At 33.3% G+C, this 144,179-nt stretch overlaps 1 non-coding gene across 1 annotated transcript; it reads right to left on the bottom strand.

The window, feature by feature from the left end:
* Positions 1-116,687: 116,687 nt before the first annotated feature.
* LOC139903392 (small nucleolar RNA R71) lies at positions 116,688-116,794 on the bottom strand. Its single transcript, XR_011778213.1, has one exon. It is a non-coding gene; the product is annotated as a small nucleolar RNA R71 (small nucleolar RNA).
* Between the last annotated feature and the right edge of the window lie 27,385 nt (positions 116,795-144,179).

The raw sequence follows: 144,179 nt of genomic DNA, 5'->3' as shown, positions 1-144,179 counted from the left end.
TATTAAGCTTAAGAGTTAAGTTTTACACCTTTTGATGGGTCGACCTAACACGTTTAAACTCATTTTGAATCAATACTTTAGACTCGTTTCAATAAATTTGAAGATTTGAAGTTACAAACATGTTTAAAAGTTGATTCGGGAACCGTGGAATAAATTTGGGTCACTTACCTATAGTACGAGTAGTATGATTGATTATTGCCTCCTTTCGGCTGTTTAGAATTGAGGTAGGCATGCCATCTAAGTAGTCATTTTTATTTCCAGTAAGTACTCATGAATGTTGTTGGGACTTTCACAAACTGAAATATAATTGTTGGTGGCTACTTGTGTAGTGACCCGAACTTTTCCATATTTATATATTAAATGAAAACTATATTTACATGATTAAATGTTTCCAACATGTTAAGCAATCAAACTTGTTAAGACTTGATTAATTGAAATGAGTTTATGTAGACAATTGACCACCCCGTTTGCCTGATGATTCACGAACGTCATAACTTGTGATGTTTATATAATCATTTTATTTATTTTTATGATGTAAGTTTTTATTTTATATATATATATAAGAAGAAATACAATTAAATCAAAGATGTACAAGTGAAACACTATTTGCTACAGTAAAATACTATTTGCTACAGTAAAACACTATTTACTACATTAAATTTTCGCTTTGCTAAAGTAAAATACTATTTACCACAGTAAAATACTATTTGCTACAGTAAAAAACTATTTGCTACAGTAAACACTATTTACTACAGTAAACACTATTTACTAGTATTCAATCCGTATTCGTACTCGTACAATACTCAGCCTCTAGACGTATATACTATTGGTATATACACTCAATGATCAGCTCCTTAGCAGCCTTAATGAGTCATCAAACATGTGGGAACCATCATTTGACAACTAGTATGAATGATTACACTAAAAATCAAACTAATGGAGCCTATATCTTGACTCCATATTCATGTTTTCTTTCACCCACCACAAACACATTTTCATTCCAACTTTTCTGCATCAAACACATCTCTCTCAAATTCTCTCTTGATGTTCTAAGTGTTCTTCAACATCTTCATCAGAATCTACATCAATCTAGCTCATAAATCCATACATAAACCAACTTACAAAACAACAACTCAAGAACACATCAAGAACACTTTCAAGTTTACTAGCTTACTTCCAACCTTGCAAATCCATTTCAAGTGATTATCTAGTCTCACAAAATCTTTGTTATTTACAGTAGGTTATCTTTCTAATTCAAGGTAATACTCATATTCAAACTTTGATTTAATTTCTATAACTATAATAATCTTAATTCGAGTAGTAAACTCACTTGAACTTGTTTTCGTGTCATGATTCTACTTCAAGAACTTTCAAGCCATCCAAGATCCTTTGAAGCTCTAGATCATTTCTTGTCATTTCCAGTAGGTTTACCTATTATACTTGAGGTAGTAATGAACTAATGATGTTCATAACATCATGCGATTCATATATATAACTATCTTATTCGAAGATTTAAACTTGTAATCACTAGAACATAGTTTAGTTAATTCTAAACTTGTTCGCAAAACAAAGTAAATCCTTCTAACTTAACTTTTAAAATCAACTAAAAACATGTTCTATATCTATATGATATGATAACTTAATATTTAAAACCTGGAAACACGAAGAACACCGTAAAATCGGACATACGCCGTTGTAGTAAAACTGGGGGCTGTTTTGGGTTAGATAATTAAAAACTATGATAAATTTTGATTTAAAAGTTATTCTTCTGAGAAAATGATATTTCATATGAACATGAAACTATATCCAAAAATTATGGTTAAACTCAAAGTGGAAGTATGTTTTTCAAAATGGTCATCAAGATGTCGTTCTTTCGACGGAAATGACTATCTCTTTCAAAAATGACTTGTAACTTATATTTCTGACTATAAACCTATACTTTTCTGTTTAGATTATTAATATTTGGTTCAATATGAAACCATTTCAATTGGATTCACTCAACACGGATTTAAAATGAAGAAGTTATAGGTAAAATAAAATTGGATACTTTTGCTTGTTTTAGCTATGTGAAACTTTGTAACAAATCTATACTAACCATAACTTAACTAACTTATATTGTATTATACATGTATTCTAACATATATTATGTAATCTTGATAGACCATAGACACATATACAATGTTTTGACATATCATATCGACGTCATTTATATATATATTATTTGGAATAACCATAAACACTCTATATGCGGTAATGATCGAGTTAGCTATACAGGGTTGAGGTTGATTCCAAAATAATATATATACTTTGAGTTGTAATCGAGTCTGAGACTTGTATACACTGGGTCGTGGATTGATTCGAGGTAATATATATATTGATTTATTTCTGTACTACTAAATGTGGACAATTAATTATGGACTACTAATGTTGGACTGTCAACTTAACAAACTTAAAACGTTAAAACGTAATAAAATATGGTATGAATATATTTCGATCATACTTTGATATATATGTATATATTTGTTATAGGTTCGTGAATCGACCCGTGGCCAAGTCTAATTCTCTACGAATTGATAATCTGTGAAAATGAGTTATAGTCCCACTTTTAAAATCTAATATTTTTGGGATGAGAATACATGTAGTTTTATAAATGTTTTACAAAATAGACACAAGTACGTGAAACTACATTCTATGGTTGAATTATTAAACCGAATATGCCCCTTTTTAGTCTGGTAATCTAAGAATTAGGGAACAGACACCCTAATTGACGTGAATCCTAAAGATAGATCTATTGGGCCCAACAAGCCCCATCCAAAGTACCGGATGCTTTAGTACTTCAAATTTATCATGTCCGAAGGGAGTCCCAGAATGATGGGGATATTCTATATGCATCTTGTTAAGGTCGGTTACCAGGTGTTCACCATATAAATAATTTTTATCTCTATGCAGTTTGTGAAATGCCTGATATGAGATGGATGTTTATGAAAAGTGAAATCTTGTGGTCTATTATTACAAATTCATATACATATAGGCTAAACCTATAACTCACCAACACTTTTGTTGACGTTTTAAGCATGTTTATTCTCAGGTGATTATTAAGAGCTTCCGCTGTTGCATACTAGATTAAGGACAAGATTCGGAGTCAGCATGCTTGTATGATAATGTTTAAAGAAAAACTGTATTCAGAAAATAAATTGTTGTAATATATTATTGTAACCCATTATGAAATGGTCGTATGTAAACGTTGTACTTTAGATTACCATTATTTGATAATCTACGCTATACCTTTTTAACCTTTATCGATAAAGTAAAGGTTATGGTTTGTTTTAAAAAATCGAATGCAGTCTTTGAAAAACATCTCATATAAAGGTCAAAACCTCGCAACGAAACCAATTAATATGAAACGTTTATAATCGATATGAACGAGACATTTTAGTTGGTATCAGAGCATTGGTCTTAGAGAACCATAAATTTGTATTAGTGTGTCTAACCGAGTTTGTTAGGATGCATTAGTGAGTCTCGACTTCGATCGTGTTTACTTGAAGAACGATTGCTTAACACTGTTTGTTGGAAACTATATATTGTTAACATATAAATATTATGTGATATATTAATCTCTTAATGTATTTGATATTGTGTGATAGATGTCTACCTCTAGTAGAAATCCCATCGACTCACCTAATAATAATGAAGAATCGAATGAATTGTAGGAAGATTCACAAAATCCGGAAGAAGAAGAAGAACCGGAAGAAGAGGTTCCGGAGGAGAAAATATTAGGAACCACAGAAAAATAGATAAATAAAAGAAAATCATCAATTAATGGACCAAAGTTAAAAATGGTTTGTGGTGTCTCCGCTGAGGAGGAAAAATATTGGAAAATTTACCAATTTTCCGATGAATCGGATCCCGATGAGAATTCTGATGATGTTATAGAAATTACCTCGGCTGAATTTAATAAGACAAAAGAAAATAATAAGGGAAAAGCTATCAAAATAGAAAAACCCGATTCCAAAACCGATGAACTTTATGTTAACATGAAATACCCCGATTGTGTATACCGTAAACACCCGTACTTCTTAAATTTTAACTATAACCCGGGAACATCTAAACCACCAGGTTTTTCTAGACCATTTGTGAAAACGACGGTTCGTATTAGAGGAGCACCATGTATCCCTAAGAAATTAGCTAAACGAACTAAGTCCGAGGAGGAAGAAACAAGTGAGTCGGAATAAAGAGTTGTAATCATGCTATGTAATATATGTATTATAGTGTGTTTGTACTTTTATGATATATGTAAAAATTGCTTGTATTCTTTGTTAATTATCTTTTACGAATCTAATCCTCGTCTATTTTACAGTATAAAAACACAAAATGGATGTTAAGGATAGACAACCGAATATTTTAGAAGACCTACCAGGGGATATGATTGATGAAATTTTGTCTAGAGTCGGTCAGGATTCATCGGCTCAATTGTTTATGGCGAAATTAGTTTGTCGAACATTTGAAAGACGTTCCAGGCATGCCTTAGTTTATAAAAGGCTTTCCTTTGAAAGATGGGGTATATCACATTGGGGAGACCTTAAGTTACACCATGTTTTCTTTAAAGCATTAAGTGTGGGGAACCCAAATGCAATTTTACGCTACGGGTTGAGAGCCTATTTTGACTCCACATATCCCAACATTGGACTTCGTTCTTTAGAAAGAGCTTCCAACATGCAACTTAAAGAAGCATGTTATGTTTATGGGTTAGTGATGTTCGCTTCTCACCAAATTGAGAAAAAGAACATTGGATTACAACTGCTAAATAAAACATTCCCACAAGTGACGGATTCAGTAGTTGGGGTGAGAAACAAGATTTTTAGATTGTTACGGGGCTGTTGGGCATTACATAACCCCCGTCCTTTTGACGACGTTACAACATGCTGCCTGGCCAACGGTCACAACGGTTATTTTCCACAAGACCAAGGATGGGAAATAGTATTAGTAAAACTTGAATGCATGACTTGTTTCTGGACCTACGAATTACGTGTCTTGATTGCCTTTGCTGAACGACTTGCGTTAAACTAGAATGGTATTCGCAGGTGCCTTGTATAGAAGTTATTGTGTACTATATTTCATGCTATATGTAAAATAGCGATTTTGTACGTTTTGTAAAATATTGTATAAAAGTTTGAACGTAATATTATTTTTAATCAGTTTTTCATATAGAATTGTAGTAGTTGAATTGTATATTAGCTACTAAGTATGAACTTAACGGGTAGGTACTACCCGAACTAAAAATTATAAAACACTAATATGAAGAAAAGGCTTTTATAAATAAGTTCATATTATTCTATGAAATACTATTAACTACTCCTAATATTCTATATGATTAACTTAACTCTTTTGGCTATTTTTGAAGGAAATGGCACCGACTACTCGACAGAACTTGAATATGAACGAAGAAGATTTTTGTGCATTCCTTGCTGCAAACATAGCCGCAGTACAGGCTGCAATGCAAAATAACAACAATAATTCAAGGTCTAGCAGTGGAGTTAACTCCACAGGAAACCGTGTAGGATGCTCCTACAAGGCTTTCACTGCCTGTAAGCCTCTGAAATTTGATGGGACTGAAGGACCAGTCGGACTGAAACGTTGGACCGAGAAGGTCGAATCTGTGTTTGCTATATGCAAATGTGCTGAAGAAGACAAGGTAAAGTACGCCAGGCATACCTTCACAGGTACTGCGTTAATATGGTGGAACACCTACCTCGAACAGGTGGGACAAGATGCTGCTTACGCACTACCATGGTCAGCATTCAAACACTTGATGAATGAGCAGTACCATCCCAGAAACAAAGTCAATAAGCTCAAAACAGAGCTTAGATAATTACGAGTGCAAGGATTCGATATCACCACATATGAACGTTGATTCACAGAGTTGTGTTTATTGTGTCCAAAAGTGTTCAAAGATGAAGAAGAGTAGATCGATGCATTTGTAAAGGAGCTACCAGAGAGAATTCAGGAGGATGTGAGTGCGAGCGCGCCCACTTCAATGCAAAAGGCAAGCCGAATGGCTCACAAACTTATAAACCATATCGAGGGAAGGATTAAAGAGCAGGCGGCCGAGGAGGCCAAAATGAAGCAAGTCAAGAGGAAGTGGGAAGAAAACAGTGACAAGAGTTACCAACCCAACAACAATAACTATCGCATCAACAATTAACACCAAAATCACAACCACAATCGCACCATTTTTTGCAACAACAAACGCAACAAAAACCATCTCAACAATAACAACTATAACAATCGTCCCAACAACAATAACAACTGTAACAACAACAATCCCTATAATGACAAGAAGCAGAAACAGCCATGCCAAAGGTGTGAAGAGTACCATCCGAATGAGTTATGCATGACATTTTGCACCAAGTGTAAAAGAAATGGTCATGGCGCGGCGAAGTGTGATGTAGTGACCCGAACTTTTCCATGTTTATATATATTAATTGAGATTGATATTTACATGATTAAATGTTTACAACATGTTAAGCAATCAAACTTGTTAAGACTTGATTAATTGAAATATGTTTCATATAGACAATTGACCACCCAAGTTGACCGGCGATTCACGAACGTTAAAACTTGTAAAAATGACATGACGATATATATATGGATATACATATGGTTAACATGAGATTATGATAAGTAAGTATCTCCATAAGTATATTAACAATGAGTTATATACATATAAACAAGACTACTAACTTAAGGATTTCGAAACGAGACATATATGTAACGATTATCGTTGTAACGACATTTAAATGTATATATATCATATTAAGATATATTAATATATCATAATATAATGATAATATAATAATTTAACATCTCATTAGATATAATAAACAATGGGTTAACAACATTAATTGAGATCGTTAACTTAAAGGTTTCAAACCAACACTTACATGTAACGACTAACGATGACTTAACGACTCAGTTAAAATGTATATACATGTAGTGTATTTAGATGTATTAAAATACTTTTGGAAGACTTCAAGACATATATCAAAACACTCATACTTAACGAAAATGGTTACAGTTACTTTCCCATTCTTTTCTTTCATCAAGAATTCTAGTCGTATTCTTACCCGTATTATACACAGCTTCAAAACGTACTTACTATGGGTATATACCAATAGGAACTAGCATGGGATTCCACTCTTGATTATGTCATGTATGACTAATATATTTTAACTTCTACCATGAGCTAGTCAACTAACTAGAACTCCTTTTAACCCCACTCACCACTCACCAATTACCACTCATCATTCACTCCATTTCACTTCCAATTCTCTTTCTAATTCTCTCTCAACACACACACACACACTATTATGAACGTATTTTTCTAGTATTTAATCATCATCTTCATCAAAAATCACTTCAAGAATCAAGCTATAATCATCATAGGAAGAACACTTCAAGAACACTTCAAAAATCCCTTCAAGTTTACTAATTTACTTCCAAGCTTTCTAATCCATTCCAAGTAATCATCTAAGATAAAGAAACCTTTGTTATATACAGTAGGTTATCTTTCTTATTCAAGGTAATATTCATATTCAAACTTTGATTCAATTTCTATAACTATAAACTATCTTAATTCGAGTAAAAATCTTACTTGAACTTGTTTTTGTGTCATGATCCTACTTCAAGAACTTTCAAGCCATCCAAGATCCTTTGAAGCTAGATCATTTCTTGTCACTTCCAGTAGGTTTACCTACTAAACTTGAGGCAGTAATGATGTTCATAACATCATTCAATTCATATATATAAAACTATCTTATTCGAAGGTTTAAACTCGTAATCACTAGAACATAGTTTAGTTAATTCTAAACTTGTTCGCAAACAAAAGTTAATCCTTCTAACTTGACTTTTAAAATTAACTAAACACATGTTCTATATCTATATGATATGCTAACTTAATGATTTAAAACCTGGAAACACGAAAAACACCGTAAAACCGGATTTACGCCGTCGTTGTAACACGGCGGGCTGTTTTGAGTTAGTTAATTAAAAACTATGATAAACTTTGATTTAAAAGTTGTTATTCTGAAAAAATGATTTTTATTATAAACATGAAACTATATCCAAAAATTATGGTTAAACTCAAAGTGGAAGTATGTTTTCTAAAATGGTCATCTAGACGTCGTTCTTTCGACTGAAATGACTACCTTTACAAAAACGACTTGTAACTTATTTTTCCGACTATAAACCTATACTTTTTCTATTTAGATTAATAAAATAGAGTTCAATATGAAACCATAGCAATTTGATTCACTCAAAACGGATTTAAAATGAAGAAGTTATGGGTAAAACAAGATTGGATAATTTTTCTCATTTTAGCTACGTGAAAATTGGTAACAAATCTATTACAACCATAACTTAACCAACTTGTATTGTATATTATGTAATCTTGAGATACCATAGACACGTATACAATGTTTCGACCTATCATGTCGACACATCTATATATATTTCGGAACAACCATAGACACTCTATATGTGAATGTTGGAGTTAGCTATACAGGGTTGAGGTTGATTCCAAAATATATATAGTTTGAGTTGTGATCAATACCGAGATACGTATACACTGGGTCGTGGATTGATTCAAGATAATATTTATCGATTTATTTCTGTACATCTAACTGTGGACAACTAGTTGTAGGTTACTAACGAGGACATCTGACTTAATAAACTTAAAACATCAAAATATATTAAAAGTGTTGTAAATATATTTTGAACATACTTTAATATATATGTATATATTGTTATAGGTTCGTGAATCAACAGTGGCCAAGTCTTACTTCTCGACGAAGTAAAAATCTGTGAAAGTGAGTTATAGTCCCACTTTTAAAATCTAATATTTTTGGGATGAGAATACATGCAGGTTTTATAAATGATTTACAAAATAGACACAAGTACGTGAAACTACATTCTATGATTGAATTATCGAAATCGAATATGCCCCTTTTTATTAAGTCTGGTAATCTAAGAATTAGGGAACAGACACCCTAATTGATGTGAATCCTAAAGATAGATCTATTGGGCCTAACAAACCCCATCCAAAGTACCGGATGCTTTAGTACTTCGAAATTTATATCATATCCGAAGGGTGTCCCGGAATGATGGGGATATTCTTATATATGCATCTTGTTAATGTCGGTTATCAGGTGTTCACCATATGAATGATTTTTATCTCTATGTATGGGATGTGTATTGAAATATGAAATCTTGTGGTCTATTATTATGATTTGATATATATAGGTTAAACCTATAACTCACCAACATTTTTGTTGACGTTTTAAGCATGTTTATTCTCAGGTGATTATTAAGAGCTTCCGCTGTCGCATGCTTAAATAAGGACGAGATTTGGAGTCCATGCTTGTATGATATTGTGTAAAAACTGCATTCAAGAAACTTATTTTGTTGTAACATATTTGTATTGTAAACCATTATGTAATGGTCGTGTGTAAACAGGATATTTTAGATTATCATTATTTGCTAATCTACGTAAAGCTTTTTAAACCTTTATTTATGAAATAAAGGTTATGGGTTGTTTTAAAAATGAATGCAGTCTTTGAAAAACGTCTCATATAGATGTCAAAACCTCGCAACGAAATCAATTAATATGGAACGTTTTTAATCAATAAGAACGGGACATTTCAGTTGGTATCAGAGCGTTGGTCTTAGAGAACCAGAATTTTGCATTAGTGTGTCTTATCTAGTTTGTTAGGATGCATTAGTGAGTCTGGACTTCGACCGTGTTTACTTAAAAATGATTGCTTAACAAATTTTGTTGGAAACTATATATTTTTAACATGTGAATATTATGTGATATATTAATCTCTTAACGCGTTTGATATTATGTGATAGATGTCTACCTCTAGAACAAGTCCCATTGACTCACCTAATAATAATGAAGAGTCAAATGTAAATTGGAATGATTCGTGGACTGATTCACAAGTTCCTAAAGAGGAACCGGAAGAAGAGTCGGAACCGGAAGAAGAATCAGAACCGGAAGAAGAATCGGAACCGGATGAAGAAATAGAACCGGTGGGGGAAATAATAAAACGGTTAAGTAAAAGAAAATCCTCAACCAACCGACCAAGGTTAATTATGGTCAATGGTGTTTCCGCTAAGGAAGCAAAATATTGGGAGGATTACCAATTCTCCGATGAATCGGATTCTGACGAGAATTCCGATGATGTTATAGAAATTACCCCAACTGAATTTAAAAAGGCAAAAGAAAATAATAAGGGAAAGGGCATAAAAATAGAGAAATCTAATTCCAAACCCGATGAACTTTATATGTATCGTCAACCCACGAAGTCCTTAAGTTGTAACAATGACCCGGGAACCTCTAAACCACCAGGTTTTTCTAAACCAATGTGGATAACGACGGCTCGTATTAGGGGAACATCATATATCCCTAGAAACTTGGCAAAACGAACCAAAACTAAAGAAGAAGAAACAAGCGAGTCGGAATAAGATAGTTGTATTCGTGTGGTGTAATATAAGTAATATAGTGTGCTTATGCTTTATGATATATGTAAAAATTGCTTGTATTAATAAGTAATTTTTTTTTATGAATCTAACTCTTGTCTATTTTACAGTATAAAAACACAAAATGGATAGACAACCCAATATTTTAAGAGACCTACCCGGAGACATGATTGATGAAATCTTGTCTAGAGTCGGTCAGAATTCTTCGGCACAACTATTTAAGGCGAGATCAGTTTGTAAGACATTCGAAGAACGTTCCAAGAATGCCTTGGTTTATAAAAGGCTTTCGTTCGAAAGATGGGGGATATCACATTGGGAAATCCATAAGTTACGATGTGTTTACTTTGACGCATATATTGCTGGGAACCCAAATGCTATTTTACGCAATGGGTTAAGAAATTATTTTGACTCAATATATCCGAATATTGGACTTCGTGATTTAGAAAAAGCGGCTAACATGCAACATAAAGAAGCATGTTATGCTTACGGATTAGTAATGTTCGCTTCTCACCAAAGTGAGAACAAGAACATCGGGCTACAACTATTAAACAAAACATTCCCACAAGTGACGGAGTCAGTAATTGGGGTAAGAAATGAGGTTTTTAGATTGTTACGGGACTGTTGGACATTACGTAACTCTCGTCCCTTTGACGACGTTACAACACGCTATCTTATCAATGGCCATAACGGATATGTTCCACAAGACCAAGGATGGGAAGTAGTCCTAGTAAAACCAGAATGCATGACTTGTTTCTGGACGTATGAATTACGTGTCTTTATTGCCTTTGCTGAACGACTTGTGTACTAGCTAGAATTATATTCACAACTATCTTGTATCAAAGTTATTGTGTGTTATATATCATGCTTTATGTAAAATAAGCGGTATTGTAAGTTTGTAAAATATTGTATAAAAGTTTGAACGCGAAATATTATTATAATCAGTTTTTCATATAGAATTGTAGTAGTTGAATTGTATATTAGCTACTAAGTATGAACTTAACGGGTAGGTACTACTCGAATTTAAACTTATAAAACGCTAATATGAAGAAAAAGCTTTTATAAATGAGTTCATATTATGCTACGAAATACTATTAACTACTCTTAATATTCTGTATGATTAACTTGTTCCATTTGACTATTTTGAAGGAAATGGCACCGACTACTCGACGCACCTTGAATATGAATGAAGAGGAATTCCGTACTTTTCTAGCTTCAAACATAGCCGCAGTACAGGATGCGCTACATACCAACAATAACCTTGGATCTAGCAGTACAGGAAATCGTGTAGGATGCACCTACAAAGAATTCACTGCCTGCAAACCTTTGGAATTTGATGGAACCGAAGGACCGATCGGATTGAAATGGTGGACCGAGAAGGTCGAATCGGTGTTTGCCATAAGTAAGTGTACTGAAGAGGATAAAGTAAAGTACACTACGCATACCTTCACAGGTTCTACGTTAACATGGTGGAATACCTATCTAGAGCAAGTGGGACAAGACGATGCGTACACACTACCGTGGTCAGCATTCAAGCACTTGATGAATGAGAAGTACCATCCCAGAACTGAGGCCAATAAGCTCAAGATAGAACTTAGAGGGTTACGAACCCAAGGATCTGATATTACCACGTACGAAAGACGATTCACAGAATTGTGCCTATTGTGTCCGGGAGCATTCGAAGATGAGGAAGAGAAGATCGACGCGTTTGTGAAAGGATTACCGGAAAGAATCCAAGAAGATATAAGTTCACACGAGCCCGCCTCCATACAACAGGCATGTAGAATAGCTCACAAACTAGTGAACCAGATTGAAGAAATAATTAAAGAACAGACTGCTGAAGAGGCCAATGTGAAGCAAGTCAAAAGAAAGTGGGAGGAAAACGGTGATAAGAATCACCAATACAACAACAACAGCAATTACAACAATAATCGCAAAAATTATCCCAACAATCGCAACATCAATCGCAACTACAACAAACGGCCCAACAACAAAAACAACAACAACAACAACAACAACAACAACAATAGCGGCAACTACAACAATCATCCCAACAACAATAATAACCGCAACAAAAACAACAATCAGAAGCAGCTATGCCAAAGGTGTGAAAAGTATCACTCGGGGTTCTGCACCAAATTTTGCAACAAGTGTAAAAGAAATGGTCATAGCGCGGCGAAGTGTGAGGTCTACGGACCAGGGGTTAATAGAACGAAAGGAACAAATGGTGTCGGAACGAGTAATGGCGGAGGAAGTAGTGTCAGAGCAAGTTATGCCAATGTAGTTTGTTATAAATGTGGAAAACCGGGCCACATTATTAGAAATTTCCCGAACAAGGAGAACACGAATGGACAAGGCCGCGGAAGAGTTTTCAATATTAATGCGGCAGAGGCACAGGAAGACCCGGAGCTTGTTATGGGTACGTTTCTTATTGATAATAAATCTGCTTACGTTTTATTTGATTCGGGTGCGGATAGAAGCTATATGAGTAAAGATTTTTGTGCTAAATTAGGTTGTCCATTGACGCCTTTGGATAGTAAATTTTTACTCGAATTAGCAAATGGTAAATTAATTTCAGCAGATAATATATGTCGGAATCGAGAAATTAAACTGGTTAGCGAAACATTTAAGATTGATTTGATACCAGTAGAGTTAGGGAGTTTTGATGTGATAATCGGTATGGACTGGTTGAAAGAAGTGAAAGCAGAGATCGTTTGTTACAAAAATGCAATTCACATTATACGAGAAAAAGGAAAACCCTTAATGGTGTACGGAGAAAAGGGCAACACGAAGCTACATCTTATTAGTAATTTGAAGGCACAAAAACTAATAAGAAAAGGTTGCTATGCTGTTCTAGCACACGTCAAAAAAATACAAACTGAAGAAAAGAGCATCAATGATGTTCCCATTGCAAAAGAATTTCTCGATGTATTTCCGAAAGAATTACCGGGATTACCCCCACATCGATCCGTTGAATTTCAAATAGATCTTGTACCAGGAGCTGCACCAATAGCTCGTGCTCCTTACAGACTCGCACCCAGTGAGATGAAAGAACTGCAAAGCCAATTACAAGAACTTTTAGAGCGTGGTTTCATTCGACCAAGCACATCACCGTAGGGAGCTCCTGTTTTGTTTGTCAAGAAGAAAGATGGTGCATTCAGGTTGTGTATCAACTACCGAGAGTTGAACAAACTTACCATCAAGAACCGCTACCCACTACCGAGAATCGATGACTTATTTGATCAACTACAAGGCTCGTCTGTTTATTCAAAGATTGACTTACGTTCCGGGTATCATCAAATGCGGGTGAAAGAAGATGATATTCCAAATACTGCTTTCAGAACACGTTACGGTCATTACGAGTTTATGGTCATGCCATTTGGTTTAACTAATGCACCAGCTGTGTTCATGGACCTTATGAACCGAGTGTGTGGACCATACCTTGACAAGTTTGTCATTGTTTTCATTGATGACATACTTATTTACTCAAAGAATGACCAAGAACACGGTGAACATTTGAGAAAGGTGTTAGAAGTATTGAGGAAGGAAGAATTGTACGCTAAGTTTTCAAAGTGTGCATTTTGGTTGGAAGAAGTTCAATTCCTCGGTCACATAGTGAACAAAGAAGGTATTAAGGTGGATCCGGCAAAGATAGAAACTGTTGAAAAGTGGGAAACCCCGAAAACTCCGAAACACATACGCCAATTTTTAGGACTAGCTGGTTACTACAGAAGGTTCATCCAAGACTTTTTCAGAATAGCAAAACCCTTGACTGTATTAACGCATAAAGGGAAGAAATTTGAATGGAATGATGGACAAGAGAAAGCGTTTCAGTTATTGAAGAAAAAGCTAACTACGGCACCTATATTGTCATTGCCTGAAGGGAATGATGATTTTGTGATTTATTGTGACGCATCAAAGCAAGGTCTCAGTTGTGTATTAATGCAATGAACGAAGGTGATTGCATATGCGTCTAGACAATTGAAGATTCACGAACAAAATTATACGACGCATGATTTGGAATTAGGCGCGGTTGTTTTTGCATTAAAGACTTGGAGGCACTACTTATATGGGGTCAAAAGTATTATATATACCGACCACAAAAGTCTTCAACACATATTTAATCAGAAACAACTGAATATGAGGCAGCGTAGGTGGATTGAATTGTTGAATGATTATGACTTTGAGATTCGTTACCACCCGGGGAAGGCAAATGTGGTAGCCGATGCCTTGAGCAGGAAGGACAGAGAACCCATTCGAGTAAAATCTATGAATATAATGATTCATAATAACCTTACTACTCAAATAAAGGAGGCGCAACAAGGAGTTTTAAAAGAAGGAAATTTAAAGGATGAAATACCCAAAGGATCGGAGCAGCATCTTAATATTCGGGAAGACGGAATCCGGTATAGGGCTGAAAGGATTTGGGTACCAAAATTTGGAGATATGAGAGAAATGGTACTTAGAGAAGCTCATAAAACCAGATACTCAATACATCCTGGAACGGGGAAGATGTACAAGGATCTCAAGAAACATTTTTGGTGGCTGGGTATGAAAGCCGATGTTGCTAAATACGTAGGAGAATGTTTGACGTGTTCTAAGGTCAAAGCTGAGCATCAGAAACCATCAGGTCTACTTCAACAACCCGAAATCCCAGAATGGAAATGGGAAAACATTACCATGGATTTCATCACTAAATTGCCAAGGACTGCAAGTGGTTTTGATACTATTTGGGTAATAGTTGATCGTCTCACCAAATCAGCACACTTCCTGCCAATAAGAGAAGATGACAAGATAGAGAAGTTAGCACGACTGTATTTGAAGGAAGTCATCTCCAGACATGGAATACCAATCTCTATTATCTCTGATAGGGATGGCAGATTTATTTCAAGATTCTGGTAGACATTACAGCAAGCATTAGGAACTCGTCTAGACATGAGTACTGCATATCATCCACAAACTGATGGGCAGAGCGAAAGGACGATACAAACGCTTGAAGACGATACAGCAAGCATTAGGAACTCGTATAACGGGTAGGTACTGTAGTGACCCGAACTTTTCCATGTTTATATATATTAATTGAGATTGATATTTACATGATTAAATGTTTCCAACATGTTAAGCAATCAAACTTGTTAAGACTTGATTAATTGAAATATGTTTCATATAGACAATTGACCACCCAAGTTGACCGGCGATTCACGAACGTTAAAACTTGTAAAAATGACATGACGATATATAAATGGATATACATATGGTTAACATGAGATTATGATAAGTAAGTATCTCCATAAGTATATTAACAATGAGTTATATACATATAAACAAGACTACTAACTTAAGGATTTCGAAACGAGACATATATGTAACGATTATCGTTGTAACGACATTTAAATGTATATATATCATATTAAGATATATTAATATATCATAATATCATGATAATATAATAATTTAACATCTCATTAGATATAATAAACAATGGGTTAACAACATTAATTGAGATCGTTAACTTAAAGGTTTCAAAACAACACTTACATGTAACGACTAACGATGACTTAACGACTCAGTTAAAATGTATATACATGTAGTGTATTTAGATGTATTAAAATACTTTTGGAAGACTTCAAGACATATATCAAAACACTCATACTTAACGAAAATGGTTACAGTTACTTTCCCATTCTTTTCTTTCATCAAGAATTCTAGTCGTATTCTTACCCGTATTATACACAGCTTCAAAACGTACTTACTATGGGTATATACCAATAGGAACTAGCATGGGATTCCACTCTTGATTATGTCATGTATGACTAATCAATTTTAACTTGTACCATGAGCTATTCAACTAACTAGAACTCCTTTTAACCCCACTCACCACTCACCAATTACCACTCATCATTCACTCCATTTCACTTCCAATTCTCTTTCTAATTCTCTCTCAACACACACACACTATTATGAACGTATTTTTCCAGTAGTTAATCATCATCTTCATTAAAAATCACTTCAAGAATCAAGCTATAATCATCATAGGAAGAACACTTCAAGAACACTTCAAAAATCCCTTCAAGTTTACTAATTTACTTCCAAGCTTTCTAATCCATTCCAAGTAATCATCTAAGATCAATAAACCTTTGTTATATACAGTAGGTTATCTTTCTTATTCAAGTTAATATTCATATTCAAACTTTGATTCAATTTCTATAACTATAAACTATCTTAATTCGAGTAAAAATCTTACTTGAACTTATTTTTGTGTCATGATCCTACTTCAAGAACTTTCAAGCCATCCAAGATCCTTTGAAGCTAGATCATTTCTTGTCACTTCCAGTAGGTTTACCTAATAAACTTGAGGTAGTAATGATGTTCATAACATCATTCAATTCATATATATAAAACTATCTTATTCGAAGGTTTAAACTCGTAATCACTAGAACATAGTTTAGTTAATTCTAAACTTGTTCGCAAACAAAAGTTAATCCTTCTAACTTGACTTTTAAAATTAACTAAACACATGTTCTATATCTATATGATATGCTAACTTAATGATTTAAAACCTGGAAACACGAAAAACACCGTAAAACCGGATTTACGCCGTCGTAGTAACACCGCGGGCTGTTTTGGGTTAGTTAATTAAAAACTATGATAAACTTTAATTTAAAAGTTGTTATTCTGAGAAAATGATTTTTATTATGAACATGAAACTATATCCAAAAATTATGGTTAAACTCAAAGTGGAAGTATGTTTTCTAAAATGGTCATCTAAACGTCGTTCTTTCGACTGAAATGACTACCTTTACAAAAACGAGTTGTAACTTATTTTTCTGACTATAAACCTATACTTTTTCTATTTAGATTCATAAAATAGAGTTCAATATGAAACCATAGCAATTTGATTCACTCAAAACGGATTTAAAATGAAGAAGTTATGGGTAAAACAAGATTGGATAATTTTTCTCATTTTAGCTACGTGAAAATTGGTAACAAATCTATTACAACCATAACTTAACCAACTTGTATTGTATATTATGTAATCTTGAGATACCATAGACACGTATACAATGTTTTGACATATCATGTCAACACATCTATATATATTTCGGAACAACCATAGACACTCTATATGTGAATGTTGGAGTTAGCTATACAGGGTTGAGGTTGATTCCAAAATATATATAGTTTGAGTTGTGATCAATACTGAGATACGTATACACTGGGTCGTGGATTGATTCAAGATAATATTTATCGATTTATTTCTGTACATCTAACTGTGGACAACTAGTTGTAGGTTACTAACGAGGACAGCTGACTTAATAAACTTAAAACATCAAAATATATTAAAAGTGTTGTAAATATATTTTGAACATACTTTAATATATATGTATATAATGTTATAGGTTCGTGAATCAACAGTGGCCAAGTCTTACTTCTCGACGAAGTAAAAATCTGTGAAAGTGAGTTATAGTCCCACTTTTAAAATCTAATATTTTTGGGATGAGAATACATGCAGGTTTTATAAATGATTTACAAAATAGACACAAGTACGTGAAACTACATTCTATGGTTGAATTATCGAAATCGAATATGCCCCTTTTTATTAAGTCTGGTAATCTAAGAATTAGGGAACAGACACCCTAATTGACACGAATCCTAAAGATAGATCTATTGGGCCTAACAAACCCCATCCAAAGTACCGGATGCTTTAGTACTTCGAAATTTATATCATATCCGAAGGGTGTCCCGGAATGATTGGGATATTCTTATATATGCATCTTGTTAATGTCGGTTATCAGGTGTTCACCATATGAATGATTTTTATCTCTATGTATGGGATGTGTATTGAAATATGAAATCTTGTGGTCTATTATTATGATTTGATATATATAGGTTAAACCTATAACTCACCAACATTTTTGTTGACGTTTTAAGCATGTTTATTCTCAGGTGATTATTAAGCGCTTCCGCTGTCGCATACTTAAATAAGGACGAGATTTGGAGTCCATGCTTGTATGATATTGTGTAAAAACTGCATTCAAGAAACTTATTTTGTTGTAACATATTTGTATTGTAAACCATTATGTAATGGTCGTGTGTAAACAGGATATTTTAGATTATCATTATTTGATAATCTACGTAAAGCTTTTTAAACCTTTATTTATGAAATAAAGGTTATGGTTTGTTTTAAAAATGAATGCAGTCTTTGAAAAATGTCTCATATAGAGGTCAAAACCTCGCAACGAAATCAATTAATATGGAACGTTTTTAATCAATAAGAACGGGACATTTCATGTGAGGTCTACGGACCGAAGAATAACAAAATTGTCGGAACAAATAATGCCGCCGTAGTTTGTTATGGATGTGGAAAACCGGGCCACATTATTAGAAATTGCCCAAACCAAGGGAATACTAATGGGCAAGGCTGCAGAAGAGTTTTCAATATTAATACGGCAGAAGCGCAGGACGACCCGAAGCTTGTTACGGGTACGTTTCTTATTGACAATAAATCTGCTTATGTTTTATTTGATTCGGGTGCGGATAGAAGCTATATGAGTAGAATTTTTGTGCTAAACTAAGTGGTCCATTGACGCCTATGAATAATAAATTTTTACTCGAATTAGCAAACGGTAAATTAAATTCAACAGATAAAATATGTCGGAATCGAGAAATTAAACTGGTTAGCGAAACGTTTAAGATTGATTTGATACAAGTAGAGTTAGGGAGTTTTGAGGTGATAATTGGCATGGACTGGTTGAAAAAGGAGAGAGCAGAGATCGTATGTTACAAAAATGCAATTCGCATTGTACGAGAAAAAGGAAAACCCTTAATTGTGACGACCCGGAAATTTTTGATCAAATTTAAACTTTATTCTTATATATTTCGACAGGATAAGCAAAGTCTAATTAATTGAATCTCAAAACTTTTGAACAATTTCATTATACCATTTGACCCTTGACTAGTTCCCGATGATTCACGAACAATTGTGTGCAATGAAATATGTAAACATATATATATATAATTAATAATTACAAGTTAAAATATAAATGATATATCTATATTATTATTACTTCCATTATTATTACTAATATTAAAATTGATATTTATATTTGTGTTATTAGTATTACTAAATCTAATATGAGATATAAAATAAATAAAATTTTATAAGTATAAGCTATTATGTTATTATTATAAGTATCATTAATATCTTTATAACTAATATTATTTTAAGTATCCTTAATAATATTATCATTTTTATGATTATCCTTTTAAATATTATTACAATTAATATTATTAATATTACAATTGTTATTATTAGAAAATACTACAAACTAATTTTTTTATCATTAATAATATTAGTTTTATTATTATTTTTAATATTTTTAAATATAAGTAATATAATTATAATTATTAAATATAAATTCATTATTTATTAATAACAATTATTTAAAAGTCGTATATATTGATTTGGTAAATCAGAATTGTAAGTTCTGTTAATTTCGCTATCTGTATAATTTCCTCCTGTATCTGATTTATTAATACCTCCATTATCATCACTAAATAACAATCAACATTACTGCAGATTATTCGATTCAGTACCGTTGTGATCTTACTTTATTTTTTTTTATTATACTTTTTCTTACCTGATCCAATACTTACGTCCTTCCTGTCTAATTTCTATTACAAGTCGACTTCAAAGAATCAATTCATGTTTCTACTTTGATTGTTCATTACATTATATAGATAATATATTGCAATTAGTAAAGGAACCAGAAAAAGAAACAAACACCCATCATAAACAATTACAACCATTTCTCACTTCCATCTCCACTACAACCCATGATCACCACCACACGCCATATATTCTTCCTCCTATTTCTTGCTTTTACTTCGTGAAGACAAGAGTCACTTCACCATCTTAAACCCACCATCTAATACTTCAAATTTTTGTTTTCTGTTTTCGAGATTAATCAAACACCATTACACCACATCCATTTAACCACCTTTGATGATGCACCATACTCAATCAAACAGGATACGAATTGCAGCTACAAATCAACACCTCAAACCACCATCAATAACCATTATGAACGCCAAATACATACCTCGTTAAACATGTTCCTACTACCAAAGAAACCACCTTCAACTCTCTCTCACATCCCTCTCTTCCTTCTCTCTCTTCTATTCGTGAGCAAACAAAACCACCATTCGAACCCGCCACTGTCTATTTATCTATCCTCTTTTCTTTCTTGCTTGAAACTGAATAGCTGTTGTTGCAGCTGAATTAAGCTGTTTCTATACATTTTTTTTCTTTTAAGAAGCCGTGAATAATGGGCTGTAGAAGAGTAATAAAACGAGGGAAAAAGGAGAAGGTGATACATGATACTTTATGATAATGGTTCTGCAGAGAAATAAAGAAAGCAGGATGCTTGATGCTTTATGTAGACACTTATAACATCAATTACAACCACGTGAATTGATTTTTGAATTTGCAAGTTTCCTTTTCTTTTCATAAGGGCCGACCAAAAGAGAAAAGGATGTTCGGTCTATTTTTTTTTATTTATAATACTCATAAAGATGAAGAGATTAGGTATAATGGAGATAATAAAGATTTGTAATTAAAAGATGGGGATGAAAAACGGTGTAGGTAATGACGTTTGATGATGATGGGTCCATAGTGTTTGTGACAACCCGGAAATTTCCAACCAAATTTAAACTTTATCTTTATATTATTCTGACACGATAAGCAAAGTTTGTTAAGTTAAATCTCAAGAATTTTAAATTGTGTTCATACATTCATTATAACATCGACCAAATTCCTACGATTCACGAACCGTTATATATTAATAAATATGTATATATATATATTATAACTTGAGAATATTAATAAAGTATTAAACGTATAATACTTTACATGAACGTATTTGTTTCAATATGTTTATCGATGAAATTAGAAGATAATATCAAATGATTGATTTATCAGATACATTGTGATATGCTTACGGGTCTATGTTATGAGGTCCACTGTGATTTAAGAAATCTATTCTTTTTGACAACATTCGAAAAATGGTAAAGTGATTTATAAGTAAGAACGTGAAGTGTAACTAACTTAGATGTTGGATATCGACAAGTTAAGTAACTCGACATTTTTCATTAAGATGATTTCATACGTTTATTTAACCTTTGAACTTTATCCCATGCTTCACCAAAAGACTGTAATTTAAAAACTTGAAACCTATTATGAATATATATGATTCTACTTTTCTAAAATGTTTTATGATATAACGATTTCTATTATTTTAACCTTTAAATAAAATGATTCTTAAAAATATATTTGGTTTTGGAAAACAAAATTATTATATTTATTTGATTTAGTTTCAAACGTACAAAAACGTTTTCAGTTTAAAAAGAACTTTATTATTAAAACGTATATAACTTTTATAAATATCTAGAACTACTTTTGACAACTCATTACTTAACCAGTATGATAAAGATAACGATATTTATATTTTATTTTATTAAATATATATAACGATTTAAATTAATATTATATATATTTATACGCGTATTATACGTACATAGTTTTATACTATTACTATACTTAAACTTTACCTTTACTTTATTTTTACTTTAACTTTAATAATTCACTTTAATAATTCATACTTTAATAATTCACTTTAATAATTCATACTTTAATAATTCACTTTAATAATTCATACTTTAATAATTCACTTTAATAATTCAAAAATTTATTATAAATAGAATTCAATAGGTTTCATTATTTCATAGAAACTTGAAAATATTTTTCTCTAAACTCTCTCAATCGATTTACATATATATATTTACTCCGTATTATTTCAAGATATTATTAGTATACATAAAATATTACGTCGGAGTGCTGTCAGAGTGATTTCGAAATTGTTTTTCGAGTGGGATTGGATTAAGGAAATTATGGGTTATAGCTATGGAGGTGATTGGTTATGGTTCATGGGTATGCTCGTGAGGTCAATATAGTGTTTATCATCTCCGTTGCATCTACGTACCTTTCCTGCAATATTGAATCTCAATATTGATACGTGAGTACTCATAATTTAACTTTTACATACTAATAGTGTATCCCTGACTAGTGCTCGAGTATATAGGATTATGCATGTTTGTACTTTTGATATTGCCTTTAGTTAGGTTATGTTGAATCCTGAATTAGTTATATATACGACTGAGATAAGGTATAAGATATGCATGTCGTTGGAAAGCTGGCGAAAAATTAAGAACTTTTCATTTAGATATTGAATGATTTCGATGGACGTATTTGAAGTTATAGTCCATCGAATGTTTATATTATTATTAAAAATGATTATTATTATCGTCGTTATTATCGTCGTTCTAGTTTTATCTTATTATTATTATTATTATTATTATTATTATTATTATTATTATTATTATTATTATTATTATTAATTATTATTATTATTATTATTATTATTATTATTATTATTATTATTATTATTATTATTATTATTATTGATAATGCTAAAAACGGACATATATTTCATAGCATTATTCCCAAGAAAGACAAGCTTTTAGTTGCAATTGTTCTATTTACAAGCGATATTCGTTTAAATAATAAAAGGTGAAGACAAAAGACAGATTCGACGAATTGAAGATGCAAACAACCAAAAAGCTCAAAAGTACAAAATACAATCAAAGAGGTTCCAATTATTGATAAGAAACGTCTCGAAATTACAAGAGTACAAGATTCAAATCGCAAAGTACAAGATATTAAATTGTACGCAAGGACGTCCGAAAATCCGGGACCGGGAACAGAGTCAACTCTCAACGCTCGACGCAACGGACTAAAAATTACAAGTTTACTATGTATATAAATATAATATAATATATAATTAATTCTTAAAATTAATATATATATTATAATATATTTATAAAACGTCGGCAAATTAAAAGACAAACCTTTGTGAGCTGGAATTACGAACTCCGTGAGTTGCGGAGTATGGAGGCCAAAAATGTCGCGACTCGCGGAGCAGCCAAATACGAAAATCCATATAAAAGCAAACGAATTCTGATCATTTTATATATCAATATATATCCATCCATCTATCTATACGTAAATATATATATATAATTTATAATTTAATTTTAATTTTAATTTTAAATCCTAATAATAAGGGTATGTTAGCGAATGTTGTAAGGGTGTAAGTCAAAATTCTGTCTGTGTAACGCTACGCTATTTTTAATCATTGTAAGTTATGTTCAACCTTTTTAATTTAATGTCTCGTAGCTAAGTTATTATTATGCTTATTTAATCCGAAGTAATCATGATGTTGGGCTAATTACTAAAATTGGGTAATTGGGCTTTGTACCATAATTGGGGTTTGGACAAAAGAACGACACTTGTGGAAATTAGACTATGGGCTATTAATGGGCTTTATATTTGTTTAACTAAATGATAGTTTGTTAATTTTAATATAAAGATTTACAATTGGACGTACCTATAAATAACCACATACACTCGATCGGACACGATGGGCGGGGTATTTATATGTACGAATAATCGTTCATTTAACCGGACACGGGAATGGATTAATAGTCATTAGAATTATTAAAACAGGGGTGAAATTATGTACAAGGACACTTGGCATAATTGTTAACAAAGTATTAAAACCTTGGGTTACACTCAGTCGACATCCTGGTGTAATTATTAAACAAAGTATTAAAATCTTGTTACAGTTTAAGTCCCCAAATTAGTTGGAATATTTAACTTCGGGTATAAGGATAATTTGACGAGGACACTCGCACTTTATATTTATGACTGATGGACTGTTATGGACAAAAACCAGACGGACATATTAAATAATCCAGGACAAAGGACAATTAACCCATGGGCATAAAACTAAAATCAACACGTCAAACATCATGATTACGGAAGTTTAAATAAGCATAATTATTTTATTTCATATTTAATTTCCTTTAATTTTATATTTAATTGCACTTCTAATTATCGCATTTTTATTGTTATTGTATTTAATTTCACTTTTAATTATCGTACTTTTTAATTATCACAAGTTTATTTTATTGCACTTTTATTATTCGCAATTTCATTATCGTTATTTACTTTATGCTTTAAATTAAGTCTTTTATTTATTTAATATTTTACATTTTGTTTTAACTGCGACTAAAGTTTTAAAATCGACAAACCGGTCATTAAACGGTAAAAACCCCCTTTATAATAATAATATTACTTATATATATATTTGTGTTTTTATAAAAGTAAACTAATATAGCGTTAAGCTTTGTTTAAAGATTTTCCCTGTGGAACGAACCGGACTTACTAAAAACTACACTACTGTACGATTAGGTACACTGCCTATAAGTGTTGTAGCAAGGTTTAAGTATAATCATTCTATAAATAAATAAATATCTTGTGTAAAATTGTATCGTATTTAATAGTATTTCCTGCTAAAATTTAATAGTATTTTATACCCCTTAGCTTTAAAATCAAGTTTTTGGCGCCGCTGCCGGGGAACAATCTAGCTTAAAAGCTGGAAGCGTAACGCTAAATTTTTTTTTTAAAAAAAAAAGATTTTTATTTTTAGTTTACTTTTATTAAAATTCACTTTTGTAAAAATACGTTTTTAATTATTCGAAAATATAAAAAGAAAACAAAAATTTATATATTTTTTAAGATTTTGTTAAATATTTAAGTTTTATAAAGTTTCTTTATTTTTATTTTATAAAAATATAAGTTTTATTTAAATATTTTTATTTAAAACATAAAAAAAACCGAAAAAAAAAATTAATATATATATAAATCTATTTTTAAGATATTTTTAAAATTATAAAGTATTTCTATTTTTATTTTAGTTTTTAAATATAAGTTTTTATTATATAAATATTTTTATTTAAACAAAAAATATAAAACAGAATAAAAAAAAACGCGTCGAATTTTAATCCACCTGTCATCTGAAAATTGGAACCCCGCGACTCGCGAAGTTTGTAGCTTCGAATACCGCGACTCGCGGAGACACTCTGACACGCCGACAGAAACCCTAATCAGGCATTAAATACGGGGTAATTATTAATTATTATTATTATTAACCTTAATTACTTATTATTATTATAATTAGTTTTAAGTTTCTTTTTATTTAATTTATATATTTAGTTAAATTAGTTTAATTAATGTAAAATTACTAGTTTTAATAATTAAATAATATAAAAATAATATTTTTATAAAAATTGAACTTTTTACAACTTTTTGTATATTTTTATATTTTCTCCTTTTTAATTGTTTTAGTGTAATATTTGTATTTTTCATTAATTTTTAGTTTTAAACTAAGTTATTGCCATAATTATTTTTTACTTCTAGATTTTTAGACTTTGCCGTAAAATCCCTTAAGTGCTTTTTCTTTAGACTAAGATTTAGGTGCTTTAGAATTTTGCGACGCCTTTTTAAGTTTTAGTTTCTTTTTAAGTTATTGCCATTTGTGATATAGTTTTTCTTGTAAGCTTTAATATTTTTAGACACCTTTTACCTATGTATCAATTATCATTCCAATTAGTAATCTCTATTTGCGATTATAATTTTAAGTTAGTGATAGTAATAAGGTTGGGTTAGTCTAGTGTTTTTAAGTTCTATAAGTCACTCTTTTTCTTTCTTATTTTTATTTTTCGACCTTTTTCTGACGCACTCTTTTTCTTTCTTATTTTTTGACCTTTTGTACGTTCACCACCTGTAACTAGATCAAGACATTTAGCAAATATTACCGCCGTTGATTTTTCTTTAGAATCGTCATCCAGTCAACCAAGTACTCCAATTCAAATTTCCGATAATCCATTTTTTGAACCCGACCTCACAATTGAGAATCCGGAGAATATTCAGGGACGATTCATAGATCCTGAACCATTAAATTTTTCTCCGGAACCACCAATCATTCAAACAGAGATTGTTGAGGAACGAACCATTAAATCAGAATCCTCTAGTGATTCCCGTTCAACAAATTCAATTATGGAGAATCTGGAACCTTTAAGTATGGAAGACCGAATGAGAGCTAAACGTACTGGCCAAGGTCACGCAATTACTCATCCAGACATTAATGCGCCAGATTATGAAATCAAAGGACAAATTCTACACATGGTGACTAATCAATGCCAATTTAGTGGTGCGCCGAAGGAAGATCCAAATGAACATCTTCGTACCTTTAATAGGATCTGCACTCTATTTAAAATTCGAGAAGTGGAGGATGAACAGATATATCTCATGTTATTTCCCTGGACTTTAAAGGGAGAAGCCAAAGATTGGTTGGAATCGTTACCTGAAGGGGCGATTGATACATGGGATGTTTTAGTTGAAAATTTTCTTAAACAATTCTTTCCTGCATCTAAAGCCGTAAGACTTCAAGGAGAAATTGTTACGTTCACACAGAAACCGAATGAAACTCTATATGAGGCGTGGACAAGATTTGGAAAGTTATTAAGAGGATGTCCGCAACATGGTTTAGATACCTATCAAATAGTACAAATATTCTACCAAGGATGCGACATCACTACAAGAAAAGACATCGATATAGCAGCTGGTGGTTCTATTATGAAGAAAACAGAAACTGATGCTTATAAAATTGATAACACTACTTCCCACTCACATGAGTGGCACCAAGAAAAAGATATCGTTAGATCATCTAAAGCAGCTAGAGCCGATTCTAGTCATGACTTAGATTCCATTTCCGCAAAGATAGATGCTGTCGAGAGACGAATGGAAAAGATGACTAAGGATATTCACTCAATACGAATTAGTTGTGAGCAGTGTGGAGGACCACATTTGAAAAAAGATTGTCTTATTATTGAATTAACAATGGAACAAAGAGAGAATATTTCATACATAAACCAAAGGCCTGGAAATAATTATCAAAATAATTATCAACCGCCAAGACCGATTTACAATCAAAACCAGAACTATAACCGAAATATTCCATACAACAACCAACAAGGTCCTAGCAATCAACAAGTATCCAACAATACTTACAATCAGCAAAGACCTAATTTTCAAAACAAACCACCACAACCCGATGATAAAAAGGCAAATTTAGAAGATATGATGACGAAGCTAGTTGAAACTCAAACGCAGTTTTTCACATCTCAAAAACAAACTAATGAACAAAATGCTCAAGCATTTAGAAATCAACAAGCTTCTATTCAAAATCTAGAACAAGAAGTAAGTAACCTAGCAAGGTTAATAGGTGAAAGAAAACCGGGAAGTTTACCTAGTGATACAAATGCAAACCCCCGGAATGAAACAGCTAAAGCCATTACCACAAGAAGTGGTACAACACTTAAACCACCTGAAATACCTGTAACTTCTGATGAAGCTATTCCTACTCCACAAGAACCACAACCTGAACAAGATAAGAAAAAAGAACCGGTAGTTGAAAAGGTTAATGAAAATAACACAATTAAGGCTAAACCTTATGTTAAACCATACCAACCACCACTTCCTTACCCGAGTAAAATGAAGAGAGAGAAACTTGAAGCCGAGCAATCCAAATTCTTGGATATGTTTAAACAGATAAATGTAAATCTTCCTTTCATTGATGTGATTTCAGGAATGCCTAGATATGCTAAATTCTTGAAAGATCTGATCACGAATAGAAAGAAAATGGAAGAACTCTCGGATGTTACCATGAACGCTAATTGTTCAGCAGTGCTGTTGAATAAGATACCAGAAAAATTATCTGATCCAGGAAGTTTCACAATTCCATGTTTTCTGGGTAGTCTTAGTTCAATAGAAGCATTGGCAGACTTAGGTGCTAGTATAAATTTAATGCCGTTTTCACTATACACTAAACTAGACCTTGGAGAATTGAAACCAACAAGAATAAGCATACAACTAGCCGATCGATCAATAAAATATCCTAGAGGGATAATGGAGAACATGCTAGTTAAAGTTGGTACTTTAGTATTTCCAGTAGATTTTGTTGTTCTAGATATGGAAGAAGATTCTCAAGTTCCTCTCATATTAGGAAGACCATTCTTAAACACGGCTAAAGCAATGATAGACGTGTTCGGTAAGAAATTGACCCTAAGTATAGAGGACGAGAGTGTTGTGACAACCGGAAATTTTCAACCAAATTTAAACTTTAATCTTTATATGTTTCCGACACGATAATCAATATTTGTTAAGTTAAATTTCAAGAATTTTAAACTATGTTCATACATTCATTCAACCTCTACCAAGTTCTAACGATTCACGAACCATTAAACGAATATGATTATATATGTATATGTGTATATATATTATAACTTGAAACGTAAACAAAATATTAGATTAAATACTTTATATGATTGTATCTGTTTCAAAATTTTTATCAATGAAATTAGAAGATAAGATCAAATGATTGAATTATCAGATATATTGAATTATGATTACAAGTCTCTGTTGAAAGGCCCACGTTGATTTGAGAAATCTTTCCATTTTAACAATATTCAAAAAATGGTAAAGTGATTTATAAATAAGAACAAATTGTCAATCATTGAGAACTAGACAAAGAATAGTTGAAGATTGAATCTCATAAAGACTCGATTGATCTATTTAGTTTCAAACGTACAAAAACGTTTTCAGTTTAAAAAGAACTTTATTATTAAAACGTATATAACTTTTATAAATATCTAGAACCACTTTTGACAACTCACTACTTAATTAGTATGATAAAGATAAAGATAAAGATAAAGATATTTATATTTTATTTTATTAAATATATATAACGATTTAAATTAATATTATATATATTTATACGCGTATTATACGTACATAGTTTTATATTTTTACTATACTTAAACTTTACCTTTACTTTATTTTTACTTTACTTTATTTTAATAATTCATACTTTAATAATTCACTTTAATAATTCATACTTTAATAATTCACTTTAATAATTCATACTTTAATAATTCACTTTAATAATTCATACTTTAATAATTCACTTTAATAATTCAAAAATCTATTATAAATAGAATTCAATAGGTTTCATTATTTCATAGAAACTTGAAAATATTTTTCTCTAAACTCTCTCAATCGATTTACATATATATATTTACTCTGTATTATTTCAAGATATTATTAGTATACATAAAATATTACGACGGAGTGCTGTCCGAGTGGTTTCGAAATTGTTTTTCGAGTAGGATAGGATTAAGGAAATTATGGGTTATAGCTATGGAGGTGATTGAGTATGGTTCATGGGTATGCTCGTGAGGTCAATATAGTGTTTATCATTTCCGTTGCGTCTACGTACCTTTCCTGCAATATTGAATCTCAATATTGATACGTGAGTACTCATAATTTAACTTTTACATACTAATAGTGTATCCCTGACTAGTGCTCGAGTATTTAGGATTATGCATGCTTGTACTTTTGATATTGCCCTTAGACAGGTTAGGTTTAATCTTGAATTAGTTACACTTGCGGTTGAGATAAGGTATAAGATATGCATGTCCTTGGAAAGCTAGCGAAAAATTAAGAACTTTTCCTTTAGATATCGAATGGTTTCGATGAACGGAGTAGAAGTTATAATCAATTGAATTTTCGATATTTTTATTAAAAATGATTATTATTATCGTCGTTTTTATCGTCGTTCTAGTTTTATCTTATTATTATGATTATTATTATCTTTATCAATAAAAGGGATTTATCATTAAAAATTGTAATTTTTTTTATTATTACTATCGTTATTATCGTTAAAGTTATAATTAGTATTATTATTATTATCCAATTATTATTATTATTATTATTAGTATTATTATTATTATTATTATTATTATTATCATTATTAATATATATATCATTATTTAAAAATGGTTATTGTTATTGTTATTATTATTATTACTATATTATCATTAAGATAATTGTTAGTATTATCGTTAATAATGTTATAGTAACTATCATTATTAATATTAGTGTAATTAAAACAAATATTTGTAACACCTAATTATTTTGATTACTATTATTATCATTATTATGAACACGATATAAAAGACGATTAAAAGCTATTAAACGAAACGATTAGGAAATAATGAGTAAGAGTATCATGATGAAATTAAAATATTATAAAATATTGATTTAGATAAAATTATTGTTCTTATTATTTTTATCATTACTATTATTATTAAAAGTATCGTTAGTATTAAAACTATCATTTTAACAAAAATTATCATTTTAATAGAAATATCATTGTTACTATAAAATATCATTATTATAATTATTTTAAATAGAATTATTATTTTAAAGATAATATTAAAAATTATCGTAAATATTAAAGTTATCATAATTAGAATTATCGTTTTATCATAATGTCATCTTAGTGATTATAAATATTGATATTTTTATAATAATAATTATTATTACAAAATAATACAACTTTTACTTACTATCATTATAGATATTATTTTATCAAATAAATATGTGATACAAACATATTTTACTACGTGTAATAACTTACTTTAATAATACCTATCATATTATCTTTATGATATTAAATGAACCCTATAAATTTTATTACTTAATATATATAAAAGTATATTTTATTATATAAATTTAATATAAAATTTTATTTATTAATAAATAAATTATATTATTTACTCTAATAAATCTTTTAAAAAAATATTTAAAAATATAAAATGACGATATTTAAACTATATATTAATCATGTATAGATTTTTGGAAATTATTTTGAGTCAAATTTACTTTTGTTGACTTTTGCATATTAGTCTCGAGCATTAGGATTGTGGTACACTATGACTTGACCTAATTTGTTAGACAAATATTGACCAACACATAAATATATATAATTAATTTAGGTTCGTGAATCTGAGGCCAACCATGCACTTGTTCAATGATGTTATATGTATTTTTACTACGAAATACAGTATGGTGAGTTTCATTTGCTCCCTTTTACTCTTTATATTTTTGGGACTGAGAATACATGCGCTACTTTTACAACTGCTTTATTAAATGCGTTTGAAATACATTTGGAACTGCGAATACATGAAATTCTTTTATAAATGTTTGACGAAATAGACACAAGTAATTGAAACTACATTCTATGGTTGAATTATCGAAATCGAATATGCCCCTTTTTATTAAAGTCTGGTAATCTAAGAATTAGGGAACAGACACCCTAATTGACGCGAATCCTAAAGATAGATCTATTGGGCCTAACAAACCCCATCCAAAGTACCGGATGCTTTAGTACTTCGAAATTTATATCATGTCCGAAGGAGGATCCCGGAATGATAGGGGATATTCTTATATGTATCTAGTTAATGCCGGTTACCAGGTGTTCATCATATGAATGATTATTTTTGTCTCTATGCATGGGACGTATATTTATGAGAACTGGAAATGAAATTCTTGTGGTCTATTAAAATGATGGAAATAAATGATTATGATAAACTAATGAACTCGCCAACCTTTTGGTTGACACTTTAAAGCATGTTTATTCTCAGGTGTTAAAGAAATCTTCCGCTGTGCATTTGCTCATTTTAAAGATATTACTTGGAGTCTTTCATAGCATATTTCGAAGAACGTTGCATTCGAGTCATTGAGTTCATCAAAGATTATTATTAAATCAATTTATAGTTGGATAGTGGATATTATGAAATGGTATGCATGCCTGTCAATTTTCGATGTAAAGAAAGTTTGTCTTTTAAAAACGAATGCAATGTTTGTAAAATGTATCATATAGAGGTCAAATACCTCGCAATGTAATCAACTATTGTGAATCGTTTATAATGTATATGAACGGGTCCTTTCAGTTGATATCAGAGCGGTGGTCTTAGCGAACCAGGTCTGCATTAATGGGTCTAACTTATAAGTCGTTAGGATGCATTAGTGAGTCTGGACTTCGACCGTGTCTGCATGTCAAAAGTTTTGCTTATCATTCTAGCCGGAAATCATCTGCTTATCATCCTTATGAAATTACCTACTTATCATTATTAGTCTAGACACGTCTTGCTACATTAATTGCATGAGTAGTGTATAGACAAAATTCATATCTTAGCGTATCTGCTAAATCATATCTTATCGTATCTATTACTTTAAACTTTGCCTGACATATCCCGCAAATTCCTCCGTAATCTACGAAATCTTTTGATCTATATATATAGATATCCTATGTAAATAGAATATCACCCGATAGCCAGAAAAATCATTTTATATCGAAAAATCCTTTATCAAATCGTACGAAATGGAATTCATCGTTAGTTCAAGTCACTCGGATTCCGAAATGGAATCTCACTCAAGCTCCGAAAGCAGTGTGACCGGAATGGATCAACCAATCAGTCATCACCTATTCTGGATGAATTGGGGATGGGTTCGTAGCCTCCTCAATCATTGGAGACAAGAAGAAGGTGATCCCTTCCATCCACCACATTGCCCTCTTGACGAAGAACCTGAAGCACTTACCGGCGAACCTGTCCGAAACACCATTTTCTCGCTCATTTCCAGAGTATCTCGTCACGATTATATATTACATCAAATTTTAGATTTTATTTATCCACTCGTCCGAACCGACAATCACTCCGGTGTAATAGAAGAAGTCAACGAGCTTCGCGCTCGGGTAGTGGCTTTGGAGAATATGGTGCAGAGATTACAAACACCAGCAACAGCATCAGCAGCATAACCAGTACCGCCATCATCAACGCCAACAGTACCATTACCACCTCCAACCACAACCACGTCGTAAACCTCAACTTCACAATCAGTCCCACGAGCATCAACGTCATACGCACCATAGATACCAAGGAGTACCAACAACAATAACTGACGAAGTATTAATTCATAACTTCATTGGAAAAACATTCCGCGGTGATTATGTAATCTCTAAAGTCTTAGAGATTATCTATTCTAGCTCTAACCATAAATCAGTTAAGCGAACCAAAATGATAGAAGGAAGAGTAGAAACCCTGACAAAAATGGTGTGTGATTAACAAGCTAAACTTGCTTTACCAACAGCATCAACAGTACAGTCAGCGTTACCAGCATCGTCAATACAGTCAACATCCGAATCAACAACACAGATAACATCACAAACTTCGTCAGTTCAATAATCACTGTGGACATCATTACGAATCAATAACGTGTATATTGTATCAACGAGTTATGAAGAATTAACTCATTCCCTCTGAAGAAATTATATGTATATTATATATATATATATATATATATATATATATATATATATATATATATATATATATATATATATATATATATATATAATATACATATATTGAAATAAATCTTTCCATGCTAAGCTATTGTGTGTGAATCTTAACTACTCGGTTAATTCATATTACAAATATGCAATAATGTACGTCCTTCGGGGACACCCATACATAGAGACAAAAATAATCATTCATATGGTGAACACCTGGTAACCGACATTAACAAGATGCATATATAAGAATATCCCCATCATTCCGGGACACCCTTCGGATATGATATAAATTTCGAAGTACTAAAGCATCCGGTACTTTGGATGGGGTTTGTGAGGCCCAATAGATCTATCTTTAGGATTCACGTCAATTAGGGTGTCTGTTCCCTAATTCTTAGATTACCAGACTTAATAAAAAGGGGCATATTCGATTTCGATAATTCAACCATAGAATGTAGTTTCACGTACTTGTGTCTATTTTGTAAATCATTTATAAAACCTGCATGTATTCTCATCCCAAAAATATTAGATTTTAAAAGTGGGACTATAACTCACTTTCACAGATTTTTTACTTCGTCGGGAAGTAAGACTTGGCCACTGGTTGATTCACGAACCTATAACAATATATACATATATATCAAAGTATGTTCAAAATATATTTACAACACTTTTAATGTATTTTGATGTTTTAAGTTTATTAAGTCAGCTGTCCTCGTTAGTAACCTACAACTAGTTGTCCACAGTTAGATGTACAGAAATAAATCGATAAATATTATCTTGAATCAATCCACGACCCAGTGTATACGTATCTCAGTATTGATCACAACTCAAACTATATATATTTTGGAATCAACCTCAACCCTGTATAGCTAACTCCAACATTCACATATAGAGTGTTTATGGTTGTTCCGAAATATATATAGATGTGTCGACATGATAGGTCGAAACATTGTATACGTGTCTATGGTATCTCAAGATTACATAATATACAATACAAGTTGATTAAGTTATGGTTGGAATAGATTTGTTACCAATTTTCACGTAGCTAAAATGAGAAAAATTATCCAATCTTGTTTTACCCATAACTTCTTCATTTTAAATCCGTTTTGAGTGAATCAAATTGCTATGGTTTCATATTGAACTCTATTTTATGAATTTAAACAGAAAAAGTATAGGTTTATAGTCGGAAAAATAAGTTACAAGTCATTTTTGTAAAGGTAGTCATTTCAGTCGAAAGAACGACGTCTAGATGACCATTTTAGAAAACATACTTCCACTTTGAGTTTAACCATAATTTTTGGATATAGTTTCATGTTCATAATAAAAATCATTTTCTCAGAATAACAACTTTTAAATCAAAGTTTATCATAGTTTTTAATTAACTAACCCAAAACAGCCCGCGGTGTTACTACGACGGCGTAAATCCGGTTTTACGGTGTTTTTCGTGTTTCCAGGTTTTAAATCATTAAGTTAGCATATCATATAGATATAGAACATGTGTTTAGTTGATTTTAAAAGTCAAGTTAGAAGGATTAACTTTTGTTTGCGAACAAGTTTAGAATTAACTAAACTATGTTCTAGTGATTACAAGTTTAAACCTTCGAATAAGATAGCTTTATATGTATGAATCGAATGATGTTATGAACATCATTACTACCTTAAGTTCCTTGGATAAACCTACTGGAAAAGAGAAAAATGGATCTAGCTTCAATGGATCCTTGGATGGCTCGAAGTTCTTGAAGCAGAATCATGACACGAAAACAAGTTCAAGTAAGATCATCACTTGAAATAAGATTGTTATAGTTATAGAAATTGAACCAAAGTTTGAATATGATTATTACCTTGTATTAGAATGATAACCTACTGTAAGAAACAAAGATTTCTTGAGGTTGGATGATCACCTTACAAGATTGGAAGTGAGCTAGCAAACTTGAAAGTATTCTTGATTTTATGAAACTAGAACTTTTGGAATTTATGAAGAACACTTAGAACTTGAAGATAGAACTTGAGAGAGATCAATTAGATGAAGAAAATTGATGAATGAAAGTGTTTGTAGGTGTTTTTGGTCGTTGGTGTATGGATTAGATATAAAGGATATGTAATTTTGTTTTCATGTAAATAAGTCATGAATGATTACTCATATTTTTGTAATTTTATGAGATATTTCATGCTAGTTGCCAAATGATGGTTCCCACATGTGTTAGGTGACTCACATGGGCTGCTAAGAGCTGATCATTGGAGTGTATATACCAATAGTACATACATCTAAAAGCTGTGTATTGTACGAGTACGAATACGGGTGCATACGAGTAGAATTGTTGATGAAACTGAACGAGGATGTAATTGTAAGCATTTTTGTTAAGTAGAAGTATTTTGATAAGTGTCTTGAAGTCTTTCAAAAGTGTATGAATACATATTAAAACATTACATGTATATACATTTTAACTGAGTCGTTAAGTCATCGTTAGTCGTTACATGTAAATGTTGTTTTGAAACCTTTAGGTTAACGATCTTGTTAAATGTTGTTAACCCAATGTTTATAATATCAAAAGAGATTTTAAATTATTATATTATCATGATATTATTATGTACTAATATCTCTTAATATGATATATATACATTAAATGTCGTTACAACGATAATCGTTACATATATGTCTCGTTTCAAAATCATTAAGTTAGTAGTCTTGTTTTTACATATGTAGTTCATTGTTAATATACTTAATGATATGTTTACTTATCATAATATCATGTTAACTATATATATAACCATATATATGTCATCATATAGTTTTTACAAGTTTTAACGTTCGTGAATCACCGGTCAACTTGGGTGGTCAATTGTCTATATGAAACATATTTCAATTAATCAAGTCTTAACAAGTTTGATTGCTTAACATGTTGGAAACATTTAATCATGTAAATATCAATCTCAATTAATATATATAAACATGGAAAAGTTTGGGTCACTACAGTACCTACCCGTTAAATAAATTTCGTCCCGAAATTTTAAGCTGTTGAAGGTGTTGACGAATCTTCTGGAAATAGATGCGGGTATTTCTTCTTCATCTGATCTTCACGCTCCCAGGTGAACTCGGGTCCTCTACGAGCATTCCATCGAACCTTAACAATTGGTATCTTGTTTTGCTTAAGTCTTTTAACCTCACGATCCATTATTTCGACGGGTTCTTCGATGAATTGGAGTTTTTCGTTGAGTTGTATTTCATCTAGCGGAATAGTGAGATCTTCTTTAGCAAAACATTTCTTCAAATTCGAGACGTGGAAAGTGTTATGTACAGCCACGAGTTGTTGAGGTAACTCAAGTCGGTAAGCTACTGGTCCGACACGATCAATAATCTTGAATGGTCCAATATACCTTGGATTTAATTTCCCTCGTTTACCAAATCGAACAACGCCTTTCCAAGGTGCAACTTTAAGCATGACCATCTCTCCAATTTCAAATTCTATATCTTTTCTTTTAATGTCAGCGTAGCTCTTTTGTCGACTTTGGGCGGTTTTCAATCGTTGTTGAATTTGGATGATCTTCTCGGTAGTTTCTTGTATAATCTCCGGACCCGTAATCTGTCTATCCCCCACTTCACTCCAACAAATCGGAGACCTGCACTTTCTACCATAAAGTGCTTCAAACGGCGCCATCTCAATGCTTGAATGGTAGCTGTTGTTGTAGGAAAATTCTGCTAACGGTAGATGTCGATCCCAACTATTTCCGAAATCAATAACACATGCTCGTAGCATGTCTTCAAGATTTTGTACCGTCCTTTCGCTCTGCCCATCAGTTTGTGGATGATAGGCAGTACTCATGTCTAGACGAGTTCCTAATGCTTGCTGTAATGTCTGCCAGAATCTTGAAATAAATCTGCCATCCCTATCCGAGATAATAGAGATTGGTATTCCATGTCTGGAGACGACTTCCTTCAAATACAGTCGTGCTAACTTCTCCATCTTGTCATCTTCTCTTATTGGCAGGAAGTGTGCTGATTTGGTGAGACGATCAACTATTACCCAAATAGTATCAAAACCACTTGCAGTCCTTGGCAATTTAGTGATGAAATCCATGGTAATGTTTTCCCATTTCCATTCTGGGATTTTGGGTTGTTGAAGTAGACCTGATGGTTTCTGATGCTCAGCTTTGACCTTAGAACACGTCAAACATTCTCCTACGTATTTAGCAACATCGGCTTTCATACCCGGCCACCAAAAATGTTTCTTGAGATCCTTGTACATCTTCCCCGTTCCAGGATGTATTGAGTATCTGGTTTTATGAGCTTCTTTAAGTACCATTTCTCTCATATCTCCAAATTTTGGTACCCAAATCCTTTCAGCCCTATACCGGGTTCCGTCTTCCCGAATATTAAGATGCTTCTCCGATCCTTTGGGTATTTCATCCTTTAAATTTCTCTCTTTTAAAACTCCTTGTTGCGCCTCCTTTATTTGAGTAGTAATGTTATTATGAATCATTATATTCATAGATTTTACTCGAATGGGTTCTCTGTCCTTCCTGCTCAAGGCATCGGCTACCACATTTGCCTTCCCCGGGTGGTAACGAATCTCAAAGTCGTAATCATTCAATAATTCAATCCACCTACGTTGCCTCATATTCAGTTGTTTCTGATTAAATATGTGTTGAAGACTTTTGTGGTCGGTATATATAATACTTTTGACCCCATATAAGTAGTGCCTCCAAGTCTTTAATGCAAAAACAACCGCGCCTAATTCCAAATCATGCGTCGTATAATTTTGTTCGTGAATCTTCAATTGTCTAGACGCATAAGCAATCACCTTCGTTCGTTGCATTAATACACAACTGAGACCTTACTTTGATGCATCACAATAAATCACAAAATCATCATTCCCTTCAGGCAATGACAATATAGGTGCCGTAGTTAGCTTTTTCTTCAATAACTGAAACGCTTTCTCTTGTTCATCATTCCATTCAAATTTCTTCCCTTTATGCGTTAATGCAGTCAAGGGTTTTGCTATTCTGGAAAAGTCTTGGATGAACCTTCTGTAGTAACCAGCTAGTCCTAAAAACTGGCGTATGTGTTTCGGAGTTTTCGGGGTTTCCCACTTTTCAACAGTTTCTATCTTTGCCGGATCCACCTTAATACCTTCTTTGTTCACTATGTGACCGAGGAATTGAACTTCTTCCAACCAAAATGCACACTTTGAAAACTTAGCATACAATTCTTCCTTCCTCAATACTTCTAACACCTTTCTCAAATGTTCACCGTGTTCTTGGTCATTCTTTGAGTAAATAAGTATGTCATCAATGAAAACAATGACAAACTTGTCAAGGTATGGTCCACACACTCGGTTCATAAGGTCCATGAACACAGCTGGTGCATTAGTTAAACCAAACGGCATGACCATAAACTCGTAATGACCGTAACGTGTTCTGAAAGCAGTCTTTGGAATATCATCTTCTTTCACCCGCATTTGATGATACCCGGAACGTAAGTCAATCTTTGAATAAATAGACGAGCCTTGTAGTTGATCAAATAAGTCGTCGATTCTCGGTAGTGGGTAGCGGTTCTTGATGGTAAGTTTGTTCAACTCTCGGTAGTCGATACACAACCTGAATGTACCATCTTTCTTCTTGACAAACAAAACAGGAGCTCCCCACGGTGATGTGCTTGGTCGAATGAAACCACGCTCTAAAAGTTCTTGTAATTGGCTTTGCAGTTCTTTCATCTCGCTGGGTGCGAGTCTGTAAGGAGCACGAGCTATTGGTGCAGCTCCTGGTACAAGATCTATTTGAAATTCTACGGATCGATGTGGGGATAATCCCGGTAATTCTTTCAGAAATACATCGGGAAATTCTTTTGCAATGGGAACATCATTGATGCTCTTTTCTTCAGTTTGTACTTTCTCGACGTGTGCTAGAACAGCATAGCAACCTTTTCTTATTAGTTTTTGTGCCTTCAAATTACTAATAAGATGTAGCTTCGTGTTGCCTTTTCTCCGTACACCATTAAGGGTTTTCCTTTTTCTCGTATAATGGGACTTGCATTTTTGTAACAGACGATCTCTGCTTTCACTTCTTTCAACCAGTCCATACCGATTATCACATCAAAACTCCCTAACTCTACTGGTATCAAATCAATCTTAAATGTTTCGCTAACCAGTTTAATTTCTCGATTCCGACATATATTATCTGCTGAAATTAATTTACCATTTGCTAATTCGAGTAAAAATTTACTATCCAAAGGCGTCAATGGACAACTTAATTTAGCACAAAAATCTCTACTCATATAGCTTCTATCCGCACCCGAATCAAATAAAACGTAAGCAGATTTATTGTCAATAAGAAACGTACCCGTAACAAGCTCCGGGTCTTCCTGTGCCTCTGCCGCATTAATATTGAAAACTCTTCCGCGGCCTTGTCCATTCGTGTTCTCCTGGTTCGGGCAATTTCTAATAATGTGGCCCGGTTTTCCACATTTATAACAAACTACATTGGCATAACTTGCTCCGACACTACTTGCCCCGCCATTACTCGTTCCGACACCATTTGTTCCTTTCGTTCTGTTAACCCCTGGTCCGTAGACATCACACTTCGCCGCGCTATGACCATTTCTTTTACACTTGTTGCAAAATTTGGTGCATAACCCCGAGTGATACTTTTCACACCTTTGGCATAGCTGCTTCTGATTGTTGTTGTTGTTGCGATTATTATTGTTGTTAAGATGATTGTTGTGGTTGTTGTTGTTGTTGTTGTTGTTGTTGTTGGGCCATTTGTTGTAGTTGCGATTGATGTTGCGATTGTTAGGATAGTTGTTACGATTATTGTTATAATTGTTGTTGTTGTTGTATTGGTGATTCTTATCACCGTTTTCCTCCCACTTTCTTTTGACTTGCTTCACATTGGCCTCTTCAGCAGTCTGTTCTTTAATTCTTTCTTCAATCTGGTTCACTAGTTTGTGAGCCATTCTACATGCCTGTTGTATGGAGGCAGGCTCGTGTGAACTTATATCTTCTTGGATTCTTTCTGGTAATTCTTTCACAAATGCGTCGATCTTCTCTTCCTCATCTTCGAATGCTCCCGGACACAATAGGCACAATTCTGTGAATCGTCTTTCGTACGTGGTAATATCAAATCCTTGGGTTCGTAACCCTCTAAGTTCTGTCTTGAGCTTATTGACCTCGGTTCTGGGACGGTACTTCTCGTTCATCAAGTGCTTGAATGCTGACCATGGTAGTGCGTACGCATCGTCTTGTCCCACTTGCTCTAGATAGGTATTCCACCATGTTAACGCAGAACCTGTGAAGGTATGCGTAGCGTACTTCACTTTGTCCTCTTCAGTACACTTACTTATGGCAAACACCGATTCGACCTTCTCGGTCCACCGTTTCAATCCGATCGGTCCTTCGGTTCCATCAAATTCCAAAGGTTTGCAGGCAGTGAATTCTTTGTAGGTGCATCCTACACGATTTCCTGTACTGCTAGATCCAAGGTTATTGTTGGTATGTAGCGCAGCCTGTACTGCGGCTATGTTTGAAGCTAGAAAAGTACGGAATTCCTCTTCATTCATATTCACGGTGTGTCGAGTAGTCGGTGCCATTTCCTTCAAAATAGTTAAATGGAACAAGTTAATCATACAGAATATTAAGAGTAGTTAATAGTATTTCGTAGCATAATATGAACTCATTTATAAAAGCTTTTTCTTCATATTAGCGTTTTATAAGTTTAAATTCGGGTAGTACCTACCCGTTAAGTTCATACTTAGTAGCTAATATACAATTCAACTACTACAATTATATATGAAAAACTGATTATAATAATATTTCGCATTCAAACTTTTACACAACATTTTACAAACTTACAATACCGTTTATTTTACATATAGCAGGAAATATAGCACACAATAAATTTGATACAAGATGGTTGTGAAGATAATTCTAGCTAGTACACAAGTCGTTCAGCAAAGGCAATAAAGACACGTAATTCATACGTCCAGAAACAAGTCATGCATTCTGGTTTTACTAGGACTACTTCCCATCCTTGGTCTTGTGGAACATAACCGTTATGGCCGTTGATAAGACAGCGTGTTGTAACGTCGTCAAAGGGACGAGGGTTACGTAATGTCCAACAGTCCCGTAACAATCTAAAAACCTCATTTCTTACCCCAATTACCGACTCCGTCACTTGTGGGAATGTTTTGTTTAATAGTTGTAGTCCGATGTTCTTGTTCTCACTTTGGTGAGAAGCGAACATTACTAATCCGTAAGCATAACATGCTTCTTTATGTTGCATGTTATCCGCTTTTTCTAAATCACGAAGTCCAATATTCGGATATATTGAGTCAAAATAATTTGTTAACCCATTGCGTAAAATAGCATTTGGGTTCCCCGCAATATATGCGTCAAAGTAAACACATCGTAACTTATTGGTTTCCCAATGTGATATCCCCCATCTTTCAAACGAAAGTCTCTTATAAACCAAGACATTCTTGGAACGTTCTTCGAATGTCTTACAAACTGATCTCGCCTTAAATAGTTGTGCCGAAGAATTCTGACCGACTCTAGACAAGATTTCATCAATCATGTCTCCGGGTAGGTCTCTTAAAATATTGGGTTGTCTATCCATTTTGTGTTTTTATACTGTAAAATAGACAAGAGTTAGATTCATATAAAAAAATACTTATTAATACAAGCAATTTTTACATATATCATAAAGCATAAGCACACTATATTACATATATTACACCACACGAATACAACTATCTTATTCCGACTCGCTTGTTTCTTCTTCTTTGGTTTTGGTTCGTTTTGCCAAGTTTCTAGGGATATATGATGTTCCCCTAATACGAGCCGTCGTGATCCACATTGGTTTAGAAAAACCTGGTGGTTTAGAGGTTCCCGGGTCATTGTTACAACTTAAGGACTTCGGGGGTTGACGATACATATAAAGTTCATCGGGGTTGGAATTAGATTTCTCTATTTTTATGCCCTTTCCCTTATTATTTTCTTTTGCCTTTTTAAATTCAGTTGGGGTAATTTCTATAACATCATCGGAATTCTCGTCGGAATCCGATTCATCGGAGAATTGGTAATCCTCCCAATATTTTGCTTCCTTGGCGGAAACACCATTTACCATAATTAACCTTGGTCGGTTGGTTGAGGATTTTCTTTTACTTAACCGTTTTATTATTTCCCTCACCGGTTCTATTTCTTCATCTGGTTCCGATTCTTCTTCCGGTTCCGACTCTTCTTCCGGTTCCTCTTCGGGAACTTGTGAATCAGTCCACGAATCATTCCAATTTACATTTGACTCTTCATTATTATTAGGTGAGTCAATGGGACTTGTTCTAGAGGTAGAAATCTATCACATAATATCAAACGCGTTAAGAGATTAATATATCACATAATATTCACATGTTAAAAATATATAGTTTCCAACAAAATTTGTTAAGCAATCATTTTTCAAGTAAACACGGTCGAAGTCCAGACTCACTAATGCATCCTAACAAACTCGATAAGACACACTAATGCAAAATTCTGGTTCTCTAAGACCAACGCTCTGATACCAACTGAAATGTCCCGTTCTTATTGATTAAAAACGTTCCATATTAATTGATTTCGTTGCGAGGTTTTGACCTCTATATGAGATGTTTTTCAAAGACTGCATTCATTTTAAAACAAACCATAACCTTTATTTCATAAATAAAGGTTTAAAAAGCTTTACGTAGATTATCAAATAATGATAATCTAAAATATCCTGTTTACACACGACCATTACATAATGGTTTACAATACAAATATGTTACATCGAAATCAGTTTCTTGAATGCAGTTTTTACACAATATCATACAAACATGGACTCCAAATCTTATCCTTATTTTAGTATGCAACAGCGGAAGCTCTTAATATTCACCTGAGAATAAACATGCTTTAAACGTCAATAAAAATGTTGGTGAGTTATAGGTTTAACCTATATATATCAAATCATAACAATAGACCACAAGATTTCATATTTCAATACACATCCCATACATAGAGATAAAAATCATTCATATGGTGAACACCTGGTAACCGACATTAACAAGATGCATATATAAGAATATCCCCATCATTCCGGGACACCCTTCGGATATGATATAAATTTCGAAGTACTAAAGCATCCGGTACTTTGGATGGGGTTTGTGAGGCCCAATAGATCTATCTTTAGGATTCGCGTCAATTAGGGTGTCTGTTCCCTAATTCTTAGATTACCAGACTTAATAAAAAGGGGCATATTCGATTTCGATAATTCAACCATAGAATGTAGTTTCACGTACTTGTGTCTATTTTGTAAATCATTTATAAAACCTGCATGTATTCTCATCCCAAAAATATTAGATTTTAAAAGTGGGACTATAACTCACTTTCACAGATTTTTTACTTCGTCGGGAAGTAAGACTTGGCCACTGGTTGATTCACGAACCTATAACAATATATACATATATATCAAAGTATGTTCAAAATATATTTACAACAATTTTAATATATTTTGATGTTTTAAGTTTATTAAGTCAGCTGTCCTCGTTAGTAACCTACAACTAGTTGTCCACAGTTAGATGTACAGAAATAAATTGATAAATATTATATTGAATCAATCCACGACCCAGTGTATACGTATCTCAGTATTGATCACAACTCAAACTATATATATTTTGGAATCAACTTCAACCCTGTATAGCTAACTCCAACATTCACATATAGAGTGTCTATGGTTGTTCCGAAATATATATAGATGTGTCGACATGATAGCTCGAAACATTGTATACGTGTCTATGGTATCTCAAGATTACATAATATACAATACAAGTTGATTAAGTTATGGTTGGAATAGATTTGTTACCAATTTTCACGTAGCTAAAATGAGGAAAATTATCCAATCTTGTTTTACCCATAACTTCTTCATTTTAAATCCGTTTTGAGTGAATCAAATTGCTATGGTTTCATATTGAACTCTATTTTATGAATCTAAACAGAAAAAGTATAGGTTTATAGTCGGAAAAATAAGTTACAAGTCGTTTTTATAAAGGTAGTCATTTCAGTCGAAAGAACGACGTCTAGATGCCCATTTTAGAAAACATACTTCCACTTTGAGTTTAACCATAATTTTTGGATATAGTTTCATGTTCATAATAAAAATCATTTTCTCAGAATAACAACTTTTAAATCAAAGTTTATCATAGTTTTTAATTAACTAACCCAAAACAGCCCGCGGTGTTACTACGACGGCGTAAATCCGGTTTTACGGTGTTTTTCGTGTTTCCAGGTTTTAAATCATTAAGTTAGCATATCATATAGATATAGAACATGTGTTTAGTTGATTTTAAAAGTCAAGTTAGAAGGATTAACTTTTGTTTGCGAACAAGTTTAGAATTAACTAAACTATGTTCTAGTGATTACAAGTTTAAACCTTCGAATAAGATAGCTTTATATGTATGAATCGAATGATGTTATGAACATCATTACTACCTTAAGTTCCTTGGATAAACCTACTGGAAAAGAGAAAAATGGATCTAGCTTCAATGGATCCTTGGATGGCTCGAAGTTCTTGAAGCAGAATCATGACACGAAAACAAGTTCAAGTAAGATCATCACTTGAAATAAGATTGTTATAGTTATAGAAATTGAACCAAAGTTTGAATATGATTATTACCTTGTATTAGAATGATAACCTACTGTAAGAAACAAAGATTTCTTGAGGTTGGATGATCACCTTACAAGATTGGAAGTGAGCTAGCAAACTTGAAAGTATTCTTGATTTTATGAAACTAGAACTTTTGGAATTTATGAAGAACACTTAGAACTTGAAGATAGAACTTGAGAGAGATCAATTAGATGAAGAAAATTGAAGAATGAAAGTGTTTGTAGGTGTTTTTGGTCGTTGGTGTATGGATTAGATATAAAGGATATGTAATTTTGTTTTCATGTAAATAAGTCATGAATGATTACTCATATTTTTGTAATTTTATGAGATATTTCATGCTAGTTGCCAAATGATGGTTCCCACATGTGTTAGGTGACTCACATGGGCTGCTAAGAGCTGATCATTGGAGTGTATATACCAATAGTACATACATCTAAAAGCTGTGTATTGTACGAGTACGAATACGGGTGCATACGAGTAGAATTGTTGATGAAACTGAACGAGGATGTAATTGTAAGCATTTTTGTTAAGTAGAAGTATTTTGATAAGTGTCTTGAAGTCTTTCAAAAGTGTATGAATACATATTAAAACATTACATGTATATACATTTTAACTGAGTCGTTAAGTCATCGTTAGTCGTTACATGTAAATGTTGTTTTGAAACCTTTAGGTTAACGATCTTGTTAAATGTTGTTAACCCAATGTTTATAATATCAAAAGAGATTTTAAATTATTATATTATCATGATATTATGATGTACTAATATCTCTTAATATGATATATATACATTAAATGTCGTTACAACGATAATCGTTACATATATGTCTCGTTTCAAAATCATTAAGTTAGTAGTCTTGTTTTTACATATGTAGTTCATTGTTAATATACTTAATGATATGTTTACTTATCATAATATCATGTTAACTATATATATAACCATATATATGTCATCATATAGTTTTTACAAGTTTTAATGTTCGTGAATCACCGGTCAACTTGGGTGGTCAATTGTCTATATGAAACATATTTCAATTAATCAAGTCTTAACAAGTTTGATTGCTTAACATGTTGGAAACATTTAATCATGTAAATATCAATCTCAATTAATATATATAAACATGAAAAAGTTCGGGTCACTACAATGAACATCATACATCAACAAATAACGAAGTATTGATTCATAATTTCAATGTCATTAAAGAAATACTGCGTAAAAGTTATGTACTTTTTAAAGCCTTTAGGGATTATTCAATTCTAGTTTCAACCGTAAATCAAATGAGTTTAATTTAACATTAACTCGTTAAATCTATGTTACATCTGAAGAAAATATACATATATATATTTTCATAAAGACTGTAATAAAATTCTTTTGTACAAAATATTAATTGTGAAATTTTTTTAACGGGTAGGTAATACCCGAGAGATATATAAATTCACAATTAATATGTTACATTCTTCGAATCTGATTCAGCAAATCATCCATTATACTCTCTACTTTCACAACAATATACATTCTTTTATAGAAATCAAAACAACCATACTCATTCAAAATTTAATTACATATTCTGATTTTGAAATCTCAAAATTCAACTTGAGATATGACCAAAATCATCACTCTTAGATCCTTACATCTTTCACAAGCTATATTTTGACTTCAAAACTCTGTTAGAACATCAAATGTATGTTAACGATTACAATCTGTGTTCAAACCCTTCGAAAATTTCTGAAGACACTTCGAATGATGAGCAATCGAGATGATGATCCAACCACATGTTACCCACAGTTATGTACCCGAAAAACTCTTGAAACCAAAGTAAAAGTTTAAACAACGTATCCGCGTCAGATTCTTTGGCATTTATTAGCAAAAATAACTTTGCGACTCCAATTCAAAGTAGCCAGTTTTGTCACAGCTCCAGCAAGTCAACTTCGACTTTTCAGTCAGACTAACCTTATTATAACCTTGAGATATACACCATCGTTACCAGAGAACCTTTTACATTCCACCACATTATTAGCAGATGTACCAACAACTTCATTACCCTTTGACTTTAGCCTCTCCAAAAAAAGTCATTATAATTATTCATTGAAATCCCATCATTTACTCATTCGCATCTTGTAATGAGAATTGCCATACGAATCATTGAGAATTAGCAATCAGTATTTTAAAATCTCGCAGCATGTCTACGCCAACAGTTATATGTGTATATATAACGTCTATCTTCTGGACTTAATTTGAATGTGAAGTTTATGAAAAACACTCCGAACTACGAATTGGTTCTCCGGAAAAAAAAATGATGATGAAGCAGCAAAAACTATAAATGACTTTAAACGGTAAAAGCTGGATGATAATGATGAAGTATGCTGGCAAAGCGCAGAAAAAGAGAAGTTTTGGAACTGGAAAACGGATTGAGCAAAGTATGAAGGAGGCTGTGGACAAATTACAAAGACTGAACCTGACTTCAAAGGATCCAAATGATTCAGTACCTGCTGAAGTCATTAACGAATACCTTGCTCCTGACTCTAAACCCCTGCGGACAATATTCTTCATCATCCTCTGATATTAGAAATTCTAAAATATCATCATACCTTTTATTATAAATATCCTCCATATTTCTGAAGATATTTTCTTAATTTTTCTTATTTGAAATCATTTACCTCTTCGCGCTATCTGTATTACATCATAAAAGAAACTATTTTAGTTTCTAAATTCTGAAACATTCAAGTTTAAAATAGGAATATTTTGAAGTAGTGTTGGGAACTGAAGCATGAATTAGTATAATATAATGACACTTGATCAATGTGATTATATTACAGTAAGTCATGCTGAGTTTCTAAATGGAACGTGATGATTCACATATCATAACATCATCATGTGCCATGTTATACGACTCTTGTATTCTATTTAACCTCTAAAATATCAAGAAAATATTTCTTGATGATTCGGCCTTTTCCAAGGTATTCTAGTAATTTGACAAGTCAAGATCGTGCCATCACAATTTCCTTCCTAAAACATTAACAATGTTCATTCCGAAATTCATATCTGTGAATTCTGGACCATTACAAGCGGTACTTAATCGCAAGAAGAAGAAAAAAAATTACAAAACTCCGAAATAGAAATTGGGGTATAAATTGCAGCAAATAAAAGAGAGCATTAACTGTGAATGATAATGATTATAGAAGACAGAAGCAGAGACTTTGAAATATAAGGGAACATATAAAGCCCAACGACAAACCAGAAATTATAAACCATATATATCAATGCATATAGCAATATAAAGACACGGGAGAACTAGGAACACTATAAACCCAAGAGTATAGTAGAAGTAAATAGATTCTTCCGGCGGTAGATGAAAAAGAAGAATGACCGATATGAAAGTTAGAAGTATATCGAGAATCAGAACTGGATGGAGCATATTGATGAATACTTTAAAATATGAGTTGAGGGTGAAAGAATAGAAGGTGATGAAACATGACTAGGAATTTAGAAATCAACAGATTTAACTCACACAATGGCGGAATAAGTGAATCAAACCCTCTAGTGAATAGGTTAGTTTTTTTTTTTTTTTTGATTAATTTAGTCAAACCACAACTAAATCAAGTGTGATTAGATCAACACCTAGAGCTATTATTCACCACCTGGGTGATTTGGACTGAAAGAGAATCGGAGGAGCTCACCGGATCTGAGTGTGTGTAACAAATGAGAGGCTTAACCTAAAAATGAAGAATATAAGACTTTATATACCCCTGCTGTTGACTCACCTGTACGATTCATCCATCACACGTACGAGTTGGCTTCATCAGCCGTACGGGTGATCACTCACTCGTGTCTTCTCATTTAGGTTGTAATTGTGACTTAGCTCAGCATCAACCGTGCGTATGAGCCTGTCAGCCGTACTAGTGAGGCTTCACTCATACGTCTGACTAAGTATAACATAGTCAAACATCCAAATCTCGTTCCTGCAGTTCCTGTAATCACATACAAACACGGATAGGATAATAACGAGCAATCATGGTGGCCTGTAAACTGTTGTACCTGCAATGGACGTGGGTAGATGTCTAGAGACTTGCATAAAATACATCAACCGAAGGTGTGAGTTGTAAGGAAACGAAGGAGGTGAATTTATAAGAAAATCTCCGACAGAACAATTAAAATGGACGATCGCATTTAAAGCGGATCCTAATTCCCTTGATTACCGGAGAGTCAAATCTTATTAAGAAGATTTTCTTCAAATCCCTTGAAATCTGGGAATCAATCATATCTACGTCAAATGATAAGATGAATCTACACTTACTCATTTCACTCTTCTATTTTAGCTTCATTCGTACTCTTCATATAAATGGATTGTTTATCCAAATTATTCGCTGATGATAAAACTCTAATTTTCAGCCCGTATGCATCATGAACACATACTTATTATCATTCACGACCTTTCCACTCAAATTTCAGGACGAAATTTCTTTAACGGGTAGGTACTGTGACAACCCGGAAATTTTCAACCAAATTTAAACTTTAATCTTTATATGTTTCCGACACGATAATCAATATTTGTTAAGTTAAATTTCAAGAATTTTAAACTATGTTCATACATTCATTCAACCTCGACCAAGTTCTAACGATTCACGAACCATTAAACGAATATGATTATATATGTATATGTGTATATATATTATAACTTGAAACGTAAACAAAATATTAGATTAAATACTTTATATGATTGTATCTGTTTCAAAATTTTTATCAATGGAATTAGAAGATAAGATCAAATGATTGAATTATCAGATATATTAAATTATGATTACAAGTCTCTGTTGAAAGGCCCACGTTGATTTGAGAAATCTTTCCATTTTAACAATATTCGGAAAATGGTAAAGTGATTTATAAATAAGAACAAATTGTCAATCATTGAGAACTAGACAAAGGATAGTGGAAGATTGAATCTCATAAAGACTCGATTGATCTATTTAGTTTCAAACGTACAAAAACGTTTTCAGTTTAAAAAGAACTTTATTATTAAAACGTATATAACTTTTATAAATATCTAGAACCACTTTTGACAACTCACTACTTAATTAGTATGATAAAGATAAAGATAAAGATATTTATATTTTATTTTATTAAATATATATAACGATTTAAATTAATATTATATATATTTATACGCGTATTATACGTACATAGTTTTATACTTTTACTATACTTAAACTTTACCTTTACTTTATTTTTACTTTACTTTATTTTAATAATTCATACTTTAATAATTCACTTTAATAATTCATACTTTAATAATTCACTTTAATAATTCATACTTTAATATTTCACTTTAATAATTCATACTTTAATAATTCACTTTAATAATTCAAAAATCTATTATAAATAGAATTCAATAGGTTTCATTATTTCATAGAAACTTGAAAATATTTTTCTCTAAACTCTCTCAATCGATTTACATATATATATTTACTCCGTATTATTTCAAGATATTATTAGTATACATAAAATATTACGACGGAGTGCTGTCCGAGTGGTTTCGAAATTGTTTTTCGAGTAGGATAGGATTAAGGAAATTATGGGTTATAGCTATGGAGGTGATTGAGTATGGTTCATGGGTATGCTCATGAGGTCAATATAGTGTTTATCATTTCCGTTGCGTCTACGTACCTTTCCTGCAATATTGAATCTCAATATTGATACGTGAGTACTCATAATTTAACTTTTACATACTAATAGTGTATCCTTGACTAGTGCTCGAGTATTTAGGATTATGCATGTTGTACTTTTGATATTGCCCTTAGACAGGTTAGGTTGAATCTTGAATTAGTTACACTTGCGGTTGAGAGAAGGTATAAGATATGCATGTCCTTGGAAAGCTAGCGAAAAATTAAGAACTTTTCCTTTAGATATCGAATGGTTTCGATGAACGGATTAGAAGTTATAATCAATTGAATTTTTGATATTTTTATTAAAAATGATTATTATTATCGTCGTTTTTATCGTCGTTCTAGTTTTATCTTATTATTATGATTATTATTATCTTTATCAATAAAAGGGATTTATCATTAAAAATTGTAATTTTTTTTTATTATTACTATCGTTATTATCGTTAAAGTTATAATTAGTATTATTATTATTATCTAATTATTATTATTATTATTATTATTATTATTAGTATTCTTATTATTATTATTATTATCATTATTAATATATATATCATTATTTAAAAATGGTTATTGTTTTTGTTATTATTATTATTACTATATTATCATTAAGATAATTATTAGTATTATCGTTAATAATGTTATAGTAACTATCATTATTAATATTAGTGTAATTAAAACAAATATTTGTAACACCTAATTATTTTGATTACTATTATTATCATTATTATGAACACGATATAAAAGACGATTAAAAGCTATTAAACGAAACGATTAGGAAATAATGAGTAAGAGTATCATGATGAAATTAAAATATTATAAAATATTGATTTAGATAAAATTATCGTTCTTATTATTTTTATCATTACTAATATTATTAAAAGTATCGTTAGTATTAAAACTATCATTTTAACAAAAATTATCATTTTAATAGAAATGTCATTGTTACTATAAAATATCATTATTATTATTATTTTAAATAGAATTATTATTTTAAAGATAATATTAAAAATTATCGTAAATATTAAAGTTATCATAATTAGAATTATCGTTTTATCATAATGTCATCTTAGTGATTATAAATATTGATATTTTTATAATAATTATTATTATTACAAAATAATACAACTTTTACTTACTATCATTATAGATATTATTTTATCAAATAAATATGTGATACAAACATATTTTACTACGTGTAATAACTTACTTTAATAATACCTATCATATTATCTTTATGATATTAAATGAATCCTATAAATTTTATTACTTAATATATATAAATGTATATTTTATTATATAAATTTAATATAAAATTTTATTTATTAATAAATAAATTATATTATTTACTCTAATAAATCTTTTAAAAAAATATTTAAAAATATAAAATGACGATATTTAAACTATATATTAATCATGTATAGATTTTTGGAAATTATTTTGAGTCAAATTTACTTTTGTTGACTTTTGCATATTAGTCTCGAGCATTAGGATTGTGGTACACTATGACTTGACCTAATTTGTTAGACAAATATTGACCAACACATAAATATATATAATTAATTTAGGTTCGTGAATCCGAGGCCAACCATGCACTTATTCAATGATGTTATATGTATTTTTACTACGAAATATAGTATGGTGAGTTTCATTTGCTCCCTTTTACTCTTTATATTTTTGGGACTGAGAATACATGCGCTACTTTTACAACTGCTTTATTAAATGCGTTTGAAATATATTTTGAACTGCGAATACATGAAATGCTTTTATAAATGTTTGACGAAATAGACACAAGTAATTGAAACTACATTCTATGGTTGAATTATCGAAATCGAATATGCCCCTTTTTATTAAAGTCTGGTAATCTAAGAATTAGGGAACTGACACCCTAATTGACGCAAATCCTAAAGATAGATCTATTGGGCCTAACAAACCCCATCCAAAGTACCGGATGCTTTAATACTTCAAAATTTATATCATGTCCGAAGGAGGATCCCGGAATGATAGGGGATATTCTTATATGTATCTAGTTAATGTCGGTTACCAGGTGTTCACAATATGAATGATTATTTTTGTCTCTATGCATGGGACGTATATTTATGAGAACTGGAAATGAAATTCTCGTGGTCTATTAAAATGATGGAAATAAATGATTATGATAAACTAATGAACTCACCAACCTTTTGGTTGACACTTTAAAGCATGTTTATTCTCAGGTGTTAAAGAAATCTTCCGCTGTGCATTTGCTCATTTTAAAGATATTACTTGGAGTCTTTCATAGCATATTTCGAAGAACGTTGCATTCGAGTCATTGAGTTCATCAAAGATTATTATTAAATCAATTTATAGTTGGATAGTGGATATTATGAAATGGTATGCATGCTTGTCAATTTTCGATGTAAAGAAAGTTTGTCTTTTAAAAACGAATGCAATGTTTGTAAAATGTATCATATAGAGGTCAAATACCTCACAATGTAATCAACTATTGTGAATCGTTTATAATGTATATGAACGGGTCCTTTCAAGTGTTACCTTTTCAGTTGATAGAGCAATGCAACAACCACAATCTGCAGATGATACATGTTATTATATTCAAACTATAGATTCACATGCAGAATTGTTAAAAGAATTTCCAGAATTACAAGGAACAGGAGAATGTTCTTTAGGAGAAGGTAATGAACCAATTAATGAAGCTGAAATATTAGCTACACTTATAGCTAATGGATATGAACCAACAACAGAAGAAATTCAAATGCTAAAAGAAGAAGACAGATATCGATACAAATTATTGATAGAAGAACCTCCGAAATTAGAGTTAAAGCCACTTCCAAACCATTTAGAATACGCTTATTTACATGGTGAATCTGAATTACCTGTAATAATATCGTCTTCTCTTACTGAAAATGAGAAATCACAACTCATTTCTGTGTTGAAAGCTCATAAACCAGCCATTGCATGGAAGATTCATGGTATTAAAGGAATAAGTCCTTCGTATTGCACACATAAAATCCTTATGGAGAAGGTCATAAAACATATGTGCAACGCCAACGAAGACTAAATCCTAATATGCAAGATGTAGTTAAGAAAGAGATTATTAAACTGCTAGACGCAGGTCTAATTTATCCAATCTCTGATAGTCCATGGGTAAGCCCAGTTCAATGCGTGCCTAAGAAGGGTGGCATGACTGTCATTACAAATGAGAAAAATGAGCTTATTCCTACTAGGACTGTAACAGGATGGCGTGTGTGTATTGATTATAGATAATTAAATGACGCCACCAGAAAAGATCACTTTCCCTTACCTTTCATTGATCAAATGTTGGAAAGATTAGCCGGAAATAGTTACTATTGTTTTCTAGATGGATTTTCCGGATATTTTCAAATTCCAATAGCACCCGAAGATCAAGAGAAAACCACATTCACGTGCCCTTATGGTACTTTTGCTTACAAACGCATGCCATTTGGACTTTGCAACGCCCCTGCAGCCTTTCAAAGGTGTATGATGGCGATTTTTCACGACATGATAGAAGAATGCATGGAAGTTTTCATGGATGACTTTTCAGTCTTCGGTGATACATTTGAATCATGTCTAGTTAATCTGGAACGAATGCTTATTAGATGCGAACAATCAAATCTAGTTCTTAATTGGGAGAAATGCCATTTCATGGTTAAAGAAGGCATCGTTCTTGGACATAAAATTTCAAAGGAAGGAATTGAAGTGGATAGAGCTAAAGTAGATGTAATTGCTAAACTTCCACATCCCACCAATGTTAGAGGAGTTAGGAGTTTTCTAGGGCATGCCGGTTTTTACTGACGTTTCATAAAAGATTTTTCTAAAATTGCCACTCCTATGAATAAACTCCTAGAAAAGGATGCTCCATTCATCTTTTCAGATGAATGTATCAAATCTTTTAATATTCTTAAAGAGAAACTCACTAATGCGCCGATCATGATAACACCAAATTGGAATTTACCGTTTGAATTAATGTGCGATGCAAGTGATTTTGCAATGGGAGCCGTTTTAGGACAAAGGATTGAAAAACGATTTCAACCTATATATTATGCTAGTAAGACGTTACAAGGAGCACAAAAAAATTATACAACTACTGAAAAAGAACTCCTTGCTATTGTCTTTGCTTTTGACAAATTTCGTTCATATCTCGTTCTAGCAAAAATGGTGGTCTATACCGACCATTCTGCTCTTAGATACCTATTTTTGAAACAAGATGCTAAACCAAGATTAATCCGCTGGATCTTACTCTTACAAGAATTCGATATTGAAATCCGAGATAAAAGAGGAGCAGAAAATCTCGCCGCTGATCATCTTTCTCGTCTTGAAAATCCCGAATTAGAAGTTCTAAATGAATCGGCCATACAAGACAACTTTCCTGATGAATATCTATTGAAGATAGATTATAATGAAATCCCATGGTTTGCAGACTATGCAAACTACTTAGTATGTGGATTCCTTGAAAAAGGATTATCGTACCAAAAATGAAAGAAATTCTTCATTGATATAAAACACTATTTCTGGGAAGATCCACATCTGTTTAAAAATTGTCCAGATGGAATAATACGTCGATGTGTATTCGGAGATGAAGCTAGTAAAATTTTAAACCATTGTCACACAGGACCAACAGGAGGGCATTATGGGCCTCAACTAACAGTAAGAAAAGTTTATGAAGTTGGATTCTATTGGCCTACAATTAACAAAGACGCACACCTTCTTTGAAAATCATGTGATGCCTGTCAAAGGGCCGGAAAAATAAGTCAACGTGATGAAATGCCACAAAATGTTATCCAAGTATGTGAAGTATTTGACATTTGGGGTATTGACTTTACGGGTCCATTTCCAAAATCTCAAAATAACCTCTATATTCTCGTAGCCATTGATTATGTATCTAAATGGGCGGAAGCACAAGCTCTCCCAACTAATGATGCACGAGTTGTAGTCAACTTTTTAAAACGTCTTTTTGCAAGGTTTGGAACACCGAAAGCTTTAATAAGTGATCGGGGAACTCATTTCTGTAATAATCAACTTGAGAAAGTTCTTAAAAGATATGGAGTAACTCATAAAATCTCCACCGCATATCATCCGTAAACAAGTGGACAAGTTGAAAATACCAACCGAGCTTTAAAACGTATTCTAGAGAAAACCGTAGGATCAAATCCGAAGGAATGGTCCATTTAATTGGAGGATGCACTCTGGGCTTTTAGAACAGCCTACAAAACTCCAATTGGAACCACTCCTTTTAGACTTGTTTATGGAAAAGCATGTCATCTTCCAGTAGAAATTGAACACAATGCATTTTAGGCTTTGAAGACATGTAATCTTGATTTACATAAAGCTGGACGTCTACGATTTAGTCAACTAAACGAATTAGAAGAATTAAGACATGAAGCATACGAAAATTCGTTAATCTATAAGGAAAGAACGAAGAAATGGCATGATAAAAGAATCAGAAGTTTAAAAGAATTCAAAGAAGGAGACAGAGTTCTTCTTTTCAATTCACGATTCAAGCTATTTCCTGGAAAATTGAAATCAAGATGGTCTGGACCATTCATAGTCAAAAGAGTTTTCCCATACGGAACAGTAGAATTAATAAATTCAATTGGAATTGAATTTAAAGTTAATGGTCACAGAGTTAAACATTACATAGATAGTCCGATGGAAGTCGACAATGAAGTTAATCACAATTTCGACACCACAGTTAACTAAGTGTGGGGAGAATCAAGTCTTTAAAGGATAATATATATTTCTGTTAGAGTTAGATTGTCTGTTTTCCTGTAGTTCTCGAAAATGGAACCCGAATGGTCTTTCCCTAGCAGACCCTAAAGAACTAGTCTTCTCCCCCCATTCTGAATTTTTATTTTTTTAGGTTTTTATGAAATGAAGACTGCCTGTGAACTAAACCATGGTCTAATGCTACACGCTTTGTCACTAAACGTAATAATGACACACTACCGAGTGAAATAGTATCAGTAATCAGAGAAAGATTGGACGGAGTAAGAAAAGAATCCAGATGCGAAGATAATAAGTTACAATTTGGTAAAGGAAAATCAAAATCCGCAGCGAAAAGAAGAGCACGACACCTTGAAAGATGTCACAAATGCGGAAAATGGTCACATGGAGGTAAATGTTCAAATAATCAAACCTATTCAAATACCGAATTTGTTACTTTATGCAGAGACGGACCGTTCATATGTTTAGAAGAAAAAACACTGAATGGTCGAGGTTACGCCTATGTAGCTATGGAAAACCAATTAAACCGACTATCTTATGAATGGGATAGATCATATAACTAAGAATACTATCTCACAGGTAAGTCTGTACAGTTTTTATTTTTAACCTTTTGATAATAAACGTTAACTTGTTCGCTATAAAGTATTAAATTGGTATTGAATAAAATTAGGTTTGGCGACCGAAATTATTGATATCATTCAAAAATTTATTACATCACTGCGAAATTTAACGTTTATTCTTAAGGTATAAATATCTTTAATCAATCAACCCAAAATATTTCAAAAAAAATTCGTCATGAGTTAAATTAGGTTATGGAACCGAAATTACTTTACCGAAAAGAGGGGCGCATATTTTTGATAATATTTGATTGATTAAAGTGGGATAAAAGCCAAAAAGATTTTTAATTTTATTTTTACCATGTTTTTAAAATTAATATATAAATCTAAAATTAATATTGTATACTTTGTAAAATCAATATATTTAAAATTGTAAATATTTGAAAAATTAATATAAGTTTGGTGTGAATTTTTAATTTTTAAAATATGAATTTTATTTTTATGCATTTTAAATTTTAAGTTTGGTGTGAATTTTTAATATTAATTTTGAATTTTAATTTAAGTTGGTGTGAATTTAAAAACAAAAATTTACTTTATCTCATTAAGTTAAAAATATGATTTTTAAAATTCATCGTAAGTTGAAGACTAGGTCTTTGAACCAAAATTGCTTTACCCGAGGGAGGGACGAGAACTTTTATTATCATTATTTTTAATCTTATTAAATTAAAGTATGCCAAAAACATTAAAAAAAAAAAAAACCAAAAATCTTAGCTTTTAAAACAATCGCTACAAAAAGACAAATTTTAAAATTTTGTGGAAGGACGGACTAGGACATCGATCCGAAACGACCTCGTCCTAAATAACAAGGGAAACAAAATTTTAAAATTAATTACTTAATTGTTTTAATTAGTATAAGATATATATAAAAAAATAAATAAATACAAACTCCGCGACTCACGGAGTTTGAAGGTTCAAACACCGCGACTCGCGGAGGGACCAAAACCCAGAAAAAATAAAAACGTAATCAGCTCAGTCCACACACCACAACACAAACATAAACTGCGAAATAAACCCGAAAAAACCTGAAAAACACTCCCAAATTCACAATTTTTGACCGTTAATCATCAAATCTTTTACTAAAATCATGTTGAGAAGGATGCTATCAAGGAATTACTCAAGAAAAACGGTAAATTTCTACATCTAAACACCATTTAATCCGAAAATTGGTGTTCTTGAGCAATTTTATACTCAATTTGATTTTGATGCTTTTTACTGTAATTATGCTTAAATTGTTTATGTATTATGCTTGTATAACCTAGATTGATGCTATTTAACATGATTAGAAGCCTTAAACTTCAAATTTTGAGTAATCTAGGATTTGTGTTCTTGAGCAATTTGGGGCTTTTTGATATAAACAAGTTATGGCCGATTTTTGTCATGAATTGTTGCTAAATTAAGTAGTGTAACATGTTTAGGTAGTTAAATGATCCAAACTTTGAGCCTAAACATGATTTTGAGAATTAAAGTGGACTTTTTCAAGTCTAAAATTCATGAACTTGATTTTTGAGAGATAATGCCATTTGAAACTTGTTTAATTGCTAGTAATGATTATTTTGACATGTTATTTGAGTTGAATGCTTATGAACTTGGCGAACATTTTCGTATATGCTTATTTGAAAAAGTGTAGATTTGATGAAAATATGAAAATGAGCTTAAGTTTGATATAAATTAAACATGTCATTGTAATTATTTTGATTGATGATTTTACTGACACTAATGCATATTTGGATGCACAAAAATTGTGTTTGATGTGTTTTGCAGACTGAAAGGGGTGAATCTTCATCCCAAACTCGCAATACTCCTGCTGAGAATACGGAATAACAGGAGGTGGATAACTACTACAAACAAGATATACCTCATCCAGTCATGATATTTTCTGATATGCACTTGGAAGATTTGCACCCGAACCTGAGATTTGACAGACTTTGGATAGATTATCCAAAATACCAAAGGGGTTTGCATACTCTTCATTCTAAAGCTGTTGAAGTACCTAGGGTCATAGAATGGGGACCATTAGAAGCTGTAGAATTGGCCGGGCCAATTAGGGAATTACTTGCACAGAGGTATGGTAATTCTACTTTTAACAATTGGGTACGGTTATTCAACATGCGTAGACCTGTATATAAAGTATGGTGTGAAGAATTGTTGTGTAGTATAGAATTAAATGATCGGGTAGCTAGTTTAACCGATCGATCTTTTATTAGATTTTTGTTAGGAGGTTCGATGCGCCACATGTGTTTACTAGACATGGCTCAGGCTTTACGTATATATACGCCTGAGGAGCTAGCATCTGCCGATTGTAGAGGGTTGATACTAAATGGTAGAAAGATAGACGAAAATTTTGATACGCATGGTGTATGGAGTCAAATGACTAGCCATCACCGATTTAAAGGGGGAAATTACTCTTATTTGGATATAGATAGAGCTGAATTAAGAGTAATTCATAGGTTTTTAGCCAATTCGATTACACAACGAGGTAAGAACAAGGAAAAGGTAAATGAACAGGATTTGTTTTACCACATGTGTATTCGAGACCCACAAAGCGCTGTAAGTATACCTTATTGTGTGGGTTATTATTTATCAGCTATGGTTAGGGGGATGAGACCGCATAGCATAATAGGAGGTGGTATATTTATTACTTTGATTGCTGAATATCTCGGTGTAGATATAAGTTGGGGGGATTACTAATCGAAGAACCAGAACCCCGAGATACAATAGGTTTAAATGTATACCATGGTGCGAAAGTTTTGAAGAGGCGAAATAACGCCGCAGTACGATATAATGGTAGACATCCACAGGTTGAGAGAAACCAACAGCAAGGTAATGTAGGAGGGGGAATGAAATAGTAGAAATGCAAAGGTTTATAGCTTCACAAGAGTATGAAAATGCTAGACATAGAGCATTTGAAGATTGGCAAGTTCATCAAAACCAAATCATAGCTTATTGCCAACATATAGGTAGAAACTATATTCCTACTCCATCGCCCATATTCCCTCCCTGGTCTATAGAGATCCAACCACCGTATCCTACGTATAACCCAGCCGAAGCATTTTATAACACATATGGTTATGCATGGAACCCCTACTGGTATCAGTATCATCCCTAGTCTACTTAGTTTTATTTATTTTATAATTTGTAATGTTGATACATTTAGTACTTATGTTAATATTGTAATAGTTTTTATAATTTTCTAACTTTTATTATTAGATTTTAATAATGTTTGAATGTGGGGTAATATACCAAACTTCAAAAATATGTATATATGTTTGCAGTTTATTTTATGTACACAACAGGGTAAAACAACGCATTTTCAAAGACTGGCATTAAGTTCAGCAAAAATAACTAATTTTGACGACAAGATGCAAAATAAATGTGATATAACAACAAGACGGAATGAACAAATGATGTGCACCATTTATCATTCAACACAAGCACAAATATGTTTGGAAAATTTGGTAAAATTTAATCATTTTCACACAAATCACCCTCAATAATTTAAATTGTTACTGATTTCTTGCAAATGAGGGCATTGCAAGATCTTAAGTGTGGGAAGGGGTTAAATTCTTTCGGATTTTTAAAATTTTTATCTTAAACACTTGGTTACCATTAAAAATACTAGTAAAGCAGTAGTTGTATTAGAATCTAGTGCTCTCTGATAATAAAGAACAGCCCTAGTCTTATATACTGACTACCCAATTCTAGTAAAATTTTTCAAAATTTTCAATTAAATGAACTCAAAATCATGTTTATACATATTTATGAATGATAAAACTAGGTTTTAACACCGAAATTATTGTTACCTCAGAAAGGACATAAATTGAGAAACAAACTAAAATGTTAAAATTCATTTAAAATGGAATAGAGGACAATAAAAAGGAAAATAAAAGCCAAGTGTGGGAAAATTTACCAAGATATTTCAAACATATGTCACATATTTCTGTAACAAATAACTCAAAATACTTTTGCTTTGGACTAAACTAAACTGTTTTACCCGATGAAAGAAAAGAAGAGATGGATCTACACGATGAATCAATTCCATCGTTAAAAGGAAGTAAAGTCTTTCGAAAAAGAAACGCGCTTCTTGATTTAGGTCATGAAGTTGTCGTCCAGACCAGCTGTAGGTTGATGAAAAATCTAGAAAAGTCATCTCTAAAATCAGCAGGAAATCCACGGACCTCAGCATAAAACAGGGTTGCCAAGTGGTCAGATTTATCCTAACCATGAGAAAGATTTATCTCGTACAATGGGGGGGCACCGTGCAAATTAGCTTGATAAGACTAATGAATCAGATCTCTAGAAAGGATAATCTCCTTAAAGATTAAAAATCAGCTTTTAAGACTGATATTACTCAATCCTTGAGATTGACCTTAAAGATTGAGAATTACAAACTCATGGAAATCAATGATATCTAAACTCGAGCCTGAACGAGAAAATATTTTGATCAAAATTACAAACCGATTTGTTTTCTAAAAACCCATTTTCAATGCATTCATTACCATTGAACGTAAAATCCTAGGAATTCACCTGGAATTCATTAGGTCACCTGAACCAAATCGGGTGTCAACCGTAAGAACGGTGGTTGCATAGCATGGTCAAAGACAGGACCTTGTGCCAGACCTAAAAATCATAAGGGTGAGCTTTACTATTGCTCCTACCAAGGATAGTAATTGTGTCCGACACGTTATAGACCATAATTAAAAGCATGTCAGGGGACATTGCCTTAACAGTTGCTTGTTCAACGCTTTCCTTTATAACCGGACGGTAGTTTACCGAAAGGTAATATACGGGACAAGTAAACTGGACGTGTTGCTTTCCTAATACAATGTTAGCAAGTGGGTGACACAAAACCATAAGTTTTGAGCTAAAATTTTCAAATATGAAACCCACCAAACCCACAAAAATATTTTGCAAACACCGGTGAAGGGTTATTCCGGAAAACTTATCTAGGGTAAAAACTAGATTTAATTTTCAAAAAGATCAAATGTTTTCATAAAGATCCAATTTCCTTAATGGATCTAAATTTTATAGTCATGTGGGACTGTAAACCATATCGTTACTACCATTGTTTATACCGCCGTATAGAAATCACTGATGTACAAAGTGTGAAGAATAAAGAAGTGATTCTGGTATTTCAAGACTATATTGCTTGAGGACAAGCAACGCTCAAGTGTGGGAATATTTGATAATGCTAAAAACGAACTTATATTTCATAGCATTATTCCCCAAGAAAGACAAGCTTTTAGTTGCAATTGTTCTATTTACAAGCAATATTCGTTTAAATAATAAAAGGTGAAGACAAAAGACAGATTCGACGAATTGAAGACGCAAACAACCAAAAAGCTCAAAAGTACAAAATACAATCAAAGAGGTTCCAATTATTGATAAGAAACGTCTCGAAATTACAAGTGTACAAGATTCAAATCGCAAAGTACAAGATATTAAATTGTACGCAAGGACGTTCGAAAATCCGGGACCGGGACCAGAGTCAACTCTCAACGCTCGACGCAACGGACTAAAAATTACAAGTTAACTATGTATATATAAATATAATATAATATATAATTAATTCTTAAAATTAATATATATATTATAATATATTTATAAAACGTCAGTAAATTAAAAGACAAACCTTTGTGAGCTGGAATTATGAACTCCGCGAGTTGCGGAGTATGGAGGCCAAAAATGTCGCGACTCACGGAGCAGCCAAATACGAAAATCCCTATAAAAGCAAACGAATTCTGATCATTTTATATATCAATATATATCCATCCATCTATCTATACGTAAATATATATATATAATTTATATTTTAATTTTAATTTTAATTTTAATTTTAAATCCTAATAATAAGGGTACGTTAGCGAATGTTGTAAGGGTGTAAGTCAAAATTCTGTCCGTGTAACGCTACGCTATTTTTAATCATTGTAAGTTATGTTCAACCTTTTTAATTTAATGTCTCGTAGCTAAGTAATTATTATGCTTATTTAATCCGAAGTAATCATGATGTTGGGCTAATTACTAAAATTGGGTAATTGGGCTTTGTACCATAATTGGGGTTTGGACAAAAGAACGACACTTGTGGATATTAGACTATGGGCTATTAATGGGCTTTATATTTGTTTAACTAAATGATAGTTTGTTAATTTTAATATAAAGATTTACAATTGGACGTACCTATAAATAACCACATACACTCGATCGGACACGATGGGCGGGGTATTTATATGTACGAATAATCGTTCATTTAACTGGACACGGGAATGGATTAATAGTCATTAGAATTATTAAAACAGGGGTGAAATTATGTACAAGGACACTTGGCATAATTGTTAACAAAGTATTAAAACCTTGGGTTACACTCGGTCGACATCCTGGTGTAATTATTAAACAAAGTATTAAAATCTTGTTACAGTTTAAGTCCCCAAATTAGTTGGAATATTTAACTTCGGGTATAAGGATAATTTGACGAGGACACTCGCACTTTATATTTATGACTGATGGACTGTTATGGACAAAAACCAGACAGACATATTAAATAATCCAGGATAAAGGACAATTAACCCATGGGCATAAAACCAAAATCAACACGTCAAACATCATGATTACGTAAATTTAAATAAGCATAATTATTTTATTTCATATTTAATTTCCTTTAATTTTATATTTAATTGCACTTCTAATTATCGCATTTTTATTGTTATTGTATTTAATTGCACTTTTAATTATCGTACTTTTTAATTATCGCAAGTTTATTTTATTGCACTTTTATTATTCGCAATTTCATTATCGTTATTTACTTTATGCTTTAAATTAAGTCTTTTATTTATTTAATATTTTACATTTTGTTTTAACTGTGACTAAAGTTTTAAAATCGACAAACCGGTCATTAAACAGTAAAAACCCCCCTTTATAATAATAATATTACTTATATATATATTTGTATTTTTATAAAAGTAAACTAATATAGCGTTAAGCTTTGTTTAAAGATTTTCCCTGTGGAACGAACCGGACTTACTAAAAACTACACTACTATACGATTAGGTACACTGCCTATAAGTGTTGTAGCAAGGTTTAAGTATATCCATTCTATAAATAAATAAATATCTTGTGTAAAATTGTATAGTATTTAATAGTATTTCCTGCTAAAATTTAATAGTATTTTATACCCCTTAGCTTTAACATCAATTATTATTATTATTATTATTATTATTATTATTATTATTATTATTATTATTATTATTATTATTATTATTATTATTATTATTATTATTATTATTATTATTATTATTATTATTATTATTATTATTATTATTATTATTATTATTATCTTTATCAATAAAAGGATTTATCATTAAAAATTGTTATTTTTATTATTATTACTATCGTTATTATCATTAAAGTTATAATTAGTATTATTATTATTATTATTATCTAATTATTATTATTATCTAATTATTATTATTATTATTATTATCATTATTATTATTATCATTATTAATATATATATCATTATTTAAAAATGGTTATTGTTATTATTATTATTATATTATCATTATCGTTAATAATGTCATAGTAATTATCATTATTAGTATTATTGTAATTAAAACTAATATTAGTAACACCTAATTATTTTGATTACTATTATTATCATTATTATGAACACGATATAAAAGACGATTAAAAGCTATTAAACGAAACGATTAGGAAATAATGAGTAAGAGTATCATGATAAAATTAAAATATTATAAGATATTGATTTAGATAAAATTATCGTTCTTATTATTTTTATCATTACTATTAATATTAAAAGTATCGTTAGTATCAAAACTATCATTTTAACAAAAATTATCATTTTAACAAAAATTATCATTTTAATAGAAATGTCATTGTTACTATAAAATATCATTTTTATTATCATTTTAAATAGAATTATTATTTTAAAGATAATATTAAAAATTATCATAAATATTAAAGTTATCATAATTAGAATTATCGTTTTATCATAATATCATCTTAGTAATTATAAATATTGATATTTTTATAATAATAATTATTATTACAAAATAATACAACTTTTACTTACTAACATTATAGATATTATTTTATCAAATAAATATGTAATACAAACATATTTTACTACGTGTAATAAATTACTTTAATAATACCTATCATATTATCTTTATGATATTAAATGAACCCTATAAATTTTATTACTTAATATATATAAAAGTATATTTTATTATATAAATTTTAATATAAAATTTTATTTATTAATAAATGAATTATATTATTTACTCTAATAAATCTTTTAAAAATATTTAAAAATATAAAACGACGATACTTAAAATATATTATAATCATGTATAAATTTTGGAAATCATTTTGAGTCAAACTGACTTTTGTTGACTTTTGCATATTAGTCTCGAGCATTAGGATTGTGGTACACTATGACATGACCTAATTGTTAGACAAATATTGACCAACATATAATTATATATAATTAATTTAGGTTCGTGAATCCGAGGTCAACCTTGCACTAGTTCAATGACGTTATATGTATTTTCACTACGAAATACAGTATGGTGAGTTTCATTTGCCTTTTTACCCTTTATATTTTTGGGCTGAGAATACATGCACAATATTTATAAATGTTTTACAAAATAGACACAAGTACGTGAAACTACATTCTATGGTTGAATTATCGAAATCGAATATGCCCCTTTTTATTAAGTCTGGTAATCTAAGAATTAGGGAACAGACACCCTAATTGACGCGAATCCTAAAGATAGATCTATTGGGCCCAACAAGCCCTATCCAAAGTACCGGATGCTTTAGTACTTCGAAATTAATATCATGTCCGAAGGTGGATCCCGGAATGATGGGGATATTCTTATATGCATATTGTGAATGTCGGTTACCAGGTGTTCAATCCATATGAATGATTTTTGTCTCTATGCATGGGACGTATATTTATGAGAACTGGAAATGAAATTCTTGTGGTCTATTAAAATGATGAAAATGAATGATTATGATAAACTAATGAACTCACCAACCTTTTGGTTGACACTTTAAAGCATGTTTATTCTCAGGTATTAAAGAAATCTTCCGCTGTGCATTTGCTCATTTTAAAGATATTAATTGGAGTCTTTCATGGCATATTTCGAAGAACGTTGCATTCAAGTCATTGAGTTCATTAAAGATTATTATTATTAAGTCAAGTTATAGTTGGATAGTGGATATTATGAAATGGTATGCATGCCTGTCAATTTTTGATGTAAAGAAAGTTTGTCTTTTAAAAACAAATGCAATGTTTGTAAAATGTATCATATAGAGGTCAAATACCTTGCGATGTAATCAACTATTGTGAATCGTTTATAATGTATATGAACGGGTCCTTTCAGTTGGTATCAGAGCGGTGGTCTTAGCGAACCAGGTCTGCATTAGTGTGTCTAACTGATAAGTCGTTAGGATGCATTAGTGAGCCTGGACTTCGACCGTGTCTGCATGTCAAAAGTTTTGCTTATCATTTCTAGTCGGAAATCATCTGCTTATCATCCATAGGAAATTACCTGCTTATCATTATTAGTCTAGACACGTCTTGCTACATTAATTGCATGAGTAGTGTATAGATAAAATTCATATCTTAGCGTATCTACTAAATCATATCTTATCGTATCTGTTACTTTAAACTTTGCCTGACATGTCCCGCAAATTCTTCCGTAATCTATGAAATCTTTTGATCTCTATATATAGATATCCTATGTAAATAGAATACCACCCGATAGCCGAAAAATCATTTTATATCGAAAAATCCTTTATCCAATCGTACGAAATGGAATTTGTCATCAGTTCAAGTCACTCGGATTCCGAAATGGAATCTCACTCAAGCTCCGAAAGTAGTGTGACCGGAATGGATCAACCAATCAGTCATCACCTATTCTGGATGAATTGGGGATGGGTTTGTAGCCTCCTCAATCATTGGAAACAAGAAGAAGGCGATCCTTTCCATCCACCACATTGCCCTCTTGACGAAGAACCTGAAGCACGTACCGACGAACCTGTTCGAGACACCATTTTCTCTCTCATTTCCAGGGTATCTCGTCACGATTATATACTACATCAAATTCTAGATTTTATTTATCCACTCGTTCCGACCGACAATCATCCTGGAATAATAGAAGAAGTCAACGAACTTCGCGCTCGGGTAGTGGCTTTGGAGAATATGGTGCAGAGATTACAAACACCAGCAGCAGCACCAGCAGCATAACCAGTACCACCATCATCAATGCCAATAGTACCATTACCACCTCCAACCACAATCGCGTTGTAAACCTCAACTTCACAATCTGTCCCACGAGCATCAACGTCATACGCACCATAGATACCAAGGAGTACCAACAACAATAACTGACGAAGTATTAATTCATAACTTCATTGGAGAAACATTCCGCTGCGATTATATAATCTCTAAAGTCTTAGAGATTATCTAATCTAGCCCTAACCATAAATCAGTTAAGCGAACCAAAATGATAGAAGGAAGAGTAGAAACCCTGACAAAAATGGTGTGTGATTAACAAGTTAAACTTGTTTTACCAACAGCATCAACAGTACCATCAACGTCACCAGCATCATCAGTACAGTCAACATCAGAATCAACAACACTTATAACATCACAAACTCCGTCAGTTCACGAATCACTGTGGACATCATTACGAATCAGTAACGTGTATATTGTATCAACAAGTTATGAAGAATTAACTCATTCCCTCTCAAGAAATTATATATATATTTTATATATATATATATATATATATATATATATATATATATATATATATATATATATATATATATATATATATATATATATATTTTGAAATAAAAAATAAATCTTTCCGTGCTAAGCTATTGTGTGTGAATCTTAACTACTCGGTTAATTCATATTACAAATATGCAATAATGTACATCCCTCGCCCGCGACTTAACCATCGTTAACTACAATCTCTGTCTCAATTCAACAAATTCCAATTCCTAATAAATCAAGTATATATTTGATTTTACACTTCATCATTGATGTAACCGAAACTTTTCAGATAACATCATTCGTACTTTGCGAAGTTCACAAGAATTTAACGAAAACCAACATCACATCTCAACAAATAATGAAGTATTGATTCATAATTTCAATATTATTGAAGAAATACTTATGTAACCTCTAAAGCCTTCAAGGAATTATTCAATTCTAGTTCCAACCGTAAATCGAATGAGTTTAATTTAGTATTAACTCATTAAAATCTATGTTACATCTGAGGAGAATATATACATATATATTTTCATAAAGACTGTAATAAAATTCTTATGTACAAAATATTAATTGTGAAAATATTTTTAACGGGTAGGTAATACCCGAGAGATATATAAAAATTCACAATTAATATGTTACATTCTTCGAACCAGATTAAGCAAATTATCAATTATACTTCCTACTTTCACAATAATATACATTCTTTCATAGAAATCAAAACAACCATGCTCATTTAAACCCAATTACATATTCTGCTTTTAAAATCTCAGAATTCAATTTGAGATATAACCGGTACCATCACTTTTAGATTCCTATATCTTTCAAAGCTATACTTTGACTTCAAAAGTGTGTTAGAACATCAAATGTATACAAACGATTACAATCTGTGTTCAAACCCTTCGAAAATCTCTGAAGACACTTCAAATAATGAGCAATCGAGATGATGATCCAACCACATATTACCCACAGTTATGTACTTAAAAAGCTCTCGAAACCAAAGTCATAATTCAACACATATCTGTGTCAGATCTTTTGGCATTTATTAGCAAAAATAACCTTGCAATTCCTTTGCAAAGTAGCAAATTATATCACAGCTCCAGCAAGACAACTTCAATTTTTTCATTCGGAGTAGCCTTATCATAATTTTGATATATGTGATTACCCTTTTGTTACCGGAGAACCTTTCATATTCCACCACATTAGCAATAAACTTACCAACAACTTCACTGATCTTGGGCATTCCGAAGAATCATTATATTTATCGAAACCTCATCATTTACTCATCTACCTCTTGTAACGAGAATTGCCATACGAATCATTGGGAATTAGCAATCAGTATTTTGAAATCTCACAGCATGTTGACGCCAACAGTTATGCACAACGTCTATTTCCAAGGCTTACATACTTCGAATGTGAAGTTTCTGAAAAACACTCTGAACCGCGAACTAGTTCTCGAAATGCTGATGAAGCAACAAAAACTATAAACGAACTTAGCAGTAAAAAGTTTGATGATAAAGATTAGTGTATTAGCAAAGCTCAGAAATAGAGAAGTTTTGGAACTGGAAAACGGATTGAGCAAAGTATGAAGGAGGCTGTGGACAATTCACAAAGACTGAACCTGCCTTCAACGAATCCAAATGATTCAGTGTCTGCTGAAGTCATTAATGAATACCTTGCTCCTGACACTAAACCCTTACAGACAATATACTTCATCATCCTCTGATATTAGAAATTCTAAGATATCATCGTATCTTTCATTATAAATATCCTCCATATTTCTGAAGATATTTTCATAACTATTCTTATCTGGAATCTTTTATCTCTTTGCGCTATCTGTATTACATAAAAAAGGAAACTGTTTAGTTCCTATATTCTGTAAACCTTTGAGTTTAAAATATGAATGTTTTTGAAGTAGTGTTGGAAACTGAAGCATGAGTTAGTATAATATAATGACACTTGATCAACGTGATTATATTACAGTAATTCATGCTGAGTTTCTAAATGGAACGTGATGATTCACAGATCATAACATCATCATGTGCCATGTTATATGACTCTTGTATTCTATTTAACCTCTAAAATATCAAGAAAATATTTCTTGATGATTCGGCTTTTTCTGAGGTATTCTGGTAATTTGACAAGTCAAGATCGTGTCATTACAATTTTCTTCCTAGAACATTAACAATGTTCATTCCAAAATTCATATCTGCAAATTCTGGACCATTACAAGCGGTGCTTAATCGCAAGAAGAAGAAACGAAAGGACAAAACTCTGAAATAGAAATTGGGGTATAAATTGCAGCAAATAAAAGAGAGCATTAACCGTGGATGACAATGATTATAGAAGATAGAAATAGAGACTTTGAAATATAAGGGAAGATATAAAGCCCAACGACAAACCAAAAGTTATAAACCATATATATCGATGCATATAGCAATATAAAGACACGGGATAACTAGAAAGACTATAAACCCAAGAGTATAGTAGAAGTAAATAGATTCTTCTGGCGGTAGATGAAAAAGAAGAATGACCGATATGAAAGTTAGAAGTATAGCGAGAATCAGAACTAGATGGAGCATATTGATGAATACTTTAAAATATGAGTTGAGGGGGAAAGAATAGAAGGTGATGAAACATGACTAGGAACTTAGAAATCAACAGATTTAACTCACACAATGACGGAATAAGTGAATCAAAAACCTCTAGTGAATAGGTTAAGCTTTTTGGGATTAATTTAGTCAACTAAATCAAGTGTGATTAGATCAGCACCTAGAGCTATTATTCACCACCTGGGTGATTTGGGTTGAGAGAGAATCAGAGGAGCTCACCAGATCTGAGTGTGTGTAACAAATGAGAGGCTTAACCTAAAATGAAGAACATAAGACTTTATATACCCCTGCTGTTGACTCACCCATACTATTCATCCATCACACATACGAGTTGGCTTCATCAGCCGTACGGGTGATCACTCACTTGTGTCTTCTCATTTAGGTTGTAATTGTGATTTAGCTCAGCATCAACCGTGCGTATGATCCTGGAAGCCGTACGAGTGAGGCTTCACTCGAACGTCTGACTAAGTTTAACATAGTCAAACATCCAAATCTCGTTCCTGCAGTTCCTGTAACCACATACAAACACGGATAGGATAATAATGAACGATCATGGTAGCCTGTAAACTGTTGTACCTGCAATGGACGTGGGTAGATGTTTAGGGACTTGCATAAAATGCATCAACAGAAGGTGTGAGTTGTAAGAAAACGAAGGAGGTGAATTTATAAGAAAATCTCCGACAGAACAATTAAAATGGACGATCGCATTTAAAGCGGATCCTAATTCCCTTTGTTACAGGAGAATCAAATCTTATTAAAAAGATTTTCTTCAAATCCCTTGAAATCTGGAAATCAACCATATCTACGTCAAATGATAAGATGAATCTACACTTACTCATTTCACTCTTCTATGTTAGCTTCATTCGTACTCTTCATATAAATGGATTGGTTATCCAAATTATTCGCTGATGATAAAACTCTAATTTTCAGCCTGTATGCATCATGAAAACATACATATTATCATTCACGACCTTTCCACTCAAATTTCGGGACGAAATTTCTTTAACGGGTAGGTACTGTGACAACCCGGAAATTTCCAACCAAATTTAAACTTTATCTTTATATTATTCTGACACGATAAGCAAAGTTTGTTAAGTTAAATCTCAAGAATTTTAAATTGTGTTCATACATTCAATATAACCTCGATCAAATTCCGACGATTCACGAACCGTTATATATAAATAAATATGTGTATATATATATATATATTATAACTTGAGAATATTAATAAAGTATTAAACGTATAATACTTTACATGAACGTATTTGTTTAGAAGATAATATCAAATGATTGATTTATCAGATACATTGTGATATGATTACGGGTCTATGTTATGAGGTCCACTGTGATTTAAGAAATCTATTCTTTTTGACAACATTCGAAAAATGGTAAAGTGATTTATAAGTAAGAACGTGAAGTGTAACTAACTTAGATGTTGGATATCGACAAGTTAAGTAACTCGACATTTTTCATTAAGATGATTTCATACGTTTATTTAACCTTTGAACTTTATCACATGCTTCACCAACAGACTGTAATTTAAAAACTTGAAACCTATTATGAATATATATGATTCTACTTTTCTAAAACGTTTTATGATATAACGATTTCCATTATTTTAACCTTTAAACAAAATGATTCTTAAAAATATATTTGGTTTTGGAAAACAAAATTATTATATTTATTTGATTTAGTTTTAAACGTACAAAAACGTTTTCAGTTTAAAAAGAACTTTATTATTAAAACGTATATAACTTTTATAAATATCTAGAACCACTTTTGACAACTCATTACTTAACCAGTATGATAAAGATAACGATATTTATATTTTATTTTATTAAATATATATAACGATTTAAATTAATATTATATATATTTATACGCGTATTATACGTACATAGTTTTATACTTTTACTATACTTAAACTTTACCTTTACTTTATTTTTACTTTAACTTTAATAATTCACTTTAATAATTCATACTTTAATAATTCACTTTAATAATTCATACTTTAATAATTCACTTTAATAATTTATACTTTAATAATTCACTTTAATAATTCATACTTTAATAATTCACTTTAATAATTCAAAAATCTATTATAAATAGAATTCAATAGGTTTCATTATTTCATAGAAACTTGAAAATATTTTTCTCTAAACTCTCTCAATCGATTTACATATATATATTTACTCCGTATTATTTCAAGATATTATTAGTATACATAAAATATTACGTCGGAGTGCTGTCCGAGTGATTTCAAAATTGTTTTTCGAGTGGGATTGGATTAAGGAAATTATGGGTTATAGCTATGGAGGTGATTGGTTATGGTTCATGGGTATGCTCGTGAGGTCAATATAGTGTTTATTATCTCCGTTGCGTCTACGTACCTTTCCTGCAATATTGAATCTCAATATTGATACGTGAGTACTCATAATTTAACTTTTACATACTAATAGTGTATCCATGACTAGTGCTCGAGTATATAGGATTATGCATGTTTGTACTTTTGATATTGCCTTTAGTTAGGTTATGTTGAATCCTGAATTAGTTATATATGCGACTGAGATAAGGTATAAGATATGCATGTCGTTGGAAAGCTAGCGAAAAATTAAGAACTTTTCATTTAGATATCGAATGATTTCGATGAACGTATTTGAAGTTATAGTCCATCGAATGTTTGTATTATTATTAAAAATGATTATTATTATCGTCGTTATTATCGTTGTTCTAGTTTTATCTTATTATTATTATTATTATTATTATTATTATTATTATTATTATTATTATTATTATTATTATTATTATTATTATTATTATTATTATTATTATTATTATTATTATCTTTATCAATAAAAGGATTTATCATTAAAAATTGTTATTTTTATTATTATTACTATCGTTATTATCATTAAAGTTATAATTAGTATTATTATTATTATTATTATCTAATTATTATTATTATCTAATTATTATTATTATCTAATTATTATTATTATCTAATTATTATTATTATTATTATTATTATTATTATTATTATTATTATTATTATTATTATCATTATCATTATTAATATATATATCATTATTTAAAAATGGTTATTGTTATTATTATTATTATATTATCATTATCGTTAATAATGTCATAGTAATTATCATTATTAGTAATATTGTAATTAAAACTAATATTAGTAACACCTAATTATTTTGATTACTATTATTATCATTATTATGAACACGATATAAAAGACGATTAAAAGCTATTAAACGAAACGATTAGGAAATAATGAGTAAGAGTATCATGATAAAATTAAAATATTATAAGATATTGATTTAGATAAAATTATCGTTCTTATTATTTTTATCATTACTATTATTATTAAAAGTATCGTTAGTATCAAAACTATCATTTTAACAAAAACTTATCATTTTAACAAAAATTATCATTTTAATAGAAATGTCATTGTTACTATAAAATATCATTTTTATTATCATTTTAAATAGAATTATTATTTTAAAGATAATATTAAAAATTATCGTAAATATTAAAGTTATCATAATTAGAATTATCGTTTTATCATAATATCATCTTAGTAATTATAAATATTGATATTTTTATAATAATAATTATTATTACAAAATAATACAACTTTTACTTACTAACATTATAGATATTATTTTATCAAATAAATATGTAATACAAACATATTTTACTACGTGTAATAAATTACTTTAATAATACCTATCATATTATCTTTATGATATTAAATGAACCCTATAAATTTTATTACTTAATATATATAAAAGTATATTTTATTATATAAATTTTAATATAAAATTTTATTTATTAATAAATGAATTATATTATTTACTCTAATAAATCTTTTAAAAATATTTAAAAATATAAAACGACGATACTTAAAATATATTATAATCATGTATAAATTTTGGAAATCATTTTGAGTCAAACTGACTTTTGTTGACTTTTGCATATTAGTCTCGAGCATTAGGATTGTGGTACACTATGACCTGACCTAATTGTTAGACAAATATTGACCAACATATAATTATATATAATTAATTTAGGTTCGTGAATCCGAGGTCAACCTTGCACTAGTTCAATGACGTTATATGTATTTTCACTACGAAATACAGTATGGTGAGTTTCATTTGCCTTTTTACCCTTTATATTTTTGGGCTGAGAATACATGCGCAATATTTATAAATGTTTTACAAAATTGACACAAGTACGTGAAACTACATTCTATGGTTGAATTATCGAAATCGAATATGCCCCTTTTTATTAAGTCTGGTAATCTAAGAATTAGGGAACAGACACCCTAATTGACGCGAATCCTAAAGATAGATCTATTGGGCCCAACAAGCCCCATCCAAAGTACCGGATGCTTTAGTACTTCGAAATTTATATCATGTCCGAAGGAGGATCCCGGAATGATGGGGATATTCTTATATGCATATTGTGAATGTCGGTTACCAGGTGTTCAATCCATATGAATGATTTTTGTCTCTATGCATGGGACGTATATTTATGAGAACTGGAAATGAAATTCTTATGGTCTATTAAAATGATGAAAATGAATGATTATGATAAACTAATGAACTCACCAACCTTTTGGTTGACACTTTAAAGCATGTTTATTCTCAGGTATTAAAGAAATCTTCCGCTGTGCATTTGCTCATTTTAAAGATATTAATTGGAGTCTTACATGGCATATTTCGAAGAACGTTGCATTCAAGTCATTGAGTTCATTAAAGATTATTATTATTAAGTCAAGTTATAGTTGGATAGTGGATATTATGAAATGGTATGCATGCCTATCAATTTTCGATGTAAAGAAAGTTTGTCTTTTAAAAAAAAAATGCAATGTTTGTAAAATGTATCATATAGAGGTCAAATACCTCGCGATGTAATCAACTATTGTGAATCGTTTATAATGTATATGAACGGGTCCTTTCAGTGTTGACATGTTAACCAACGATAACAAAGAATTGATGTTATGATAATTAATATCGTGATGAACCAAAATATCCTTGTCGAATTACAACTGGACGAATTATCTGGGCTGCAACTTGCCTTTTATTCTTTTCTTTCCTTTTCTGTTTTTCCCTTCACGACTCAGCATCAAACCAAAAACAGTTTTGCAGTGGCCACTATAGATAAACATGATGATGATACGCTAATATAATGATGAGGATAAGCCGAAGTCAATGGTTTGTTATTAGGTTACCCATCGAAGTATAATTAAAGATAAATTATTCATGGATAGGTTTGATTAAATGGGTTACAAGTATTGGACCAAGAGTTATAGAACTTAAAACAGAAAATACGGTTTAAATAAATTAAAGGTGTGAGTTAGAACAGAAAAGGAGAAGTAGAGGAGTGGTTTAGAGTATTTATGGATTAAGCTAGAGGTCATGGGTTCGAGCCCGGGCAGAGACGGTTTTTCTTTTTGAAAGCCTATAAATTCTAGTAAGGTAGTTTTATTATCATTTTTATTATGATTATTATTAGTTATTTATTATCATTATTATTATTATTATTATTATTACTGTCATTAAAATAAGTATTGGTATTATTATTAACATTATTATCATAATTATTATAATCTTTTCAAACTAAAAGACATTTATATAAAAATATATTTTTACATCTATATTAATATTAGATACCATTTTGTTCTAATAAAAATGTTATTATAATTATGTTACAAATAATATATAAATATATTTTTAAGTTAAATCATATATATAAATATTAATTCTAATACATTTTAAGCATTTATATATAATAACATATATTATATCCTAATTAAAATACTTTAATAGGAATCTGTTATATATAAATATTAATTATTAATTTATTTACCAAAATAACATATAAATTATGAATATAAGAAGTATATTAATAATATTATATAAACTTGTTAATTGTTATTATGTGTATTAATATATATAACTGGTATAGGTTCGTGAATCTGAGCCCAACCTTACACTTGTTCAATGTCATTATATGTATTTTTACTACAAAATACATTATGGTGAGTTTCATTTGATTCCCTTTTACTCTTTACATTTTTGGGACTAAGAATACATGCGCTGTTTTTACAACTGCTTAATTAAATGCTTTTGAAATATATTTTGAACTGCGAATACATGCAATGCTTTTATAAATGTTTGACGAGATAGACACAAGCAAAACATTCCTTGAATGAATTATTATGCAGACAGAAGTTCTGCGGATTATTATTAAATTATGTGGACATGATAATTTCCACCATTGAATTATGTGGACATGATAATTGCCACCATTGAATTATGTGGACATGATAATTGCCACCCTTGAATTATGTGGACATGATAATTGCCACCAATTGATATGAATGTTATGTATCGAGAGAATAATTTTATACACAGGTTATGTGTATGTTATTTTTGTGCACAAGATATGCGTACGGATACTAAGATTTATGAAAGGTGATTTTGTACACGAGAAAGGTGTACTGTATTTAAAAATATCGCATGTACATTACATGTGGATATAGGATTCGGGCCCATTTGTACCATGCAGGATTTAAATCTTGTGGTCTATCAAAATGATGAATTTTATTGTTTTATGATAAACTTATGAACTCACCAACCTTTTGGTTGACACTTTAAAGCATGTTTATTCTCAGGTATGAAAGAAATCTTCCGCTATGCATTTGCTCATATTACATGGAGTCGTTCATGGCATATAGAGGTCAGAACCTCGCAATGGGACCAACTATTGAAGACTTCGTCCAGATGGATTAGGACGGGTTACTACAGTTAGTATCAGAGCGGTGGTCTTAGCGAACCAGGTCTTGCATTAGTGTGTCTAACTGATAGTTGTTTAGATGCATTAGTGGGTCTGGACTTCGACCGTGTCTGCATGTCAAAAGTTTTGCTTATCATTTCGTGTCGAAAATTACCTGCTTATCAATCTTATGGAATCACTTGCTTATCATTCTTAGTTTAGACACATCATACTGCAATGATTGCATGAATAGTGTATAAACAAAATTCATATCTTAGCGTATCTGCTAATTCATATCTTAGCGTATCTGTTATTGTTACCTTTGCCTGACAGATTCTGTAGATTCCTCTGTAACTTATGGGATTTTAGTATTATATATGCATATGTAAATTATGTATTGCAGGGTACTAATCTACATCCTATAATCTATTTCTTATCGAAAATCCTTCATCTGATCGTACGAGATGAATCCCTCAATCAGTTCGAATTCCTCGGATTCCTATTCCGATATGGATATTCACCTAAGCTCCAGAAGCAGTGTCACCAGAATGAATCAATCAATCAGCCATCCCCAATTCATCTGATGAGTTCGAGGTCGACTTAATCAATGGAGACGGGAAGAAGGCGATTCTTTCCGTCAACCGAATTCACCTTTTGACAAAGAACCTGAAGCACTTGCCGGCGAACCCATTCGAAACACTCTTTTCACACTCATTTTCCGAATATCTCACCACGATTATATTCTATCTAAAATTCTAAACCTTATTCATTCACTCGCTCCAACCATCAACCATCCCGGAGTAATAGCAGAAGTCAACGAGCTTCGCACCCAAGTTATAACTTTGGAAAATATGGTGCAAAATTTACCAGCTTCAGCAACATCACTGGCACCAACAGTACCATCAGTAATAGCACCAGTACCATCAACAATCCATGCCTCAACATCTCATTTTGTACCTCGAGTATAATCATCATTCTACGTATCGTTATATATCAATTATCTTCGTTCTTCATAGAGACTATGTAATCTCTAATGTTTTAGAGATTATGTATTCTAGTTCTAACGGTAAATCAAATGAGATTAATATTATATTAACTCATTAAATCCATGATTACATTTAAAGAAAATATATATCTATATATATTTTCATAAGAATTGTAATTAAAAATTCTTTTGTACAAACTGTTAATGGTGAAAATATTTTAACGGGTAGGTAATACCCAAGGAATATTTAGATTTCACATTAATAAGTTACACTGTACATTCTTCGAATCTGATTCAACGGTCATTTACTATCCTACTTACATCCACAGATATATGTATCCGTTCACCGCAGAATAACCCTTTTCATTCAATTTCATATTTGGATTTTGACCTATCAGAATCCGACAAGTGGCATAATGAAGAAAACATTGGACAAAATAAAATTTGTTAGAAACAAACAAATTAACTATGAAAAATTTTGTTAAGAATCCACGCTAACAAAATCCTAGCTAACTGTTCCTAGCTAACTGTTAATTCCCTATTACATTATCGCAATTTAATTATCGCAATTTATTTATCGCAATTTATTATCGCAATTTTTATTCTCACAATTTTATTTTTCGTCATTTAATTTCTGTTATTTATTTTACGCACTTTAAATATCGGGACACGTATACAAGGTTTTGACATATCATATCGATGCATCTATATATATTATTTGGAATAACCATAGACACTCTATATGCAGTAATGCGAGAGTTAGCTATACAGGGTTGAGGTTGATTCTATAATAATATATATACTTTGAGTTGTGATCGAGTCTGAGACATGTACATGGGTCACGATACATATTAATTAATTCGAATATTATATATTAAACTATATATGAATTATTGGATTGTTAACTGTGGACTATCGACTGTGGACTAATAACATTGGACAATTAAAATGAATTAAAATATTGATTATAACATATGAAACTAAACATTTCTTCAAGTTTGCCACTTGATTTCATCTTAAACCTCATTCGTATCTTAACGATTACAATCTGCGTTCAAACCTTTCATGATTTTTGAAAACACCTTAATCGAGAGGATGAACCAACCATACTTCATCTACGGAAGAAAAGATTGATGCATATAGTTATACACCTGAAAACACTCGAAACCTGAGTAAACGTTTAACACGTGTCAGTGCTAATTCCTTTAGTGTTATTATTACCCAAAATAATTTGGTAATCCCTTTTCAAGGTAGCCAATTTTGTCACAGCTCCAGCAAGTCAACTTCGACTTTTCGTTCGAAACAACCAAATTGTAACTTTGATATATATGCGTGCTCTTTATTGTTACCGAAGAACCTTTTATTTTCCACCATACTACCATCAGCGTTTAATCATCTAAAAACACAATTCTTCTGAAAACACCTCGAATTGATAAACGATGATTCAGATATCGTAGCATTGAATGCAGATGAAACAGAAAAATGATAGATGGTCTAAACGGCCAAAGGTGTGATGATAAAGAAAGGAGTATTGGAAACGCTCAATAGAAAATTTAGTACCAAAAAGCAGATTATGCGAAACTATGAAGGAGACCGTGAACAAATTACAGGGACTAAACTTGTACATAAAGAATCCTGATGATTCTGTATCCGATAAAATCTTTAGAGAATATCTTGCTCCAAGATCATGTTAAAATCTTGCGGAAAATTTTTCTTAATCAACTTTCGAACTTAGAAATTCCATAATATCATCATAAATATCTTTGATATTTCTGAAGATATTTTCATAAATATTCTCGTCCGAAATTACATACCTCTTCGTGCTATCTGTAATACATTATATTTGAAACTTTTTTAAAATCTAAATATAAATTATGAATGAATTGTGGAGAAGTGTTGGGAACTTATGCATGAGTTAGTATAATATAATGCGCTTGGCCAACGTGATTATATTACAGCAAGTCATGCTGAGTTTCTAATGAAACATGATGATGGTTCACAGTAGATCATACCATCATCATGTGCCATGTTACATAACTCTTTCATTCTAATTAATCTTTGAACATATCAAGAAAATATATTCTTGATAGTTCTATTCTCAGTGATTCTGGTAATTTGACAAATCAAATCGTGCTATTACGTTCTTTCTTGATTAGAACATTAAGTTCATTTGAAACTTCATACTTACAAATTCTGGACCATTATTCGCTTGACTTAGAGGTTGAGAGGATAATAAAAAGGCAAAGAGCTCCAAAATATAAGAGAAGATATAAAGCTCAATCACAACACGGAGGTTACAAACTGTGGATATTAATACGAATAACAATATAAAGACACGGTATAATTAAGAATAGTATCGCCCCAAGGTTATATTAAAAGTAAACAGATTTTCTGGTGGAAGATTGAAAAGAAGGATGACAGAAATAATAATTAGGAAAATATCAGGGTTTAGAATTGGATTAAGCATTTTCATAATCTTTTGAATTTGGGGATTGTATAGAAATGGTGAGAATAAGGGAACGGAAGAGCTTAATTTATAATGGAAATATCAGACAGAGTAATCGAGGCGGATCACCGTATTTAATTTTAGAGATCTTAATTTTCCTTACTCGCCGAAGAATCAAATCTCTTAGATTTCGAATATTTTCTTTAAATCCCTTAAATTCCGGAAATCAACCACGACTACGTCATCGGTTAAGACAAATCTGCATTTACTCATCTCGATATTTTGCGATAGTTTCCCTCATACGCTCCTAATAATTTAATTATTCTATTCAAATACTCAACGGAGATAAAACCCTATTTATCAACTCAGATTCGTCATGAAAACATTTTTATTGTTAGCCATGACCACCTCACTCAAATTTCAGGACGAAATTTCTTTAACGGGTAGGTACTGTGACGACCCGAAAATTTCCGATCAAATTTAAACTTTATTCTTATATATTTTGACAGGATAAGCAAAGTCTAATTAATTGAATCTCAAAACTTTTGAACAATTTCATTATTCCATTTGACCCTTGACTAGTTCTCGACGATTCACGAACAATTGTGTGCAATGAAATATGTAAACATATATATATAAAATTAATAATTACAAGTTAAAATATAAATGATATATCGATATTATTATTACTTCCATTATTATTACTAATATTAAAATTGATATTTATATTTGTGTTATTAGTATAACTAAATCTAATATGAGATATAAAATAAATAAAATTTGATAAGTATAAGCTATTATGTTATTATTATAAGTATCATTAATATCTTTATAACTAATATTATTTTAAGTATCCTTAATAATATTATCATTTTTATGATTATCCTTTTAAATATTATTACAATTAATATCATTAATATTACAATTGTTATTATTAGAAAATACTACAAACTAATTTTTTTATCATTAATAATATTAGTTTTATTATTATTATTAATATTTTTAAATATAAGTAATATAATTATAATTATTAAATATAAATTCATTATTTATTAATAACAATTATTTAAAAGTCGTATATATTGATTTGGTAAATCAGAATTGTAAGTTCTGTTAATTTCGCTATCTGTATAATTTCCTCCTGTATCTGATTGATTAATACCTCCATTATCATCACTAAATAACAATCAACATTACTGCAGATTATTCGATTCAGTACCATTGTGATCTTACTTTATTTTTTTTATTATACTTTTTCTTACCTGATCCAATACTTACGTCCTTCCTGTCTAATTTCTGTTACAAGTTGACCTCAAAGAATCAATTCATGTTTCTACTTTGATTATTCATTACATTATATAGATAATATACTGAAATTAGTAAAGGAACCAGAAAAAGAAACAAACACCCATCATAAACAATTACAACCACTTCTCACTTCCATCTCCACTACAACCCATGATCACCACCACACGCCATATATTATTCCTCCTATTTCTTGCTTTTACTTCGTGAAGACAAGAGTCACTTCACCATCTCAAACCCACCATCTAATACTTCAAATTTTTTTTCTGTTTTCGAGATTAATCAAACACCATTACACCACATCTATTTAACCACTTTTGATGATGCACCATACTCAATCAAACAGGATACGAATTGCAGCTGCAAATCAACACCTCAAACCACCATCAATAACCATTATGAATGCCAAATACATACCTCGTTAAACCTGTTCCTGCTACCAAAGAAACCACCTTCAACTCTCTCTCACATCCCTCTCTTCCTTCTCTCTCTTCTATTCGTGAGCAAACAAAACCACCATTCGAACCCGCCACTGTCTATTTATCTATCCTCTTTTCTTTCTTGCTCGAAACTGAATGGCTGCTGTTGCAGCTGAATTAAGCTATTTCTATACATTTTTTTTCTTTTAAGAAGCCGTGAACAATGGGCTGTAGAAGAGTAATAAAACGAGGGAAAAAGGAGAAGGTGATACATGATACTTTATGATAATGGTTCTGTAGAGAAATAAAGAAAGCAGGATGCTTTATGCTTTATGTCGACACTTATAACATCAATTACAACCACGTGAATTGATTTTTGAATTTGCAAGTTTCCTTTTCTTTTCATAAGGGCCGACCAAAAGAGAAAAGGATGTTCGGTCTATTTTTTTATTTATAATACTAAAAAAGATGAAGAGATTAGGTATAATGGAGATAATAAAGATTTGTAATTAAAAGATGGGGATGAAAAACGCTGTAGGTAATGACGTTTGATGATGATGGGTCCATAGCGTTGACATGTTAACCAACGATAACAAAGAATTGATGTTATGATAATTAATATCGTGATGAAGCGAAATCTCCTTGTCGAATTACAACTGGACGAATTATCTGGGCTGCAACTTACCTTTTATTCTTTTCTTTCCTTTTCTGTTTTTCCCTTCACGACTCAGCATCAAAACAAAAACAGTTTTGCAGTGGCCACTATAGATAAACATGATGATGATACGCTAATATAATGATGAGGATAAGCCGAAGTCAATGGTTTGTTATTAGGTTACCCATCGAAGTATAATTACAGATAAATTATTCATAGATAGGTTTGATTAAATGGGTTACAAGTATTGGGCCAAGAGTTATAGAACTTAAAACAGAAAATACGATTTAAATAAATTAAAGGTGTGAGTTAGAACAGAAAAGGAGAAGTAGAGGAGTGGTTTAGGGTATTGATGGATTAAGCTAGAGGTCATGGGTTCGAGCCCGGGCAGAGACGGTTTTTATTTTTGAAAGCCTATAAATTCTAGTAAGGTAGTTTTATTATCATTTTTATTATGATTATTATTAGTTATTTATTATCATTATTATTATTATTACTGTCATTAAAATAATTATTAGTATTATTATTAACATTATTATCATAATTATTATAATCTTTTCAAACTAAAAGACATTTATATAAAAATATATTTTTACAACTATATTAATATTAGATACCATTTTGTTCTAATAACAATGTTATTATAATTATGTTACAAATAATATATAAATATATTTTTAAGTTAAATCATATATATAAATATTAATTCTAATACATTTTAAGCATTTATATATAATAACATATATTATATCCTAATTAAAATACTTTAATAGGAATCTGTTATATATAAATATTAATTATTAATTTATTTACCAAAATAACATATAAATTATGAATATAAGAAGTATATTAATAATATTATATAAACTTGTTAATTGTTATTATGTGTATTAATATATATAACTGGTATAGGTTCGTGAATCCGAGCCCAACCTTACACTTGTTCAATGTCGTCATATGTATTTTTACTACAAAATACATTATGGTGAGTTTCATTTGATTCCCTTTTACTCTTTACATTCTTGGGACTGAGAATACATGCGTTGTTTTTACAACTGCTTTATTAAATGCTTTTGAAATATATTTTGAACTGCGAATACATGCAATGCTTTTATAAATGTTTGACGAGATAGACACAAGCAAAACATTCCTCGAATGAATTAATATGCAGACAGAAGTTCTGCGAATTATTATTGAATTATGTGGACATGATAATTGCCACCATTGAATTATGTGAACATGATAATTGCCACCATTGAATTATGTGGACATGATAATTGCCACCCTTGAATTATGTGGACATGATAATTTCCACCAATTGATATGAATGTTATGTATCGGGAGAATAATTTTATACACAGGTTATGTGTATGTTATTTTTGTGCACAAGATATGTGTACGGATACTAAGATTTATGAAAGATGATTTTGTACACGAGAAAGGTGTACTGTATTTAAAAATATTGCATGTACATTACAGGTGGGTATAGGATTCGGGCCCATTTGTACCATGCAGGATTTAAATCTTGTGGTCTATCAAAATAATGAATTTTATTGTTTTATGATAAACTTATGAACTCACCAACCTTTTGGTTGACACTTTAAAGCATGTTTATTCTCAGGTATGAAAGAAATCTTCCGCTGTGCATTTGCTCATATTACATGGAGTCGTTCATGGCATATAGAGGTCAGAACCTCGCAATGGGACCAACTGTTGAAGACTTCATCCAGATGGATTAGGACGGGTCACTACATTAATGGTGTACGAAGAAAAGAGCAACACGAAGCTAAATCTTATTAGTAATTTGAAAGCCCAAAAGCTAATAAGAAAAGGTTGCTATGTTGTTCTAGCACATGTCGAGAAAGTACAAACCGAAGAGAAGAACATCAATGATGTTCCCGTCGCAAAAGAATTTCCTGATATATTTTCAAAAGAATTACCAGGACTACCTCCACAACGATCTATTGAATTTCAAATAGATCTTGTACCCGGAGCTGCACCAATAGCTCGTGCGCCATATAGACTCGCACCCAGCGAAATTAAAGAGTTACAAAAGCCAATTACAAGAACTTTTGGAGTGTGGTTTTATTCGATCAAGCACATCACCGTGGGGAGCTCCTGTTTTGTTTGTCAAAAAGAAAGATGGTACATTCAGGTTATGTATCGACTACAGAGAGTTGAACAAACTTACCATCAAGAAACGTTATCCACTACCGAGAATCGACGACTTATTTGACCAATTACAAGGTTCGTCAGTTTATTCGAAGATCGATTTACGTTCCGGGTATCATCAAATGCGGGTGAAGGAGGATGATATTCCAAAGACTGCTTTTAGGACGCGTTACGGTCATTATGAGTTTATGGTTATGCCGTTTGGACTGACTAACGGACCAACTGTTTTCATGGACCTCATGAACCGCGTGTGTGGACCATATCTTGACAAGTTTGTCATTGTCTTATCGATGACATACTTATTTACTCAAAGAATGATCAAGAGCACGAAGAACATTTGAGAAAAGTGCTAGAGTTGTTAAGGAAAGAAAAACTGTACGCTAAGTTTTCAAAGTGTGCATTTTGGTTGGAAGAAGTTCAATTCCTTGGTCATATTGTAAGACCCTAATCAGTTTGTACAGCAGTGTAAATATGTTACATAGAGTGTGGGTGATGTTGTGCAGTTAAACATAAGTCACTGAGTGAGCTGAGCCTAGTGTGCGCCGCGCACACTAAAGGGAGCGCGCCGCGCACCCTTACTGTAGCCGGGTTCCAGCTTTTTAAATCAGATATTTTGATGGGCATTTTGGTAAATTCACTTATGGACGGGTTAAAGACAGATAGGTCAGTTTGTGGAGCACCATTACTCCATTATCAACAACCTTATCACTTTAACGTTAATTCTAGAGAGAGATTGTGATTTTTTAGAGAGAAAGCTTAAATCCAAGAGGAAGGAGCTTGTTTTGGGTTAAAGTTCAAGCATTAAAGTCGTTCATCTTATCTCTAGCTTCGTTGTGGTAGTTGTGGTATGTTCTAATTTTATTTTCCTTACTTTGATTTAGTGTAAGGGTTAGGGTTTGAGTAAATGATGAACACAAAACCCATTATTGGTGATTTTGGGTGTTCTTGGGTAATTGAGTCTTGAATACTAATTGGTGACTAGTCTAGGGTTTCAAAGTATTAAATGATGTTTATGAACCCTAATTGGTGAGTTAATTGCTAACACACCTAGTTATTTAGTAAATGGGTATTGGTTAGTTAGTGGATGACCCGAAATGGGTGTGTTGTCTTAAAATGGTTATTTGGGTAATAAATTGATCTAGTTTGGAAAGATGGGTATAAATTACCCTAATTATGTATTAGTAAGGTGCCACCCTAGGGGTTAGTGGTGCGAGGTGTTAAGTGCCCTAATGGATGTTATGAACACCGATGGCGTTTTCGCGAGCGCCGTTCCCTTGTACTATTGGTCAACCATGGTTACTTGTGTTGTAAGCATATTATATCATTTCGAGTTATATTATTATGCGGTTGTTGCTAGCTTATGGTATTGGAGATTATAGCTTGTTAATGTGACGATAAGCTAATTGTGTTGCTAGCATGTTTGCGGTTTGTGTAAGTGTATGCAAGTAGGTATAATTATATATGTATTTGTATAATTATTGCATTCACTAAGCTTTGCTTACCCTCTCGTTGTTTACCATTTTATAGGTTCGGTTTTGGACAAGGGTAAGGGCATCGTATTGGACTAGAGATCCCGCTTGATGCTAGGGGACGCTTTTGGCTTTAGTAGCTCTTGGAGTTTGACCGGTAGTTGGGTAGTTTAATCCCAAACGCCATGCTCATTGTGTAGTTTGGAACTTAAACTTTTTGGTGGTCGAAACTCTAAACTTGTATTAAACTTGTATTTTGGGTCGTGTGGGCCCCGCTTGTAAAACATCATTTTTATGTTTGATTCGTGTTAGTTTTACATATATAAGTTTGTTGTGAAAAGCGTTCGGTCTAAAAATGTCGGGAAGTGGTCCATCTTTTTGTGTGTTAAAAACAGTTCGGACAGAAGCTGGAATGCTCTGTGCGCGCCGCGCACTCCCCTGTCCAGCAGCTTTTAAATTTTTTTTTTTTGGGACTGTTTATGGTCGGTTATCGGGTTGGGTTGTTACAGGTGGTATCAGAGCATGGACTAAGGGATTTAGGTGACTTGAGATAGGCGCCTAGACTTAGACTTTTGTGTGCGCGTGTATGCGGGACTTGTAGGACTTTGGGTCGGATCAGGATGGTTAGTGCATAGGTTTATGTGAACTAATCATGCGCTATTTGTTTGTGTTGTGTTTAGCAATCATCAAGCGAGATGGACGTTGTACTAGCGAGTTAGCGCGACGTGCTCGCGTAGTAATGACTAGCTACCATTACTACGAGTGCAAATCGGGTCAAACGAGCAATGTACGATGATTGTTGAGCAAGATGGGGTAGTGTGGCGTATATGTATGTATTTATGTAAATTGTCCTTTCGTTTCGTGGTTTAACATACTTCGTTTTATAGAATGAAGACGAGAAACGGACCCGATCATGATAACGGAAGTACAAGTGAGGACGCCGAGTTTTCGGCCAAGGTTGAGGCCGTCTTTAAAAAGTTAAAAGCGGATTTTCTTACGGACGTCCGAAAAGTCTTCCAAGATTCGGTTGATGAGCAAATAACCGATCTAATTAATGAACGAATGAAGGCCACTATCGAAGAGGCCCTTGACGCTAGGAATATCTATCCTCGCGGTGAAGGAGGTGAAGGAAGGCGAGACTTCCACTACAAGAACTTCAAGGATGCTCAACCCCCGATGTTTAATGGGGTGCGGGATCCTTTAAAAAGTACATGTTGGATCTCCGATATTGAGGGAGCTTTCCGTACCGCGGAATGTCCTCCCGAAAAGAAGACGAGGTATGGTTCTAGCATGTTACGCGAAGAAGCTAAGTTGTGGTGGGACGATAAAATCAACTTGTATGGTGAAGAACAATGTATGGGTTTGACTTGGGAAGACTTCAAGAAAGAGTTTTTCAAAGAATACCGAACTTCTTCCGACCTCGATAGAATCCGGGATGAGTTGCACCATTTGTAACAAGGTTCCATGGATTTGGTTACCCTCAAGTCTACATTCTTGGCAAAGACTCGTTTTTGCCCGGAATATGTTGCTGATGATCATAAGCTCATGAAGGATTTCTACCGTACTTTGAATGATGAGTACAAGGGGAAGATTAGTCGGGGTATGGCTAAGACTTTTGATGAATTGTTTGAGTTGGCTCGGGGTTTTGAGCCGGAGGTTCCAAGAAAGAGTGATTTCGTGTTTTCCAAAAGAAAGTTTGAAGGTTCCAGTTACTCTAACGCCTCAAGCAAGAAGAGCAAGAGCAAGAGGGGGGCCGAAAGTATTAATAGTGCGAAGAAGGGCACAACCGGTGGGTTTTCTTACACGTGTTACAATTGTGGGCAACCGAGTCATATGGCTCGTGAGTGTCCGAAACCATCTTTCGGAAACAAAATCACTTGTTTAAATTGCGGTAAAGAGGGGCATAAGAAGCCGGAGTGTCCCGATTTGCGAAATGTTGATGTGAAACGGTTAGAGAAAGCGGCGGGTACGGCTAGGGGTCGCAAATACTTGATGACTAATGATGAAGCCAAACAATCGAACGAAGTTGTCTCAGGTACTTTCATGGTTAATTCTAATCCGGCGAGGATTCTTTTTGATAGCGGTGCAAATTTGTCGTTTGTGTCTCCTAAATTTGTGCCTAAACTTGATAGACCGTTAGCTAAGTTAAGTCGTCCGGTAGAAGTTGAAATAGCGGATGGCAAGACGGTGCAAGTGGTTGATGTGTGTAAGAATTGTGATGTTGTTTTTGGTGCCGAAACTTTTAAAATTGATCTCATTCTAATGACCTTGGGCGATTTTGATATCGTCGTTGGTATGGATTGGCTCGATCATTATAGAGCCGATATTGCATGCCATGATAAGTTTATTCGTGTGAAGACCCCAAGTGGGGGAGAATTGATTATTCATGGTGATAAGAGAAGAAGACCGGTGCCGATATGCACTTTTGCACGGGCACGTCGTTCCGTTGTTACCGGTGGCATGGCTTTCCTTGCTCATGTTGTTGATACTCGTAATGAGCCACCACCTATTCGTGAAATTCCGGTTGTTAGTGAATTCGAAGACGTTTTTCCGGACGAATTATCGGGTGTTCCGGCGGAAATACAAGTTGAGTTTCGTATTGAGTTGGTTCCGGGAGCTACTCCCATTGCTAAAACTCCTTATCGTTTAGCACCAACGGAAATGCAAGAGTTGTTAAATCAAACCCAAGAGTTGCTTGAGAAGGGTTTTATTCGACCGAGTGCTTCGCCATGGGGCGCTCCGGTGTTATTTGTGAAGAAGAAAGATGGTAGTATGCGTATGTGCATTGATTACCGTGAGTTGAATAAAGTGACGATCAAGAATCGTTATCCATTACCTAGGATTGACGATTTATTTGATCAACTTCAAGGTGCAACGTATTTCTCTAAGATCGACCTACGGTTCGGCTATCACCAAATGCGGGTCCGTGAGGAAGACATAGAGAAAACGGCTTTTCGAACGCGTTACGGGCATTATGAGTTTGTAGTTATGCCCTTTGGTCTTACGAATGCACCGGCGGCATTCATGGATCTTATGAACCGAGTGTACCAACCTATGTTGGACAAGTCGGTAATAGTGTTCATCGACGACATACTAGTCTACTCGAAAAGTATGAACGAACATGAACGTCATTTGCGTGAAGTTTTGAAGACGTTAAGAATGGAGAAGTTGTATGCAAAGTTCTCCAAATGTGAGTTTTGGCTAAGGGAAGTTCAATTCCTTGGTCATATTGTGAATGAAAGCGGTATCCAAGTAGATTCGGGGAAGATGGAGACGGTGAAGGATTGGAAGCAACCGACTACGCCTACGGAAATCTGAAGTTTTCTCGGATTGGCTGGTTATTATCGTCGGTTTATCCAAGATTTTTCTAAGATCGCTTCTTCGTTGACGAAATTGACAAGGAAGAATGCGAGGTTTGTTTGGGAGAACGAGCAAGAAATTGCTTTTCAATTGTTAAAAGAGAAGTTGTGTCAAGCTCCGGTGTTAGTGTTACCGGAAGGTGTTGAAGACATGGTGGTTTATTGTGATGCCTCCTTAAATGGGCTCGGGTGTGTTCTTATGCAAAGGGGTAAAGTCATCGCTTATGCCTCTCGACAATTAAAGGAACATGAAATGAGGTACCCGACTCATGATCTTGAAATGGCGGCGGTTGTGCATGCGTTGAAAATTTGGCGCCACTACTTGTATGGTGTCAAATGTACGATTTATTCGGATAACAAGAACTTGAAACATCTTTTCACTCAACGAGATTTGAATTATCGGCAACGTAGATGGATGGATGTGGTGAAAGATTATGATTGTGAAATACTTTATCATACGAGCAAGGCGAATGTGGTCGCGGATGCGTTGAGTCGAAAGAGTCAACATCCGGCGATACGAGTTGGATCGTTACGTTTGATTATTACCAACGATTTTCTTGAAAAGCTTGGTGAGATTCAAATAGAGGCTTATGTTCACAACAAGCATACGGAGCGAATCATGGGCCAATCAGAGTTTATTACTATGGGTCCGCGTGGTTTGTTGTCTTTCCAAGGAAGGGTGTGGGTGCCTAAGATGGGTGATTACCGACGAGTGCTACTTGATGAAGCACATAAGTCAAAATATTCCATTCATCCGGGCGCGACGAAAATGTATCTTGACTTGAAGAAAGATTATTGGTGGCCGGGCATGAAGCGTGATGTTGTAAAATATGTTGAACAATGTGTTACTTGTTTGCAAGTTAAAGCCGAGCACCAAAAGCCGTATGGTAAGTTGCAACCGTTAGAAATCCCGAAATGGAATTGGGAGCACATTACCATGGATTTCATCACGAAGTTACCTAAGACGGCGAAGACCCAATTTGACTCGATTTGGGTAATAGTTGATCGGTTGACGAAAAGTGCTTTGTTTCTTCCCATTAAAGAAGCGATATCGTCGGAGACCTTGGCTAAGTTGTTTATCAAGGAAGTGGTCTCGCGACATGGGGTTCCTATATCTATTATTTCGGATCGAGATACCCATTTTACATCTCGATTTTGGGAAAAGTTTCATGAGGATATGGGTACACAATTGAAGTTGAGCACGGCGTATCATCCTCAAACGGACGGTCAAACCGAACGTACGAACCAAACTTTGGAAGATATGTTACGGGCGTGCATTATTGATTTCGGTGGTAGTTGGGACGAGCATTTGCCTTTGGTGGAATTCTCGTACAATAATAGTTATCACACTAGTATCGGGATGCCACCTTATGAGATGCTATATGGGCGGAGGTTTCGAACTCCCATTTGTTGGGGAGAAGTGGGTCAAAGAGAAATCGGGAGTACCGATTTGGTTTTAGAGACGAATAACAAGATTGATATTATTCGGGAACATTTGAGAAAGGCTCAAGATAGACAAAAGTTGTATGCCGACAAACATAGACGAACGATCGAATTTCAAGAAGGCGATATGGTGATGCTTAAGGTTTCACCATGGAAGGGTATTATTCGATTTCGAAAACGGGGAAAGTTAGCTCCTCGGTTTATTGGTCCCTTTAAAGATTTAGCTCGTGTTGGTGAAGTCGCGTATCGTTTGGAATTACCTGAAGAACTTGCGGGGATCCATAATACCTTTCATGTTTCCCATCTCCGTAAGTGTCTTGCGGATGATTCATCTTGGGTGTCGTTAGACGAGATTGAGCTAAATAACAAGTTGGAGTATGTTGAGGAGCCGGTTGCTATACTCGATGAAAAGGTTAAGAAATTGAGAAATAAAGAGGTGAGGACTTTTAAAGTCCAATGGCGTCGAAGTATAGGTTCCGAGTTTACTTGGGAGCCCGAAGAGTTCGTGTTGGTATATCTTCCCTCTTGTCATGCGGCTTGGATTGCGAGGACGCAATCCGAATAAGTGAGGGAGAGTTGTAAGACCCTAATCAGTTTGTACAGCAGTGTAAATATGTTACATAGAGTGTGGGTGATGTTGTGCAGTTAAACAGAAGTCACTGAGTGAGCTGAGCCTAGTGCGCGCCGCGCACACTAAAGGGAGCGCGCCGCGCACCCTTACTGTCGCCGGGTTCCAGCTTTTTAAATCAGATATTTTGATGGGCATTTTGGTAAATTCACTTATGGACGGGTTAAAGACAGATAGGTCAGTTTGTGGAGCACCATTACTCCATTATCAACAACCTTATCACTTTAACTTTAATTCTAGAGAGAGATTATGATTTTTGAGAGAGAAAGCTTAAATCCAAGAGGAAGGAGCTTGTTTTGGGTTAAAGTTCAAGCATTAAAGTCATTCATCTTATCTCTAGCTTCGTTGTGGTAGTTGTGGTATGTTCTAATTTTATTTTCCTTACTTTGATTTAGTGTAAGGGTTAGGGTTTGAGTAAATGATGAACACAAAACCCATTATTGGTGATTTTGGGTGTTCTTGGGTAATTGAGTCTTGAATACTAATTGGTGACTAGTCTAGGGTTTCAAAGTATTAAATGATGTTTATGAACCCTAATTGGTGAGTTAATTGCTAACACACCTAGTTATTTAGTAAATGGGTGTTGGTTAGTTAGTGGATGACGCGAAATGGGTGTGTTGTCTTAAAATGGTTATTTGGGTAATAAATTGACCTAGTTTGGAAAGATGGGTATGAATTACCCTAATTATGTATTAGTTGGTGTTGTTGGACCTTAATCACTAGCTTTTAAGTGATTAGTGGTGGTCTTGACTTTAATTGGGCGGTTTTGGTATAAATGGGCGATTTAATACATTAAGTCATTAAATGCTCATGTGTAAGTGTTAGTATTGAGTCCACTTAGCTTGTGTGTTGATCAAGTACTTATTATATTAGGTACTTTGCATTGAAGCTTGTGGAGGTTGAAATCGTCATCTAATTGTTAAGGTGAGTGGAATAATTATATGCGTATGTATATAATGTATCTATTTGTTGTAGCGTGAAAGGTGTAGTGTCGAGGTATTAAGACACCACGTTTCACGTGAAGGGTGTAGCATCGAGGTGTTAAGATGCCACTCGGGTGTAGCATCGAGGTGTTAAGATGCCACCTAGGAGTGTAGTGTCGAGGTGTTAAGACACCACTCCGTAAAATAATGAGTGTTGCATCGAGGTGTTAAGATGCCACTCGGGGTGATGTGCCGAGGTGTTAAGGTGCCACCCTAGGGTTTAGTGGTGCGAGGTGTTAAGTGCCCTAATAGATGTTATGAACACCGATGGCGTTTTCGCAAGCGCCGTTCCCTTGTACTATTGGTCGACCATGGTTACTTGTGTTGTAAGTATATTATATCATTTCGAGTTATATTATTATGCTGTTGTTGCTAGCTTGTGGTATTGGAGATTATAGCTTGTTAATGTGACGATAAGCTAATTGTGTTGCTAGCATATTTGCGGTTTGTGTAAGTGTATGCAAGTAGGTATAATTATATATGTATTTGTATAATTATTGCATTCACTAAGCTTTGCTTACCCTCTCGTTGTTTACCATTTTATAGGTTCGGTTTTGGACAAGGGTAAGGGCATCGTATTGGACTAGAGATCCCGCTTGATGCTAGGGGACGCTTTTAGCTTTAGTAGCTCTTGGAGTTTGACCGGTAGTTGGGTAGTTTAATCCCAAACGCCATGCTCATTGTGTAGTTTGGAACTTAAACTTTTTGGTGGTCGAAACTCTAAACTTTTATTAAACTTGTATTTTGGGTCGTGTGGGCCCCGCTTGTAAAACATCATTTTTATGTTTGATTCGTGTTAGTTTTACATATATAAGTTTGTTGTGAAAAGCGTTCGGTCTAAAAATGTCGGTAAGTGGTCCATCTTTTTGTGTGTTAAAAACAGTTCGGACAGAAGCTGGAATGCTCTGTGCGCGCCGCGCACTACAGGGGATGCGCGCTGCGCACTCCCCTGTCCAGCAGCTTTTAAATTATTATTTTTTGGACTGTTTATGGTCGGTTATCGGGTTGGGTTGTTACACATATAGTGAACAAAGAAGGTATTCAGGTTGATCCGACAAAAATTGAAACCGTTGAAAAGTGGAAAACCCCGAAAACTCTGAAGCATATACGCCAATTTTGAGGATTGGCTGGTTACTACAGAAGATTCATCCAAGATTTTTCCAAAATAGCAAAACCCTTGACTGCATTGACGCATAAAGGGAAGAAATTTGAATGGAAGGATGAACAAGAGAAAGCGTTTCGGTTATTGAAAAAAAGCTAACTACGACACCTATATGGTCATTGCCTGAAGGGAATGATGATTTTGTGATATATTGTGATGCCTCAAAACAAGGCCTTGGTTGTGTATTAATCTAACGAACGAAGGTAATTGCCTATGCGTCCAGACAATTGAAGATTTACGAGCAAAATTATACGACTCACGATTTTGAATTGGGCGCTGTTGTTTTTGTAATAAAGACTTGGAGGCACTACTTATATGGGGTCAAAAGTATTATATATACCGACCACAAAAGTCTTCAACATATATTTGATCAGAAACAGGTGAACATGAGGCAGTGTAGGTGGATTGAATCGTTGAATGATTACGATTTTGAGATTCGTTACCACCCGGGAAAGGTGAATGTGGTAGCCAACTCTTTGAGTAGAAAGGACAGAGAACCTATGCGGGTAAAAGCTATGAATATAATTATTCGTACTAACCTTACTACTCAAATAAAGGAGGCGCAACAGGGAGTTTTAAAAGAGGGAAAATTGAAGAATGAAATACCCAAAGGATCGGAGAAACGTATTAATATTCGGGAAGACGGAACTCAATATAGGGCTGAAAGAATTTGGGTACCAAAGTTTGGAGGTGTGAGAGAAATGGTACTTAGTGAAGCACACAAAACCAGATACTCAATACATCCCGGAGCAGGAAAGATGTACCGAGATCTCAAGAAACATTTTTGGTGGCCGGGTATGAAAGCCGATATTGCTACATACGTAGGAGAATGTTTGACGTGTTCTAAGGTAAAAGCTGAACATCAGAAACCATCAGGTCTACTTCAACAACCTGAAATCCCGGAATGGAAATGGGAAAACATTACCATGGATTTCATTACTAAATTGCCAAGGACTGCAAGTGGTTATGATACTATTTGGGTAATAGTCGATCATCTCACCAAATCAGCGCACTTTCTACCAATGCGAGAAGATGATAAAATGGAAAATTTATGTGACGACCTGGAAATTTCCGACCAAATTTAAACCTAACCTTTATATGTTTCCGACACGATAAGTAGAATTTGTAATGTTGAATCTCAAAAAGTTTGGAACTACATTCATGTAACCAATTACCCTTTGACCGTGTTCGACGATTCATGAACAATTATGTGTATATAGATATGTATATATAATATATAATAACTGAAAACATTAACAAAGTATTTGATATATATGATACTTTACATGAACGTATTTGTTTCGATATATTTATCGACAGAATTAAGAGATAATATCAAATGATTGAATTATCAGATACATTATGATATGATTACAGGCCAATGTTATGAGGTCCACTGTGATTTAAGAAATCTATTCTTTTAGACAATATTCGGAAAATGGTAAAGTGATCTATAAGTAAGAACGTGGAGTGTAAATAACTTAGATGTTGGATATCGACAAGTTAAGTAACTCGACATTTTTCATTAAGATGATTTCATACATTTATTAAACCTTTGGACTTTATCACATGCTTCACCAACAGACTGTAATTTAAAAACTTGAAACCTATTATGAATATATATAATTCTACTTTTCTAAAATGTTTTATGATATAACGATTTAAATTAATATTAAATATATTTATACGCGTATTATACGTACATAGTTTTATACTTTTACTATACTTTAACTTTACCTTTACTTTACTTTTATTTTACTTTTACTTTACTTTAACTTTAATAATTCACTTTAATAATTCACTTTAATAATTCACTTTAATAATTCATACTTTAATAATTCACTTTAATAATTCATACTTTAATAATTCATACTTTAATAATTCACTTTAATAATTCATACTTTAATAATTCACTTTAATAATTCAAAAATCTATTATAAATAGAATTCAATAGGTTTCATTATTTGATAGAAACTTGAAAATATATTTCTCTAAACTCTCTCAATCGAATTATATATATATATATATTTACTTAGTATTATTTCAAGATATTATTAGTATACATAAAATACTACGACGGAGTTATATTCAGACGATTTCAAAATAAGTTTTCAAACGGGATAGAGCTAAGGAAATTATGGGTTATAGCTATGGAGGTTATGGGTATTGTTCGAGGGTATTGCTCGTGAGGTCAACCTAACGTTTATCATTTTCGTTACGTCTACGTACTTTCCTGCAATATTGAATCACAATATTGATACGTGAGCATTCATATCTTATCTTTTATATATTAATAGTGTATCCTTGACTAGTGCTCGAGTATATATAATTATGCATGTTTGTATGCTTAGTTTCGTCGTTAAATAGTTTATGATAAATCACGAATTTGATACATATGCTACTGAGATAAGGTATATGATATGCATGTCGTTGAAAAACTAAAGAAAAATTAATAACTTTTCATTTAGAAATCGTGTGGGTTCGATGAACGGATTAAAAGATATGGTCAACTGAATTATTATTAATTTTAATATTTATTACTAAAAATTAATATTTTTATTGAAACTATCATTTTATTATTTTTATCATTATTATTATTATCAATATTATTTAATCAAATAAATATGCGTACAAAGATATTTTTACCACACGTAATATAATTACATTAATAATACATACCACTATATTTTTATGATATTAAGTGAATTTTATAAATTTTATTACTTGAGATATATAAAAGTATATTTTTATCATATATGAATTTAAATATAAATTTTTATTTATTAATAAATGACTTGTATTATTTAGTATAATAAGATCTGATAAATATATTTAAATATATAAAACGACTATATATAAGTTATATAATAAACATGTATAGATTTTGGAAGTCATTTTGGGTCAAGTTGACTTTTGTTGACTATTGCATGTCGGTCTCGAGGATTAGGATTGTGTTACACTACGACTTGACCTAAATTGTTAGACAGATATTGACCAACATATAAATATATATACTTAATATAGGTTCGTGAATCCGAGACAAACCCTGCACTTGTTCAGTGCCGTCATATACATAATTGCTACGAAATACAGTATTGTGAGTTTCATTTGCTCCCTTTTTAATTGCTTTTGCAATATATATTTTTGGGCTGAGAATACATGCGCTGTTTTATAAATGTTTTACGAAATAGACACAAGTACTAAAACTAATTCTACGTGGGTTTAAACCAGAAATATACCCTTAGCTTGGTAACATTAAACTACTTGTCTATGTACGGTAGGCGCGAATCCTAAAGATAGATCTATTGGGCCTGACAAACCCCATCCTGACTATGGGATGCTTTAGTACTTCGAGGTTATATTAAACACACCTGATCTGGTGTACTTCAGAGGGTAAAACATGAACGTTAAGGCTTGTTACCGGGTGCCTACAACTTATAGAATACTTTTATACACTTGCGAGTGTACATATATTTATAAACAGAAATCTTGTGGTCTATTACTATTACGAAAATGATTGATTATGATAAACTAATGAACTCACCAACCTTTTGGTTGACACTTTAAAGCATGTTTATTCTCATGTATTAAAGAAATCTTCCGCTGTGCATTAGCTCATTTTAAGGATATTACTTGGAGTCATTCATGACATACTTTGAAAGACGTTGCATTCGAGTAGTTGAGTTCATCAAGATTAATATTAAGTCAATTATAGTTGGATGTAATATGAAATGGTATGCATGCCGTCAATTTTAGATGTAAAGAAAGTTTGTCTTTTAAAAACGAATGCAATGTTTGTAAAACGTATCATATAGAGGTCAAATACCTCGCGATGTAATCAACTATTGTGAATCGTTTATAATGTATATGAACGGGTCCTTTCAGTTGGTATCAGAGCGGTGGTCTTAGCGAACCAGGTCTTGCATTAGTGTGTCTAACTGATAGTTGTTAAGATGCATTAGTGAGTCTGGACTTCGACCGTGTCTGCATGTCAAAAGTTTTGCTTATCATTTTTAGTCGAAAATCATCTACTTACCATCTTTAGGAAATTACCTGCTTATCATTCTTAAGTCTAGACGCGTTTTCCTACATTTATTGCATAATAATGTATAGACGAATTCTTATCTTAGCATATCTGTTACTGTGAACTTTTATTGACATCTTTCAAAGATTCCTCCGTAATTTATGGGATTTTGGTATTATATATACATATGTAAATTATGTATTGAAGAATACCATATCTAAATTCTACAATCTATTTCATACCAAAAATTCTTTCCCTGATCATACAAGATGGATCCCTCAACCAGTTCGAGTTCCTCGGATTTCGACAGCTATGCCGATATGGATTTTCACATGAGCTCCGAAAGCAGCGTGACCGGAATGGATCGACCAATTAGCCATCATCTATTTTGGATGAATTGGGGATGGGTTCGTAATCTACTTAACCATTGGAGATAAGAAGAAGGTGATCCCTTTCATCCACCACATTGCCCTCTTGGCAATGAACCTGAAGCATTTACCGGCGAACCTGTCCGAAACACCATTTTCTCTCTCATTTCCAGAGTATCTCGTCATGATTATATACTACACCAAATTCTAGATCTTATCTATTCGCTCGTCCGAACCGACAATCACCCCGGTGTAATAGAAGAAGTCAACGAGCTTTGCGCTCGGGTAGTGGCTTTGGAGAATATGGTGCAAAGGTTACAAACACCAGCAGCAGCACCAGCAGCATAACCAGTACCACCATCAACAACATCAACAGTACCATTACCACCACCAACAACAACCGCATCGCAAACCTCAACTTCACAATCTGTCCCACGAGCATCGACGTCATACGCCATGTAGATACCAAGGAATACCACAACGATGAAGTATTGATTCATAACTTCATTGGGGAAACATTCTACGACGATTATGTAATTTCTAAAGTTTAGAAATTATCTATCCTATCCTTAACCATAAATCAAATGAGTTTAATTTAATATTAACTCATTAAATCTATATTACATCTGAAGATATATACACATATATATTTCCATAAAGACTGTAATAAAATTCTTTTGTACAAAATATTAATTGTGAATTTTTTTTAACGGGTAGGTAATACCCGAGAGATATATAAATTCACAATTAATATGTTACATTCTTCGAATCTGATTCAGCAAATCATCCATTATACTCCCTACTTTCACAACAATATACATTCTTTTATAGAAATCAAAACAACCATACTCATTCAAAATCTAATTACATATTCTGATTTTGAAATCTCAGAATACGATTCAAGAAATAACCGAAATCATCACTCTTAGATTTCTACATCTTTCAAAACTATACTTTGACTTCAAAACTATCCTAGAACCTCATTTCTATTCATGGAACTCACAAAAATATTTGTATCATTCAAAATCTTAGAACATCATATGTATATTAACAATTACATTATGTGTTCAAACACTTAGAAATTCTTAAAGACATGCGAGATGATGATCCAACCACACATTACCCACTGTCATGCACCTGAAAAGCTCTCGAAACCAAAGTTATAGTTTAACACGTATCCGTGTCAGATCCTTTGATATTTATTACCAAATATAATTTTTCAATCTTTTTCCAAAATAGACAGTTTTGTCATAGCATCAACAAATCACCTTCATTTGTTTATATGAATAAACCTTATTATAACAATTACCCCTTTATCATTGTTATCGGGGAACCTTTCATATCTCGCCACATTAGCAGTAAACTTATCAACAACTTCATTAACCTTCGACTTAAGCCTCTCCAAAAAGCCACTATACTTATTCATTAAAACCCCATCATGTACTCACCTACATCCTGTAACAATAATTGTCACACCAACTACTGGGAATTAGCAATCAGTATTTTGAATTTTGCGACAATTTTACGTAAAAAGTTATATGTATACATATAACGTCTATCTCCTAGACTTACATACTTCGAATGTGAATTTTCTGAAAAACATCCCAAACTATGAACTAGTTCTCCGAAATTGGAAAAATGCTGATGAAGTAGCAAAAACTGTAAACGACTTTAAGAGTCAAAAGTTTGATGATAAAGAATAGTATGGTGGTAAAGCTGAGAAAAAGAGAAGGTTTGAAACTGGAAAACGGATTGAGCAGACCATGAAGGAGGCTGTGGACAAATCACAAAGACTAAACCTGCCTTCAAAGGATCCAAATGATTCAGTGTCTACTGAAATCGTTAGCAAACACCTTACTTCTTATTCTAAACCTTCACAGACAAATCTTCTTCATCATCCATCTATGTTAAGAATTCTAAGATATCATCGTATCTTTTATTATAAATATCTTCGATATTCCTGAAGATATTTTCACAACTATTCTTATCCGAAATCTTCTATCTATTCGCAATATCTGTGTTACAACATAAAAAGAAACTGTGTTAGTTTCTAAATTCTGAAGAAGAAAAAAAATCGAATTTAAAATAGGAATGTTTTTGAAGTAGTGTTGGGAACTCGAAGCATGAGTTAGTATAATATAATGACACTTGATCAATGTGATTATATTACAGTAAGTCATACTGAGTTTCTAATGGAACGTGATGATTTGCAGAACATACCGTCATCATGTACTATTTACACGACTCTTACATTCTACCCAATTTCTAAACATATTAAGAACATATCATCTTGATAGCTCTATATTTTCGAATATTGTGGTAATTTGCCAAATCAAGATCGTGCCATTACGATTTTCTTCTTGGAACATTAACTATGTTCATCCAAAAATTCATATCTACAAATTCTGGACCATTATCCGCTTGACTTAAGGTCGGGAAGAGAAAACGAAAGCATGAAGCTCCGAAATATAATGGAGAATATAAAGCCCGATAACAACCCCGAAATTACAAACCTTGTATATCAATGCGTATAGCAATATAAAGACACGGGAGAATGAAAAACACAATAACCCCAAGGTAATGGTAGAAGAAAATAACTTCTTCCGGTGGTAGATGACAGATATGAAAGTTAAGAGTATATCAAGAATCAATACTGGATGAAGCATATTAACGAATGCTTTAAAGTATGAATTCGGGAGAAAGACTAGAAGGTGTGAGCTGTGGAAATAAAGAAACGAAGGGGTGGATTTATAGTAAAATATCAGACAGAGAAATAGAGACAGATTATCGCATTTAATCAAATAAGATCCTGATTTCCTTAATTGCCGAAGAACCAAATCTTATTGCAAAGATTTTCTTTAAATTCCATGAATTCCGAAAATCAATCATAACTACGTCATCGGTTAAAACGAATATACGTTTACTCATTTCACTCTTTTGCGATAGCTTCACTTATACTCTTCGCGTAATCAAATTGTTTTATCTATATTACTCAATGATGATAAAACTCTATTTATCAACTCATATTCGTCATGAAAACATTTTTAAAGTTAACCATGACGACCTCGATCAAATTTCGGGACGAAATTTCTTTAACGGGTAGGTACTGTGACGACCTGGAAATTTCCGACCAAATTTAAACCTAACCTTTATATGTTTCCGACACGATAAGTAGAATTTGTAATGTTGAATCTCAAAAAGTTTGGAACTACATTCATGTAATCAATTACCCTTTGACCGTGTTCGACGATTCACGAACAATTATGTGTATATAGATATGTATATATAATATATAATAACTGAAAACATTAACAAAGTATTTGATATATATGATACTTTACATGAACGTATTTGTTTCGATATATTTATCGACAGAATTAAGAGATAATATCAAATGATTGAATTATCAGATACATTATGATATGATTACGGGCCAATGTTATGAGGTCCACTGTGATTTAAGAAATCTATTCTTTTAGACAATATTCGGAAAATGGTAAAGTGATCTATAAGTAAGAACGTGGAGTGTAAATAACTTAGATGTTGGATATCGACAAGTTAAGTAACTCGACATTTTTCATTAAGATGATTTCATACGTTTATTAAACCTTTGGACTTTATCACATGCTTCACCAACAGACTGTAATTTAAAAACTTGAAACCTATTATGAATATATATAATTCTACTTTTCTAAAATGTTTTATGATATAACGATTTAAATTAATATTAAATATATTTATACGCGTATTATACGTACATAGTTTTATACTTTTACTATACTTTAACTTTACCTTTACTTTACTTTTATTTTACTTTTACTTTACTTTAACTTTAATAATTCACTTTAATAATTCACTTTAATAATTCACTTTAATAATTCACTTTAATAATTCATACTTTAATAATTCACTTTAATAATTCATACTTTAATAATTCACTTTAATAATTCATACTTTAATAATTCACTTTAATAATTCACTTTAATAATTTAAAAATCTATTATAAATAGAATTCAATAGGTTTCATTATTTGATAGAAACTTGAAAATATATTTCTCTAAACTCTCTCAATCGAATTATATATATATATATATATATATATATATTTACTTAGTATTATTTCAAGATATTATTAGTATACATAAAATACTACGACGGAGTTATATTCAGACGATTTCAAAATAAGTTTTCAAACGGGATAGAGCTAAGGAAATTATGGGTTATAGCTATGGAGGTTATGGGTATTGTTCGAGGGTATTGCTCGTGAGGTCAACCTAACGTTTATCATTTTCGTTACGTCTACGTACTTTCCTGCAATATTGAATCACAATATTGATACGTGAGCATTCATATCTTATCTTTTATATATTAATAGTGTATCCTTGACTAGTGCTCGAGTATATATAATTATGCATGTTTGTATGCTTAGTTTCGTCGTTAAATAGTTTATGATAAATCACGAATTTGATACATATGCTACTGAGATAAGGTATATGATATGCATGTCGTTGAAAAGCTAAAGAAAAATTAATAACTTTTCATTTAGAAATCGTGTGGGTTCGATGAACGGATTAAAAGATATGGTCAACTGAATTATTATTAATTTTAATATTTATTACTAAAAATTAATATTTTTATTGAAACTTTCATTTTATTATTTTTATCATTATTATTATTATCAATATTATTTAATCAAATAAATATGCGTACAAAGATATTTTTACCACACGTAATATAATTACATTAATAATACATACCACTATATTTTTATGATATTAAGTGAATTTTATAAATTTTATTACTTGAGATATATAAAAGTATATTTTTATCATATATGAATTTAAATATAAATTTTTATTTATTAATAAATGACTTGTATTATTTAGTATAATAAGATCTGATAAATATATTTAAATATATAAAACGACTATATATAAGTTATATAATAAACATGTATAGATTTTGGAAGTCATTTTGGGTCAAGTTGACTTTTGTTGACTTTTGCATGTCGGTCTCTAGCATTAGGATTGTGATACACTACGACTTGACCTAAATTGTTAGACAGATATTGACCAACATATAAATATATATACTTAATATAGGTTCGTGAATCCGAGACAAACCCTGCACTTGTTCAGTGCCGTCATATACATAATTGCTACGAAATACAGTATTGTGAGTTTCATTTGCTCCCTTTTTAATTGCTTTTGCAATATATATTTTTGGGCTGAGAATACATGCGCTGTTTTATAAATGTTTTACGAAATAGACACAAGTACTAAAACTAATTCTACGTGGGTTTAAACCAGAAATATACCCTTAGCTTGGTAACATTAAACTACTTGTCTATGTACGGTAGGCGCGAATCCTAAAGATAGATCTATTGGGCCTGACAAACCCCATCCTGACTATGGGATGCTTTAGTACTTCGAGGTTATATTAAACACACCTGATCTGGTGTACTTCAGAGGGTAAAACATGAACGTTAAGGCTTGTTACCGGGTGCCTACAACTTATAGAATACTTTTATACACTTGCGAGTGTACATATATTTATAAACAGAAATCTTGTGGTCTATTACTATTACGAAAATGATTGATTATGATAAACTAATGAACTCACCAACCTTTTGGTTGACACTTTAAAGCATGTTTATTCTCAGGTATTAAAGAAATCTTCCGCTGTGCATTAGCTCATTTTAAGGATATTACTTGGAGTCATTCATGACATACTTTGAAAGACGTTGCATTCGAGTAGTTGAGTTCATCAAGATTAATATTAAGTCAATTATAGTTGGATGTAATATGAAATGGTATGCATGCCGTCAATTTTAGATGTAAAGAAAGTTTGTCTTTTAAAAACGAATGCAATGTTTGTAAAACGTATCATATAGAGGTCAAATACCTCGCGATGTAATCAACTATTGTGAATCGTTTATAATGTATATGAACGGGTCCTTTCAATTTAGCACAACTATACTTGAAGAAAGTCATCTCCAGACACGGAAGACCAATATCTATTATCTCTTATAGGGACGGTAGATTTGTTTCAAGGTTTTGGCAAACGTTACAACAAGCATTGGGAACTCATCTAGATATGAGTACTGCCTATCATCTACAAACCGATGGGCAGAGTGAAAGGACGATACAGACTCTTGAAGACATGCTACGAGCATGTGTTATTGATTTTGGAAATAGTTGGAATCGACATCTACCGTTAGCAGAATTTTCCTACAACAACAGTTACCACTCGAGTATTGAGATGGCACCGTTTGAGGCACTTTATGGCAGAAAGTGCAGGTCTCCGATTTGTTGGTGTGAAGTGAGAGATAGACAAATTACAGGTCCAGAAATTATCCAAGAATCTATCGAGAAAATCATTCAAATTCAACAACGGTTGAAAACTGCCCAAAGTCGACAAAAGAGCTACGCGGACAGTAAAAGAAAAGATATAGAATTTGAAATTGGTGACATGGTCATGCTTAAAGTATCACCTTGGAAATGCGTTGTTCGTTTTGGAAAACGGGGAAAACTAAACCCGAGATACATTGGGCCATTAAAGATTATTGATCGTGTCGGACCGGTAGCTTATCAACTTGAATTACCGCAACAATTAGCCGGCGTACATAATACCTTTCACGTCTCGAATATGAAGAAATGCTTAGCTAAAGAAGATCTCACTATTCCTTTAGACGAAATCCAGATCAATGAAAAAATTCAATTCATTGAAGAACCCGTTGAAATAATGGATCGTGAGGTTAAAAGACTTAAGCAAAATAAAATATCAATCGTTAAGGTTCGATGGAATGCGCGTAGAGGACCCGAGTTCACCTGGGAACGTGAAGATTAGATGAAAAAGAAATACCCACACTTATTTCCAGAAGATGCGTCAACACCTTCAACAGCTTAAAATTTTGGACGAAATTTATTTAACGGGTAGGTATTGTAGTGACCCGAACTTTTCCATGTTTATATATTAAATGAAAACTATATTTACATGATTAAATGTTTCCAACATGTTAAGCAATCAAACTTGTTAAGACTTGATTAATTGAAATGAGTTTATGTAGACAATTGACCACCCCGTTTGCCTGATGATTTTTATGATGTAAGTTTTTATTATATATATATATATATATATATATATATATATATATATATATATATATATATATATATATAAGAAGAAATACAATTAAATCAAAGATGTACAAGTAAAACACTATTTGCTACACTAAAACACTATTTGCTACAGTAAATTTTCGTTTTGCTACAGTAAAATACTATTTGCTACATTAAAAAACTATTTGCTACAGTAAAATACTATTTGCTACAGTAAATACTATTTGCTACAGTAACACTATTTACTATAGTAAACACTATTTACTCGTATTCAATCCGTATTCGTACTCGTACAATACTCAGCCTCTAGACGTATATACTATTGGTATATACACTCAATGATCAGCTCCTTAGCAGCCTTAATGAGTCATCAAACATGTGGGAATCATCATTTGGCAACTAGCATGAATGATTACACTAAAACTCAAACTAATGGATCCTATATCTTGACTCCATATTCACGTTTTCTTTCACCCACCACAAACACATTTTCATTCCAAGTTTTCTGCATCAAACACATCTCTCTCAAATTCTCTCTTGATGTTTTAAGTGTTCTTCATCATCTTTATCAGAATCTACATCAATCTAGCTCATAAATCCATACATAAACCAACTTACAAAACAACAACTCAAGAACACATCAAGAACACTTTCAAGTTTACTAGCGTACTTCCAACCTTGCAAATCCATTTCAAGTGATTATCCAATCTCAAAAAATCTTTGTTATTTACAGTAGGTTATCTTTCTAATTCAAGGTAATACTCATATTCAAACTTTGATTCAATTTCTATAACTATAACAATCTTAATTCGAGTAGTAAACTCACTTGAACTTTTTTTCGTGTCATGATTCTACTTCAAGAACTTTCAAGCCATTCAAGATCCTTTGAAGCTCTAGATCATTTTTTGTCATTTCCAGTAGGTTTACCTACTATACTTGAGGTAGTAATGATGTTCATAACATCATTCGATTCATATATATAACTATCTTATTCGAAGATTTAAACTTGTGATCACTAGAACATAGTTTAGTTAATTCTAAACTTGTTCGCAAACAAAGTAAATCCTTCTAAATTAACTTTTAAAATCAACTAAACACATGTTCTATATCTATATGATATGCTAACTTAATGATTTAAAACCTGGAAACACAAAGAACACCGTAAAACCGGACATACGCCGTTGTAGTAAAATCGGGGGCTGTTTTGGGTTTGATAATTAAAAACTATGATAAACTTTGATTTAAAATTTGTTCTTCTGAGAAAATGATATTTCATATGAACATGAAACTATATCCAAAAATTATGATTAAACTCAAAGTAGAAGTATGTTTTTCAAAATGGTCATCAAGATGTCGTTCGTTCGACGAAAATGACTATCTCTTTCAAAAATGACTTGTAACTTATATTTTTGACTATAAACCTATACTTTCCTATTTAGATTATTAATATTTGGTTCAATATGAAACCATAGCAATTGGATTCACTCAACACGGATTTAAACGAAGAAGTTATGGGGAAAATAAAATTGGATACTTTTGCTTGTTTTAGCTACGTGAAACTTTGTAACAAATCTATACTAACCATAACGTAACTAACTTATATTGTATTATACATGTATTCTAACATATATTATGTAATCTTGATAGACCATAGACACGTATACAATGTTTTGACATATCATATCGACGTCATCTATATATATTATTTGGAATAACCATAGACACTCTATATGCGGTAATGATCGAGTTAGCTATATAGGGTTGAGGTTGATTCCAAAATAATATATATACTTTGAGTTGTGATCGAGTCTGAGACTTGTATACACTGGGTCGTAGATTGATTCGAGGTAATATATATTGATTTATTTCTGTACTACTAACAGTAGACAATTAATTATGGACTACTAACGTTGGACTGTCAACTTAACAAACTTAAAACGTTAAAACGTAATAAAATATGGTATGAATATATTTCGATCATACTTTGATATATATGTATATATTTGTTATAGGTTCGTGAATCGACCCGTGGCCAAGTCTAATTCTCGACGAATTGATAATCTGTGAAAGTGAGTTATAGTCCCACTTTTAAAATCTAATATTTTTGGGATGAGAATACATGCAGTTTTATAAATGTTTTACAAAATAGACACAAGTACGTGAAACTACATTCTATGGTTGAATTATTAAACCGAATATGCCCCTTTTTAGTCTGGTAATCTAAGAATTATTAAACAGACACCCTAATTGACGTGAATCCTAAAGATAGATCTATTGGGCCCAACAAGCCCCATCCAAAGTACCGGATGCTTTAGTACTTCGAATTTATCATGTCCGAAGGGAGCCCCGGAATGATGGGGATATTCTATATGCATCTTGTTAAGGTCGGTTACCAGGTGTTCACCATATGAATGATTTTTATCTCTATGCAGTTTGCGAAATGCCTGATATGAGATGGATGTTTATGAAAAGTGAAATCTTGTGGTCTATTATTACAAATTGATATACATATAGGCTAAACCTATAACTCACCAAAATTTTTGTTGACGTTTTAAGCATATTTATTCTCAGGTGATTATTAAGAGCTTCTGCTATTGTATGCTAGATTAAGGACAAGATTCGGAGTCAGCATGCTTGTATGATAATGTTTAAAGAAAAACTGCATTCGAAAAATAAATTGTTGTAATATATTATCGTAACCCATTATGAAATGGTCGTATGTAAATGTTGTACTTTTGATTACCATTATTTGGTAATCTACGCTATATCTTTTAAACCTTTATCGATAAAGTAAAGGTTATGGTTTGTTTTATAAAAATCGAATGCAGTCTTTGAAAAACGTCTCATATAGAGGTCAAAACCTCGCAACGAAACCAATTAATATGAAATGTTTATAATCGATATGAACGGAACATTTCAACTTGGGCGGGTCAAGATATCATAAATTTAGTTTAGAGTTTAAATTCTAATTGTGTCCACGTGTATTCTTAGTTATCAAAACCCACTGTAAATAAAAATTATAGGTATAATATTGGGTACATGAAGATATTTATTTTCCTATCAATGTGTGGTTTTTTTCATTTGATTGTGTAGCAACAGTTATTGGTTTAAATGATATGTTTTTTCAACAGCTGGTTGATAGTCCAGTTCAGTCTTCTGACCATATGCATGTTGTTTGTACCTATGATTTAGGCGTTTCTATTGCAACACCGGCAACTGTTGCTGGTTCGATTGTTTTTCGATGTTTCCTGGTGTTTTTCGATTGTTTTTCGATTTTTGAATGGATACCGAAAAGATTGAAGAATTCAAGATTGGAATGGCGCCAATGGATTAAAAATCCCAGTGTCTATGCTAAATGGGTAAAATCTGAGCGTTTGTGATGATGAGGCTGAATCTGCCTCTGGCAAATTTGGGTCTTATAGGCTTTTTCTACTGTTTTTAATGCTTATGTGTTTTGGGTCCTGCTGTTTTTTTTTTTTTTTGTACCTATGTAAGTGAATTAGGAGGTTTTGAAGTGATTATTTTTCCTTACTTGGATGTCTTGATTATGCCTTGTTTATATATTAATTGTTTGATACCTATTGATGTTTGATATCATGGGTCTTTTTTTTTAATAATATAATGCAAAATATGAATAATTTATTCTTATATAGGGAAAAATGTTTTGTTTTCCAGGTATGTTGCAATTAGGAAGAAGCCCCTGAGTGATCCTCATATCCTCGAAGATAAATAATTTCTGTGATTTTGTTATGGACAGTCCGTTGTCACAGGACCCATGTATAACATGCATTATTCATTGATATAGCCAGTTCTGGAATCAATGTATGTTCATAGGTAAGCCACTTATTATAAGGCTCTGTTTTTGGGAAAATCTCATAATGATGTGCAAAATAGTTTTTCACAAATATATTTTTCCTTTGTAGTGTATTAGATTGGCTTCTATTTGATGTGTTTCTGTATTTAGGTGAGCACTGTAACTTCATGAATCATAATAAATAAAGAAGTTAGCATTGACGTGTTCAGATATCTCACTGTGTTTCATTTCATTATGCTTCTTATAGAATTAGCGCAACCCGGTTTAATGTTGCCTATGGGCTATGGGGAAGAACCATGCACTTAAATGGGTGTTTGGCTATGATTTAGGAGAAAATTTTGTAGTTTATAGCTAGTCGAAATTGAGATGGAGTATTGGCTGTAGCATGTAAATGTTTGCAATTGCAAATTTTGATCTCTTAAGCCCTCCCCTGAGAGCTTTGTATCTACTGTGTAATATGTTCTGGTTCAACAAATGCAAACTATGCTTTCCAAATAAAATGCATCTGAATGCAATTATGTTGGGTGTTAATTAGTGTGAGAATATATAATCATCTAAATATATTGTGCAATTATATGCCTTTGTTTACTCGCATAAGTAATCGAACATGAACTAAGTTTAGGTTGTTATTACATTTCTTATGTTGAATGCTATGTTATATACTCGACATTGTATTCTTTTTTTTTTTTTGCACTAAATTACAAAGTTAGATCTTTTTTTTAACGGATAAGTGCTTATTTTACATTGACAAACTCAATATTAAGATATAAACTACATTTATGTCAGAGGTGGTGTTGGTTTAGTAGCTGATATCGGCTAAAAAGTCACGTTTTCACCCCGGTATTAAAGCCCAAAAACAAGAAAGATTCGAACTTTGTCGGAAAAATACCCACTTCGTCGGTTAGAATTGAAGAACAAGTAATTACAAAGGCGGTGTAAAAAGAATCAAGAGAATCGGAGCTAAAACGAAGATTCTAGAGCAAAAACGGTGAAAGACAAGAAATCAAGTTACGATCCAGGGAATCAAGGCTGACCAGCATCAAATCTGGCCTGCCATACGGGCTGCCATACGGCCTGCCTGTGTGGATACGGCCTGTGACGACCCGGAAATTTCCGACCAAATTTAAACCTAACCTTTATATGTTTCCGACACGATAAGCAGAATTTGTAATGTTGAATCTCAAAAAGTTTGGAACTACATTCATGTAATCAATTACCCTTTGATCGTGTTCGACGATTCACGAACAATTATGTGTATATAGATATGTATATATAATATATAATATTAACTGAAAACATTAACAAAGTATTAGATATATGATACTTTACATGAACGTATTTATTTCGATATATTTATCGACAGAATTAAGAGATAATATCAAATGATTGAATTATTAGATACATTATGATATGATTACGGGCCAATGTTATGAGGTCCACTGTGATTTAAGAAATCTATTCTTTTTGACAATATTCAGAAAATGGTAAAGTGATCTATAAGTAAGAACGTGGAGTGTAAATAACTTAGATGTTGGATATCGACAAGTTAAGTAACTCGACATTTTTCATTAAGATGATTTCATACGTTTATTAAACCTTTGGACTTTATCACATGCTTCACCAATAGACTGTAATTTAAAAACTTGAAACCTATTATGAATATATATAATTCTACTTTTCTAAAATATTTTATGATATAACGATTTAAATTAATATTAAATATATTTATACCCGTATTATACGTACATAGTTTTATACTTTTACTATACTTTAACTTTACTTTTACTTTACTTTAACTTTAATAATTCACTTTAATAATTCATACTTTAATAATTCATACTTTAATAATTCACTTTAATAATTCACTTTAATAATTCATACTTTAATAATTCACTTTAATAATTCACTTTAATAATTCATACTTTAATAATTCACTTTAATAATTCATACTTTAATAATTCATACTTTAATAATTCACTTTAATAATTCATACTTTAATAATCCATACTTTAATAATTCACTTTAATAATTCATACTTTAATAATTCACTTTAATAATTCAAAAATCTATTATAAATAGAATTCAATAGGTTTTATTATTTCATAGAAACTTAAAAATATATTTCTCTAAACTCTCTCAATCGAATTACATATATATATTTACTTAGTATTATTTCAAGATATTATTAGTATACATAAAATATTACGACGGAGTTATATTCAGACGATTTCAAAATAAGTTTTCAAACGTGATAGAGCTAAGGAAAATATGGGTTATAGCTATGGAGGTTATGGGTATTGTTCGAGGGTATTGCTCGTGAGGTCAACCTAACGTTTATCATTTTCGTTGCGTCTACGTACTTTCCTGCAATATTGAATCACAATATTGATACGTGAGCATTCATATTTTATCTTTTATATATTAATAGTGTATCCCTGACTAGTGCTCGAGTATATATGATTATGCATGTTTGTATGCTTAGTTTCGTCGTTAAATAGTTTATGAAAAATCACGAATTTGATACATATGCTACTGAGATAAGGTATATGATATGCATGTCGTTGAAAAGCTAAAGAAAAATTAATAACTTTTCATTTAGAAATCATGTGGGTTCGATGAACGGATTAAAAGATATGGTCAACTGAATTATTATTAATTTTAATATTATTATTAAAACGATTATTATAATTGTTATCAGTTGATGTTATTACTAAAATTATCTTTATTACTAAAAATTAATATTTTTATTGAAACTATCATTTTATTATTTTTATCAATATTATTATTATCAATATTATTTTATCAAATAAATATGCGTACAAAGATATTTTTACCACACGTAATATAATTACATTAATAATACATACCACTATATTTTTATGATATTAAGTGAATTTTATAAATTTTATTACTTGAGATATATAAAAGTATATTTTTATCATATATGAATTTAAATATAAACTTTTATTTATTAATAAATGACTTGTATTATTTAGTATAATAAGATCTGATAAATATATTTAAATATATAAAACGACTATATATAAGTTATATAATAAACATGTATAGATTTTGGAAGTCATTTTGGGTCAAGTTGACTTTTGTTGACTTTTGCATGTCGGTCTCGAGCATTAGGATTGTGATACACTATGACTTGACCAAAAATTGTTAGACAAATATTGACCAACATATAAATATATATAATTAATATAGGTTCGTGAATCCGAGGCCAACCTTGCACTTGTTAAATGACGTTATATGTATTTTTACTACGAAATACAGTATGGTGAGTTTCATTTGCTCCCTTTTATATATATATTTTTGGGACTGAGAATACATGCGTTGTTTTTATAAATGTTTTACGGAATAGGCACAAGTACTAAAACTAATTCTATGTGGGTTTAAACCAGAAATATACCCTTAGCTTGGTAACATTAAACTACTTGTCTATGTACGGTAGGCGCGAATCCTAAAGATAGATCTATTGGGCCTGACAAACCCCATCCTGACTATGGGATGCTTTAGTACTTCGAGGTTATTTTAAACACACCTGATCTGGTGTACTTCAGAGGGTAAAACATGAACGTTAAGGCTTGTTACCGGGTGCCTACAAATTATAGAATACTTTTATACACTTGCGAGTGTACATATATTTATAAACGAAAATCTTGTGGTCTATTAATATATTGAAATGATTGTTATGATAAACCTATGAACTCACCAACCTTTTGGTTGACACTTTAAAGCATGTTTATTCTCAGGTATTAAAGAAATCTTCCGCTGTGCATTAGCTGATTTTAAGGATATTACTTGGAGTCATTAATGGCATATTTTGAAAGACGTTGCATTCGAGTCATTGAGTTCATCAAGATTATTATTATGTCAATTATAGTTGGATGTATTATGAAATGATGTGCATGCCGTCAACTTTCGTATTAAAGAAAGTTTGTCTTTTAAAAAAACGAATGCAATGTTTGTAAAATGTATCATATAGAGGTCAAATACCTCGCGATGTAATCAACTATTGTGAATCGTTTATAATGTATATGAACGGGTCCTTTCACGGCCTTCCAAATATGCCCCAACACACAGCCCACCATGCGGTCTGCCAGCAATACGGCCTGCCAAATACGCCCCACCGTACGGCCTGCCATGCGGCCTGCCAGGCGTATTCTGGCAAATTCCAAGTCTATTTATAGGGTCTGTGTCATTCATTCCAACACACACTTCAATTCACTTCTTTCTCTCTCTTGTATAATATTAGTCATACTCTCAAGGCCTTCGAATCCGTGCGGGAAACCTAGTACCCGGAGAAGAACGCTGAAGATTGTATTAGGAGCGGTCTGGAGTCTTGAAGTTGTCACTTTTGTATTCGGAACTCGTTTAATCTACTGGTACTTCTATCCTTTATCTTATATAATGTTTTATGATATTGTTGCCATGATTAGCGAGTAGTTATCTTTAGTGTATGCTATGATGTAAGCAGTTATAATGCCGAAATAATATTATGGTTTGTGTATGCTGTCGAAATGCTTTTCGATTATGCTTTAAACTCAATCGCTTTTCCAACTAATAGAACGTAGTTATAGGCTCTGTTATTGCTAAGTCGCGAACCCCGATTCATAGTACACTATCTGTGTCACCCCTTGGTAAGAGAAGTCTATCGGATACAACGTAAGATCGACCGAGGCACACCGGTTGTAATAAGTCTATCGAGCTTTGGATTCCGACTGAGGACTCTTTCGTAGTGAAACATCTGACTAGACCCTTAGTACATTGTCGGTCCTAGACCATGCTAGTGTAGTCACCAAGCATATAAACTTTGTACGTGCACGCTGAAGCACAGCGGTTGTTGTAAGCTGTACCTCTGCTAAGTAAGGCCATGGAACACGGTTAGAATTGACCAGTACACTGCACCATAACGCGGTCTCAAGCATTGCACCCCGCTTGAGGGATTCTTAGTTAATTAAGGAAATGTTTGTTTAGACACATAAAGGATTGGACCCTTAGGATAACCGAACGTGTTCATGGAAGTCAACTTGACTTGGCCATGGTGTTCTTTATGGTTGAACTCTTTTTAAGGGCCTAACTATCTTTTACCAATCATTAACGAAAGCATTGAAACACATCACGTCTCTCGGATATGGTAAACCATGTATTCTATTATGCTTAAGAAAGTTTAGCACCCAACCGAGTCGCTCAATTGGATGAGCCGTCTGAACGTGTATGCATGTAGTCAGACTGCACGGGCGTCGGGGGTAAGGGACGTTGCTGTCTATTCAGAATCTTCAAGCCTAACGCAGTACCCAGTGACATGTCTTATGACAGGGGCGTTTAGGACTAGTGTAATGAATACAAGGCCTCTGCCTATTCATGAGCCAGCATTCCATAATCTCAGCAACATAACTGACGAAATCATAGTATGCACTTACTTTAACCTTACCTAAATTACAAATTTTATCGCATTTACTTTACCTGTCTTATAAACTAGAAAATCCCAAAATAAACATTCACTACTCCCTAACTATCTTAGGCTAAAATATAGGTTCGATGTTACTGATATCTCAAAAATACGACTCTAGGTCATACTTCCCTTACTTATAAGGAGTAGTAAGATTTAGGCCTCGCTAAATATAAATTTAAAACAGTACCCTCTCCCACGAGTGGCTGATCCTGGCGAGCCGCGGCCTAACGACACCGCGCAATTAAAAACCGTCCGTTTCGGCCATATCAGGAGAGTTACTAGTTTTTGGCACCCCTGCCGGGGAACTGGTATCAGGCAATACTGCTCTCTTCAAACTTATTCATAAACATTTAGTGGTGTCTAAGAAAGACAATTATACACAGACTTGGTTATTGGATTTTCCGAACAGTCGCCAATTATATTGGGACCAAAAGGATCCTGCCTCTCCGTAGTCGGCCTGGCCACTTGGTTATTTGAATAGTTCGTGCGGAGCTCTGTCACCGAAATACCAGGGAATCAGTAGCCAGAACCAAAAACATATTCCACCGTAGGATAGTTAGTTAATTATTTAAAGAACTTTAGATTACTCTAGATTACCTTAGATTAGATTACCTTAGACTACCTTAGATTAGATTACCTTAGATTAACTTAGGTTACAATTAGATCAAATTAGACTACCGTAGAATTAAATTAGTTTAGTTTAGCTTATTATAATTTAGCTTATCTGCGAAAAATTAAAAACAAAAAGGCATACCCAGTGTATGACCCAAACCCGATCTAGACCAGGGCCGTTGTTATTCGTACCTGATCCAGACGCAATAATCTCTAATGCACGCAAGGAAGCACGAATCAGAAACCAAATGGCGTTACGCGTTACTTTAGCAGAAAATACCAAACCCTCGATTGAAGGTCGAGGAGGACCAATCAGATTTCCAGAGATTCAAGGACACTCGTTTTAGTTAAAACATCACATCATCCAGCTCATTCAGAATAGTTGTCAGTTTCATGGATTACCGAATGACGATCCTAATTCTCACCTTGATAAATTCACATCTCTTTCGAACTCCTACAAACAGCCAGGGATAGGACAAGATATAGTCCGGCTATACCTGTTCCCCTATTCTCTCACTCATCATGCTCAAACATAGTTCGAAGGACTGGAAAAAGATTCCATCACGTCATGGACGGAGATGGCTACTAAATTCCTAACCAAATATTTCCCCCCTTCTAAACAAACCAAGCTGAAGAATGACATCATTAACTTCAAATAAAGTTATGATGAATCACTTTACACTGCATGGGAGCGTTTTAAAACCCTGCTGAAGAAATGCCCTAATCACCAGCTAGAACGGTCAGCCCAAATCTGCACCTTCTACAATGGTCTTACGGTAAATCATAGGACGGCGATCGATGCAGCACCTCAAGGGAATCTGATGAACCAAACCACAGACGAAGAATGGGAATTGCTCGAAAACATGACTATGCATCATCATGACTGGAACAGTGGTGAAACAACTTCATCATCTGCCCCACTCTCTGCACTTAACAGTCAAACAGAGGCCATCAAATCCCTCACGGATAAGATGGAATCTCTTGCTAAACAACTCGGAGAATTGAAGACGCAGCCGCAGCAGGTTAACCAAGCTCAGGCTTGTGTTAATTGTACCAACCCGCAATCTACTGAAGATTATCAAGTTGAGTACAAAAACCACGACGGTTCAGTCTGTTACGTCCAATACCCAGCTCGTCCACCAAATCCCGGATTCAATCAACCACCTAGGGTTAATCAATTTCAGTGAAGCAATCAACCTTTCCGCTATCGTTATCCACCTTACCCAGCCCAACAATATCAATTGACCTACGATCAACCACTTCCACTCACTGGTCCCCCAGCTGAGGAAAATTCCCCTACCACCCAGATTACAAAAGCAGCTAACCCACTCTCGGAGCTGATGATCAGTTAACTCAATTCATCCAAGGACAACAATAGCTAAATCAGAGAACTGCAGCCAGACAAGATCAGACGGAGATACTAATTAGAAATCAATTGGCTCTGCTCAAAAGTTTGGAAATGCAGCTCGGACAGTTATCACAACGCCTTGAAACCCGACCGCAGGGAAGATTGCCAAGTAATACTATCCAAAATCCCCACATAGAAGAGGCAAAGCAAATAGATTCCGTAATCCCATAGGAAGAACCACGGAGAAGGTCAACTAGGCTCAAGAACAAATCGACATATACTCAGAAGCTGACCCCTGAAACTCCAGTTCGCGTACCTTATCCTGGAAGGCTACAAGGAGAACCATCCAAGCTTAATTCCTTCAAACTGGATGGCAGATTCCTGGACACCATGTCCAAAGTTTCCAACCAGAAGAAATACATCCGAAGGCTTCTTTCTACAAAGGAGAGGATACCAGACTCTAACAAAATTCCACTGAGTAAAGAATGCTCTGCATTACCCAGAAACTCTCCACCACCTAAGCTAGGAGATACGGGCCGATTCGTTTTTGTAGCGACCCCGACAAATCGTCAAGTGACGGCGTCGGCTACGTGGGTCCCATTACCTGATTATAAGTCTTTAAGATAACGTTTGACCAAAATATGTCGCCTTCATTTCAAAATAAAGATTGTTTCAAAGTTTACAAGAATTGTTCAACCAAAAGTTAAGTTACAACGTTATAAGTACGATTGAAATCTAGGCGACACGGTTTAAAGTAAAGTCAAAAGACGCTCCATGAAAAGCATGTATACTCGACATCCAATGCAAGTATCAAATAATGAGCGGAAGCATGTATCACATATCGTGCAAGACCTGAGAAAAACATAGAAATCTGTCAACGAAAACGTTGGTGAAATCATAGGTTTAGTAAGTAAATTGTATTGAACCACAAGGTTCTTTAAGAATTGCTCAACCAGAATCGTTCACATTCCAAAATAGTATTTGTATCACGAGCACCCAATTATCAAGGCTTAACCGAATCTTCCCTCTGAATTTTGAATTTAGTGTTAGAACTTACACTATACATTGTTGAAATTATATTTCATTCACTAACGGTAGCGAACCGTCTGAATGAGGGTTTGTTAAACCCGTATGGCCACACAACATAATTACACGCTTACACTTACACCCTGCAAGTGGAACTAATGATAATTGGATTGAGGACTTTTGTTCAAACTCGTATGCATCTTTGTATTCGTATTTGTTCACAATGTAAAAGCATGAAAAGTAAATAAGTATGAAATGTATGTGTTTCTCAGCCCACGATGTAAAGAATAAAAGTGATTGAAAAAGTGGGACTATGATCTCACCTCGAGTGCACGAGTATAAAGGTACTTCAACAAGTAAACGTGTGCATGAAAGTTGCTTAGCCTTGACCTAAACAAGTAAGTTATATCAATTAACCGGTTACGACACAAGGTCGGGTGAAATGTGTTCAATTAGTCCTATGGCTCAATACGACTCGATTAAATATAGCATGTGAATCACGTTGTCAAGTTTCATACAAGAAACAAGTATAAAAACATGTTAGAACGATTGCACAATTATTGGGTTAAGTTTGATTAGAAGTCAACTTGGTCGGGTCAAAGTCAACAGAAAAGTCAACGGGGTCGGGTTGGATATCCGACAATTTTTCTAAGTTATATAATCATATATGAGCATGTTGGCCAAGTTTCATGTTAATCGGAGGTCCGTAGCATAGCAAACATTTTCATGTCAAATGACCAAAGCAAACAGCCAGTTTTAGCCAAATGGGACGGCGTCCCAAATGGCTAGACGGCGTCCCGGTTTTAAGGTTGGGACGGCGTCCCGAGAAGCTAGACGGCGTCCCGGTTCAAAAGGTGGGATGGCGTCCCAAGTATCTGGACGGCGTCCTGATCTTTTCCCAGGCCCTGTTTGCTGTATTCCTCAAATGGACGAACCAAAACACAAACAATCACATTTTATGATCCGCAAACAATTAGAACATGTATTTTATATCATCGGAAAGCTCTTTCGACAAAGAACGCAACTAAGCACTTTTCATCAAGCAAAAACATCATATACTATAACCGAAATCCCGTCAAGTGATCAATAGAGGTTTATTTTCAAGTTTCAAGTTTATCAATTGAAATTTAAGTTTCGGGAATCCAATTTATACATATGATATGCCGTTTTGAAGGTAATGAAACATGTAACACAACTAAACACTTATCAATAACATTAACAAGCATTCAACGCATCAAAAGTTCGTTCTAAGAGTTGTCAACCCTAACCAAAAGTTCACAAAATCAATAATCGCGTTTATGAAGTTTCTTAAATCAATCTATACATCAAAATGAAGCTAATGATACTAGGAACACAATTAGAACATGAACTTTTAACATCTAACAACATATGATCATCCAAAATTCAAGAACAACACACCAAAATTCAAGTTCATGCTAGTTACACTAAAACAACGAGATCGAGCATACAAATTATATACACGACATCACAATGAGCCATAGACACTAACTAACACCATTTCAAGTCAAAAACACGAATTTAGAGAAATCTAGAGTTTTAGAAATGTTACCCAAACGAGATGAAGTTAGTATCAAATTGTAGAGGATGAAGAGAGGATTCCAAATATGTAATTTGTTTTGTTGTAAGCCTCCTAGATCGAATTTAGATGATGAATGATTGAATTGGGTGTTTGTGTGTGTTCTTGCTAGAGAGAAAGAGAGAGAGAGGGAGATGGTTGAATGGTGGTGATTGGGGTGGACTAGGTGACCTAGTCAACTAGTTTGCCCCGTGTCAATTTTAGTCCCTCGAGTTTGTAGTCGGGTGCGGAAAATACCTAAACGGAATATTTTAAAACGCGTATTAAAATCCGATAACGAGAATATTTAGAATGTTAGCTAACGGAGGTTACGAATCTAGATACGAGGAATATTATCTAAAAAGAAAAAGACGGCGTTAAAAAAATAATTTAACGGAAAAATGCGGGATGTTACATTATCCACACCTCAAAAGAAATTTCGTCCCGAAATTTAGTTGGAAGTAGTAGTCGATATCTCTTACTCGAGACTTAGAGTAGTAACTCTACGAATGAGTGAAGGTACTTTCTTGGACATTCCACGAATCCGGATAGTCGGGGTGTTACGTTGTATTGAGGTTCGATTTCACGATCCATGATTTCAACCAGTTTTCCCATGAAGAGGAGTTTGTCATCAATAGTTGGTGCATCTAAAGGATTGCACATTCCTGTTCCGCATGACACGTTTCTAAGTTTGTTACACGAAATGTAGGATAAACGGAAACTTAATTGAGTCGGCAGTTCTAAACGGTAGGGAGCGGTTCCAATACGCCCCAAAGTTTCAAAAGGTTAAATATTGCGAATATAACCCTCCTCGATTTCCCAAAATGGATTACAACTTTCCAAGGTGCGGTTTCTCAATATTACGCGGTTACACACTGGGATTTGTGAGGTTTTCATCTAAGTTTGGTATGACTCTTTTGGCGACTACGGGTCGTCTCGAGCCCTTCTCGGACTTGAATGATCTCAATTGTTGTTTCCTGATGTAGTTCAGATTTCGGTGTTTGTTTGCCACATGCGTTGGTCCAACGAATAGGGGTATGACATTTGCGATCATATAGGGTTTCGGAAGTGCGGCGTTAGTACAAGAACGGTAACTATCGTAGTATGAGGGATCAACTAAAAGCGATAATGCGAGTTTGAAACATGTCCTTCCAGGATGTAAATCGTTCGTTTGCTCGGTTCGTCGGTTTGTGAGAGATACACGGTACATGTGTCTAAGCGGGTTCCCAAGGTCTCTTGTAATGCTAGAAGTGAAACGAGTATTTCGATACAGGATACTTGACAAAGATACACCGTGTTGGAATAGAATCTCTTAAGATACGTTTGAACAAGTCAGTTAGGGTTCGAAAAATGTTCGTTAGGACTATTCACCCTCGTGGCGAATACTAATGTATTATGAGGAGTTTCTCTATCCATGGAGAAATGTTACAAGGAGTTTCCTTAACGGAAATGCGAGCGATGAGGATAGGAGTGAAATGAGGACTTTGAATAGGATGAGCTTACATCTCGAGGTTGCCATAACGTGCCTCTAGTTGTAAAAAAAAAATGAAGCCTGAAAGAGAAACGAGATAGTACACGTAATTGTATAGTTCGGGGTTGAATAATGGTTGGACGATTATCAGCAACGCAAGGGCGTTAAGTCAAAGAAGAGTGAAGTATCGTTGGATTGTGTTATCTTAAATTCCAGTAATATCAGACAGTAACGGTGAAATAACAGAGGTATGTGTGTGGTACGTGATGACGAGAAAGTTGATCGGATCTACAGTTTAATATTCGAATTCTTCGTGCAAAATAACGAATTTTAGTTACGTAAATTTTGAGTCGAGAGAGTATGCCTTTCGGCGTTCATGTAGAAATATTTCCATGTTTGAGTTCCATCTGTTGCTATACGATTTTAACTAGAAATGTTGGTGTGAAGAATCACGCTCAAGGTTCGATCGCGGAGAGATTAAAGTCGTGTAATACGAGAAAAGTCAGAAATGAATCTTCGGTAACAACCGGTGAGATCTAAGATTTTTACGAATACAAGTCTGAGTTGGGAGAGTTTCCTGATTACATGTGGCTTGATTTCGAGATTGATTGTAATGCCTCGACCATTAACATCATGGTCTAGAAAATTGGACTTCGTTCAACAGAAATTCTCACTCGGAGAATTTGGTATAAAGTTGCTCTTTTCTCAAAAGTTCGAGCGTAAGATGGTGATGTTGTTCGTTTTCCTTCTTTACTTAAATAAGTTAAGACGTCATCTATAAATACGATAACAGATTTGTCTAGATAAGTTTGCATACGTGGTTTAGGAGGTTTATGGATACGGACAAGCCTTGGATAAATCGAATGGTACTAAGAGAGATTTACAACTAACGTTGCGAGTTCGGAAAAGACTCAGGAGACATCGTCTCACTTAACCCCCAATTGATGATAACCGGAACGGAGGTCGATTTGGAAACTACGGGATTCGTGCAAATAATCATGAGGTAATGGATACGAGGGAGAGGGTATCGGTTTCCAACCGAAAATTACTCAGTTCACAATAATCTATACAAGACGATGGGGAAACATTTTTTTTTTTTTTTTTTTTTTTTAACGAATATGTTCCGAGCTCCCTAGTTCTATAGGTGTCAAGTCAAAAGTCTTAATGTATATCCTCCAATAAAATTTATAGGCACACAATATTTTTCCGTTGGTCACTTAAATCGTCTAAGTAGTATCTAGGGGAAAAAGTGGAATGTAAAGAGCACGAGTCAAAGACTTGTTTATAAAATGTCTAACGGTAACCGAATCGAATAAACATGAAACGTGAGAATTTCGAGAAGAAACATACCCGTGACTAGTCCATCGTTGTCTCGGGCATCCTAGGCGTTGATGTTGAAAGTTTAACGGCGTGCGTTGGGGTTGATTTTCTTATTTGGGCACGCACTCCTAAAATGACCCGGTTGGCCACATTCAAAACAAACACCCGTCTTGGGTGCATTGTGCTCCTTTTGGGCGACGGGAGCGGTATTCCTACAATCGTGGGCTACATGGCCACTTCTTTGACACTTCAAGCAAAATGGTTTGCCACATTCACCTAAATGATGTTTGTAGCACTCGTTACAATACGGTAGGTGTCCGGTATAACCTTTCTTGCCGTTGGGGATGAAGGGCTTCTTGGCGGGGTTGTTGTAATTGCTTGATTGGGGGGCTTCCCATTTTCTTTTGTTGTCACCCGACTTATCCTCGGCTTTACGTGCCGGCACTTCAATCTCGTCCACTGTTTCAATCAATTGGCGGGCCATATTCAAAGCCTCTTGGTGGTTAGCGGGTTTGGATGACATTACTCCTTGTTTGATGCTTTTGGGGAGACCATCCATGTAAAGTTCAACCCTTAAAGATTCGGGGTTCACAAGATTTGGGCACATCAAAGCAAGTTCGGAGAATCGTTGATTATAGGCCTTAAGGTCGTTCCCGACCGCTTTCAGAGCTCTTAGTTCTTGTTCGAGCCTTCGGGTTTCTTCGCGAGGAAAATATTCGGTGATCATCTTTCCTCTTAAGTCGGCCCAAGAGAGAGCGTGGGCTTCGTGGATACCCACCGATTGTACATACGAATTCCACCATGTGAGAGCGATACCGGCGAAGGTGTGAGTGGAATATCTAACCTTGTCTTGGTCTCGACAACCGCTTATGCTAAAGACGGCTTCCGTTTGCTCAAACCATCGGGTGAGCACAACCGGTCCCCCGGTTCCATCGAAAGTGTGAGGTTTGCACCCTATGAAATTCTTATAGGAGCATCCTTCGTTGGAATTTCTGGCTCCATTGTTGTTGTTATGATGATTGTTGTTATTGTTGTTGTTGGAGGAGTGACCGGCCATGGCCGCATCCATGGCAGTGGCTATCATACGTTGGAGGGCTTGTTCGGGAGTTTCGGGAGGAGCGCGTCGACGAGCCATTGTTCCTTCATGACACAAGAATATCGTTGGTTAGTATTTTCAACAATACTAACCGGAGTATGGATTAAGGATAGAGAGAAAATTTTCCTTGACTCGCCCTAAATTCTTTATGTCATAATGTCGGAACGTCCATGTGAATCACCGTAATATAATCCCGGAAATTATATTACCCTGATTCTCATGTGCATTTAACATTACTTCATAAAGTCAAGGTGGCGCATCAACAAAATTTATCAACGTAAGATCAAGATCGAATACGAGTTAGATATGATAGAAGAGTTCGAGTATAAATGCACAAATAGTCAAGTAATTCCTACTTCAGTCTATATGCCGGTTGTAGTCTAGATTCACCTATGTACCTTATGACTCGGGGTGGACACAAATGAACTCTAAATCCCTACAACCAAGGCTCTGATACCACCTGTAGCGACCCCGACAAATCGTCAAGTGACGGCGTCGGCTACGTGGGTCCCATTACCTGATTATAAGTCTTTAAGATAACGTTTGACCAAAATATGTCGCCTTCATTTCAAAATAAAGATTGTTTCAAAGTTTACAAGAATTGTTCAACCAAAAGTTAAGTTACAACGTTATAAGTACGATTGAAATCTAGGCGACACGGTTTAAAGTAAAGTCAAAAGACGCTCCATGAAAAGCATGTATACTCGACATCCAATGCAAGTATCAAATAATGAGCGGAAGCATGTATCACATATCGTGCAAGACCTGAGAAAAACATAGAAATCTGTCAACGAAAACGTTGGTGAAATCATAGGTTTAGTAAGTAAATTGTATTGAACCACAAGGTTCTTTAAGAATTGCTCAACCAGAATCGTTCACATTCCAAAATAGTATTTGTATCACGAGCACCCAATTATCAAGGCTTAACCGAATCTTCCCTCTGAATTTTGAATTTAGTGTTAGAACTTACACTATACATTGTTGAAATTATATTTCATTCACTAACGGTAGCGAACCGTCTGAATGAGGGTTTGTTAAACCCGTATGGCCACACAACATAATTACACGCTTACACTTACACCCTGCAAGTGGAACTAATGATAATTGGATTGAGGACTTTTGTTCAAACTCGTATGCATCTTTGTATTCGTATTTGTTCACAATGTAAAAGCATGAAAAGTAAATAAGTATGAAATGTATGTGTTTCTCAGCCCACGATGTAAAGAATAAAAGTGATTGAAAAAGTGGGACTATGATCTCACCTCGAGTGCACGAGTATAAAGGTACTTCAACAAGTAAACGTGTGCATGAAAGTTGCTTAGCCTTGACCTAAACAAGTAAGTTATATCAATTAACCGGTTACGACACAAGGTCGGGTGAAATGTGTTCAATTAGTCCTATGGCTCAATACGACTCGATTAAATATAGCATGTGAATCACGTTGTCAAGTTTCATACAAGAAACAAGTATAAAAACATGTTAGAACGATTGCACAATTATTGGGTTAAGTTTGATTAGAAGTCAACTTGGTCGGGTCAAAGTCAACAGAAAAGTCAACGGGGTCGGGTTGGATATCCGACAATTTTTCTAAGTTATATAATCATATATGAGCATGTTGGCCAAGTTTCATGTTAATCGGAGGTCCGTAGCATAGCAAACATTTTCATGTCAAATGACCAAAGCAAACAGCCAGTTTTAGCCAAATGGGACGGCGTCCCAAATGGCTAGACGGCGTCCCGGTTTTAAGGTTGGGACGGCGTCCCGAGAAGCTAGACGGCGTCCCGGTTCAAAAGGTGGGACGGCGTCCCAAGTATCTGGACGGCGTCCTGATCTTTTCCCAGGCCCTGTTTGCTGTATTCCTCAAATGGACGAACCAAAACACAAACAATCACATTTTATGATCCGCAAACAATTAGAACATGTATTTTATATCATCGGAAAGCTCTTTCGACAAAGAACGCAACTAAGCACTTTTCATCAAGCAAAAACATCATATACTATAACCGAAATCCCGTCAAGTGATCAATAGAGGTTTATTTTCAAGTTTCAAGTTTATCAATTGAAATTTAAGTTTCGGGAATCCAATTTATACATATGATATGCCGTTTTGAAGGTAATGAAACATGTAACACAACTAAACACTTATCAATAACATTAACAAGCATTCAACGCATCAAAAGTTCGTTCTAAGAGTTGTCAACCCTAACCAAAAGTTCACAAAATCAATAATCGCGTTTATGAAGTTTCTTAAATCAATCTATACATCAAAATGAAGCTAATGATACTAGGAACACAATTAGAACATGAACTTTTAACATCTAACAACATATGATCATCCAAAATTCAAGAACAACACACCAAAATTCAAGTTCATGCTAGTTACACTAAAACAACGAGATCGAGCATACAAATTATATACACGACATCACAATGAGCCATAGACACTAACTAACACCATTTCAAGTCAAAAACACGAATTTAGAGAAATCTAGAGTTTTAGAAATGTTACCCAAACGAGATGAAGTTAGTATCAAATTGTAGAGGATGAAGAGAGGATTCCAAATATGTAATTTGTTTTGTTGTAAGCCTCCTAGATCGAATTTAGATGATGAATGATTGAATTGGGTGTTTGTGTGTGTTCTTGCTAGAGAGAAAGAGAGAGAGAGGGAGATGGTTGAATGGTGGTGATTGGGGTGGACTAGGTGACCTAGTCAACTAGTTTGCCCCGTGTCAATTTTAGTCCCTCGAGTTTGTAGTCGGGTGCGGAAAATACCTAAACGGAATATTTTAAAACGCGTATTAAAATCCGATAACGAGAATATTTAGAATGTTAGCTAACGGAGGTTACGAATCTAGATACGAGGAATATTATCTAAAAAGAAAAAGACGGCGTTAAAAAAATAATTTAACGGAAAAATGCGGGATGTTACAGTTTTCCCGTGTTCAATCTACCAATCTGGAACCATTCATGCGCTAGCAGATTTAGGAGCAAGTATCAACCTAATCCCCTACTCTCTCTACAAGAGATTAGAGTTAGGAGACTTGTCACCAACCAAAATGACAATCCAACTTGCCGATCATACAATTCGGTATCCTAAGGGCATAGTTGAGAACGTCTTGGTAAAAGTCGACAAATTCTTATACCCTACGGATTTTGTAGTAATGGATATCAAGGAAGACCTACACACCCCAGTAGTGTTAGGAAGGCCTTTTATGAATACGGCTAGGACTGTCATTGATGTGTACAATCAAATCTTGATCTTACGATCACATGGGGAGAGCGTTACCTTCAAAATTGACCGACCAACCGATCTTTCTGGACAGGCAGAGATGTTTGCTATTTTCACCAGACGGATCACTTCCGATGACGAGTCTTTACCACCAGCCGACGATGTCGAGATGGGTGTCGAATCATAGTCTGTAAACGACCCAGAAAAGGAAGAAGAGGATCCTAGCGAAGAAATAGAGGAAGAGGAGGAATCTGAGGAGGAAGAGGAAATGGAAGACGTAAAAGAAACTGCGACAATACCCGTTCCAAGCACTGAGCGTCATGAAGAAATAATGAGGCTTGAGACGGAAGATCACAGTTTAATCATTCGCTTCAAGAAGAATACCGACAAGGCTGAGGTTAAGGATATAGAAATTGATCCTGTAAGTATCAAAGTGGAGAATCAGAATACTGAAGAAACCCGTTCATCAGACGCATCCTCAGAGGAACCAGATACCGATGATGACGAGGAAGAGCAACATGAAGACATTCTGAATAACTCACACTCTCCAACCGAACCAGATCAAGGGGAGCCGGACTCTTCTTCAGATCGAATTCTGGTTATATCCACACATGCAGACATGATCACCTTCATCAATGATACCGATGATTTTGAAGACATTCTCGAAGCCATCCGAAAGTCAACCATTGATTTTTCGTTACGCTTAACAGAACGAATTATGGCTATCAGAGAAGAACACCACCTCTATCTCCGAAGAGAAGACAATGATGTTGAAATCCTAGAAGAACGCATTCAAGACTTTATCAATTCTCTTCACGATCATATCTATCACGAAGAAAGGCAACGAGAACATAATTCAGTGGTTCGCACTAATCTCGAAACAAGATTCTGTCGAGATCAGAAGATCATTTACTCTAGGGTTTATAACGCCTTAGCCGGATCTGCACTTCCGTTCTCACGAAACTAACGAGCACTATTGACTCGCATCCGGAAGCATATGGATCTTTCCACCGGACGCCCGACTTATCACTCTGATTTACAAATGGTCGAGGATATTCACAGTCTTTTCGCTCTTCTGGATAGAGATGATTTCGAAAGCACACCAGACAGACTAGTGATTTACGTAACAATTGATCACCACGCTGATCTGATTATCAAAGAGTTACAAGACGCTGTTATGGAGGAAGCAAGGCGAAACAATCCGTTCTCTCATCTTGAACCAGATCGAGTCAACATTGCCACCTATGTTACGAAGCAGCTATCACGTATCTTCCACGAGTCCACAGATCCTAGTTTCACATTTAAAGCTGGATGTCGGGAGATATACTCAAAGACGGTGAAATTAATACTCGGATCAGGATTGCTGTTCACTTCTTTCCAGCTTCGTCTCTTAACTAATCTGTGCAAAGCAACCGACTCCTACTGTGGAGATCACCGTTCTGAAGACTTCGAAATTCTAAAGATACAGTTTCTTACATTATTTGAAGACTTCCGAAATGAGCATCCCATCACAGAAATCATCAACACCAGCACTGCTTCTATGATTGACATTCATGGGTCAACCAGCAGGGCTGTGGATCATATTCTCATCGGACTTCAAGACTTATCAAGAGCCGAAACTGCGCACTACTTATCTTTTAGAAGATCTTCAAGAGAAGTACCGGACCTGTTACCACTATTGGTCCGACACTTTCTCAGGAGTTATCCACCAAGACTCACATTCCCCCGAGAAGACCAAGATCACAACCATCAACGAGGAATGTTTGCTTTTTGAAGCATCACTACGGTCGAGCCAACGACCTTAAACAAAAGCGCTTCTCGGGAGGCAACCCGTGCAATAAAGTAGAGTAGAAGAATAAAGGATGACAAATGAGCCGATAAAGAAGCAAGGAAACCAGCAGCATCTGCTAGGGGTATTTCTTTCTTTTCGCTACTAGCTCAAGATTCAAACTATGCCACATCCTAGCTTTCACTAAGTGTGGGATAACACTCAACTAAAACACTAGACAAATACTTCTAAATCTTCAACTTAAACTCCTAAGTGTGGGATACACTAGGAACATTGAGAACAATGTTCGTCTAAGTCTGGGATGTTGGTATCTTTTTATGCTGTATTATAATAAACCATTACGAAGATTCCAAGTCCTTAAGCCAAATTTCAAAATTTTTTGCAAAAAGAAACCCTTTTCGAAAGAGTATTTTTGAAAACCTAAAACGTTTGTCAATAAAAATAAGGCTTAAGTAGGGTGAAAATTGAAATGTCCCGTTCTTATTGATTAAAAACATTCCATATTAATTGATTTTGTTGCGAGGTTTTGACCTCTATATGAGACGTTTTTCAAAGACTGCATTCATTTTTAAAACAAACCATAACCTTTATTTCATCAATAAAGGTTTAAAAAGCTTTACGTAGATTATCAAATAATGATAATCTAAAATATCCTGTTTACACACGACCATTACATAATGGTTTACAATACAAATATGTTACAACAAAATAAGTTTCTTGAATGCAGTTTTTACACAATATCATACAAGCATGGACTCCAAATCTCGTCCTTATTTAAGTATGCGACAGCGGAAGCTCTTAATAATCACCTGAGAATAAACATGCTTAAAACGTCAACAAAAATGTTGGTGAGTTATAGGTTTAACCTATATATATCAAATCATAATAATAGACCACAAGATTTCATATTTCAATACACATCCCATACATAGAGATAAAAATCATTCATATGGTGAACACCTGGTAACCGACATTAACAAGATGCATATATAAGAATATCCCCATCATTCCGGGACACCCTTCGGATATGATATAAATTTCGAAGTACTAAAGCATCCGGTACTTTGGATGGGGTTTGTTAGGCCCAATAGATCTATCTTTAGGATTCGCGTCAATTAGGGTGTCTGTTCCCTAATTTTTAGATTACCAGACTTAATAAAAAGGGTCATATTCGATTTCGATAATTCAACCATAGAATGTAGTTTCACGTACTTGTGTCTATTTTGTAAATCATTTATAAAACCTGCATGTATTCTCATCCCAAAAATATTAGATTTTAAAAGTGGGACTATAACTCACTTTCACAGATTTTTACTTCGTCGGGAAGTAAGACTTGGCCACTGATTGATTCACGAACCTATAACAATATATACATATATATCAAAGTATGTTCAAAATATATTTACAACACTTTTAATATATTTTGATGTTTTAAGTTTATTAAGTCAGCTGTCCTCGTTAGTAACCTACAACTAGTTGTCCACAGTTAGATGTACAGAAATAAATCGATAAATATTATCTTGAATCAATCCACGACCCAGTGTATACGTATCTCAGTATTGATCACAACTCAAACTATATATATTTTGGAATCAACCTCAACCCTGTATAGCTAACTCCAACATTCACATATAGAGTGTCTATGGTTGTTCCGAAATATATATAGATGTGTCGACATGATAGGTCGAAACATTGTATACGTGTCTATGGTATCTCAAGATTACATAATATACAATACAAGTTGATTAAGTTATGGTTGGAATAGATTTGTTACCAATTTTCACGTAGCTAAAATGAGAAAAATTATCCAATCTTGTTTTACCCATAACTTCTTCATTTTAAATCCGTTTTGAGTGAATCAAATTGCTATGGTTTCATATTGAACTCTATTTTATGAATCTAAACAGAAAAAGTATAGGTTTATAGTCAGAAAAATAAGTTACAAGTTGTTTTTGTAAAGGTAGTCATTTCAGTCGAAAGAACGACGTGTAGATGACCATTTTAGAAAACATACTTCCACTTTGAGTTTATCCATAATTTTTGGATATAGTTTCATGTTCATAATAAAAATCATTTTCTCATAATAACAACTTTTAAATCAAAGTTTATCATGGTTTTTAATTAACTAACCCAAAACAGCCCGCGGTGTTACTACGACGGCGTAAATCCGGTTTTACGGTGTTTTTCGTGTTTCCAGGTTTTAAATCATTAAGTTAGCATATCATATAGATATAGAACATGTGTTTAGTTGATTTTAAAAGTCAAGTTAGAAGGATTAACTTTTGTTTGCGAACAAGTTTAGAATTAACTAAACTATGTTCTAGTGATTACAAGTTTAAACCTTCGAATAAGATAGCTTTATATGTATGAATCGAATGATGTTATGAACATCATTACTACCTTAAGTTCCTTGGATAAACCTACTGGAAAAGAGAAAAATGGATCTAGCTTCAACGGATCCTTGGATGGCTCAAAGTTCTTGAAGCAGAATCATGACACGAAAACAAGTTCAAGTAAGATCATCACTTGAAATAAGATTATTATAGTTATAGAAATTGAACCAAAGCTTGAATATGATTATTACCTTGTATTAGAATGATAACATACTGTAAGAAACAAAGATTTCTTGAGGTTGGATGATCACCTTACAAGATTGGAAGTGAGCTAGCAAACTTGAAAGTATTCTTGATTTTATGTAACTAGAACTTGTAGAATTTATGAAGAACACTTAGAACTTGAAGATAGAACTTGAGAGATATCAATTAGATGAAGAAAATTGAAGAATGAAAGTGTTTGTAGGTATTTTTGGTCGTTGGTGTATGGATTAGATATAAAGGATATGTAATTTTGTTTTCATGTAAATAAGTCATGAATGATTACTCATATTTTTGTAATTTTATGAGATATTTCTTGCTAGTTGCCAAATGATGGTTCCCACATGTGTTAGGTGACTCAAATGGGCTGCTAAGAGCTGATCATTGGAGTGTATATACCAATAGTACATACATCTAAAAGCTGTGTATTGTACGAGTACGAATACGGGTGCATACGAGTAGAATTGTTGATGAAACTGAACGAGGATGTAATTGTAAGCATTTTTGTTAAGTAGAAGTATTTTGATAAGTGTATTGAAGTCTTTCAAAAGTGTATAAATACATATTAAAACACTACATGTATATACATTTTAACTGAGTCGTTAAGTCATCGTTAGTCGTTACATGTAAGTGTTGTTTTGAAACCTTTAGGTTAACGATCTTGTTAAATGTTGTTAACCCAATGTTTATAATATCAAATGAGATTTTAAATTATTATATTATCATGATATTATCATGTATTAATATCTCTTAATATGATATATATACATTAAATGTCTTTACAATGATAATCGTTACATATATGTCTCGTTTAAAAATCATTAAGTTAGTAGTCTTGTTTTTACATATGTAGTTCATTGTTAATATACTTAATGATATGTTTACTTATCATAGTATCATGTTAACTATATATATATCCATATATATGTCATCATATAGTTTTTACAAGTTTTAACGTTCGTGAATCACCGGTCAACTTGGGTGGTCAATTGTCTATATGAAACATATTTCAATTCATCAAGTCTTAACAAGTTTGATTGCTTAACATGTTGGAAACATTTAATCATGTAAATATCAATCTCAATTAATATATATAAACATGGAAAAGTTCGGGTCACTACAGTACCTACCCGTTAAATAAATTTCGTCCCGAAATTTTAAGCTGTTGAAGGTGTTGACGAATCTTCTGGAAATAGATGCGGGTATTTCTTCTTCATCTGATCTTCACGCTCCCAGGTGAAATCGGGTCCTCTACGAGCATTCCATCGAACCTTAACAATTGGTATCTTGTTTTGCTTAAGTCTTTTAACCTCACGATCCATTATTTCGACGGGTTCTTCGATGAATTGAAGTTTTTCGTTGATTTGGATTTCATCTAACGGAATAGTGAGATCTTCTTTAGCAAAACATTTCTTCAAATTCGAGACGTGGAAAGTGTTATGTACAGCCACGAGTTATTGAGGTAACTCAAGTCGGTAAGCTACTGGTCTGACACGATCAATAATCTTGAATGGTCCAATATACCTTGGATTTAATTTCCCTCGTTTACCAAATCGAACAACGCCTTTCCAAGGTGAAACTTTAAGCATGATCATCTCTCCAATTTCAAATTCTATATCTTTTCTTTTAATGTCAGCGTAGCTCTTTTGTCGACTTTGGGCGGTTTTCAACCGTTGTTGAATTTGGATGATCTTCTCGGTAGTTTCTTGTATAATCTCTGGACCCGTAATCTGTCTATCCCCCACTTCATTCCAACAAATCGGAGACCTGCACTTTCTACCATAAAGTGCTTTAAATGGCGCCATCTCAATGCTTGAATGGTAGCTGTTGTTGTAGGAAAATTCTGCTAACGGTAGATGTCGATCCCAACTATTTCCGAAATCAATAACACATGCTCGTAGCATGTCTTCAAGAGTTTGTATTGTCCTTTCGCTCTGCCCATCAGTTTGTGGATGATAGGCAGTACTCATGTCTAGACGAGTTCCTAATGCTTGCTGTAATGTCTGCCAGAATCTTGAAATAAATCCGCCATCCCTATCAGAGATAATAGAGATTGGTATTCCATGTCAGGAGACGACTTCCTTCAAATACAGTCGTGCTAACTTCTCCATCTTGTCATCTTCTCTTATTGGCAGGAAGTGTGCTGATTTGGTGAGACGATCAACTATTACCCAAATAGTATCAAAATCACTTGCAGTCCTTGGCAATTTAGTGATGAAATCCATGGTAATGTTTTCCCATTTCCATTCCGGGATTTCGGGTTGTTGAAGTAGACCTGATGGTTTCTGATGCTCAGCTTTGACCTTAGAACACGTCAAACATTCTCCTACGTATTTAGCAACATCGGCTTTCATACCCGGCCACCAAAAATGTTTCTTGAGATCCTTGTACATCTTCCCCGTTCCAGGATGTAATGAGTATCTGGTTTTATGAGCTTCTCTAAGTACCATTTCTCTCATATCTCCAAATTTTGGTACCCAAATCCTTTCAGCCCTATACCGGGTTCCGTCTTCCCGAATATTAAGATGCTTCTCCGATCCTTTGGGTATTTCATCCTTTAAATTTCCCTCTTTTAAAACTCCTTGTTGCGCCTCCTTTATTTGAGTAGTAAGGTTATTATGAATCATTATATTCATAGATTTTACTCGAATGGGTTCTCTGTCCTTCCTGCTCAAGGCATCGGCTACCACATTTGCCTTCCCCGGGTGGTAACGAATCTCAAAGTCATAATCATTCAATAATTCAATCCACCTACGCTGCCTCATATTCAGTTGTTTCTGATTAAATATGTGTTGAAGACTTTTTTGGTCGGTATATATAATACTTTTGACCCCATATAAGTAGTGCCTCCAAGTCTTTAATGCAAAAACAACCGCGCCTAATTCCAAATCATGCGTCGTATAATTTTGTTCGTGAATCTTCAATTGTCTAGACGCATAAGCAATCACCTTTGTTCGTTGCATTAATACACAACCGAGACCTTGCTTTGATGCGTCACAATAAATCACAAAATCATCATTCCCTTCAGGCAATGACAATATAGGTGCTGTAGTTAGCTTTTTCTTCAATAACTGAAACGCTTTCTCTTGTTCATCATTCCATTCAAATTTCTTCCCTTTATGCGTTAATGCAGTCAAGGGTTTTACTATTCTGGAAAAGTCTTGGATGAACCTTCTGTAGTAACCAGCTAGTCCTAAAAACTGGCGTATGTGTTTCGGAGTTTTCGGGGTTTCCCACTTTTCAACAGTTTCTATCTTTGCCGGATCCACCTTAATACCTTCTTTGTTCACTATGTGACCGAGGAATTGAACTTCTTCCAACTAAAATGCACACTTTGAAAACTTAGCGTACAATTCTTCCTTCCTCAATACTTCTAACACCTTTCTCAAATGTTCACCGTGTTCTTGGTCATTCTTTGAGTAAATAAGTATGTCATCAATGAAAACAATGACAAACTTGTCAAGGTATGGTCCACACACTCGGTTCATAAGGTCCATGAACACAGCTGGTGCATTAGTTAAACCAAACAGCATGACCATAAACTCGTAATGACCGTAACATGTTCTGAAAGCAGTCTTTGGAATATCATCTTCTTTCACCCGCATTTGATGATACCCGGAACGTAAGTCAATCTTTGAATAAACAGACGAGCCTTGTAGTTGATCAAATAAGTCGTCGATTCTCGGTAGTGGGTAGCGGTTCTTGATGGTAAGTTTGTTCAACTCTCGGTAGTCGATACACAACCTGAATGTACCATCTTTCTTCTTGACAAACAAAACAGGAGCTCCCCACGGTGATGTGCTTGGTCGAATGAAACCACGCTCTAAAATTTCTTGTAATTGGCTTTGCAGTTCTTTCATCTCGCTGGGTGCGAGTCTGTAAGGAGCACGAGCTATTGGTGCAGCTCCTGGTACAAGATCTATTTGAAATTCAACGGATCGATGCGGGGGTAATCCCGGTAATTCTTTCGAAATACATCGGGAAATTCTTTTGCAATGGGAACATCATTGATGCTCTTTTCTTCAGTTTGTACTTTCTCGACGTGTGCTAGAACAGCGTAGCAACCTTTTCTTATTAGTTTTTGTGCCTTCAAATTACTAATAAGATGTAGCTTCGTGTTGCCCTTTTCTCCGTACACCATTAAGGGTTTTCCTTTTTCTCGTATAATGCGAATTGCATTTTTGTAACAAACGATCTCTGCTTTCACTTCTTTCAACCAGTCCATACCGATTATCACATCAAAACTCCCTAACTCTACTGGTATCAAATCAATCTTAAATGTTTCGCTAACCAGTTTAATTTCTCGATTCTGACATATATTATCTGCTGAAATTAATTTACCATTTGCTAATTCGAGTAAAAATTTACTATCCAAAGGCGTCAATGGACAACTTAATTTAGCACAAAAATCTCTACTCATATAGCTTCTATCCGCACCCGAATCAAATAAAACGTAAGCAGATTTATTGTCAATAAGAAACGTACCCGTAACAAGCTCCGAGTCTTCCTGTGCCTCTGCCGCATTAATATTGAAAACTCTTCCGCGGCCTTGTCCATTCGTGTTCTCCTGGTTCGGGCAATTTCTAATAATCTGTCCCGGTTTTCCACATTTATAACAAACTACATTGGCATAACTTGCTCCGACACTACTTGCCCCGCCATTACTTATTCTGACACCATTTGTTCCTTTCGTTCTATTAACCCCTGGTCCGTAGACCTCACACTTCGCCGCGCTATGACCATTTCTTTTACACTTGTTGCAAAATTTGGTGCAGAACCCCGAGTGATACTTTTCACACCTTTGGCATAGCTGCTTCTGATTGTTGTTGTTGTTGCGGTTATTATTGTTGTTGGGATGATTGTTGTAGTTGTTGTTGTTGTTGTTGTTGTTGTTGTTGTTGGGCCGTTTGTTGTAGTTGCGATTGATGTTGCGATTGTTGGGATAATTGTTGCGATTATTGTTGTAATTGCTGTTGTTGTTGTATTGGTGATTCTTATCACCGTTTTCCTCCCACTTTCTTTTGACTTTCTTCACATTGGCCTCTTCAGCAGTCTGTTCTTTAATTCTTTCTTCAATCTGGTTCACTAGTTTGTGAGCCATTCTACATTCCTGTTGTATGGAGGCGGGCTCGTGTGAACTTATATCTTCTTGGATTCTTTCCGGTAATCCTTTCACAAACGCGTCGATCTTCTCTTCCTCATCTTCGAATGCTCCCGGACACAATAGGCACAATTCTGTGAATCGTCTTTCGTACGTGGTAATATCAAATCCTTGGGTTCGTAACCCTCTAAGTTCTGTCTTGAGTTTATTGACCTCGGTTCTGGGACGGTACTTCTCGTTCATCAAGTGCTTGAATGCTGACCACGGTAGTGCGTACGCATCGTCTTGTCCCACTTGCTCTAGATAGGTATTCCACCATGTTAACGCAGAACCTGTGAAGGTATGTGTAGCGTACTTCACTTTGTCCTCTTCAGTACACTTACTTATGGCAAACACCGATTCGACCTTCTCGGTCCACCGTTTCAATCCGATCGGTCCTTCGGTTCCATCAAATTCCAAAGGTTTGCAGGCAGTGAATTCTTTGTAGGTGCATCCTACACGATTTTCTGTACTGCTAGATCCAAGGTTATTGTTGGTATGTAGCGCAGCCTGTACTGCGGCTATGTTTGAAGCTAGAAAAGTACGGAATTCCTCTTCATTCATATTCACGGTGTGTCGAGTAGTCGGTGCCATTTCCTTCAAAATAGTCAAATGGAACAAGTTAATCATACAGAATATTAAGAGTAGTTAATAGTATTTCGTAGCATAATATGAACTCATTTATAAAAGCTTTTTCTTCATATTAGCGTTTTATAAGTTTAAATTCGGGTAGTACCTACCCGTTAAGTTCATACTTAGTAGCTAATATACAATTCAACTACTACAATTCTATATGAAAAACTGATTATAATAATATTTCGCGTTCAAACTTTTACACAATATTTTACAAACTTACAATACCGCTTAATTTACATATAGCATGAAATATAGCACACATTAAATTTGATACAAGATGGTTGCGAAGATAATTCTAGCTAGTACACAAGTCATTCAGCAAAGGCAATAAAGACACGTAATTCATACGTCCAGAAACAAGTCATGCATTCTGGTTTTACTAGGATTACTTCCCATCCTTGGTCTTGTGGAACATAACTGTTATGGCCGTTGATAAGACAGCGTGTTGTAACGTCGTCAAAGGGACGAGGGTTACGTAATGTCCAACAGTCCCGTAACAATCTAAAAACCTCATTTCTTACCCCAATTACCGACTCCGTCACTTGTGGGAATGTTTTGTTTAATAGTTGTAGCCCGATGTTCTTGTTCTCACTTTGGTGAGAAGCGAACATTACTAATCCGTAAGCATAACATGCTTCTTTATGTTGCATGTTAGCCGCTTTTTCTAAATCACGAAGTCCAATATTCGGATATATTGAGTCAAAATAATTTCTTAACCCATTGCGTAAAATAGCATTTGGGTTCCCCGCAATATATGCGTCAAAGTAAACACATCGTAACTTATGAATTTCCCAATGTGATAACCCCCATCTTTCGAACGAAAGCCTTTTATAAACCAAGGCATTCTTGGAACGTTCTTCGAATGTCTTACAAACTGATCTTGCCTTAAATAGTTGTGCCGAAGAATTCTGACCGACTCTAGACAAGATTTCATCAATCATGTCTCCGGGTAGGTCTTTTAAAATATTGGGTTGTCTATCCATTTTGTGTTTTTATACTGTAAAATAGACAAGAGTTAGATTCATAAAAAAAAACTTATTAATACAAGCAATTTTTACATATATCATAAAGCATAAGCACACTATATTACATATATTACACCACACGAATACAACTATCTTATTCCGACTCGCTTGTTTCTTCTTCTTCGGTTTTGGTTCGTTTTGCCAAGTTTCTAGGGATACATGATGTTCCCCTAATACGAGCCGTCGTTTTCCACATTGGTTTAGAAAAACCTGGTGGTTTAGAGGTTCCCGGGTCATTGTTACAACTTAAGGACTTCGGGGGTTGACGATACATATAAAGTTCATCGGGGTTGGAATTAGATTTCTCTATTTTTACGCCCTTTCCCTTATTATTTTCTTTTGCCTTTTTAAATTCAGTTGGGGTAATTTCTATAACATCATCGGAATTCTCGTCGGAATCCGATTCATCGGAGAATTGGTAATCCTCCCAATATTTTGCTTCCTTGGCGGAAACACCATTGACCATAATTAACCTTGGTCGGTTGGTTGAGGATTTTCTTTTACTTAACCGTTTTATTATTTCCCCCACCGGTTCTATTTCTTCATCCGGTTCCGATTCTTCTTCCGGTTCCGATTCTTCTTCCGATTCCGACTCTTCTTCCGGTTCCTCTTCGGGAACTTGTGAATCATTCCACGAATCATTCCAATTTACATTTGACTCTTCATTATTATTAGGTGAGTCAATGGGACTTGTTCTAGAGGTAGACATCTATCACATAATATCAAACGCGTTAAGAGATTAATATATCACATAATATTCTCATGTTAAAAATATATAGTTTCCAACAAAATTTGTTAAGCAATCATTTTTCAAGTAAACACGGTCGAAGTCCAGACTCACTAATGCATCCTAACAAACTCAATAAGACACACTAATGCAAAATTCTGGTTCTCTAAGACCAACGCTCGGATACCAACTGAAATGTCCCGTTCTTATTGATTAAAAACGTTCCATATTAATTGATTTTGTTGCGAGGTTTTGACCTCTATATGAGACGTTTTTCAAAGACTGCATTCATTTTTAAAACAAACCATAACCTTTATTTCATCAATAAAGGTTTAAAAAGCTTTACGTAGATTATTAAATAATGATAATCTAAAATCTCCTGTTTACACACGACCATTACATAATGGTTTACAATACAAATATGTTACAACAAAATAAGTTTCTTGAATGCAGTTTTTACACAATATCATACAAGCATGGACTCTAAATCTCGTCCTTATTTAAGTATGCGACAGCGGAAGCTCTTAATAATCACCTGAGAATAAACATGCTTAAAACGTCAACAAAAATGTTGGTGAGTTATAGGTTTAACCTATATATATCAAATCATAATAATAGACCACAAGATTTCATATTTCAATTCCAATCCCATACATAGAGATAAAAATCATTCATATGGTGAACACCTGGTAACCGACATTAACAAGATGCATATATAAGAATATCCCCATCATTCCGGGACACCCTTCGGATATGATATAAATTTCGAAGTACTAAAGCATCCGGTACTTTGGATGGGGTTTGTTAGGCCCAATAGATCTATCTTTAGGATTCGCGTCAATTAGGGTGTCTGTTCCCTAATTTTTAGATTACCAGACTTAATAAAAAGGGGCATATTCGATTTCGATAATTCAACCATAGAATGTAGTTTCACGTACTTGTGTCTATTTTGTAAATCATTTATAAAACCTGCATGTATTCTCATCCCAAAAATATTAGATTTTAAAAGTGGGACTATAACTCACTTTCACAGATTTTTACTTCGTCGGGAAGTAAGACTTGGCTACTGGTTGATTCACGAACCTATAACAATATATACATATATATCAAAGTATGTTCAAAATATATTTACAACACTTTTAATATATTTTGATGTTTTAAGTTTATTAAGTCAGCTGTCCTCGTTAGTAACCTACAACTAGTTGTCCACAGTTAGATGTACAGAAATAAATCGATAAATATTATCTTGAATCAATCCACGACCCAGTGTATACGTATCTCAGTATTGATCACAACTCAAACTATATATATTTTGGAATCAACCTCAACCCTGTATAGCTAACTCCAACATTCACATATAGAGTGTCTATGGTTGTTCCGAAATATATATAGATGTGTCGACATGATAGGTCGAAACATTGTATACGTGTCTATGGTATCTCAAGATTACATAATATACAATACAAGTTGATTAAGTTATGGTTGGAATAGATTTGTTACCAATTTTCACGTAGCTAAAATGAGAAAAATTATCCAATCTTGTTTTACCCATAACTTCTTCATTTTAAATCCGTTTTGAGTGAATCAAATTGCTATGGTTTCATATTGAACTATATTTTATGAAAAAAGTATAGGTTTATAGTCGGAAAAATAAGTTACAAGTCATTTTTGTAAAGGTAGTCATTTCAGTCGAAAGAACGACGTCTAGATGACCATTTTAGAAAACATACTTCCACTTTGAGTTTAACCATAATTTTTGGATATAGTTTCATGTTCATAATAAAAATCATTTTCTCATAATAACAACTTTTAAATCAAAGTTTATCATGGTTTTTAATTAACTAACCCAAAACAGCCCGCGGTGTTACTACGACGGCGTAAATCCGGTTTTACGGTGTTTTTCGTGTTTCCAGGTTTTAAATCATTAAGTTAGCATATCATATAGATATAGAACATGTGTTTAGTTGATTTTAAAAGTCAAGTTAGAAGGATTAACTTTTGTTTGCGAACAAGTTTAGAATTAACTAAACTATGTTCTAGTGATTACAAGTTTAAACCTTCGAATAAGATAGCTTTATATGTATGAATCGAATGATGTTATGAACATAATTACTACCTTAAGTTCCTTGGATAAACCTACTGGAAAAGAGAAAAATGGATCTAGCTTCAACGGATCCTTGGATGGCTCAAAGTTCTTGAAGCAGAATCATGACACGAAAACAAGTTCAAGTAAGATCATCACTTGAAATAAGATTGTTATAGTTATAGAAATTGAACCAAAGCTTGAATATGATTATTACCTTGTATTAGAATGATAACCTACTGTAAGAAACAAAGATTTCTTGAGGTTGGATGATCACCTTATAAGATTGGAAGTGAGCTAGCAAACTTGAAAGTATTCTTGATTTTATGTAACTAGAACTTGTAGAATTTATGAAGAACACTTAGAACTTGAAGATAGAACTTGAGAGAGATCAATTAGATGAAGAAAATTGAAGAATGAAAGTGTTTGTAGGTATTTTTGGTCGTTGGTGTATGGATTAGATATAAAGGATATGTAAATTTGTTTTCATGTAAATAAGTCATGAATGATTACTCATATTTTTGTAATTTTATGAGATATTTCATGCTAGTTGCCAAATGATGGTTCCCACATGTGTTAGGTGACTCACATGGGCTGCTAAGAGCTGATCATTAGAGTGTATATACCAATAGTACATACATCTAAAAGCTGTGTATTGTACGAGTACGAATACGGGTGCATACGAGTAGAATTGTTGATGAAACTGAACGAGGATGTAATTGTAAGCATTTTTGTTAAGTAGAAGTATTTTGATAAGTGTATTGAAGTCTTTCAAAAGTGTATAAATACATATTAAAACACTACATGTATATACATTTTAACTGAGTCGTTAAGTCATCGTTAGTCGTTACATGTAAGTGTTGTTTTGAAACCTTTAGGTTAACGATCTTGTTAAATGTTGTTAACCCAATGTTTATAATATCAAATGAGATTTTAAATTATTATATTATCATGATATTATCATGTATGAATATCTCTTAATATGATATATATACATTAAATGTCTTTACAACGATAATCGTTACATATATGTCTCGTTTAAAAATCATTAAGTTAGTAGTCTTGTTTTTACATATGTAGTTCATTGTTAATATACTTAATGATATGTTTACTTATCATAGTATCATGTTAACTATATATATATCCATATATATGTCATCATATAGTTTTTACAAGTTTTAACGTTCATGAATCACCGGTCAACTTGGGTGGTCAATTGTCTATATGAAACATATTTCAATTCATCAAGTCTTAACAAGTTTGATTGCTTAACATGTTGGAAACATTTAATCATGTAAATATCAATCTCAATTAATATATATAAACATGGAAAAGTTCGGGTCACTACAAAAATCTTGTTAGATTGAAATCTCTAATAGAGCATTGCATGACTAAGGCATTATCGACCTAAATTGATTATGGTGAGGCACCCTAAATAAGACCAGCATTCATCTTTAATGCTTCACTATTTTCCGTTGAGAGTGCCGATGTCTGTGCTCAGAATCAGAACTTGCTTTAGATCTACATCTTCAAGCAGCGAAATGCGATTCGATTGTACTCAAAATAGCTAGCCATTTGTCAAACATAAACCTTCCACACCTCCACTACTTCTACTCCTCCACCACATCCATATCACCTTTACCATCTCTCGAAAAATTCAGAAAATGAGATTCCTTCCAAAAACCCGATGTTATAAACCTCTCAAGTATCATGGCAAAGGTCTTGAAAGTTTACCGGCAAAAAGTTTCTCGAGATGAAGTCTCCAAAAAAAAAATGATGATATTTTCAAGTTCTGAAAAAAGGAGTAGAACTAAATAAGAGAAATGGCGAAGAGAACTCGAACGAAAATGATTATCAAATGAAGAAAAAGTTCAAAAGTGCTTCTCAAAATACTTCAGCACTTCTATCTATCCTAATAAAAGTATGTGTAAAGACTGCATTACCCTTTTATCCCACCCTTCAAAAACAACTTCACTACCACTCCAAAATTCCTTTCCCATCATTGACAAATGACCTATTAAGCTGAGATTACTACCGTTCTCGCATTAGCAGCAAGGATTTGAGTCTTTATCAAGCCTATGACGATGGGTGCAGCATGACTGGCTATGAGCGTACTTCATTTCTTAGATCTATAGGGAACCCTAAACACTTGAGTGATTTGAGTGACCCGTGAAAGCTAGCCAATGTCATGTAACCTCCTCGCATGCTTGCAGAGATAATTTCAATCCTAACATAGATGACTCACCTTATCTTTTTGCTCTTATAATAAAAGCAAACCGCTTAGGCTATTAGAAAAGAAACAGCGAAAAGATTTTTAAAAAATGAGAGTTTGCTTGAGGACAAGCAAAGTCTAAGTGTGGGATATTTGATATCGGCTAAAAAGTCACGTTTTCACCCCGGTATTAAGGCCCAAAAACAAGAAAGATTCGAACTTTGTCGGCAAAATACCCACTTCGTCGGTTAGAATTGAAGAACAAGTAATTACAAAGGCGGTGCAAAAAGAATCAATAGAATCGGAGCTAAAACGAAGATTTTAGAGCAAAAACGGTGAAAGACAAGAAATCAAGTTACGATCCAGGGAATCAAGGCTGACCAGCATCAAATTCGGCCTGCCATACGGGCTGCCATACGGTCTGCCTGTATGGATACGACCTGCCAAATACGCCCCAACACACGGCCCACCATGCGGTCTGCCAGCAATACGGCCTGCCAAATACGCCCCAGCGTACGGCCTGCCATGTGGCCTGCCAGGCGTATTCTGGCAAATTCCAAGTCTATTTAAAGGGTCTTTGTCATTCATTCCAACACACACTTCAATTCACTTCTTTCTCTCTCTTGTACAATATTAGTCATACTCTCAAGGCCTTCGACTCCGTGCGGGAAACCTAGTACCCGGAGAAGAACGCTGAAGATTGTATTAGGAGCGGTCTGGAGTCTTGAAGTTGTCACTTTTGTATTCGGAACTCGTTTAATCTACTGGTACTTCTATCCTTTATCTTATATAATGTTTTATGATATTGTTGCCATGATTAGCGAGTAGTTATCTTTAGTGTATGC

The sequence above is a fragment of the Rutidosis leptorrhynchoides genome, chromosome 3 (assembly GCF_046630445.1).
Source record: "Rutidosis leptorrhynchoides isolate AG116_Rl617_1_P2 chromosome 3, CSIRO_AGI_Rlap_v1, whole genome shotgun sequence".
Lineage (NCBI taxonomy): Eukaryota > Viridiplantae > Streptophyta > Magnoliopsida > Asterales > Asteraceae > Rutidosis > Rutidosis leptorrhynchoides.
This window is presented reverse-complemented; position numbering and strand designations above follow the sequence as displayed.